The sequence below is a fragment of the Melanostigma gelatinosum genome, assembly GCF_949748355.1.
Source record: "Melanostigma gelatinosum genome assembly, chromosome: 18".
In the NCBI taxonomy this organism is placed as follows: Eukaryota; Metazoa; Chordata; class Actinopteri; order Perciformes; family Zoarcidae; genus Melanostigma; species Melanostigma gelatinosum.
The window spans coordinates 4750007-4893696 of NC_136651.1; the positions used below are offsets into that span (position 1 = coordinate 4750007).

A 143690-nucleotide genomic window follows, 5' to 3' on the forward strand; every position below is an offset into this window, starting at 1 on the left:
AGTAACTTTTCCATTAATGCGCATTCTTCAGGATCTCCAACAAGAAGCAAATCCATCGTTTCCTAATGTCCCTTTTACGCACAGCATTACAACTCAACAATCCGTTGAATTCGTGATGAAAATACGAGCAATCCACAGCATGAAGATGTTTACTCTTGCGGTTTTGGTTTGCAAGCGATGCTGCAGGACTTCACGCTGGTGTCACTCTGAAAACTGACAGGGAAGTTTCCTCCTGGGCCACTGAAGGCAGCTCCTCCTCTGCGTTTCATTTAACCAGTGAGCTGTTTGAGAAAGAGCGCGCCACATGCAGCGGGAGAACAGATGTGTTCGAGGATAGACAGTAGTTTCAATCCCTCACTATCACTGAATTCAACGCCTCGCTCGTCAACTGTCAGATGACAGCAAAGTCAACAAGATCAATCCATTTATTGAGAAGTCTGAATAATGTATGAAAGAAAAGTCAGGCAGAGGTGGAAACTATCTAAAGCTGCATTTACTCACTTGTACATTATGTTTGCATTTGATGCTACTTTATATTGAAATTTCAATCACATGTCAAAAACAGTCTGGAACTAACAGTGCAGCGAAGCTCACTTGTTTAAAGGAAATGTTTTTGAAAAATAAGTGACCTCCTGTACGTACATTATGAATTAATTTTGTCCCTCACACTCACGGAGTTCATCAACATGTAAACACGCGCGTCATCTAAATGTACTTTTTCACTTGTGGTAACAGAACCTCTTAACCACCCTTTCCTGCTTCTAAACACTCCACTGAATCTGCTCGAGACAAACAAAGTTCTCAATGAATTTGAAGTAAAAATCGATCAAAAAGGAAATAAAGTATTTCATTTCAAGTTGCATATACAAACACAACTCTGAGATATGAGCATTGCATCATCTCCAGTGTACGTCTGATATGTTTTAGCATGCGATACCTCACTAGAGTCCAGACATTTATTTGTCAGCTTTCTGTTTTACTTGGAGGCAATCGGATTGTGTGCAACAAAAACAGCTGTAGCATATAAATATCCAAGAGTTTGTATAGGACACGAGTCGGGAAGTTGATATTGTGTTCACTGAATCAAACAAGGAGCAACTAACAAACCAAATTGTTAGTTGTGGCCATTAAACAAAATGTTTTAGAGCAGGATGTTAGCGTTGGTTTCAGAGTGGTGGAGTGATCTGTGGTGAAAGCTTAAAGTGTGTCACGCACTGAACAGTCACCGAAACCTTCAGATGGCACTTCCTCCAACCTCAGGCTACAGCTTGTTTAGGGGAACAAACGTCTCACCACGGAAAAGTTAAAATTCTCCTCATCAATATGTACATTTTAGCATATTACTCCAAAATCATATCGTATGGGAATCATTCTGCGACGTTGGACACCATGTTGAAACATTAAAATCCTTTCACTGCGTGCAGCTCTTCATTATTTTATTGTTTTTGTCTTGTGGACAAGATCAGATTCTCCTAAGTTCACCATGTGCAGCCTGTGTGTGCAGAAACAGGTGGTGGAGTGCACTCTCTGAGCTTGTCATCCACTCAAACTACGTCTCCGCCATTGATGTGATTTTCTTATGGGTTTCATGGACCACTTTATTAAAGGGATACGAACCCCGCCTGTGTCTCCATGCTCGTCTTTGAAATAAATCCTTCAACAAGCACTGACATCAAAAAATGCATTTGTGGATGTAAACACCAGGTTTATTTTTAACACAATGCTAATGTTGCTATAGAAGCACATTTGCTACAGTTGTTCACAAAGCGCCGTTCAAAATCAAAACATCTTCACCTTTCGTAAGACCTTCCCACCAAACCTCGCCACTCTTTGTATGCAAAAAGTAGCTCTGATTTGCATCTAGATTCTGGATAATCAAAACACTTAGGTACTTTACATACTTAATTTCCATATTTGCAACAGCTAAGTATATATTTCTGTGCATAAAGATAAAACTTCCCCTTTAGCATCTGCTGAACCACTTCAAACATGTAAACACAAGATAAGAATACCGGAATTGAAACATCATGCCAAAGTGATGGGGGATAAAATCAGTCTTTGCTTGGTTTATAAATAAAGTTTAGCTGAATCTAATGTCAGGCTTCAGCAGGACTTCTGAAAATGCTGAGGTTAGAGGTTTTGCATGCATCAAAATATCCATGGAAGACTTAATCATGGCTGTATGCCATACTTATGAGTATTTACACAATCTTTATTATCATGTGCTTCATTATGCACAGGGATGTTTTAAAAATAGCTCCACCTCTGCTTGATAATGGCATTTACCGGTACGTACTTTGTTAAAATGGCCAGCAAGGTAGTGCAGTCAGGTTTACACTTGATGTGGCTTTAGAGTGCACTTAAAGGCCATTTTAGCATTTCTTCTCTGCACACAAGGTAATCACAACAAATTCGTTGTGATTACCTTTTTCAGCAATATCAGTGATTCTGAAAAAACGAGACCGCACAATTCTGAGATGGCCAATGAAGACAGAAGGCCATACATGGTGGTGTCCGTGTTTGTGTGTTTGTTCTAGAGAAAGTCCAGCTCATCAAACATCCTACACAAACTTCCCATGTCATTAGGAAAGAGTCAACCCCCCGGGTTTACTCCCCCAGTTCTGTAAAACAGCAAAGATTAAAGGTGGAAGCTTTAGTACGAGGATGAACAGGATTTAACCCCAATAAGCATTCCAAAACTGATATCACTTTGGGATCAGTTGTTGTTGAAGAGATTAAAAGAGAATTTCTAAACCCTGAGAGACAAGTGATGGCAAAAAGTGGGAGTTGTGTGCAGCTGTCTGCAGCCTGCTCGACTGATTATGGGCCTAAAACAATGTTTTTTAAGACAATTCATCCATCGTTGCGAGCAGATACATAATTGATTTGTCAGCAACTATAGTGGAGGCTGGTGTATAAGCAGACAATCTCTGAACCCATCGGCTATCGGTCGGATGCAGATAAGCCTCTGCGGGAGAGGAGCTGTATCTCTGGGGCTCCGGGGAAGCCTGTGGATATCCAGGCCAAAAGTTCTCTTTCAAGAAACGGCCAAGACATGTTATTTTTAACAGGGTCACAGTGTTTTGAGATGGCGTCCAATTCCCATGATTGCTGTCCTTCCTTTACGCACAAATATGTTGGTTTTTTACAATTAACACACAGCATTTATAACATATTAAAATCCACAGCTGGGATTTCAAGATGCAACTAAAACTGGTTTTGTGTCTAACTCCAAGAAACACTTGGAAAAACTGCGCAATTAATGTTTAACCATTTTGAAACGGAAGAACGTCCGGCCGCAGCCTTTTTCTTTTGCTAATAATCTACCCAGGAAGTTCTGCTCATGTGAAAAACGACATAGATTAAAAAACCAGTCATAATGTACTTAAGGTGAGAGGTACCAGCTGCTTTTTTTCAGAATAATCTTTTGCTTTTTGAGAAACATCTTTTTCCTTTGTAGTGTCAACAATGAATCATTGCAAACTAAAGAGCACAGATTAAATTGGCTAACAGCAGTGCTTCATGTTGAACATACAGCCTGTTCTATCTTAACAGCACATGCTTAAAACAGAGACCACAGAGTTTTCTCTTCGTCTGCCGCAGCATGGACAAGAAATGTGTGTGTGTGTGTGTGTGTGTGTGTGTATGTTAAAAGACAAGACCCGGCTGTCCTGCAGGAGGTAAGCCGAACTGTCACACAACTGCCCCGTTGCTTGTTATTCTGGAGTGAGAGACTCCTTCCTGACTCCCTGGAAGAAAGGGAACACGCTGGCATCGTTTTCTGTGTTTGTACTTTTCACCCTCTGCTTGCTTTTTGACATTGTTTTTTATTCTGAACCCAGTTTTCCCCTCTCAATCATTCATAGAGAACCTCAGACACTTACGGCTAGAATTATGCTCATCAGCTCGACAATCAGGTGCGGTTTTAACATACGCTTTAGAGGAACAAGTCTCAACAGTTGCAAACTATTTGCCTCTGGCAGCTTGAAGGAGCAAACACCAAGTACTTCATGTCCCACAGCTTTCACAGTATGTGTGTCGGTGTGAGAGACAGAGACGGGGAGATGCGTTGTATGATTACCAAATTGAGATGCATGCCAAAACCTTTCATGCACTTTTCATCCTATACACAAACGCAGCTCCGGGTTTTATGGCTGTACTTCACCTCGGTTGATCCAGAATCCGACAGGCCTCTGCAGACTCCAACTATTCGAGCAGTTGACCTGGTCTGACCCGGCTGTTCACACTGCTGCAGGGTATCATTCTGCATGGCGGCTGCATTTAGGAGCAGAAAGTGTTTTACTCCTAAAGGACAAAGCCCCAAAAGATCCATTGGTGTGACTCTTAAAAATGACTCTGAATCCAATGTTCAACGTGACATTTAAAAAAACTATTCTCATTGAGTCGGCTATGGTGTGACTGTGATTGGTAAATTGAGAAATGTATTAGTAAGTACATTATTTTACTCAACTTAACAGCAGAAGTATTTACTTACATTAGTTGTCACTTGTATTACTCTCATGTTTCGTGTAATTCTGTATTTAAATTGAAAATAAGACATTGTGGTGTAGCAAGAGGCCAGCCTCTGGTTAGGAAGTATTTACATCAACAGCTAACGCTAGCTTAGCCCTGGCGATGAGCTAACAATGCTAACTGGAGGCAAGTTAGCGGCTCAGAAGACACAACATATAAATATTACATTTTGTTTCAACAGGAAGCCTATTTCTCATTTTGTTTGAGGCTAACAACCGCTAAGCGTGTAAGTTAGCAACAATTCCACCCACAAATTGTTGAAGAAACAGAGCTTTATTGGGATCAATAACTAATATAAAGACATCATATGCAATACAAATATTTGATTGAAAACTAAATGTAAGGTAAACTGATTCCAGTGTGTTTTAGTGCCTATTTAGTGCAGTCGTGCAACGTTTGATGATTATTGGGATAATATCATGAATTGCAATGATTTTGGCCAGGATGATCATGACATGACATTTTCACATTGTCCCACAGTCCCAGCCACACTTGGTTGCGTATTTTGCGCTACCCATATAAAAGTGGTATATCATGTTCCACCCTGGAGCTCAAGCTTGATTTTACTGAGATATGGAGACATTTCTGGATGCCCATACATTCAAATACAAAAGTGGCAAAACGTATTCCCTCACCTTTCATTCCCTGCTTACTGTCCACACATTGTTCCTGTGTGTATTCTGGCTTCATTGGGCACAATATTAAAACAGCAGATTGAAGTTATATTTTGGGATGTATTCCTGTTTATCTGCGTTTCATATCAGAAGTGAATGAGACAATCATCAGATGTCAGTAGCGGGTGCTGGCATCTGTTATGGTACAACAGTGCCACACCTGTTCTCTTCTGCATTCCTTGACAATAAATGTGGTAAGATGATGACGGTTGAACTAGAACTCTGCTCTACATGCCAGTTAGACTGTTTAGAAATGTGTGTATGCACTTGTTTGTTTCATGTTCCCGAGAAATTTCTCTCTCTCTCTCTCCAAATCATGGACATGTTTTGTTATTTTATCCCTCGGGCTCCCTACAGGTTTCGTAACTAAATATAACAGCTGCTGCTGCCTACAAGGACACAGAAGGACCTTTGTTGAAATAAACTGGCGCTCAGCTATGAAATAATCATTTTAATTTCAGATTCTTCCCCTGGGTTTCCTCAGGCACTTGTCTTTTAACACATCCATTTCACGGCAAATGAAAATAATTGTCTTTTTTTCGGCAAACAAGCTGCATAGAAGCGACAGGCCGCTTCAGGCTGTTTTGCATTATTTTGTTCAGGGATTTTTGTGGTTTCTCTGACATGAATGTGTAGACTGTGGTTACCATCTCCAGTAAGTCAATGTGCTCAAGCAATTCTACAGAGGAATGATGAGCCATGCTTTCTTGAAAAAACTAAAACAAAAATAGTAGTCATACTGTGCTTGAGTCCACAAACAACATTTCCTTGCTTGAAGCCCACAGGGTGTACATATGTTTAAATTATTGTTGATACCTTGTGATTGTAGAGTTACTGTTAAGTTATTATTTTAACGAACCAAAGCGTTTTTGTTATAATTGTCTGAATTGTGGTTTGTTCAGACAGTTCGACGTGGATTTCAGAAGCTGAGTGACTATAGATGTGTGCAGATAGACAGACAGATGGAGGCTGATGTCTGATGGTGATACTTGGTCAAAGGTCAGGGTGCTCCCACTAATATGAGCACCTTTCACAATAGTCATTTTTTCCATTGCTTCCATATGTTTATTATGGGTGAGGTTCAAGTCTTTTGACCTATTTTTACTTACTTATTTAATCCCTTCAACTCTTATATATTCCACAAAATATTGAAGTTAATTATTAATGAATTGTCTTCCTGGACAAACATTTACTCTTTAATGCTAAAATGGGCGCGTGCGCGCGTGTGTGTGTGTGTGTGTGTCTGTGTGTGTGTGTGTGTTTAAGGACAGGATATGTCTGTATAGTGAGTTTTGCCCAGCCTGGTAACAGAGAGTTGTGTTTATTTGGAACGAGGAGGAAGCTTCTGCCACTTTCTACGGCTCTCTGACTTCACATCCTGAAATGTAGTTATGATTCCTGTCCATCTGGACAAAACTATGGTCCTCTGGACAGAAATTAATCTTTGACCCCCCATCAAACTAAAGGAAAAGGATATAGCTTAACATTAAGGAGAAGAGTATGTTATGTGAGCCCTACCCCATCAATCGTTCATTGTTGTCTATAGCTGTATTACAATTTCAATGCCATGAAACAATATCTCAGAGGAGAAAAACACACTCAAAGAACTGAAGCCAGTGGTCTTTTTCCTGCTGTGCTGCTTCATGTTGGTATAGCGACATCTCCTGATTCAATGTTTGAGCATCTGTCAGTGTGTTTGACCAGCCGTGACGGCTAACGCTGCAAAAGGAGTGTATGATTTAACGCTGTATTGCTTTTTTTGTTAAGTTGATACGTTGACATTATTGCCTATTGCGATGTCAAGCGGACACAGAGCCACATTAGCATTAACTTCATTATCTCTGTTTTGTAGCGGTTAGCCGTGGTGATGCACTTGTAAAAAATAATGCAGCCAATTTTCAAGCTACAATACTTTAAAATGCAGCAGTATTTATAAACTAGTCAAACTAAAATAAAGATATTGCTGATTTCGTTTTGCTTTTTTGTTTTATCTGTGTATTTTGTGTTTGGCGGCTGGTGGAGAACATGTTGCAAGGCAGACATCAGGTTCGGCAGAGGCCATGGATTATCAGTTGATCCAGAGAATGACTAATCATGCCTGTAAGTTGTCAGCTTCTTGTACATTTTTGAAACCCCCACCCACACCTACTGATGATAACTATTGTCTATTGCTCATGGTTTAATAAATGTCGTCGTGATGAGACTTAAAGGCTTTCTGAAAAATAAAATATCTCTTCAGAAAATTATTTCCATGATTACATCTTTTAAAGGGGAAGATTTATTTTTTCTTTAGCTCTGACTAATTTCCCTAGAATTATATCTTTAGGATCACAATACTGGGACAAAATTAGGCGAATAAAAGGAAGTGGTTCCAGAACACCCACAGTCTGTGAAAGATATACTGCTACAAGATACAAGTCTGAGTGTAAGAGTGTGTGAGTGTGTGAGTGTGTGTGTTTATTTTTCACGAGTCCTTTTCAAAATGACGGGGGCTGTTGGGGCCTGCAGGCAGAGCGATGAAATAGTTGCAGAGAAAAACAAAGCACTTCCCGTTTGAGGCGGGCAGCTCGCCCGCACGGGCGGCTTCCTGAGTATCACACGAGCTCGGCCAGGTTTAGCTTGCAAACTTGACAAGAATACGAGACGGTAGGGAAAGGCCCAGTAGGCCTACAGTGCCATCCATCTTCATGAAGGCGCTGTGAGGCCGTTGTTACGAAAACAAGCACTGGATCCGTGCAAACAAAAGGAGAGTCTGGTTTTGCCTCAGTGAAAGTACACTGTGTGACGGGCATCCATGTGTGACCTGTGCGCCTTCATGGTCCATCAAGAAGAAGAAGCTCTGATGCTTTTTCAAGCTTATTTCTTGAATTTTCTGTTATAAATATATGTGCAAATCTCCCTATTGTGCTCACAGCTGAACGTGCAGCTTGGCATCATGTCTGACTTCATGACTGACATCTTCCTGACCTCCAGTCATCTCATACATGTCTACAGAGCGCACCTGTTTGTTCCTACACTCTGAGGCAGCTGCTGCAGTTTGTGGTTACGTTAAAGGGAAGTCACAGACACAGAGGTTAAGTTGTGAGAACACCGCTGGCAACGTCATCTCTTGTTGCTAATACGTCAGCAAGCTAGCGAGCAGGTAATGCAATGCAGGAAATTCAAAGGCATAACAACAGAAGAAACATATGAGGCCGTTGACATCCTTTTCTTCTGACATGACATAGAACTACAAAGTATGTTAAGTGGGCTGTGTTTGGGATCCCAACCCTATCAATCGCTCATTCATTTCCAGCTGTATTGTATTCCTGCTTAAATGCAACTTACAATATATCTCAGAGGAACTAATAACTGTTTTTAGTGGAACCAATCTGGTCAAATAAAAATACAATCATCTCAAACCGTGCTTTGAAACTTTGACGAACTAATTCAATGATTCACGAGCTTGCGGTTCGATCCCTGGCTCCTCCAGTCCGCATGACAAAGTGTCATTGGGCAATAAATTAAAACCCCCAAATTGCTCCCGAATGCTGTGCCACTGGTGTGTTAGTGTGCGTGAATGTGCATTATCCGAATGGGTGGCATGATCAGTGTATGAATGGGTGAATGTTGACATGTAGTGTACAGCACCTTGAGTGGTCAAAAGACGAGAAAGGCACAACATAAATGCAAGTAATTTACCATTTAAACATTCCATTAAGCTTTTGCATCGCTTTTGCAGATGAAATATGATAATATCGTGCAGATAAATAAGGATCCTGACCTTTTCACTGTATTTTTTAATATTCAAACCCAAAACGTTCCTTTCACAACACACACACATGCACTTAAAGATCACTCAAAGCAATGTGCATAATTCCATATAATTATTGAATACATAAAACAGTTCGTTTCTCATTTATTGTTTTACATTTTGTGGTAGTTTTAGCTTTTTTCAGATTGCCTCATCTCCTACATCTCCTTAATTAGCACAGGTGAATCTAATCATTTGGCTGATTAAAAGCAGCTTTTAAAGTTTGTCCTTTGTTCACTCATGTTGCTCAAACAACTTGGAACAAATGGCAAGTTAAGGTCAGAAATTATTTTACATATGTGGGGTGAGTGGTTGCTAAAGTGGTGTGGCTTTTAAGGCGCAATTAAGTGCAATTCAATTGATTAAGCATGTGCTTAATTAAATTAAAAATAATATGTGTGGGAAAACATGTAACTTTGTTTTATTTTCTCACTCAGCTTCCAAAAACTCGTTAATCAGCGCAGGTGAATCTAATCTTGCTTTGTCTAACATTGCTTACTGCCACTAAACACAAACCACAGCTGAGACTGATGGACATGATGAATTGCAATAATGCGGTTTAAAAAAGGAAGTGGCCAAACTACAAGACGTATGCAGAAAATCAAGCCATTTATTTAGGATCGCATTCTCACGGAATTATTGAGAGAGTTATTTGTGTGCTCAGTCAGATGAAATCCAATGAAGGCTTTTCTCGTCCTTTTAAGTTACAAGAATTCATAGTGGCATTAAAAAGTAAAAAGGCCCATTTTAAAGCTCCTTTGACAGCATATATATATATATATATATATATATATACACCAAATATCCACGAAGGAGCAATGATCATGACCTTTGACTCCTTGTGAGAACAGTTCATCCTTCCTTTGGACAGAGACGAGCTGTCTGTTTCCCCCTGTTTCCAGTTTTTACACCAAACCAAGCTAACTGGCTGCTAGTGGTAGCTTCCTATTTGGCAGAGACATGAGAGTGCTATCAATCTTCTCATCTAACTCAACAAAAAAGTTTAAAAAGTGCGTGGGGGTTGATGTGTGCATATCTTGGTTGGAAGCAGTGACTTCATGCAGTCTTCTTGCACATATCTCCCCCTACAAACTGTCGTTTTTACCCTTTGGTAAACAAGCAACATGCAAAATAGTGAGCTTTAAGCTGGGCATACACTGTACGATTTCAGAAATGTGGTTTAATTTGAACTCCGACTGTAGAAGTAAATTGTCTGTGACGTCAAGTCAAAACTCACAATTGATGTCCGATCGTCAAGCCACGTGCAAAATAGGAAATAAAACAATTGTCAATAACGATTTGTTTGAAAGCTCTGAGGCAGGTAGAAGTTAGCTTGTACAACTAGGTCTGTAACGTTAGTATCAAAATAATTTAAAAAATGTTTCTCTCCTCGTTCTCCACATCGTTCATGGTAGGAGGAGGAAATATCAAATAGGCCAGCCTGGTCTCTATATTTTACGGACACGTTTCAGATTCTCTGTTTGACTCTGCTTCAACTGTACAAGAGGCTGAAACAGTCGACCAGCCGAGTTTCTGACGTATCGCAAATTTATCCAACGGCTGGTCGGAAGCAGTCGCTGAGGCCATGATTGGTCCTCACTGAAACAAGCTGAAACCCGAATCTAAAATAAGTCATGCAGCTCAAAAATGATTCTGGTGAGGGCCTGCCTAGCTGTTTCCAACTGTGTCCAGTCTGCTCTGCTAAGTTAAACTGACTGACTAACTCAAAGCAAGAGAGCATAAAAAACGAGAGCAGCACATAAAAAAGGCACTTTCATATGATAAAAAAAAAGTTTCATCATTGCAAAATCTTGCAGCAGATTGCGTTTGCCATCTCCTGAGCTACTGTTCCTTGTTTCCGTGGGAAAGAAGTCAGCGCTAAGCCGCCCTTTGAGTGACCCTGGCTGGACTGCGATCATGATTTAAGCTCTGAAGTCCCCTCCTGACCGGGGAATCCAGGCCAAATTAATTCTGTGTGATCTGGCTAAGATAAATGCTTTCCCAGAGAAAGTGGGGGAATTTAATTCTTCACTAATTTCACTGGGGTGCGCATGTGTGACTCCTCTGCGTCAACATTTGCGCCACTACTGGACTTTGTGTTGGATGGTTTCGTGGGAGCCTGTCGAGTGAGCCTATTGTTCCATCTCTGCAGTTGTCAAGAGCTGTGAAAGGCTCCTTGCCATGTGTAATGCCCCTGGAATGATGAATCAGGAGACAGCTGTGTTATCAAGCCGGCATGTCGTTTAAAAAACAATTCTTTCATGCTGTGCACCACATGCTGTGTCTGTATATTGAAAACACTAAACCGAAGCCAGTGGTATTTTTCCCTGTTTATCTCAAATTTATAACATCTGAATGTGTTTTATTCTCAACTTATTTTGTATAAGTGGAGTGCACAAACACAAGCAGATTGTTCCAGGCAGTGCATCAAATAGAGATCTGTTTGCAGCTCCTCTCAGAGACACATGGGAGACTAGAGGAGAAGTGAGATGAGGCGATCTGGTTTTTGGTCAACTTTACAAACTGTGCACAGCAGCCACTCGCTCCCATGTGACGTAATGTCTGCCCTGGCTATTTCAAAACCATTCCCAAGGATGCTTGACCTTTTTAAAAGCTTGCTTTACTTGGTTTTGTAAATACCCTGCCCAAAAAACATTGTGGGCTTTGAAAGAAGATCAGTTCAGTGACAAGCTGGCATACCCGTCGGCAGAAGACAGTAACACTGGCCAGGCCTGACCACTGCTGCCACACAGACTGCCCAAGTATGGGAGTATGGGGACCTGAGATGCAGTATATGCAGTTTTATACCTTAAAGCTCCTCTAATCAATCTTTTACATCATCAATAGAGAACTCGTGTGAATCTGATGTGTAAAAGAGAAATGTCGCTCGGGATCTGTGGATTTGTAGTGACAAAGATAAAGTTGTGGAAAGTTGCGTGCTTATATTATCATTTTTTTCTCATGATTTATCGAAGTTTGGACATCAGAGATAAAGATATTCCCAGAAGGTGTAAGTTGCATTGAATCATAAAATGTGTGTTCATGTTTGTGTGTTGACTGAGTTAAGCCTCCTCACTGGGGAGGCGCTTCACAGTTAGAAAACCTCGGTGTTAAACCATTTCTTTAGATTAGGAATAAAAACGAGCCACACGTTCAACGTTTTGAATCATTTTGTTTCTTGAATTAGTTTCAGATTGAAATATTCATGAATGTTGTTCTTAGTTTCCGATCATCTTATGCCCCTTGCCTTCAGCACAGAAACCTGCAGAGAGAAAGATAAAGAAATAAGTTCTGTGTGTCATCACACGTCTTCATTCCATGGATCAGACAGGTTTAAAACGTGACGCAGCGTTCTCAGGGGCGTAGATGAAGTCGGGTTCTTTGGAGAAGGCGAGGCAGCTCGCCTGCTTCTTGAAATGTTCCAGGTCAGAATCCTTCAGGGTTGTTCCTCTTCCTGGAGACAAAACATCAAAACAGGATGAATGTTTCAGATATGAAATGTGTTTTATATATATTCATACATATTTTCTCTCAGGCTCGTTCCCTCTTACCCATCAGATAAAGAGCGCGGACGTTGACCTCCTCCGCTGTGGCGTTGCTGTTGACGTTCAGCATGCGTACCAGTTTGTCGAGGTTCCTGTTGGTGCTGTTGAGGCTCATGAGCAGACTGCCGTCAAAAGTCGGCAACAAGTGGAACATCGATGTGATGTCGCCGACTGAGGACAGAAACAAAGTGGGAACATTGGAAATGAAAGAACAATATCGTCTATAGAAACTGTTTATTTAGCGCTGAGACTTGAATCTAATAACGTGTTTCCTGTCAACTTTCCTGTAACTGATTTTGTGTTTGACACAATTCTCATTCTTGAATTTATAAAAAATGAAGCGTCTGTTCGCAACAGAAGTTCAATGTTTGATTCTGGACAGTGTCTGTCATCCACTGCTGCTTTATATTCTTCAGTTAGTTGAAACTCTACAAGCATCTGAAGTCAGCAGGACGACATGATGAATCTGCAGCTTGTAATCAGTCAGAAACATGATCTCTCCGGCTGGATTCTCTGACTGACAGAACTAACACAACAAAGCTGTAGAACCTCCTAATTGTGTTTTCTTGATCAAATCGAATCAATGAAAAACGAGTGCTCCTTCCTTTTACTGTTCATCTGGGAATAAGGAACTAAAACACAGAAAGACAGTGATGAAACCAACTTGTCTAAATGCATAAGTCAGTCACATAAAAAGTTGTGGACACGGGACAGAATAGAGACGTGAACCTGGGCATTGTGCATGTCCTGTTACAGATGTGTGTTGGAGTGTACAGTCATATCTTTTCCCTGGTCTCTCAGTGAACTTTTCAAAAGGCAACATTTCCAGTAAAGGCCATTTCCACAGAAAATCCTCAGCTTTGCATCATTGCTGCGATGTGACCCAGAAGTTAGACGCGAGCCTCTGTGAGGTCACTGCACAAACAACCAATCAAACAGAGAGACATTTCTGCTTCTTTCTGCATGCATCAGTAAGAAACAAAAATAAATGGCATTGTAGAATAACAATCAGCAATTCCCTCTGTGTACTTTGGCAATGTGTTAAAGAGTCTCTTAATGTTTGCCAGGCTTAGAACTGTAAGTGTCAATACGTTAATGAGGCTTGAAGACTGAAAATAGTTACACATTAGCAAAATTGCAATGTGCATTCACAAGGTCGAGCAAGCGTCTGTAAATACTGTATGTCCTTCCATGTTTCCGGACTGCTCGAACAATTCTATTGTACCTTTTACGTTGCAAATGGCAAATGTAAAGTATGCTAAAGTCGTGCATCCTCACCCCACTATGTAACCTTACAGTTCCTACACAAACAGTCCAAGGCCTAAGTCTGTGATTAATGCACAACAAAGTCACTAAGACAGCGACATTGTGACGGTTGCACGATCAGCACCATGGACAGCACTACACATCGAACAAGCAAGACTTCGACAGCGTGCAGCGCAAGGAATTATTCTACGCTCTCACATATCTATCACTCGATATTGGCATAAATACACTGAAAAAGAGCAAATCTTTTTTAACCACTAAAGGCTGGAAGGCAATTCAGGAAAACAACTTTCGCAAAAATGACTGTGGCCTACTTACCTACGCTTACCACGAGAAACCACTTCTGAAAGGTGTTTTATTTTTTTCAGCAGTTTAAAATAAATAAAAATAGTGATTATAGCAGCTTTCATTTCCATCCTGTTGATTGGGAGATTAATAATTCACTTTGATACAGGGCACGAAACACAAGACAATACAAAAATGTCGATAGAAATGTTCATTTTGAATACGTCGGTTACAAAAAGGGTAATGTGAGTTATTGTTACATCCATAATACAATCGTTATTTGAATCCAAAAAGATGTCGAGATGTAGAAAGGTTTTTCTAATATCTAGTAGCATAAATAGGTTGCAACTGAACTTTATAACTTCCATGAAAGTTGTGTAAGTTTCGGGGTTGTTGCGTTACACTATGTCTTGTATCTAATGTACGAGTAGCAACTGAGTGTACATTGTACTTACAAACTGCCTAAAACACCAGGAGCATTTTAATTTAGCGTGAAGAGCAGCATGACGATAGAACAGTTGGCGAGTAAGTGAGCAGCAAAATGATCAGTTCTAATGATACATATCTAAACTGTTACAGATGGCAGGTCAAAATGAAGTCAGCCAAAGGAGAGTGTGTGTGTGTGTGTGTGTGTGTGTGTACGTGTGTACGTGTGTTTTAGCAAGAGCTTTGGTTGACCATCAGTCAACCCGTTGGTGGATAGCATGCAGTTAAGGAGTCCGATAAGAAGTGAGTGAGCCTTTAACCTGACAGTAAACAGATCAAAGAACCCCAGAGCATAGAACAGCACAGTATGGACCAGTGGGAGTTCCCTCTGTACTGATCAGCACAGAACAACATGTTCTAACGCTTAATACTGAGGTTAAGAATCTACAGAGCTGACCACAGGAATGACTGGTCTGATGAAATGGGATGCCTCTGGTCTTCACTGGGAAAGGGAGTTCTCTATTTCTACATTCTCCATAAATGGGAAGTACTGAGTTCGTCTGTGGTATTTGTATGTATTTTCAAACTACTTTGTTTGGCCAATTTACATTGAATGATATTTTTCATGATTTTAAAATAACTTCTACCACATACACTTTGGTCCAACGTTGGTTGAGAAAAACTCTGTGACATGTAGTCTCTGTGTTTTCCCACAGTTTACTTATCGCTAAGCAGAGTTGGCGCTACTGTCCGCTGCAGGACACTGTGAGATGTCGGGAAGGGTGCTGCCATGTGTGATATTGTGCTGCAGGTGCCAAGTATTTCCACTGAAATGGAGTTGGTGGATTTAATGGACCCCATTGTTGCCTTAATGTCCTTGTTGAAATGGAAACAGTTGGCACACAAAGCAGAGTTCACGTGTGTATGTTGACGCACACAAGTACAGTAACTCCCCACCTCCTCAGACAAATCGTAAACCTCAGCACCAAATGCAACTTACTCAGATCTGAAAGGAGTAGTTTGACATTTTAGGAAATATGCATAATATCTTAGATGAGAAGATCAATACAACTGTTATGGGGCGTATGGGGGGTTGTGTGGGACTATTTCTTGGTGTGAAGAAGTGACTTCCTGGAGTTTTGTTGCACTTAACCCCCAGTTGTTTTTACACTTTGTTCACTTTGGTGTACAGATTAAACAAACTACATGTTACGTGCTAATTAGTGCACTTTAGAGATGCTGAAATGGTGGATTTTCTTACTTTGCACAGAGGTCTTTAGCCTCCCCGTTACCAGTCTTTATGTTTAGCCAAGCTGCAGGTTGTAGCCTTATTTTTAAAAGAGGTATATAAAGGTGATATCCTCTCATCTAACTCTAGGTAAGACGGGGAATAGTTTCCTAAAATGCATCCAAACGTTTCCTTTAACTCTCAGACCCTTTAACTGTAAAATCAAATCCAAAAATGTCCTGAACTGCACTCCGCATAAATGTCAAAACTGAGTCCCACTGAGCTAGATGTAGCTGATATTTCTTCATGTGATGGCACCACAGCTCCACTCACTGGTTGTGTTTTAATTACAGACAATGGCCCACTCCACAAATTCAGATAATAAGCAGGCTGATGTTGCAGTTAGCTTCCCTCAAATTGCTTTTGTGTAAAATAATAAAAGCACAGCACGGTGCAGAAACAAGACCTCACAGGTTGTTATCATCTGTGCTTTCTCTGAGTTGTGTAAAGGTCATCGCCAGAACCTCTGTGTGTGGATTTCAGGTAATGACATGTTTGAGCGGTTTAAGTGAGAATCAGAGAGGAAGCGCATGATGTGATGATGAAGGTTTTATCAGGGTGTAACATTGGCACAGATCAAGGATTGAGAAAGTGAGCTGTGAGCTCTCATGGGCGGCCGCGAAGTGTTTCTCCTACGGGACAGAACCACAAAGAGGCTCTTTACCTGAGAGGGAGATGTCACAGGTGTGTATCTTGACATTTTAATAGCTAGAAATCAATTTCGTTGAAATACTGGAAACTAAAATACGTAAAAAATGACACACTGTAGTAAAACATAAGGAGCTGCCTACGTTTACGAACCATCAGGAAACTATATCTTGAAAAGTACCTTCCAGTGGTGGAATGTAGCGAAGTACATTTAGTGAAGTACACATCTTATACACAAACTTAGTATCTTAATTCCATGCCACTTTCTGCCTTAAAGCTATAGTACCTCGTGCAACATAATGAATCTATAAAAGTCCCAAAGTTATATAAATATAGTACAATATAGTGGCAGCATTACACTATAGAAATTGCTGAACAATAACTGAGGACGATTGAATAAACTCCAACAACTGAAGAATGTCATTTTTTATCCTTGTCACTGTGTCACCACAAGAGGGAGCTGTCAGTCTAATTATGACGAGGCCTCTCCTGCACTGTCATCTGCAGGATACTGAACAGCTGCCCATGTGATCTAAACTACAGAGAAATGAATATACATTGAAAACAGATGACGTCATGAAACATGACTCCCTATTTGTTTGCTCTGTCATCCTCTCACAGCAACGTTTGCACCACTACAGTGCATTTCCTCTGAAGTGGTGAAACCGGTGTGTCATCTGGATATTGCTCCGCTCCTTGAATCAGAGCTGATGCCTCATGGCCAACAATACTTCTCCTTTCTCAAGGATCAATTAGTAAAGTTCAAATGACTCACTGAGGGATATATGATGCAGGTAAAAGTCTGAGGATAATTCAAGTTAAACGATTCATTCACTGGGAAACACAGATATCTTTGCTCTGTATTTCATGGCAATCAATGCAATAGTTGTTGGTCTGAACAACTATTGGATGGATATTTTAGTCTGGACCAAAGTGGTCCCACTGCCATGGCGTTGGTGTGGCTAATCTTCAGTTAGCCGGCTGGTTCGCCAGTCTGAACTCTAGGTAGCCATGTTCTGTCCACAGCAGTCGTCTGAAACAGACACACCAGGGTTCATATGGTTCAGACACACACACACACACACACACACACACACACACACACACACCACTGCTGTGCACAGCGTTAGCTTATCTCTCTGACCTTTGTGTCCCGATAAACAGGTCAAAAACTATTATTCGCTGCCTGGGATTTACAACAAATTCAATGGACAGGATAAAGCCTGACAACAATAGAAAAGTAAATCCCAGTTCCCCTACACAGATAACTGTATCCTACTGTACTGCGTGTCATGACTGAGCGTGTAACACTGTGTGCTGATGTAAACCGATTGATTGAACTCTACTGTGCCTCTCCCTTTCTGTCTCTCTCAGTCAATTGTACTGTATGTTCAGACACCCACGGACTCACACGCAGGGTGTAGGCTGGCCCAGAGAACTACCACAGAGATACCAGGCAGGGCAGAGAGAGGGACCCGGTGATGGAGTGCGGTCTGTGCACTTGTGCTTTCCTCTCCAGGATGCTGTTGTGTACTTGTGTTTGCTTTATTCATGAATGAATGCAGCATCTACTGTAGAAAAACGTTTTTTTCTTCACTTAATAATGCAAATCAACCTCGCTCAAGGTGAGCAGTTGAACACATGGTGCTTGTTGGCTGTGTGGGCCTTGGTATTATGGATGGGGTCACTCGCATGACCTCAATGGCATGTTTGTACTTACAACTGTGCTTTCCCTGCTATGTGAAAGGTCTGTCACGATTAAAGTATATGACTTACGTAAATATTGTAATTAATGTAAACGTTAATAACTGATTGAATATTATGTGCCAACTCTGCACAGGAGGGGCCAGCGAGATGCAGCCAGTGGAAAGACGTTTTACCCACAATGCCGTTCTCTCTCACCATGGCAATAAGGTCTTAACTGTGGGCCCATGCAAAGTCGGGGCAGATGGCTGTTTCTATGCCAACAAATAATTAAATTACAACCTGTCATATCAGATATTTGTCATCAATACATGATTTCGGGATATCTTGGCCATTACTCACAGCAAGTCAAGTAAAGCAAACAGTAAGCAAGAAAATATGCTAAAATAATTGAAGTACTTTAAAGATTAAAAAATAATTAAACTGTGCGACAATGAGGGGCATACAAAAATGTAAACCAGGTTAAAAATTCAACAAAAGTCTGACCTAACATTTATTACCCTGAATAATTTTCTGTCAAACGTAAGGTTGGAGTCAACTACAACTATGTGAGCAGACTCTATTGGTAAAAATGTGCTGGTACTGAACAACTCTAGCGTGTACGACTTATTGAAAATATAATAGGGCCTTACATTGAGCCTTGGGGGACACCATAGATGAAGGAGACAGGTGAGGAAGAGGTTCTCCCAATTTCAACAGTGACATTTTGAACATAGAGGTGGGACTTTTCCAAATTTCCAATCAAAATTGAGTGGTCAAAAGTATCAACACAAAGCAAAGTGGACAGAAAGCAGTCACTTTGGTCACTTTGGGGGGTTTTGAAAGGAACAACAGCGACACTGAGCAGTAGACAAAGGAAACAAAAGGAATATCTCTGATGATGAATACCTTACTCACGGTGAAGTAACTCAATCAGACCTAAAAACATGGCCATCAAAGTGTGTCACATTAGGTTGAATTTGGGGACCTTTTGCGCCAGCTGAAAGAGGTGCGGCGGACAGCACTTTGATATGTGGATTTTCAAAGCAACATAAAGAAAACAAAGAGAGCTCAGACAGTCCAGGTGCGTTGTTAAAAAAAGCAGCAAAATTATTTGACATGAAAAGGACAACAGTAGCAGACACATAATTATGTTAAAAGACAGTGTATAGGGTTTACATGATTATCAAGTTTAATTCAATCAACTGTAATTTAACCCATTTCAAATCACTAATCATTCACATCATGTTGTCCTAACAAATACTGTTGTTTTAACATTTCTTTCTATGAAATGTATGTTTTCTCTCCTTACTGAATACATCTCTTTGTTTTCCAGACTCACCCAGTACATTATGCCGTGTCTGTTGTTTTTACAAGTGACCTGAGGCTTCACAGGATTTGATGTTTTGTCAGACCCACAAGGGTGTTAAGGTTATTGAATTATTAAAACCATTTTTTTTCGATTTTTTGAACAGCCTCTATACACATGGACGTATAGACACAAATGCACGTGCACAAACAAAATCCTATGGCGGTCTAATCCATCAGCCCACCTCCTGCAAACAACATGTTCATCCCATCCTTCGGGGACTTTTGGTGGCAGCCTGTTGTATTTTTAATGCCTTCCTTCTTTCCCAGCTGTGTATGAATGTTTGATTTGCCCTCCCATGGCCTGAGGAGAATATGACCAAGCCCAGCCCGCCAGGCCACAAAGGCCCTGAAATATTCACACACTCGTGGACTACTGTTCCTGATAGCCTTATTAAAGTCAATAGCACACCTGCAGTGACCCCATCCACGAGACCGAATCACATCAATGAGGCTTGCCAGGGGGGAAAGTCAGGGTTTGCGTAAGTGTGGAGTGTGTGTGTGTGTGTGTGTGCGTGCATCCTTTTATATCTGCATCCTGAGCTATCTCTTTCAAATTTGTGACCTTCGTTCTTGCATCAGTCGGCTACAGCTCTGAAGCATGTCTGCTTTCACATCGGGCCTAATTTTAGGTGCTACTTTCGATGATTCTCCTGGGAAACATCTTTTATGTTTACATCATAAGATAAAAATTTCTTTTTTATTCACTGCCAACTGCATTTAACGTCTACACGCACACACACACACACACACACACACACACACACACGCTTTTTCCTTTCTGATAAAATATGACGGACCGGAATTCTTTGATCTCTGTTCTTGTCAGTTGCTGTTCATTTGTAGTTGTTCCTCTTTCACCCCCCTCTGATTTGATATTTCTTTCATATGAACTTGTTTTTGTGAGATGGAAGCGTTCTACAATCAAAGACTTGTTGTTTTATTTCAAGTGAATCTCTTGAAACTCCCTGTTCGACTGCGAGGGACCGACCTGAGCGAGATCACAGATGGATGCTGTGATCAGACATCAAGCCATTTATCTCTACATATAAAGGATGCTGTCGGGGTAGAAACACTTCATGCATGCGTGGTTTAGTGAAAAGACAAAGACAGAAATATCATGTTTGGATGATGCCTCAGTCAGTTTTTAATATTGTGATTTGCAGTGGGGGTGCTATATCTTGATTATTCTTAAACTTAAATCAAATTTGTTTTATTTGTTGGTTTATCTATAGGCCTAGGGGTTTAAGGGGATGGTGTGAACTCTTTCGTCTTTACTGCAACATTTTAATGATTACTTTATTTTAGTTGCACAAATTCACTGCATGTTCAAAATTGTGGCATTAAAGTAGAGTATCACCAATAATTAGACTCAACCTCTTATCCTCTGAACATTTGTGTCCATTATAACAAAGCAATCATCACACTGCTCAATGCTCTGCATTCAGTTGCGCACAGATAATAAACCTCTGGGGTCATATTTACAGCAACACCTTTGTAAAATATGTCCACAGAAAACTGAGCTTGAATCCTCTTTATTACCTTTTGCTCCCCTTCATGTATGTTCAGAGCTTAAAAGAGAAAACCAGCGTTGATATAATCTATGAACCTTTGAATAATCTTTATAAAACACTTTTAATTTTATGTTGAACGCGCAATGGTTAAAAAGTACTCCATAACACATCAAACGTGTATCTGTAAAGAGTAACAAGTAGGATTCTAGCACTGATGAAGACTTCCACACAAAGCATCAAATCTCAGTGACTTCCGGAGGCGTTTGATTCGTTGCGGATGACATCAGCTGTGGAGTGAGTGTGCGGAAAAAAAAAAGGAAAACCGGCGCCCTCTTCTCTCCCCGGTTACCGACTATGACACAATGTCTGCTGGTATAAAAAGCTAGGGCCACTCCTATCAAGGCTCCACTTGCATGTCTGGATACCACTCCGGTGCTCTGTAGCGAATAAAGGGAGGAGGCTGCTGTTGGGATCCTGCGCGCGCGTGTACGGGAGAGACAGACGAAAGGATGGCCACCCTGGTGCAATCCGCAGAAATGGAGACTTTAGGCGTTCAAAGCAATGCGGGGACGTCTCCGACATCTTCCAGCCCCTCGCAGCACTTCAACGACAGCAAATTCTATCTGCTGGTGGTTATCGGTGAGATCATAACGGAGGATCACCTAAAGTGTGCCATTGCGGACATAGAGAAAGGTAACATGGAGCTTTGATGGGTGCAGGCCACCACTTTACATCTTCATAACAACTTGAGCAGAGATGTGTTTGCGCAGAAGTTCTTCTTATGGCTGTAGAAGTCATGTAAGCTGCAGATGCACCTGTTTCTAACCGGTATTTACGCGCGATCCATTCAGCGAATTAAGCACATTGATGGGTCATTAACGATATTTAAAACCTTATTTGTCGGGTCATGATTTGAGCTGGAGGTGATGTTGTTTATAGAGGGGCTATTGAACAGCCCCTCCCAGTAACATCACCATAAACTGAAGACAATTGTCCCCTCACATCTTTCAACCCATACCTTCCTTGCCACCCACCCACTGAGTTTGTTCAGTGTGATTATCACATTAATGTCAGTAGGCCCAATTGTTGTCATCCACACACGTGGGCCCGCTCCTCTAATAAAGCTGTCAGCAGTGATTCAGCATTAAATCTGGACTATGCGTCAACAATGCAGCGTATCGCATTTCTTTGGCTCCGTGTGCATCTGCGGTGGGGTTTTTTTCTTCTTCTTCTCCCGCAGCACCTTGCCGGAGCTTTATTCAGGTGCGCCAGGCTTTTGTTTCAGGAGGGTCTCACGCTTCCGTTTGCAGTCAGGAGGAGACAACGGGGTTTATAGCAGCAGCTTTCTCTCTGCTTGTGTTGTTGTGGCGGAGAGCTTTGCAGACAAAAGTGAAGAAACGCGCTCTGTGTTTTGAGGCTGAAATGACTGCTTGGCTGAAACAGCGGGGTCGAATTAGATTTATCTCCCCCTTACATCCCGTGGGAACGTCTCTCCATCATCATCCAGCTCTCTCATCCCTCACCGGATGGTGGGCGTGGCTCGGTCCGCACTGCAGTCCCTACGGAAAGCCACAAGGAACGATTTTCAAAGTGAGCAGGGCGTTTTAGAAAAGCCGCAGCTGCTGTAGTTGTCTGCCTTTTCTGGACTGAGTGCAGTGTTTGTGTGAGAGAGGAAAGGGAAGAGGAGAATATGGCGCAGTTACTGTAGGAGGAGAGAAGAAAGAGGAAGTGTTTCCTTCTGGGTCTCACCTGATTTTAGGGTAACTAGAGTTGAACCTCTCGGATTCACCGTTTGATTCCGTGTTTTGTTCATTCATAATATTATGATGTTGTCCCTTGTTGTGGCAGATCGTGAGACCAAAAGTTGGCTATTGTCCTTGTAAAAATCCACCCACAAGGTCCTTCACTAGCTGTTCTGGAGCGTTTGGTTGTATCACACAATCTTGAGACTCTGATGATCGAGTTTCATTCAATTTTATTCAATTTACAGGCTACATTCTTCTCATTTATTTTGTATTAACATGTGACCTTATTCTTGTAAACATTCTATCATCTTCATCACTGTTGCTCATGTTAATCGATTCATGTTCTCATATTCTTGCCACACCCTGTATCTCCAGTTTAGGCCTACTCTTGTAATACCCTTTCAACAAATGATATTGTGAGTTAAATCCACTCACTTGTTCACATGTAGTGTGTAGTTAAGCTCAGAGATAAACGCCCCAAAAAGTCCTTTTGTCTCCATCCCCAGTGCAAGTCATCACGTAACAGAGGCCTTCATGAGGCCTCGACTCTATGATTATGAAGAGAGGATGACACCACCATGACTCAGCTCAGTGGAGATTACCAGTGCATCTGGCCAATGGCGCAACACAGACAGGCCATGGATATTTCCTATTATAGATTTTTATTTCTCATGCCAAACCAGTAACAAGTCTATATATGTTCCCTCTTGGATCTTTCCAATAAACTGGAGGCACAGGATCAGTGAAAGAGATGTGTGGGTGAGACTTAGCACATTTATTAGACCTGTTGCCAAGTTTCTCGGTGTGTTGTCTGCTGTGAGCATTGATTCACATACGTTTTTCTTCGCTGCCGTCTTTTCTTCTCCTTGCTCTTTGTTATTTTCTTGTTTATTTTTATTCTTTTTTTGTTCGTCTTGCAGGGATCCGCTCATGGGACACCAACCTTATCGACTGCAACCTGGACCAGGAGCTCAAGCTGTTTGTCTCCAGACACTCAGCTCGTTTCTCTGCAGATGTCAGAGGTACACTGGAAATTAAATACCTTTTCACTTGTAATTTCCCATTAGCAGTCTGATTGTGCTTTAAAGCCAGGGTTGGTAATCTTCTACAAAAACATTTTTTGTTATATTTGTTAAAAATGTTTACACCCCAACCGCAATCAATAAATCAAATGTTCTGACCAAAACAAAGAAAGAACATCCAGTTTCTGTGTCTGTAGCAAGACTGGAAAAAGCCCGTCCAATCAATTCATTCCCCAATAAAGGGAAGGGCTGTCAATGTTGCAGACTGTTTTTTTGGTTCCATCATTTTTTGAATCTAGCATACTTGCTTGTAACAGCCAAACATACACTGTATGTAGAATATGTTATATACACTGTATAGGTTATTATCACTGGTGCATGCCACATGAGCAGCATTTTCTTTGTAATTGGTTGATATGATTTTAAGTACCAGAAAATGAAATCAAGTGAGGTACAATTACCTCAGAACTGTACATAAGTATTTTAGTGAATACACTTTGTTACATACTATCGCTGCACTTTTCAGCAGCGTACACAGTCAGCTTTAACTTCCAAGCACGACACTAAGCTGAAGGGTTTTATTACCTGTCCCTGGATATGTCCGCTCAGCATTTTGTTGCATGGTGCCGATATTATTTGCAAGGTGAGGGAGAGGTTCTGTAAAGATGGAAGAGATCCAGTGTGGCAGGATGTGGTCTGTGCAGTATGGCCTTGACGGTCAGCAGCAGTTCAAGCTGCTGCTTGGCGTTGCTCCATATTGGACATAACCAGCAGGGCGTCATTCCTCACAATAGATTGATCCAGCCAACAACTGCTGCTGCAGACTAAATCAGGTGATCTATTTTAATGCAGTAATATCAAATCTCAGAATTGTGCTTACAGAGGTGAAATATGATAACTTGAGAGGGAGATGAAACATAGAGATGTATATCTTCAAAAAGACTCCCAATCACTTTCATCCAAACTTGTTTTTTTCCATTCTCCCATCCTCCACCCTTCCCCCTTCATGTGTGCCGTTGCCTTGCAACGCAGTTCTAGATTTGCAGTTGATTCGGGAGTAATTAGTGGTGAATCCCCAGTGGTAAGTGTCTGTCCGTGAACATGAAGAAGGGAGGGGAAGAAGATGAGAGAGAAGCAAACAAGGGAGAAAAGGAGGAGGGGGGTGAGGTAGGAAGATAGATGTGACTCAGAGCCAGAAATGCTGTTCTGATTTGTGAATTAATAAAGCCAAGGCCAGATGTAACGCTGCATAAACAGAACAACTGGAATAATATTGTTCTCTTGTATTCTACGACTCTGGCTTTTTGCCAAGTCTATTTCTTAAGGGGAGGATTTCCATTGTCTTTTGAACTTCCAATACATGAACTGCTTCATGAGGGGCTTCCTAGAAACATTCACAGGGATTTCAAGTTTATTAAGGAGATAGCTATGTTGTGTTTTTTTCATTCATAGAAGTATACTTTGAATTTAAACTTGTCAATTACTGCCGTGTCACTGTGTGAAACACAAAATAAACAGCTTGAATGTAATACTTCGACATTTGGGTAATCGATTATTTGCTTTATTCTCTGAGCGTTCGATGAGAAGTTCAATGTACCGCTCTCATATCCGTCAGCTGCTTAGCTTAGCATAGCATGAAGACCAAAGGTAACAAAATCCGCCTGTCAGCGTCACCAAATTGCACCAATCAACACATTTATCCTTGTTTGTTTAGTCTGTACAAAAACAATGAAACATGTGCCACAGTATTTTCTGTTCGGGAGCAGTAACTTCCCAATATTTTATAGTAAGAAGTAGTTACTGCTGCTGGTGGATCGGTACAGGCAGATCTTGTTACCTTTGGACGGAGCCAGGCTAGCTGTTTCCCCCTGTTTACAGTCGTTATGCTAAGCTAAGCTGCTGGCTGCAGCCGTATATCTAAGAGTACGGTATCAATCTTCCCATCCAACTCTCGCCATGGCAAACAAACATATGTTTCAAAATGTCGAGCTCAATCAAACATTAAGTGCATTTTTCAGGATGAAGATGGTTGATTAGGAAGCTGAGCAGCTAACTTTATGAAGGTATAATTTATTAATATTCGTTGTAGAAAAGAAAAAACGTTTTTTTATGTTTATAGTGTAGTGCATTTATTGCTTCGGGCACAGTGCTTACAGGAAAACACAAACCAGCAGGTGGTATTGGGCGGAGAGGGATGAATCCAATTATCTGTCTGCTTATTATATGCCATCCATCACACTGCATTAGTGCACAGGAACCCCACTGTGAAGAGGACGGGAAGGCAGGAGAAAAGGGGCCAGACAGGAGACCCTCAGTGTTACCCTGATGGATATATGATAGTTCTGGTTACACATAGATTTCCTCGCTTATAATTACATGTTTTATCGCGGCTGTAAATGAGCTTGAAACAGAATGTTATTTGGAGGCATGAATACTACGGCACAAGTGATTGACTGCTCTGTGAGTCAATTCAACAGCAGTGGCAATGTGATGAGCTCCATGCCTGACACATAGCAGCCATCTGAGGAGATACATTTGCAATCCTTATGTGTGAGGTCTTTCTTTGATGCAAAAAAAAGAGATACTGAATTTAGTCTTTCCACTGATCTATTTTTGGTGAGGTGGCATCCACATTGATGTTCCCCTGTCTGGTTCGGTCTGTGGCAGGCAGGCTACACCAGTCTTGCACTTTCTATTCAGCCAGAAGGAGAATGCTCAGTGATGCGTGTCGCGTTACCTCGCTTCCCGCTGAGACAGAGACGCACTGGGCATTGGGGATTTTTACATCGATCAAGGTAATTGTCAGGGTCAAGCAAGCCCCAGTGCACAATGTGTCATTTTCTGACGAGTTGGCCAAGACACCCGGCAATTTGGCAGCTCGGTGGTGGCGGTGCTGGTGGCTCCCTTGTGCTCTAAACAGACTAATGTATTTTCTGTTTCATAACATAAAATGGCAGTGAGCTGGGCGTAACCCACGGTGTGATAAACAAAGAAAGATGCTTTTCTATTACATTGGCAATGGCTTGTGTATCATAGCACGACAGGATGAGCGATAGACATCCATGATTGATTGTTCTCTCATTTCACACACCACGGAAAACTGTTTCCGAAGTCACTTGTTCTTCGGTCATCAGTTTAAGACTGCTGTCTCTTCAGAACAAAGCTGAGCGAAGCTGGTTCCCCCAGAGTCGACTGGGATTGTGATGATGGCGGTATTAGATTGACGCAAATCTGCTTCAAACTGCAAATAGAATACAAATGCAAAGGATTACATTTTGTTGTTATGACTTTCAAATAAATCACAAACAGTGTCTTCACATCCCAAGGACTGAACTTAAATAGCAAATATCAGATCTGAAATTAAACTATTAAAATAGTTTTGCACCGTAATAATATCTTGCAGTATTTTTTTTTATCCTTTAAATTAAAGGCACAATTTTTCACAAGGGGAAAAGTCAGGGGATTGCCAAATTAATTTGGAGTCATCCTCTGGGAACCATGAACGTGTGTTCTAAATGTTATAGCAATCCATCCATCATTCGTTTGCTTTGGAAACGAGTAAAAGTATACAATCATAACCGTCATTTTTCTGAAAAAGTATTTTTATCGGAAAAATTGCTTTTAGATTTTGATATTTCTATCTTATACTAGTTTACTGATATTAATTATATTTGAGTAAACAATGACATTGTTATTCATTTGAAAAGAACCAATGAAGAACCAATACATTTGAATGCAAACCTTGCAGAAAGGAATAGCAAAAGACCCTATACTCCCCTCTCCCAAAGAAAGCAGAAAAAGGCGATGTTGTCTTTGTCATAAGCATCTTCCATGGTACTGAATTTTTATGAAAACTCAAAATCAAAGGCACACTAGGAATAGTATTCCCTCCGGGGAACTAACTCCATTAAACAAATGGAGTGCAATACCAGAACTGCTGAAAGGGTTGGCAAGTGGTGAAATACTCATTATTTCAAGCATCTTTCATTTGTTGAATGAAAGAGTTTTTCCATATGGAGTGACAGCCCTCTGGGAGGCAGCGGCAGGGTTAATGGCTATATGCGCCATAATGAGGATCTGCTATATGAAATATAAATGGAAGAATCGCCCCCAGGAGCCAGATAGCTGCTGCAGGATCACGTCCCTGGAGACGAGGCTCACTCTATCCTCTCAATTTTAAGCTTATATTCAAGCAACACCTCACTGACCTCTGAACGTAACAGGGAACATATTGTTACATGTTAGCGGCAGCAGTTCCTTTCATTTTTACAAGTAGACGTTGATCTAAACTGATCAAATAAAACCAATCTTTTGTCAGTTAGCTGGAGGGGAATTCATTGATCCAAGTATTCAAAAATAAATGAGATAACAAGGAGAAGAAACAAAGACAGATTGAGTGAGTGAAGCCTGCTGTGGTAAGATGAATAATGATGAAGACGTCAGCTGGACCAAAGGATACACCCCCAAATACACATGGACCAAAGTCATCATCATAATCAATCATCCAAAACCTAAGATGATTGATTATGAGCCTGTCACACCCGAAACAAACGATGATTGAGTCAAGTAATCATTGTGTTTTGTCTTTATTGTTTGGTCAGAAGTCAAGTAGAGCCGGTTGATCATTAGTTGATTAATACATCAATTAAAAATCTATTGATTTCCTTCCAACTTGATAAATGTCAATATTTGCTGGTTTTCTTCTTATGTGATAGTAAATTGAAAACCTTTTTTGTGCTATGTTTCTTCTCTAACTATTTTCCATTTCGTTTTGCAGGGCAGAGGATTCTTCACCATAAAAGTAATGTCCTGGAGACGGTGGTGCTTATCAACCCTTCAGATGAAGCAGTCAGTACTGAGGTAAAATTAGATATAATTGTTAAATTATTATAACCTCTTCCTTATTCTGTAACTTTGCATTTTATCTCCCATCCCCCTATCAAGGGATGATTCACAAATAAATTAAATAAATGCACATTTACAAAGCAATTACAGCAAGAAAAGGATTATTCTTCAACCTTGGCCAACTATCTACCCTCTTAATGGGAACTGCTGTTCATTGAAATGAAAACGCAATTAGGATCTCAAAGGACAGGACTAATGCCTTATTTACTGCTTGAATAACAAGTGCAGCCTTTACAATTTGCCATTGCATTTAGGCTTTTGCTACATTTTGATAACAAGAAAGACACAGGAGGGTGAGGAGCACAGATGACGGTTTTGTCTTGTGTCATCTTTGCTCCTTTTTCAGCATTGCCTCCTCCCCCCCAACCATGTCTGCAGTCAAACTGTGCATTAATAATAGATCACAGCACAGCAGATTTGATCTGGCCAGCCAAGAAGAAAAAAGACCAACAGAAAGAGGGGAAGAGGCAAAAGATAGACGGATGAAAAGAAACTCAGCAGAATGAACAAGTCAGCTAATTAGCTAATGATTTGAGTGACGGGAAACTGGTGATATTTCAAATGCACTAAATCTACAAGCTGATTGCTGCAGCAGCAAGGCTTTGTATTTCCTGTATCTGTATCTCGTAATTCGATTTTTGTATAGTACTCTTTGTCTTTCTTAAGCATTTGCAAGAAATGAAATATTGTTTTACTGTTTTTAATCAGTGTTTCTTTCACTTGTCCATTACTTCCAACCAAAGTCAGTGGTGCACTATCATGACTTTTTCTTCTTTAAATTTCTAGGCTCGTTTGATGATCTCAGACACTTCCAGACACAAGCTTCTGGTTCTCTCGGGGCAATGCTCTGAAAACAGTGGGGAGCTGATTCTTCAGTCTGGATCATTCTCTTTCTCCAACTTCATAGACATATTTACCGACCAAGAGGTGAGCTGGCATGATGATTTCTATTTTGCACACCAAAATTTGGTCTATGATACTGTAATATGATAGTTTTCCGCATGTTCATACACAGGTTTTGGCAATTTTATTATTTACAATAGTGAAAGGCTTTCCCCGTCTTTTTATAGAATCATTTTTCTTTAAATATGTTTGTCAGTAACACCCTTTCAATAAATACATGGTGGTTGCTTTCCAGAAAAGCTCTCACTCTTGCATTGAATAATAGTCTTAAAACTTGACATACATACCCTACAGATACTGTATAAACAAATATACACTAAATCTGTGATTGCAAAGCTCTACTCGTTTTATTACGGACTTTGACAAATTAAAAATTAAAGCCACCTCATTTTTGTCATGCACAGATTGGTGAATTGCTCAGCACCATTAACCCGGGAAACAAAGCCAAACTCACACTGTCCTGCCCTGAACAAGGCGAATGGAAAAACTCCAACTTGGACAAACACAACCTGCAGGACTTCATTTACATGAAACTAAACTCCACTGCCATACTCCCTGAAATGGAGGGCCTCTCGGAGTTCACAGAGTATTTATCTGAATCAGTAGAGATCCCATCTCCTTTTGACATGTTAGAACCACCGACATCAGGTGGATTCCTGAAACTTTCCAAACCATGCTGTTACATTTTCCCTGCTGGTAGCGGTGACTCTGCTCTCTTTGCTGTCAACGGCTTCAACATGCTCATTAATGGTGGCTCGGACAGGAAGTCGTGCTTCTGGAAGCTGGTGAGACATCTGGACCGCGTGGACTCCATCCTCATGACCCACATTGGTGACGACAACCTGCCAGGCATCAATAGCATGCTGCAGAGGAAGGTTGCAGAGCTTGAGGAGGAACAGTCACAGGGATCGACAGCTAACAGTGACTGGGTGAAGAACATGATTTCTCCAGATATTGGCATTGTGTTTGTGAATCTTCCTGAAAACCTGGATAACCCAGAACCTAATTACAGAGTGCGGAGGAATGTTGAGGAGGCAGCGTTCACTCAGCAGTTCCTCACAAAGCTAAATTTGAGGTTAGAGTCTTTGCAAAGGCCTGTTGGAAACACAATTGAACCACTCATACTTTTTCAGAAAATGGGCGTTGGGAAGCTTGAGATGTATGTGCTCAATCCATCAAGGAACAGCAAGGAGATGCAGCACTTTATGAAGCAGTGGACAGGAAGTGAAAAAGACACAACCTCCATTCTGCTGCCAAACGGAAAAGAATCTGAGTTCCCAGTCTCTTACTTGACTTCTATCTCTTCACTCATTGTGTGGCACCCTGCAAATCCCTCAGATAAGGTTGTGCGTGTTCTCTTTCCTGGAAATGCCACCCAGCATCACATCTTTGAAGGTTTAGAAAAGCTAAAGCACTTGGACTTCTTGAAACAGCCAGTTGTCACTCAGAAAGCGATGACTTCGAATATGCCGGCTACACCAACACTCAAGCAAGCTAAGATGAAACAGAGAACTGACAGCAAAGAGAGCCTGAAGACTACCCCAAAGCCATCACCAAGCAAAAGCATCAGAAAGGATTCAAAGGAGGAAGAAAAGGCAAAGGCAGATGCGGAATCGTCTCATGAAAAAACACAGAAGGCTGAGAAAAAAGAAAAGGCCCCTCTGAAAAAGGAGAAGGCAAAGGCACCCGAGAAAGAATCAAAAGCAAAGGCAGAGCAAACAGCTCAAAATGAAACTCCAGAAAAAAAGAAGCCTGACATAAAACCCAAAAAGGAGGCCAAAGTGTCTGTGGAAAAGAAAAAGGAGGTTAAAAAAGAAGTCGCAAAGAAAGATGATACACCCAAACACAGTGTTAAAAAGGATGAAAAAGTAAAAAGAGAGGAGGCAAAGAAAGTTATAAAAAAGGATATCAGAAGAGACTCACCTATGAAGGAGAAGAAGGAAGAAAAGAAAGATGTCAAAAGGCCCTTTAAAGACATAAAGAAGACATCCGCTGTGGGTGAAGAAAAGAGTCTAGCACCAAAACCAAAGCCCCTGAAAAAAGAAAATGCTTCAAAGAAAGATGCAGGAATCCCATCCAAGTTAAAAGAGAAAGGAAAGCCAAAGGTGACAAAGAAGGAGACAAAGGTGGACAGTGGCAAGCTCGCACCAAGTGCAGCTGCTGTTGCAGAGGATGCAGAAGCAGTAAGATCTCTGATGTCCACACCAGAAGACCTCACTAAGGACTTTGAGGAGCTTAGAGCTGAAGATTTGGTGGAGGACGATGCAACTGTGCCACAAATTAAGGAAGATGAGGCTGTGATGATCCACAGTGAAGACATAATACAAACCAAAGAGTCACCTGAGGCATTAGAGTCTGTGGATGAGGGTATAACCACAACAGAGGTTGAAGGAGACACTGGAGAGACTCCAGAAGAACAAGTTCTTAAAGGAAAATTCAATGGCAGTGTAAGTGAGAAGTTTGAAGATGAAGGTACTGTCATGGAGGAGACATCTGAGGGTGGAGATTATGAAGATAAGGGAGAGATAGAAGAAGTTTATGAACCACAGAGGGTGGAACCAGATAAAGAAAAGCTTATTCCAAGTGAAGATGAACACCAGGACGGCAAACCAAGAGCTAGTGTTGAAGACAACGATGATGTAACTAATAAAGATATGGAAGGTCAGAATGCAAGTGTGGGAGAAAATGACAAACATAATCTGTTTGTATCAGCCTCACCAAAAGTGTCTACACCTGTTTCTCCAGCTGCATCTATCCATGACGAAATGTTTCCTGTTGGCTTTGAGAGCTCAACAGCCTCAGATTATGAGAACAGAGATGAACCCCCTGAGGATTACACTGTCACCTCTGGCCACACTCAGTCCACCCTTGAGATCTCCAGTGTGCCTACTCCCATGGATGAGATGTTGACTCCTAGGGACATTATGAGTGATGAAAACACCAATGATGAGTCTCCTTCACAGGACGTGGGCAGGTTTGTGACATTAGCATCTGGAGAGTTTGACAGGAAGAAGCTGTCTCCACTTCAGGATATGCAAGGGACAGATCACTCGCAGAGTGATGCCACAGAAGGCCAGGAGTACAACCACTCCGCTTCCACAATATCTCCTCCTTCATTACTAGAAGAAGATAAATTCTGTCAGGGGTTTCCCTATGCAGGGAAAGCTGAAGGGTTTGCCACAGCTCAAGAGTCATATGAGAATCATGACACAGACACAGACACTGTTAGACCCAGTTCAACTTCCACAACATCACCTCTTGTGCGATCTCCTTCAGTGGACCGCAAGGACAAGTTTGATTCTCCATCACTGTTTGCTGTTCCAATAGAACTGTCCACCACACTTGCAGGGTGCGCCAGAGAGACAGCTAATCCCCCGATCAGCCCCGATGACAAGACATTGGAGGGACCTAACTCGCCTCAGTCCTCTGGTCACACACCTTACTATCAGTCACCAGTAGATGAAAGAGCAGGAGCTCTACCACCTGTGTCAGAAGACGAAGCACAGGGTCCAACAATTGTGGAGGTAACAAGTGATAAAGAGGAGTCCTCCAATAGAGGTACTCCAGAGCCTAATGAGCCAGAACGAGAAAGTTCATCCCCTGTAGAGAGGACAATGTCCTCTCCAAAGTGCTCACCTTCAATTGCACCCGATTCCCCAACGAAGATGGAAAAGTCACTCTTCAATGGAGATCAGAAGAAAAATGGAGATTCAGTCTTGTCCTCAGCACCAATGACCAAACAGGAATCAGACACTAATGCTTTTATAGCTTTCAAAGAAGAGAGTAAAATGTCCATTTCAGAGGGTACCGCATCAGACAAGTCAGGAACCCCTCTGGAGGAGGTGGTAGCAGAAGATACATTTTCACATTTAGCTTCAGCATCCACCACCTCTCTGGCCACCTGCTCCTTGCTAGAACCCACCACTGACTCTCCCTCCCTTCATGCTGAGGTAGGCTCCCCTCACTCAACAGAGGTAGATGACTCTTTTTCTGTGTCTGTGGTTCAGACCCCAACTGCCTTCCAGGAAGCTGAGGGATCGCCATCAAAGGAAGATAGCCCGAGGCCCATGTCTATCTCCCCAGACATCTCACCAAAGACGAAAAGCAGAACACAGGACACAAAATCCCCAGAGCACTCCACCATGTCAATCGAGTTTGGCCAAGATTCCCCTGACCACTCCTTAGCCCTGGACTTTAGTAAGCAATCTCCAGAGCATCTATCTATGGGAGGCAGTTCACGTGCTACAGAGAATGGCCCGACTGAAGTTGACTATAGCCCCTCAGATGGAGCAAATGGAAAACCATCTGAAGACCATAGTTCTACAGTGGAAAAGCCTTTTCTTTTTGATGAGAACAATTCAGCGCTTGCCACTTCTGCAACCCCATCAGATGCATCTCAGTCAACTCCCTCTGTTACAACCCCATGCCAGATGACGGAGATGCTACATGCCGTGGCTGACCAGAAGTCTCCGGTCACCCCAAAGGCATCCTCTCTAACCCATTCTCCCCACTCCAATGAGCCAACCCCAGTGCTAGGAGGCTCCCCGGCTAAAGAAAATATTAGCCCAATTTCACCATCTGTGGAGAGCATTACGAATAAATCTGACACGCAACAGAAATATGACAAGTCACCCTCACCTCCCAAAGCTGCTTCTCCTTCATCGTCTTTTATCTTTACAAAAGAAGAGACCTTTTCCCCGGCAAAGGAGACTAATCCCTTTAAATGTGAGGATTCTACACTTGAGGGAAAATCCCCTGTGAGCCCCAAAGTTCCCTTTCCATCATATCTACCTCTATCCTCTGATCCTTGTCATTACAATTCTGCCTGTGGCTCCAGGGACCCAGAATTTTCCGCGAAGAAGAATCCCTCTGCTCCATCTAAGACAGATGTTGACCTCTGTCTAGTCACTTCATGTGAGTATCTCCACCCCAAGACAGAACTGTCCCCGTCTTTCATCAACCCTAACCCTCTAGAATACTTCATCAATGAAGAGAATGCCACGGATGAGGAGAAGCCTCTGGTCAAGTCAGGAGGAGGGCCCCCACCTCCAGGTGGTAAGCTTTCCACCAAGCAGTGTGAGGAGACCCCGCCCACATCCATGAGTGAATCTGCCCCCTCCCAGACGGATTCAGATGTCCCACCAGGGACAGAGGAGTGCCCCTCCATTACAGCAGATGCCAACATCGACTCTGAAGACGACTCTGAGACTCTGCCTACTGACAGAACGCTGACCTACAGGCATGCCGATCCTCCTCCTGTGACACTCAGGGACTCCGCTCCATCTTCAGGCCACCATGATGTCTGCATGGTGGACCCAGAGGCCCTTAAGGCGGAAGAAAACCTCCACAATGCTAATACCGAAGGAGGAGAAAAGCCCAAGAAAAAAAAGCTCTTGAAAAAGTCTTCCTCGCCAGCTAGGAAGACTGCTCTATCAAAAGTGAAGGACACAAAGACTTTGTCTCCAAAGAAGAGTGTCGGAGAAGGGAAAGATGCAAAGAATGCAACCAATACCTCTGCATCCAGAGGTGTAAAAAGTGCTTCATCAGGTGAATATTACCGACTTATTGTCATAATTTAAATCACTTTACTACCTCACATAATTTGCTCATATTTATTAATGACCTTACCAAAGAGAGCGCTTTATTTTTTGCCCTTTCAGGTACTGGCAGTGGAAAGGTATCAGGTGGGGCATCTCTGCCCAACTGTCCTCCGATGTACATGGATTTGGTTTACATCCCTAATCACTGCAATGCCAAGAATGCGGATGCTGAGTTCTTTAAGCGGGTGCGCTCTTCTTACTATGTGGTCAGTGGCAATGATCCAACAGCTCAGGAGCCCAGTAGGGCTGTCCTTGATGCTCTACTTGAAGGAAAGGCCCAGTGGGGAAACAATATGCAGGTGAGTATTTAGATGATTGAAATGATACTGTAAAACTAACTGGAATGCTGTTTATTTTAGCTTTATTTGACATTCAAATTGTGAGCCTCAATTTGAGATTCTTTAATTCCTATTTGTGAATGCCCTCGGCCCAATTTCACTGTGCCAGAAGGGGTTGAAGGTATACATACAATATATAATAGATTTGTTCATTATAAACACATTTTTAAATGATTTATTGTTGATATATGACTTTCTCTTTGGTCCTGTGTTTATCACATTTGCATTTGGATTAGAATGTTGTATATAAGCAGGGGTAAATGGGAGGGGGAGACAGAAAGACAAAGAAAACTTTTGGATGATTATTGAATTCTCTGAATGCTTGAGCTTAGCAACCTCCCTCCTCTCTGGTGTCAGGTCACTCTGATTCCAACCCATGACACTGATGTGATGAGGGAGTGGTACCAGGAGACCCACGACAAGCAGCAGGAGCTCAACATCATGGTCCTGGCCAGCAGCAGCACTGTTGTCATGCAGGATGAGTCTTTCCCCGCTTGTAAGATAGAGATGTAGGCCTGTTCAGCAAGAAAACAGCGGGCCTCGTGACTGATAATGAGTATTGAAGGAAGAAAACAAATCCATGTAGCAGAAAGCATAAGCAGACACTTAAACACTTATATTCTAAAATGCTCTTTCTTGTGTACCAAACTATGAAAAAGATAATATCTCCAATGAGGACTAACACTAATACAAACTAGCTTTGAGCGGCTTCATCTAAAGGACAATGTTTCCTCCGCACTGTCAAGTTTTAGGTATAAATAGATTGCGCTGGGCAGAAATTAGAATCCAAAAAAAGCACAGCCAAGTCATGATTGTCAATTAAGCTAACTCTTACAGAATCAAATAATGATGATGTTGATGAAGTATTGAGTTTCTTCTGATTCCCCTGATCAGAATACATGAGAGGGTTTAATCAATTTAACTGCTGTCAGTGAACAAAACACCCCTGCATATATTCTTGAATAACGCCTGTTATCCACACCAAAGTATAAAACACGTTTTCTGTTATTGCCTTCGGGAGAGGGTCAAAGTGAATGTATAAGAACTGGTGCAACTAGCACAAGAGTGGGCAGGTAACTCTACACACTAGTGGTCAATCCCAAAAAGGACTGTTATATGGTTACATAGTTGAATGATGGTGGATATGAAATAACTTGAAAGGACACTCAACACTGATTAGCATTACTATGACTTCATATTCATCACGGGCGAGACAAAGTGCCCCTGTTGTGAAACCTTATGCTTTTAAGTCGGCTGGGTTTCATTTGATTTAAAATGGATGTTTATGTTGCTGCTTATGTATGAATACTAATTTATTATGTTAAATGTTAATTTATTGTGCTTGATTGTCCAGATAGCCTTTTGCACTGCACAACAGGAAGTTGCTTCAGTATGCGCTCCCTTGTCTTTTGGCACAATGCTTTTTAGAGGATCGCCTTTTATTTCAAAATGTCTGTTTTATTTCAGGATTATTTCAAAGTTAAAGTTTAAAAAAGAGAAGATCAGATATTATTTCTTATACCTGTTTTTTATGGAATCATTGAGCTATGGGAGCTCTAGCCTTTCCCATTGTAGAGCTGATGAGGCAGGATATTTTCATAAACCTTAAAATGTCTTGTTTTTCTAAAGCATTGTCCTGTAATTATGAATAGCTTTGTGGCCGATGGAGTGGTTGGAAGACATGCATGATGTGTTAATATTCTTTTTCTCTTTTTTTAATGGGGATTTTGCTCAGACTTGCATTAAGAACAACAGGGCTAGGCTAAATACGTTAATGTAAGGAGCATTTTAGGATTTTTGCAAGTTGTGTCATGACACTGTACACTCCAGTAACTCAAATGGCTTACAAACGTGCACTGTATCAATATAACACTTGACTTTGGGTGTGGTACAGAAGTTTTTCAGGTTGAAGGCTGAACATTTCTTGTGACAGAAGAGTTTCTCCTCTTTAGTCGGGATGAAAAGGTAAAAGCTTCCAGTAGAGGCGCAGTCCTGAGAGAGGCAGCTCATGGAGGTGAGAGTGAGTGACTTGTGTGTTTTTGATGAAAGTATGTAAAACAAAAACACTTTAAACACATACAGCACAGATCAACTTTGACAGGCCACCTTCTGGGGAAACATTTAACAAATCGCAATTCGATGATGACAGACTTTGGTACTTTGGGCTATTCTATCAACTCATCAAGCTCACCAGATATTTCTGAAATGACGTCTGGTGTTCATGATACCGCTAACAATCAGATGTCCTGCAGGAAAACTCAAACCAACAACACACAATCTCTGAACTGACAATTCTCTTGAACTGGCATTTCTTCTTTCTCTATACTTCCTCTCTTTCTCTCCCTCTGTCTATTTATCTATGCCTTTTTCTCCTCATCTTTCTCTCGGGAGAACTTTAATAATGTTTGTCTGCAGCTGTGTGGTATATTTGTCTTGTGATCTTGCATCTTCTCTGCCCCTTACCCCAACTCATATGTAACGTATAGCAATTAGTTTCAAGTGAAAGTATTCCTTAGTGCTTTCTGATGTTTGTGTGCAATATTTCCTCTCCCCATATGGCAAACCTGATGTAAGAGGAACCACTACTAAAGAACAAACATTTAAAACAACCCCAATAAAATCTGGTGTGAAAAAAATAATTTGTGTTTTTGTTTTTTTCCAACCTCTTTATGGGGTCCAGTTATGTTATCGTGTATTACAAAGGCAGTGTGTTATTTCTTATAATGTTATGATCAGACTGTGATGTTGAAAAGAAAATTCCTCCATTGCTTTTTAAAAACAGCTTCTTCTTCTGAGCCTGGCTTAATGCACATCATAAACAGTACCACATTTGAAAATATCACAGTATCTTGCTTAGAAGTGAAGAATGACTTCATAAAAATAATTTCGCGATTAACATGCCCAAAGAAGTTACGCCTTTACAATTCTACTCATATAAACAAGACCAAGAGCCGGCCACGCTGTCGGCTGTCTGAGTGGACAGCGGTTCTTTGAGCTAATAGCTAATGCCAGCATGCTAACATGCGCGCAATACCAATGCTAACTTTCTGATGTTTCGCAGACATCAGACGCAGGGGTGACCGTGGCGCACTGGGTTAAGAGGTCGTCTGGGAACCGGAAGGTCAACGGTTAGATCCCCGACTGGGACGTGTCACGTGTCGAAGTGTACCTGAGCAATACACTGAACCCCCGGCTCCCCGGGTGCCGATCAATGGCAGCCCACTGCTCCCTATATACAGGGATGGGTCAAATGCAGTTGTCTATGTGTAAAATGTGACAATAAAAATGGTTTCTTCTTCTTTCTTCAAAGTTTACCATGAGCTTACCATCTTAGTTCAACACATTAGCTGAAGCTGGTGCAGTAAGTGATGTAGCAAAGCAAAGAGAGTAGATGTGTGTGAGTGTTTTGACACTGTTCTGTAAAGGTTTTTGCCTGACACTGCCGGTTAAATTGTGTGACATGCACTTAGTCATCCATGTCGGGAAACTGTCTGAATATGAGCAGGATAAGAGGACATGTCTCCACAACTCAACATCCATTTGCTGTACAGTGGAGGACAACAAGTCCACATGTCTGATGTCTGAGCCAGTCTCTCAGAGCTGTTTCAGCATGTACTGCACACCGGTAAGTGAAAGCCTGCAATATAATATATTATTATACAGAAGTTATGCAAAGGAAAGAGCCTCTCCACTATTTATCCAAACCCAACAGGCAGGCATTTATGATTTAGTGCAAAATGAGTCACTGAGTGAATATACATGCATATAAATGTATGTCGTAAGTATTGCTATAGGTGGAGGATAACCTATATAATTATCTTTCAAGGACAGTCATTTTAGAACAGTTGCACACAGTCTGACAAAGTGATCAGTACCAGCTGTTTTCCGTGCCGAAACTGTTTCAATGGGGACATTTATTAATGATGATGGGGCACCCCGGGTACTTTCCACAACCAAAGGGAAGTGCACACAGGAATAAATCAAAGAAGATGTAAGAGCTGCTATCTGTCGGCAAAGAAGATGTAAGAATCTGTCAGCAGAACCTCAATGTTTGGGAAATCAAAGTCTGAGTGCTTACATAGACCTCAGCTACAAACAGTACTATCTTTCCCTATTGATTTATTGCATTGATTGAGCAACTCAACATGAGCTGCCACCACACTAAACCCTAGAATGTATAGAATCGGCACGCTATATGTTGGGAAAACCTGCTTTTAAATCCATTAAAACGCACACTCATGCACAGAGAGAGAAGCCCACAGAGACACAGGCACACCTTGCAGGACACCATGAATTATCCAAGGCCCCGTGTCTGATTGGCTGAGCACGCAATCTCAGCTGGATGGGCTGAGATCTTGTTGCCAGGGCAACAGTGGGGAACTCCCTGTCTCAGCCCTATTTTCTCTGTGCGAGAGAGTCGGTCTTTGGAGTCACGTTAAGAAGCACCGCAATCATTGTCATGAATCTTCTCCAAGTGTCTGCAGGTTCACCAATCATGTTTACACAGAACCATTAAATTGTGAATGAAGAAACAAGAGAAAGAACATGAGATTATAATGAAATGTACACATGCGTAGCTGCACTGAATAAGACTTTACTTATGTCAGAGTTCTGACACCAAAAATATTCAATATTCTTTATTAAGAGTTGAATTTCAAATTTCACAGAGAAAATGCAGCAGAACTCCCTCACAAGGACATAAGTCCTTGGTTATGTAATGCTGTGTGGGTCAATGGGCACACTAACGAGTGGCAGGGTTTGGTGCTCACCGAGGCCTCCCTTATTAAAGTATAATATAATATTAGTTGATTTAGCATTAACAATGGCCTCGGTACAAAGTCTCCCTCGTGTTGCTTCATTTGCTTCACCGTAATGTTACATTTCGGGGGTATATCTTTAATTTGAGCAAACATTTCAGAAATATAACACAATGAAAATGCAGAAAATCTAAATAGGAATATATGTATGTATTTCTTTTTTTATTACAAACAGTATGGGGTAGATATGAATATGCTAAAATAGACAACCTACAGTATGAACTGTGTGAAAAATGTATATCACTAAACTATATATATTTTTTGAAATATAACGCAATGACAACCAACGCCAATGACAGGCCAAAAGTGCAAATATGTGAATGACTGTGTACGACACATTATCTACACATAGGATATTATTATTCGTTATTCTGTCCTAAACTTTCTGATAGCAGCAAACCTCAGTAAACTCATCAGGCATGTTTAACGTGTAATACAACAGCGCCACCTGTAGGTCAAACGATTCAAAACTTTATGGTAATAAAATGCTTTTCCAGCTTAAACATGTAGGCCAACAGCTGGAGCAAAAATAAAGAATAGAGCTTAAATTCAGACAGAGTAGAGATAAATGACGATAACGTGAAAGTTTTGAAGCCGAATCCTGCGTCGGATCACAGGGCGCTGCCATATTGGATGATACCAAATCGCGTACTGCGCATCACTAAATAAAGCAAATAGTTACACACTCTGTATTAATCCAATTAAAATGCGTATTCGGTACTAGTGCATTATAAGACACGTCTCACTATTTGGCCATAAATCAGTATTTTATAACTCTATTAATTCTCCGAATGCACCCCCTTGGTTTCCAGTTGCATGGTACAGTCAGTGGGCACTATGGCGCTGGCCAGGGTCGGTAAATGTTGTCGGTCGTTAGTACGCCATCCCTCTAAAGTAGCGTTTTGTGGTGTTTTACAGCCAGGTTGGATTGAAGGTTGCATAGGAGGTAAGACTAATAAAACCCGTCGATATGTCTGTGACCCTTAAAACGGTCTGTTTTTATAGAGAAGCTACGTTAGCAGCTGGTGGATAATCCACATGTTTACAAAGGCACTGTACTGACTGCTTTACGTACCATAACAATCCACCAACACGTGGGTTATCTCGGGTTTTACTCGCAGGGTTTGCAGCACTTGCAACATGGCCTTTGTCTTTGATATTTTAAGGCATATGCTATTGTCAGTACAAACTATCCCGCTCGGCCAAGTTATGAATGGCTTCTCAAGCGAGCAACCTTTCTTCAAATTCAGTTTATTTTTGGTGGTTTTACCAGCCTTATTTTCACCACGCTGACTGCATTTTTGGATACATGTACACCCAATTCTAAGGTACTTGTACTTAACTTTAAGTATTTCCATTTTATGCTATACTTCTACTCTACTACATTTATTTAATTACTTCAGTTACTTTGCAGGTTAAGACTTAAGAATGTTTGCACAAATTAGGAATTAACCAATAATTTATCATATATTATTGTAGTTTAATACCCAGCAATTTATGAAGTAATTGGAATTAGCTCCACCTTTATCAGCCGCGACATCAAAATGTACTCTTTAATGCATCACTAGTTACAATCCAATCATGTATATTACTCTGCATACTTAGTACTTTTGTTTCTGGTATATTTTCACTTTATACTAAAAGTACATTTTGGTTCTAATACTTTATTACTTTTACTGAAGTAAGATTTTGAATGCAGAACTTTTACTTGTAATTGATACTTTTACATAAGTAGTTCATGGGAACTCTTTTCTCTGCAGCTAAGAGGCATCTGTTGTCAGAAGATGTTATCAAACTACAAGACTTCCAGCAAAGGAAGCTGGCTGTGGCTCATCTTGTCACTGGATCGAAAGGTGAAGCAGTTCTCCTCACTGGCTTTACGCCATCTGTTATGATGTATTCACAGATCATATTCTCACACTCTCACCCGCATTTTACAGGAAATTACATTGAGCTGTTCAGCCAGAAGCTACAAAGGAATGAGCTGATTCTGAGAGATGAGCTGAAGCTTCTCCTTCACTTGTGCCAGTCTGCCGATGACATGGCGATAGCAAGAGATGCCATTCATAGGTACAGTACATCCTTCATTTGCAATTTTGTAAAGCATGAACACACTTTCTTGCAAAGTAGATCATTTCAGCACCAAAGCGTGTTCCATGGTTATCCTCTTTCTCTGAATTGCCTTTGACAAACAATTAGAAAGAAGGAAATGAGATTCTGCCCACTTCACACTGCAAAACAAATATGTCTTGAATGGCTTCGACTATCATCTCGTATCGAGTAGCTGAATTGTACATGTGTGATGGTTCTTTTATTTGCACTCACAAGGTATCACGCAGAGAACAGGAACTTGGTGTACGGAGAGTTCAAGTTTGGTCCCCTCTTTGTGAGGCTGTGCTATGAGCTGGGTCTGGAGAGCTTGGCTGCTGCTACGCTTACAGATAAGGTAAAGCCCTGGTTACTGACCGAGTGCCATGAGGGGCAACGCTTACACAGAATCTGTACTTTTCTAACAGCTGAATTGGACGTGGTGACATTTCCTCTCACTTGTGTGAACAGAATATGAGGGGATTTTTCAACGACGCAACCTCCTTTAACATCACCATCGACATGTTGTTCACGAAAGGCTCTTATGAAAGTAAGTGCCAGATTAACCTCCCAGTGTTTTTTTGTTCCTCTGAAATCATCGTCACATGTGTATGATATTATATATTGTGTATATATATATATATTCTCTTTATATCTGGCTATTGCAGATGCCTTGGAGGTACTAAGAACCATGAGGGCCCAAGGTATACCATTCAACAACGACACATTGACACTGGCAGCTGGCACCTGCTTTAAACTGGTAATTGAGCGAGACATTTTTAACATTACAGTCCTTAAAGTTATATTTGTTTTAAGATGTAGAAACTCCTTAAGGTCAGCTAATGTTCTGTGCTATGTTGGTTCAGAACACGCCGGAGTCCTACACAATCTGCACTTCTCTGATAGAGGAGGGGCAGACCAAAGGGCAGGCCGTCCCCAGACATGCTTACTGCTTTGCTGTAGCATTAGCACTCAGACAAGTGAGTTATATCTTCTTCTTCTGTTCATTTCATTCATGCAGAAAGTTGTGGAGAATATGGTGTGATGTGTACATATATATAATCAATAATTCGTTTTCTCTGTCTTGTATTTGTTCCAGAATGACATAGAAAATGCACAGTCGTTGTATTCACGAATAATGACCACTGACAGCAGATTATGCCAAAATCTGAAGGTAAGGGTGCTCATGTCACTGCGGTTTACATTTTTTATTCCCCTTTTTGTTAAATTATTAATTATTTTTTTATGGTGATTTAGGTCATAGTACTAGCAATGTCGGGAGCGGTGACGGATGCCGTTTCCGTCCTGTCTGCAGCCCTGTTGCCTAAAACCCCGTCTTTTGTGAAGAAGCTTGAATTTTCTCAGGAGGTGGTGAGTCAGTCTGTTGTCTATGCAACTTATACTCACTAAGAACACACGCTATGGGGATGTTTATCTAAATCAGTGAAACACTGCTGTTTGACCTCTTGCGACCTGTTTGACCTCTTGTGACCTGTTTCAGGTGGATGTGCTGCGCTTGAGGAGTGAGGGCGGCCCGCACATGGTGACAGTGGAGCAGATAGTGACTCATCTTCAGCGAGCCGATCAGGTGACCCAGCAGACCCTCGATGGCATGCTCTGCCGCACGCCCACGGGGAAGAGGAAACCAGCGCTGATGATGGAGGCGAGGAAGACCAGTCGAAGGACTCTGAAGTCACTACAGTCCACTCTGCTGTCGGAGTGAGAGACGCCTGCTTTCACTAAAGGCTCTGGTTTGAGGCTCAATGCAATAAGACAAACAACTCTGACTGGTTAGAGTGGACGTTGTCCTTGTTACTGCAACTACCTCTCCTTAAACCGACCCGATCATCCCTCTGCAGACCGGACTTTTGTCCATTTCTTTGTCATCCATGTCCAATTTTTGATTAAAAAGGTCACAGTTCACGTTTCTACAGCAGGCACATTAACAGAAAGCTACTGAGAGGCATTTACATAAGTATTGATTTCCTTGCAAGGAACTCACATGGGTATTGAGTGATTTGGGAAGAATGTGTTGTATATAAAAGTGTGAATGGGTAATTAAAGATGAATCGGATGTTTAATAGCAAGTTTCTCCGCTTGTCTTGATGTGAAGGGCTGCTGGTGAAATCAGGGTTTGCTGTGAATAGCTTCACAATGTTTTAAGTCTTAAAACAATAGTGGATCATATGTATGTATGTTTAAAATGCACCTGACGTTAATGTGACTTAAATAATTGTGAACCTATTCTTTCAACAACCTTCTTTTTCAAAGATTGTTGGTTATTTATTAATTATATTTTGCTCTAATGTAATGGTACACAGGAAAGGCACAAACCAAACAAATACCCCAAACTGTCACTCCAGGTTTTTCCCCCTGTACATATCATCAAAAAACATGTAGTAACATATTTATTACAACGCCAAAAAACAGCTGATTCCCTGTATGTAAACAAACCATGACGCGCATCAGATACCTCCCACAATGCACCGCTGAGCAGCCAGAGAGGAGAACAACGGAGCAGCCTCCCAAACAAACAGCGTGGGCAGTGTACAGTTTATAATATAATAAAAACTAAGAGTTCAGGATAGTTTCTGCTCTTTTAATAAGACCGCTAGAGAGTTCAGGACTAATGCAGCGGTGATATCCACTCCTAGCGGCGGCTGGGTCGCGGTGCTGTTTAGCATTAGCTAGCCGGTTAGCTGGTACTAAAGCAGCTGGTCGCAAACAAAACAAAGGCAAGAAAAGATCATTTTTTAAAAATACTTAAAACTTTAAATTAAATCTGTATCACCGGTAGGGACCGCTGTGTCGTAATAATCAAGTTTAGCAGTTAGTTTGTTGAGACTGGCGTAACGTTACATACTTAACGAAGCTGTTGTTAGGTCGTCTGAGGATTGACATCTGTGGACATATACTGGCTTTAGCTTCGGCTAACAACGCTAGAAGAACACAATGAGCACCGAGGCAGAGGCCGCAGCGTCCGCCAAAACCACTCCGGAGGATGATGGCATGACGTGGTGGTACCGATGGCTCTGCAAAATAGCCGGAGTTTTGGGAGGAATGTGTAAGTAAGCTGTCAATATCTTGTTATAAGTACATGAACGATGGGCCGCCGAGATAATCCTGCCATGGCTGCATGTACTGCGGATGTAACTATTGAGTGTGTTGTGAATCAGTTTATATTATGTTTGTGCTACTTTATGTGACAAGCAGGTACATTTTATTGCCATGTCAGCATTATTTTATACTGATTCTAGTCTTGTGTGTAGGTTAGAGTATAAACAGGACAGAAAGGGCACCAGATTACGATTTCATTTTTTATTATTGTTCATAATTCTCACTTCAGTTGTGCTTCCACGCCAGACAAAAGCTTTGTTACAGCCCATTGCCCCCTCCCTGCAGCAGACACCGCCTGTCTGCATGGCTTCACTTCATAACAGCCTGTTATTCCTAAAGTAAAACAATATGAAATGCACGCACAAAGTCCACAGCAGGTACTATTACTCCATCCCTCAAGAGTGTGTTTTTTGTTGTTGTTTTTTTACTGCTGGCTTTGCAGCTCTCCTTCACAGTGACACCAGAGTCTCAGTGCTGGTATCACATGAACCACCCGGGGCTCTGCATATTCAATGTGCTCTGTATTATTGAGGAGGCTGGATGGTCTAAAGGAGCGGGATGTGATACACTGCTCCACTGTTTGTGTAGTTCACATCGAAACACAACACATGTACCCTCTCTCTTCTCACTGTGCGGCTTCTCTCACTCTCAAACACTGAAGATCATACTCAGCGCTTACTCTGTGTTTGGAATGGCAGTCAGAAGTTTTAAAACACAGAATGTTTTAGCATTTTGGTTGAATATCAAACAATGTGTGCCCTTTATGAATACCACGTCAGGATAAATGAGACATGATAAACATTGGTGCTTGTGACGGATTGTGAAATTAAAGGGAAATGTCGATGGTGATTTTTTTTAATTAATTGGCAACTAATCTTTTTGATTTTGTTCGCAGAACATGTTGACTTGAATTTTCCACAACTTATCATTGACAGTGGATAGTCAGACAGTGGACGTGTGTGTGTGTGTGTGTGTGTGTGTGTGTGTGTGTGTTTTGGGAACAGTGAAATAAATAAGGGATCTGTTGCCACATATCATAGCCATGGGAAAAGATAGAAATGGCCTATTTTGAGAATGCTCCGATTACCATGAAAGGAATCTTGTGCATGGAAAATGCCTGCTTTGATTTTCACACTGTGTTAATAATTGTTTCAAATTTGATATGGGTTAACTTATTCATTTTCAGCCCAAGCATGTGTCATGATAGCTTTCACATCTAGATCTGAGTGCTGGGTGATTTTATTCAGAATGTTTCAGTTGTTTATTGCCGTAGATATCAGCAGAAGACGTGCCCGTGCGTTACTCTTTTGTGCGTTTGCGTCCACACACTGTTGTGTTTTCACTCTGTGTTGCTCGTGTGTCTTAATAATCACCCTTTTTACTTTGCTGTCTTGCAGCCTGTGCCATCGCAGGAGTGTGGAACTGTGTCACAGTGAACCCTTTAAACATCGCTGCAGGAGTGTGGATGGTGTAAGTCTAACACTCGCTAGGCTTATTTAAATGTAGCATGCACAGAATAGCTCATTCACATTCCGTAGGTCGAAACATTTCTTATACGGTATTACTGGAGAAAAACATGAACAAACATACTATAAAACTACTCATTTAGACACGGTTTCAGACACAGACGTGAGCTGGTTCTATTCACGTTTTACGAAACATCTACTGAAAGTCCCATACAAACTATCTGAAGATGTCAATGCTCCATCAGAGCTTTACTGCATATTCACCCGTTATCTTATATCTCATGCACTCACCTGTTCATTTACATTCCTTTATTTGTACGTACAGTATCACCTTACATGGATAGTGCAGCAGTCTCATGTGGCCGCACCTCCTGCTCAAATGACAGAGGTGTGGAGAAATTCTTGTCCTGAACATGTTTTGCCAAAGACAACCCAGAGTCGCTCCGAACCTGAAGACTTGAGCACATGCCTCAGGAAAGCCAACTGGGGTTTGTTGTCCTCCCTGGCTAGAACACGTTTGCATTAGCTTTAGCTACAATGCCAGCTAGAAACAAAGATGAATCAAAATGACAATGTAGACATTTATTTGTATTCTTTACACCATAATCAAATGAACCTTTTAGTGCTACAATGATCGTTTGATAAATAAACATAGTTTATTAATCTGCAACTATCCAGCTCGCTGGAGATGTTTTCTTGCTGTTTCCACGACAGTAAACATTTGAGCACTAGTGCTCCGGCACAATGACGGCGTAAATGTTCTTTTCTACACAGCTCCCGTGTTTAAAGTCCTCCAGACGTGTACAGTAGTTCAGATGGAAGTGCACAAAGACAATTCACTGCTTGTGTTTGTGTCCTCTTGCCCTGTCTCCAGGCTGAACGCCTTCGTGCTGTTCCTGTGCGAAGTCCCATTCTGTTGCCAGTTCATAGAGTTTGCTAATGCAATAGCAGCCCGTGCAGACAGATTCAAACCGTGGCAGAAAGCCTTCTTCTACTGCGGGTGAGGACAGCTACGCACCGGCCACAGTTCATGGCGTTTCAGACTGTGAATTTCTGATAGTTAATAACATTGCATTACCTATTTTTTTTTGGAATCTCCAGCATGTACTTAACATGATTCACTGACTTTTTGTCTCTTGATGCTCTTTGTCAGGATGGCTCTGTTTCCTGTAGTCTTGAGTTTCTCCTTCACGACCTTGTTTGGAAACGCCATCGCCTTCGCTACAGGAGTTCTGTACGGCCTTGCGTCTTTAGGCAAAAAGTAAGATGTCTGTTAGTAGCTTATAACATGTAATACAGTAATATACTGTATATATTATAAGCTCTTATGGAGCAGGAAGAAGGAAAGATGACAGCTATTCTATATAACAATCATTTTTTCTATCTATTTTAAGGAAAACTGTACAGTAGACATTTTGTAATTAATCATATCTCTCCATGTCTCACTTGTCATAACACCCCTCTAAAAGGTCACATTAAATGCAGTATTCCACATTATAATCAGCTAATATGATTTGTTTTAATACTTCTAACAAACCTAATGAGTCTCTTTATTGATGCAAATTAACCTCCGACAAGGTGAGCCATGTAATAATGGCAATTAACATCGTCATCCTCTCCTGTGGTACCTGCTCTCTCTTTTTGCTGCCCTCCCTTCTCTCGCATCCTCTCGTCCTTTCCTCTCTCAGGGGAGACACAGTGACTTATGCCAGACTGCAGCATCAGAAACAGGGGGATGAAGAGAGGATGACGGAAACGGCAAACGGGGCTCCGGTGTGAGGCGTCTGCCCCCCCCCCTCCTCGTACTCTCCTTTTTCTTCAGTTTTTACGGCCCTTCATCCATCTTCCGTTCTCCTTTCCTCTTTCCCATTCCTGTCACTACATAATAATTATGACACTGATTTTATTTATTTACTTAAACTGCTGCATTCTTGTTCTCTTGACCTGGTAGCATCCAAGCAGATTGGATTTAGCCCATTATTTGGTACCTGGCGTGTAAATGGGATCTCTCATGGTGACTCCATAACTTAAATTGTAAGCTTTGTCTTTATGGTTTATGGTCTTCTCATGGGTTGTATTTATTATTTGTTTCCTTTTGTTGCTGCTGTCAGTCGTAAACCCGATTTCTGCAGGAAAAAATGATTGTAAAAATGTGACTTCAGGTTATTTGCCTCGACTTTGAGGCTGTGGTTCAGAGCCGTCTGTGCGGTAAGTCACCACATATCTGTAAATAGCCTCAAGTGTTTCCTGAAGTAAATAGCCTCAAGTGTTTCCTGAAGTTTCTCCCTGTATTTGATTTGGATGACTTTTGAGTAAAGAGCGATTTTAAACCGACAAAACTCTGAATTGCAGCCTGAATGATTTTTTAATATCCATAGGCATTAGGGATATGTTAAACACTGGGAATGTATCTGGTATACCCAAAGATAACCACAGTTATTGATTTTCATATCTCCGTTTCTTTCCAGCTGCTTTAAGCTCAGCTGAGGCATTAAACTGTTGGTAGCATAGACTCTGGTAAAAGCTGTCAGTGCGTGTGTGAGCTTGTTTGCGTGTCGTTCCTCGTGATCAGGCAGCCGGTAGCCAAGTCGTGGCTGCAATTTATGTGGAACATTGTCTAATAGGAAAACTGAAATGTGCGCTTATTTGTTATCCTTTTTAAAATATGTTTGTTCTTTGGGGGGGTTTTAGAATCTGTTTCTGAACATCTGCTGCGTTTATTATGAGTCTTAATTGGTACACTCTACCAAAACACAAAAAGAAACTCAATGAGAGGAAGTGACTTGATTCAGGTCCTAATTGGTCTGTATTCCACACATTCACCAAAGCCACGGTTTGCCTTTGTCACTCGAATGAGGTATGCAGCGGTCAGCAATGTACGGTTTGTGTTGTTTTTGTTGCCTTTCCTCTGTGGCGTCATCGTCAATAAGGATGCTTTTCAATTACTGAATTAAACAAACTTGCTACTGCTGTCGTGGTCTAGGCTTCTTCTGTTTTGCAGGCCGGCCCGCCCTCCCTGACATTCCACACACTTTTCCTTGCACCACCATGACGTTAGCATTTCTGGTTTAGAGTGAAATATCTTCACAGCCTTTGGATGGATTGCCATGTAATTCGCTACAGATATTAAATATTCTATGAGGATGAATTCTGTTGACTTTGGTGATCCTTTTTTTTTTGCTGACCAGCAGTCCAAAGTTTTCACTTTCATCTACCAGATGTTTTTTATTGGCTTGCAGTGAATACATCCTAATGGCTTTGTTGATCTCTTAAATTCCTCCAGCACCAGTGTGATGATGTTTTTTTGTTTGTGTGATTTTATTCAAATGGTGAGTACTGATGTACAATGCAAGCTTTGAATATATTAACAATAGAGACAATACCTTCAAAGAAATAGTTCAACATTTAAAGATTAACACATTCAGTCTTTTTACCTCATTGAAAAAATCCATAATCTATAAACATGCACTTCTACGTTACAACTACTACGACTACTGCACAATGAGTGGAGGGGGACTTTGAGTGATTGTGTTCTAAACTGTGCGCCTGTGATTTCAGCGCTGATTTGATCTCTTTGGATATCTGTTTGAAAACTCACATCTCAAAGTGGATTATTAGATCTCTTTTACAGCCTATAAATACCATCAATTAGCATTCAACCGAATGTGACCCACAGTGGTGAAGCTACTTCAGAGGCAGTCCTTCATGAGATGCTTTCATTCTTTTGTCTTCTCCCTTTACATGACACACTGTTTGTGACATGAATGGCACTTGAAACCAGACCTGTTATTACTAAAGTTGGATTGCTATTGGAGCAAATGACCCTGATCAATAAGGCCTTGGCTCCTCTCACGTTCAGGATTGTGTTGTTGTTGTATTGTTATGGAACTGGTCACATGACCTTACATGTGGATAAGAAGTTAAAGGTTATGTTAAAGGTTTTAATTTCGGTTTGATTGTTTTTGCTCGAGGTGCCTGTTTGATTAATTAATCAAGTTCATGATCACCGCCTCTCTGCATTTAGTTAATACTGCATGATGTCAGCATCATCCCTCCCTTGTGAGGCATCTTCTCTCACCTATAAAGCTAATCAGCTTTCAATCTTACTGTCATAGTTTGCCATTTGAGTGCAGATTGCAGGGATTTAGTCGCCTCTTTCTCATATTAACAGATCTTAATTCATTTGATTTGCAAGGATTAGTCCACATAAGTCCATCTGCTGAATCTGCACTGTAAAGCTACCGACTATACTGTAGACAAAGATCTTTACGTGTTTGCCTACTTTTAATCTTATAACATATCTGGAAACCTGAAAGAAACTGCAGTAACATAGCGAGCAATCAACAGAGGGCGCCATTGCTTTATCAAAGCACCATGTCTTAGGTTTAATTACTGTAAGTGCTTATCCTTTTATTTAATTCATTATGTACTACTTTACTATTACAAGTGGGGAAAGGGCCCTTCTTTTTAATGGAATTGAACCGGCAGTGATGCTCCACTTGCAGGCTTATTATTGAACATGCATAGGATTAACGTTAATACCAGCAGCTGCAGCAGTGATGTGACAACATGGTGAGAGGTGGAAGCTTGATAGAGGCTGAGCATCATGAGAACCTGTACTCCCATTCTTTTAACTTCATGAGCAAAGCAAAGAGCAAATTATTGTCTGACCAGAGACATCATTTTGCAGTCATAAAAACTATAGAGCCTGAACTCTTGTTCTCTGTTAATAGATTTATTGGGCTCCCGTGGGGGAAACTTAAGGCCGATGAAAATTACCGAATGAGGTTTGTGCCATTTGATCGTCGTCATCCTGACTCTGTATTGCAGTTTTGAGGAGCAAAGGACGACTTGAAAGATGCCTTTTATATTGAGAAAAATAGCCCACGGCTCATGGCCCACAGAATAATTTCTGCATGATGCAATGAGAAATATGTAGCCTGGATCTGGGATGGAAAAATACGCTGTTTAATTCAGGGAATGTTCTATGACATGACCAAATATTCTATCTCTTTTGGAGAAGGTGGGGGGAAATGACTCAAGCATTTACTCAAATAAAGGTATGCCACCAGTGTAAATACTCATTAATGGTAAATGTAAAAACAAAACAAAAAACAAGATGTACTGACAACAAAATCAAAAGAAAAGCTATGTCGTCATAATGCAGAATGGCCCCTGTCAGCATTAAATACTTACTTTGATGTTGAGGTTGGCCACGGTGGATACGAGCTGCTTTGTGTGCTTTTGTGGAGCCAAATCTACAACAATGCATCATATTTTATGAAATGATCATACGTACAAAATCCTAATCTGAAAATATAAATGTAGTCGAGGAAAAAGGACAATATTTCGTACAATGCTAGTGTCAAGTATCAGAAAGTGGTAATGGACAAGTAAAGTAGAAGTACCTCATTTAAGTAAACTTGAGCTTTTACTTACAGGTAAAAGAAGAAAGACCATGCTCTAAAATACTCCTTTACAAGTAGAAGTATTATCAACACGTGCTTAAAGTATCCAAAATAAAAGTGCTCATTGTGCAGAATGGCTCATTTCAAAGTGTTATAATATTATGATGGAATATTATATTACAATGGATTTTATTGTTAGATACTTTGTACACTACTGCATGTCATACTTTTTACTGTCAAATGACTGTAGTGGAGTAAAAAGTACTTAGTTGTCACTACTGTAGGCAATTCAGCCATTCAGCCACTGGTTATATTTACAACATGTCATTGTACCGTTGGTATTTACTCATTATCTTTGCTGTAAGGATCCCAGGAGAGCCGTGAATCAAATGTCCATCTCCTGAGGGGAGGACGACCTCTGACGGAGCTGTCTGGCATGCTCTCCTCCCCAGCTCCAGGTTGCATCATGCCTGGGAACTTTGCTCCAATGAGGGTCTGGCTCTGCGCTTTGAAGGAGGGAGAGAGGGAGACTACGGGTGCAGCGCTGCTTGCCACCAACAGGACGCGATTCAAAAAAAAGAAATACACCCACAGAGGAGCTACATCACCTGCGCAGAGAGAAACACTCCGTGGCTTTTGGAAAACACACGCGTTTCCCTCCACGGTGCTGTGCTTTTTTATTTTGCTTTCCCAGAAGGAAATCCTTAAGAGTGTCTCGGTGTATTGTCACAGGAAAAAAAAAGGGGGGGGGGCGCCCAAATCTGTCCCTCTTGAGGACGGGACCTATTTTATTTTTTTGAAGCGCAAAGCAACAATGGACTGCGTTCCCACCGGGAACTCACTGTTGGAGCCGTTCCGTACACACACACGGGAGTGTAGCGTTTCAAACCAAGGCGACATTTGTCTGTTTGTTTGTTAAACACTGTGTCGGGAGAGAGAGAGAGAGAGCGAGAGAGGAGGGGGGAGGTCGTCAGTTGGAGACCGTGATGCCCGCGAGGAACAGGTACAACCTGGTGGACGACGTGAAGGACTCGAGGTTGCCGCTGCACAATGACGAGGCGTACCACCATGGGATCTCTTTCCAAGCCAAGGTGACATCAACAAAGCTCTCCCTCTTTTTCTTTTGGACACAGCTTCCCCACGCAGTCCGTCCACAGCTGTGTTGTTCTGCAGCGGAGCGCGGCAGGTGCTCCGGGATCCACCATGAAGTTTGAACGCATATGCCATGTGTGTACTCAGCTACGCGTGTGGTTTCGTGCTGCAGGGCCACTGGGGAATTGTAGTTTATACGTGTTCCTTTTTAAAAACCGAGGGAGATGTCCTTATTTTTAGAGCTCAAAAGTGAACTGAGTGTATTTTCAGGTTTTTTCCCCCAAGTCATTGAATTATTAACCTCTCAGGGAAGCAGCTTAGCAGAATTCAGATTTTCGTGACCCTATTCTCACACACACACACACACACGCGCACACACACACCAATCTGTAACGTTATCTTGGGCTGTGTGAGTTGATATGCAGGGCAGGAAACAGAGAGCACAGTGGTAGAAATGGTGAAATGTTGAAGTGTTACTGGTCCAAAGTTGAGTCACATGGCTGCTTGTATCTATTATGTTATTTGGACTGCTTATCAAGCAGCTTTCTCGTCTCGGTTTGTCTGCTTGTCTTTCTCCGTACTCATTTATTCCACTGAGTGTCGCGAAACACAATACATCCGGAGTAGAAACTATCAAAATTCTGTCACAAAAACACAACAGTATGACGCAAGAATCTCATGGCAGGTGGGACCAAGAACACGCATCCATCCTTCCTCATATAGCAGCATGTACATGTTATTTAAAACAATTTCTCTATGAATTATTACAATCAACACACCATGACGTAACACCGGGATCCTTAGAGCTACTTCATTACCAAAGTGTGAATATATGGAAGCCAGAAAGAGCTTAATAAGAAGGCAGAGCTCTTCTGTCCTGAACTCTACTTCGGGAGCTGTTGGAGTTAATTGTGCAGCTGTGATGTGTGTGTGTGTATGATATTATATATTGTGTATATATATATATATTCTCTTTATATCTGGCTATTGCAGATGCCTTGGAGGTACTAAGAACCATGAGGGCCCAAGGTATACCATTCAACAACGACACATTGACACTGGCAGCTGGCACCTGCTTTAAACTGGTAATTGAGCGAGACATTTTTAACATTACAGTCCTTAAAGTTATATTTGTTTTAAGATGTAGAAACTCCTTAAGGTCAGCTAATGTTCTGTGCTATGTTGGTTCAGAACACGCCGGAGTCCTACACAATCTGCACTTCTCTGATAGAGGAGGGGCAGACCAAAGGGCAGGCCGTCCCCAGACATGCTTACTGCTTTGCTGTAGCATTAGCACTCAGACAAGTGAGTTATATCTTCTTCTTCTGTTCATTTCATTCATGCAGAAAGTTGTGGAGAATATGGTGTGATGTGTACATATATATAATCAATAATTCGTTTTCTCTGTCTTGTATTTGTTCCAGAATGACATAGAAAATGCACAGTCGTTGTATTCACGAATAATGACCACTGACAGCAGATTATGCCAAAATCTGAAGGTAAGGGTGCTCATGTCACTGCGGTTTACATTTTTTATTCCCCTTTTTGTTAAATTATTAATTATTTTTTTATGGTGATTTAGGTCATAGTACTAGCAATGTCGGGAGCGGTGACGGATGCCGTTTCCGTCCTGTCTGCAGCCCTGTTGCCTAAAACCCCGTCTTTTGTGAAGAAGCTTGAATTTTCTCAGGAGGTGGTGAGTCAGTCTGTTGTCTATGCAACTTATACTCACTAAGAACACACGCTATGGGGATGTTTATCTAAATCAGTGAAACACTGCTGTTTGACCTCTTGCGACCTGTTTGACCTCTTGTGACCTGTTTCAGGTGGATGTGCTGCGCTTGAGGAGTGAGGGCGGCCCGCACATGGTGACAGTGGAGCAGATAGTGACTCATCTTCAGCGAGCCGATCAGGTGACCCAGCAGACCCTCGATGGCATGCTCTGCCGCACGCCCACGGGGAAGAGGAAACCAGCGCTGATGATGGAGGCGAGGAAGACCAGTCGAAGGACTCTGAAGTCACTACAGTCCACTCTGCTGTCGGAGTGAGAGACGCCTGCTTTCACTAAAGGCTCTGGTTTGAGGCTCAATGCAATAAGACAAACAACTCTGACTGGTTAGAGTGGACGTTGTCCTTGTTACTGCAACTACCTCTCCTTAAACCGACCCGATCATCCCTCTGCAGACCGGACTTTTGTCCATTTCTTTGTCATCCATGTCCAATTTTTGATTAAAAAGGTCACAGTTCACGTTTCTACAGCAGGCACATTAACAGAAAGCTACTGAGAGGCATTTACATAAGTATTGATTTCCTTGCAAGGAACTCACATGGGTATTGAGTGATTTGGGAAGAATGTGTTGTATATAAAAGTGTGAATGGGTAATTAAAGATGAATCGGATGTTTAATAGCAAGTTTCTCCGCTTGTCTTGATGTGAAGGGCTGCTGGTGAAATCAGGGTTTGCTGTGAATAGCTTCACAATGTTTTAAGTCTTAAAACAATAGTGGATCATATGTATGTATGTTTAAAATGCACCTGACGTTAATGTGACTTAAATAATTGTGAACCTATTCTTTCAACAACCTTCTTTTTCAAAGATTGTTGGTTATTTATTAATTATATTTTGCTCTAATGTAATGGTACACAGGAAAGGCACAAACCAAACAAATACCCCAAACTGTCACTCCAGGTTTTTCCCCCTGTACATATCATCAAAAAACATGTAGTAACATATTTATTACAACGCCAAAAAACAGCTGATTCCCTGTATGTAAACAAACCATGACGCGCATCAGATACCTCCCACAATGCACCGCTGAGCAGCCAGAGAGGAGAACAACGGAGCAGCCTCCCAAACAAACAGCGTGGGCAGTGTACAGTTTATAATATAATAAAAACTAAGAGTTCAGGATAGTTTCTGCTCTTTTAATAAGACCGCTAGAGAGTTCAGGACTAATGCAGCGGTGATATCCACTCCTAGCGGCGGCTGGGTCGCGGTGCTGTTTAGCATTAGCTAGCCGGTTAGCTGGTACTAAAGCAGCTGGTCGCAAACAAAACAAAGGCAAGAAAAGATCATTTTTTAAAAATACTTAAAACTTTAAATTAAATCTGTATCACCGGTAGGGACCGCTGTGTCGTAATAATCAAGTTTAGCAGTTAGTTTGTTGAGACTGGCGTAACGTTACATACTTAACGAAGCTGTTGTTAGGTCGTCTGAGGATTGACATCTGTGGACATATACTGGCTTTAGCTTCGGCTAACAACGCTAGAAGAACACAATGAGCACCGAGGCAGAGGCCGCAGCGTCCGCCAAAACCACTCCGGAGGATGATGGCATGACGTGGTGGTACCGATGGCTCTGCAAAATAGCCGGAGTTTTGGGAGGAATGTGTAAGTAAGCTGTCAATATCTTGTTATAAGTACATGAACGATGGGCCGCCGAGATAATCCTGCCATGGCTGCATGTACTGCGGATGTAACTATTGAGTGTGTTGTGAATCAGTTTATATTATGTTTGTGCTACTTTATGTGACAAGCAGGTACATTTTATTGCCATGTCAGCATTATTTTATACTGATTCTAGTCTTGTGTGTAGGTTAGAGTATAAACAGGACAGAAAGGGCACCAGATTACGATTTCATTTTTTATTATTGTTCATAATTCTCACTTCAGTTGTGCTTCCACGCCAGACAAAAGCTTTGTTACAGCCCATTGCCCCCTCCCTGCAGCAGACACCGCCTGTCTGCATGGCTTCACTTCATAACAGCCTGTTATTCCTAAAGTAAAACAATATGAAATGCACGCACAAAGTCCACAGCAGGTACTATTACTCCATCCCTCAAGAGTGTGTTTTTTGTTGTTGTTTTTTTACTGCTGGCTTTGCAGCTCTCCTTCACAGTGACACCAGAGTCTCAGTGCTGGTATCACATGAACCACCCGGGGCTCTGCATATTCAATGTGCTCTGTATTATTGAGGAGGCTGGATGGTCTAAAGGAGCGGGATGTGATACACTGCTCCACTGTTTGTGTAGTTCACATCGAAACACAACACATGTACCCTCTCTCTTCTCACTGTGCGGCTTCTCTCACTCTCAAACACTGAAGATCATACTCAGCGCTTACTCTGTGTTTGGAATGGCAGTCAGAAGTTTTAAAACACAGAATGTTTTAGCATTTTGGTTGAATATCAAACAATGTGTGCCCTTTATGAATACCACGTCAGGATAAATGAGACATGATAAACATTGGTGCTTGTGACGGATTGTGAAATTAAAGGGAAATGTCGATGGTGATTTTTTTTAATTAATTGGCAACTAATCTTTTTGATTTTGTTCGCAGAACATGTTGACTTGAATTTTCCACAACTTATCATTGACAGTGGATAGTCAGACAGTGGACGTGTGTGTGTGTGTGTGTGTGTGTGTGTGTGTGTGTGTTTTGGGAACAGTAAAATAAATAAGGGATCTGTTGCCACATATCATAGCCATGGGAAAAGATAGAAATGGCCTATTTTGAGAATGCTCCGATTACCATGAAAGGAATCTTGTGCATGGAAAATGCCTGCTTTGATTTTCACACTGTGTTAATAATTGTTTCAAATTTGATATGGGTTAACTTATTCATTTTCAGCCCAAGCATGTGTCATGATAGCTTTCACATCTAGATCTGAGTGCTGGGTGATTTTATTCAGAATGTTTCAGTTGTTTATTGCCGTAGATATCAGCAGAAGACGTGCCCGTGCGTTACTCTTTTGTGCGTTTGCGTCCACACACTGTTGTGTTTTCACTCTGTGTTGCTCGTGTGTCTTAATAATCACCCTTTTTACTTTGCTGTCTTGCAGCCTGTGCCATCGCAGGAGTGTGGAACTGTGTCACAGTGAACCCTTTAAACATCGCTGCAGGAGTGTGGATGGTGTAAGTCTAACACTCGCTAGGCTTATTTAAATGTAGCATGCACAGAATAGCTCATTCACATTCCGTAGGTCGAAACATTTCTTATACGGTATTACTGGAGAAAAACATGAACAAACATACTATAAAACTACTCATTTAGACACGGTTTCAGACACAGACGTGAGCTGGTTCTATTCACGTTTTACGAAACATCTACTGAAAGTCCCATACAAACTATCTGAAGATGTCAATGCTCCATCAGAGCTTTACTGCATATTCACCCGTTATCTTATATCTCATGCACTCACCTGTTCATTTACATTCCTTTATTTGTACGTACAGTATCACCTTACATGGATAGTGCAGCAGTCTCATGTGGCCGCACCTCCTGCTCAAATGACAGAGGTGTGGAGAAATTCTTGTCCTGAACATGTTTTGCCAAAGACAACCCAGAGTCGCTCCGAACCTGAAGACTTGAGCACATGCCTCAGGAAAGCCAACTGGGGTTTGTTGTCCTCCCTGGCTAGAACACGTTTGCATTAGCTTTAGCTACAATGCCAGCTAGAAACAAAGATGAATCAAAATGACAATGTAGACATTTATTTGTATTCTTTACACCATAATCAAATGAACCTTTTAGTGCTACAATGATCGTTTGATAAATAAACATAGTTTATTAATCTGCAACTATCCAGCTCGCTGGAGATGTTTTCTTGCTGTTTCCACGACAGTAAACATTTGAGCACTAGTGCTCCGGCACAATGACGGCGTAAATGTTCTTTTCTACACAGCTCCCGTGTTTAAAGTCCTCCAGACGTGTACAGTAGTTCAGATGGAAGTGCACAAAGACAATTCACTGCTTGTGTTTGTGTCCTCTTGCCCTGTCTCCAGGCTGAACGCCTTCGTGCTGTTCCTGTGCGAAGTCCCATTCTGTTGCCAGTTCATAGAGTTTGCTAATGCAATAGCAGCCCGTGCAGACAGATTCAAACCGTGGCAGAAAGCCTTCTTCTACTGCGGGTGAGGACAGCTACGCACCGGCCACAGTTCATGGCGTTTCAGACTGTGAATTTCTGATAGTTAATAACATTGCATTACCTATTTTTTTTTGGAATCTCCAGCATGTACTTAACATGATTCACTGACTTTTTGTCTCTTGATGCTCTTTGTCAGGATGGCTCTGTTTCCTGTAGTCTTGAGTTTCTCCTTCACGACCTTGTTTGGAAACGCCATCGCCTTCGCTACAGGAGTTCTGTACGGCCTTGCGTCTTTAGGCAAAAAGTAAGATGTCTGTTAGTAGCTTATAACATGTAATACAGTAATATACTGTATATATTATAAGCTCTTATGGAGCAGGAAGAAGGAAAGATGACAGCTATTCTATATAACAATCATTTTTTCTATCTATTTTAAGGAAAACTGTACAGTAGACATTTTGTAATTAATCATATCTCTCCATGTCTCACTTGTCATAACACCCCTCTAAAAGGTCACATTAAATGCAGTATTCCACATTATAATCAGCTAATATGATTTGTTTTAATACTTCTAACAAACCTAATGAGTCTCTTTATTGATGCAAATTAACCTCCGACAAGGTGAGCCATGTAATAATGGCAATTAACATCGTCATCCTCTCCTGTGGTACCTGCTCTCTCTTTTTGCTGCCCTCCCTTCTCTCGCATCCTCTCGTCCTTTCCTCTCTCAGGGGAGACACAGTGACTTATGCCAGACTGCAGCATCAGAAACAGGGGGATGAAGAGAGGATGACGGAAACGGCAAACGGGGCTCCGGTGTGAGGCGTCTGCCCCCCCCCCTCCTCGTACTCTCCTTTTTCTTCAGTTTTTACGGCCCTTCATCCATCTTCCGTTCTCCTTTCCTCTTTCCCATTCCTGTCACTACATAATAATTATGACACTGATTTTATTTATTTACTTAAACTGCTGCATTCTTGTTCTCTTGACCTGGTAGCATCCAAGCAGATTGGATTTAGCCCATTATTTGGTACCTGGCGTGTAAATGGGATCTCTCATGGTGACTCCATAACTTAAATTGTAAGCTTTGTCTTTATGGTTTATGGTCTTCTCATGGGTTGTATTTATTATTTGTTTCCTTTTGTTGCTGCTGTCAGTCGTAAACCCGATTTCTGCAGGAAAAAATGATTGTAAAAATGTGACTTCAGGTTATTTGCCTCGACTTTGAGGCTGTGGTTCAGAGCCGTCTGTGCGGTAAGTCACCACATATCTGTAAATAGCCTCAAGTGTTTCCTGAAGTAAATAGCCTCAAGTGTTTCCTGAAGTTTCTCCCTGTATTTGATTTGGATGACTTTTGAGTAAAGAGCGATTTTAAACCGACAAAACTCTGAATTGCAGCCTGAATGATTTTTTAATATCCATAGGCATTAGGGATATGTTAAACACTGGGAATGTATCTGGTATACCCAAAGATAACCACAGTTATTGATTTTCATATCTCCGTTTCTTTCCAGCTGCTTTAAGCTCAGCTGAGGCATTAAACTGTTGGTAGCATAGACTCTGGTAAAAGCTGTCAGTGCGTGTGTGAGCTTGTTTGCGTGTCGTTCCTCGTGATCAGGCAGCCGGTAGCCAAGTCGTGGCTGCAATTTATGTGGAACATTGTCTAATAGGAAAACTGAAATGTGCGCTTATTTGTTATCCTTTTTAAAATATGTTTGTTCTTTGGGGGGGTTTTAGAATCTGTTTCTGAACATCTGCTGCGTTTATTATGAGTCTTAATTGGTACACTCTACCAAAACACAAAAAGAAACTCAATGAGAGGAAGTGACTTGATTCAGGTCCTAATTGGTCTGTATTCCACACATTCACCAAAGCCACGGTTTGCCTTTGTCACTCGAATGAGGTATGCAGCGGTCAGCAATGTACGGTTTGTGTTGTTTTTGTTGCCTTTCCTCTGTGGCGTCATCGTCAATAAGGATGCTTTGGGAATAATTGTTTACACGTATCTCTTACAGCCGTTTCTATCCTAAGTCTGTTACTGGCTGGTCAGTGACTGAGTCACGCATCACCACCAGCTCTCAGGTGTCATACTTCACAACGTACAGATACTGAGTAGTTTATGCACAGATCACAGATGTATGCTAACTAGCATAAGCATGACTATGAAATACTATCATGTGAGCTGATGGGAAAACATGTGTGTAGCATTTAAAACATGCACAACCAGCTTTCACACACACACCAGTATGCTAAAAGTCTGACACTACACACACTTACGCCACCGTTTTAGTTCAATGTTCAATACAATAAACAGCGTTCCTCGTCCACAACCACCCATCCAGGTGTATTTTATTGCGGTGACACGCATCCAACACTCCTGTGATTTGATTCATTTGACATCCTAAGGTGTTGAGTGCATATTTAGCTGTAAGGGATATGTGTTTAATGCGTGTTGTGATGTGAATCCTGATCCTGATATCAATTACTGAATTAAACAAACTTGCTACTGCTGTCGTGGTCTAGGCTTCTTCTGTTTTGCAGGCCGGCCCGCCCTCCCTGACATTCCACACACTTTTCCTTGCACCACCATGACGTTAGCATTTCTGGTTTAGAGTGAAATATCTTCACAGCCTTTGGATGGATTGCCATGTAATTCGCTACAGATATTAAATATTCTATGAGGATGAATTCTGTTGACTTTGGTGATCCTTTTTTTTTTGCTGACCAGCAGTCCAAAGTTTTCACTTTCATCTACCAGATGTTTTTTATTGGCTTGCAGTGAATACATCCTAATGGCTTTGTTGATCTCTTAAATTCCTCCAGCACCAGTGTGATGATGTTTTTTTGTTTGTGTGATTTTATTCAAATGGTGAGTACTGATGTACAATGCAAGCTTTGAATATATTAACAATAGAGACAATACCTTCAAAGAAATAGTTCAACATTTAAAGATTAACACATTCAGTCTTTTTACCTCATTGAAAAAATCCATAATCTATAAACATGCACTTCTACGTTACAACTACTACGACTACTGCACAATGAGTGGAGGGGGACTTTGAGTGATTGTGTTCTAAACTGTGCGCCTGTGATTTCAGCGCTGATTTGATCTCTTTGGATATCTGTTTGAAAACTCACATCTCAAAGTGGATTATTAGATCTCTTTTACAGCCTATAAATACCATCAATTAGCATTCAACCGAATGTGACCCACAGTGGTGAAGCTACTTCAGAGGCAGTCCTTCATGAGATGCTTTCATTCTTTTGTCTTCTCCCTTTACATGACACACTGTTTGTGACATGAATGGCACTTGAAACCAGACCTGTTATTACTAAAGTTGGATTGCTATTGGAGCAAATGACCCTGATCAATAAGGCCTTGGCTCCTCTCACGTTCAGGATTGTGTTGTTGTTGTATTGTTATGGAACTGGTCACATGACCTTACATGTGGATAAGAAGTTAAAGGTTATGTTAAAGGTTTTAATTTCGGTTTGATTGTTTTTGCTCGAGGTGCCTGTTTGATTAATTAATCAAGTTCATGATCACCGCCTCTCTGCATTTAGTTAATACTGCATGATGTCAGCATCATCCCTCCCTTGTGAGGCATCTTCTCTCACCTATAAAGCTAATCAGCTTTCAATCTTACTGTCATAGTTTGCCATTTGAGTGCAGATTGCAGGGATTTAGTCGCCTCTTTCTCATATTAACAGATCTTAATTCATTTGATTTGCAAGGATTAGTCCACATAAGTCCATCTGCTGAATCTGCACTGTAAAGCTACCGACTATACTGTAGACAAAGATCTTTACGTGTTTGCCTACTTTTAATCTTATAACATATCTGGAAACCTGAAAGAAACTGCAGTAACATAGCGAGCAATCAACAGAGGGCGCCATTGCTTTATCAAAGCACCATGTCTTAGGTTTAATTACTGTAAGTGCTTATCCTATTATTTAATTCATTATGTACTACTTTACTATTACAAGTGGGGAAAGGGCCCTTCTTTTTAATGGAATTGAACCGGCAGTGATGCTCCACTTGCAGGCTTATTATTGAACATGCATAGGATTAACGTTAATACCAGCAGCTGCAGCAGTGATGTGACAACATGGTGAGAGGTGGAAGCTTGATAGAGGCTGAGCATCATGAGAACCTGTACTCCCATTCTTTTAACTTCATGAGCAAAGCAAAGAGCAAATTATTGTCTGACCAGAGACATCATTTTGCAGTCATAAAAACTATAGAGCCTGAACTCTTGTTCTCTGTTAATAGATTTATTGGGCTCCCGTGGGGGAAACTTAAGGCCGATGAAAATTACCGAATGAGGTTTGTGCCATTTGATCGTCGTCATCCTGACTCTGTATTGCAGTTTTGAGGAGCAAAGGACGACTTGAAAGATGCCTTTTATATTGAGAAAAATAGCCCACGGCTCATGGCCCACAGAATAATTTCTGCATGATGCAATGAGAAATATGTAGCCTGGATCTGGGATGGAAAAATACGCTGTTTAATTCAGGGAATGTTCTATGACATGACCAAATATTCTATCTCTTTTGGAGAAGGTGGGGGGAAATGACTCAAGCATTTACTCAAATAAAGGTATGCCACCAGTGTAAATACTCATTAATGGTAAATGTAAAAACAAAACAAAAAACAAGATGTACTGACAACAAAATCAAAAGAAAAGCTATGTCGTCATAATGCAGAATGGCCCCTGTCAGCATTAAATACTTACTTTGATGTTGAGGTTGGCCACGGTGGATACGAGCTGCTTTGTGTGCTTTTGTGGAGCCAAATCTACAACAATGCATCATATTTTATGAAATGATCATACGTACAAAATCCTAATCTGAAAATATAAATGTAGTCGAGGAAAAAGGACAATATTTCGTACAATGCTAGTGTCAAGTATCAGAAAGTGGTAATGGACAAGTAAAGTAGAAGTACCTCATTTAAGTAAACTTGAGCTTTTACTTACAGGTAAAAGAAGAAAGACCATGCTCTAAAATACTCCTTTACAAGTAGAAGTATTATCAACACAGTATGCTTAAAGTATCCAAAATAAAAGTGCTCATTGTGCAGAATGGCTCATTTCAAAGTGTTATAATATTATGATGGAATATTATATTACAATGGATTTTATTGTTAGATACTTTGTACACTACTGCATGTCATACTTTTTACTGTCAAATGACTGTAGTGGAGTAAAAAGTACTTAGTTGTCACTACTGTAGGCAATTCAGCCATTCAGCCACTGGTTATATTTACAACATGTCATTGTACCGTTGGTATTTACTCATTATCTTTGCTGTAAGGATCCCAGGAGAGCCGTGAATCAAATGTCCATCTCCTGAGGGGAGGACGACCTCTGACGGAGCTGTCTGGCATGCTCTCCTCCCCAGCTCCAGGTTGCATCATGCCTGGGAACTTTGCTCCAATGAGGGTCTGGCTCTGCGCTTTGAAGGAGGGAGAGAGGGAGACTACGGGTGCAGCGCTGCTTGCCACCAACAGGACGCGATTCAAAAAAAAGAAATACACCCACAGAGGAGCTACATCACCTGCGCAGAGAGAAACACTCCGTGGCTTTTGGAAAACACACGCGTTTCCCTCCACGGTGCTGTGCTTTTTTATTTTGCTTTCCCAGAAGGAAATCCTTAAGAGTGTCTCGGTGTATTGTCACAGGAAAAAAAAAGGGGGGGGGGCGCCCAAATCTGTCCCTCTTGAGGACGGGACCTATTTTATTTTTTTGAAGCGCAAAGCAACAATGGACTGCGTTCCCACCGGGAACTCACTGTTGGAGCCGTTCCGTACACACACACGGGAGTGTAGCGTTTCAAACCAAGGCGACATTTGTCTGTTTGTTTGTTAAACACTGTGTCGGGAGAGAGAGAGAGAGAGAGAGAGCGAGAGAGGAGGGGGGAGGTCGTCAGTTGGAGACCGTGATGCCCGCGAGGAACAGGTACAACCTGGTGGACGACGTGAAGGACTCGAGGTTGCCGCTGCACAATGACGAGGCGTACCACCATGGGATCTCTTTCCAAGCTAAGGTGACATCAACAAAGCGCTCCCTCTTTTTCTTTTGGACACAGCTTCCCCACGCAGTCCGTCCACAGCTGTGTTGTTCTGCAGCGGAGCGCGGCAGGTGCTCCGGGATCCACCATGAAGTTTGAACGCATATGCCATGTGTGTACTCAGCTACGCGTGTGGTTTCGTGCTGCAGGGCCACTGGGGAATTGTAGTTTATACGTGTTCCTTTTTAAAAACCGAGGGAGATGTCCTTATTTTTAGAGCTCAAAAGTGAACTGAGTGTATTTTCAGGTTTTTTTCCCCAAGTCATTGAATTATTAACCTCTCAGGGAAGCAGCTTAGCAGAATTCAGATTTTCGTGACCCTATTCTCACACACACACACACACACACGCGCGCACACACACACACACACACACGCACACCAATCTGTAACGTTATCTTGGGCTGTGTGAGTTGATATGCAGGGCAGGAAACAGAGAGCACAGTGGTAGAAATGGTGAAACGTTGAAGTGTTACTGGTCCAAAGTTGAGTCACATGGCTGCTTGTATCTATTATGTTATTTGGACTGCTTATCAAGCAGCTTTCTCGTCTCGGTTTGTCTGCTTGTCTTTCTCCGTACTCATTTATTCCACTGAGTGTCGCGAAACACAATACATCCGGAGTAGAAACTATCAAAATTCTGTCACAAAAACACAACAGTATGAAGCAAGAATCTCATGGCAGGTGGGACCAAGAACACGCATCCATCCTTCCTCATATAGCAGCATGTACATGTTATTTAAAACAATTTCTCAATGAATTATTACAATCATCAACACACCATGACGTAACAACGGGATCCTTAGAGCTACTTCATGACCAAAGTGTGAATATATGGAAGCCAGAAAGAGCTTAATAAGAAGGCAGAGCTCTTCTGTCCTGAACTCCACTTCGGGAGCTGTTGGAGTTAATTGTGCAGCTGTGATGTGTGTGTGTGGGATAACATCTTAGACATTAGTGCTCTTCTAATGTGTGTGTGTGTGTGTGATTGTTTACTTCAGTACGTGGGGAGTCTCGACGTGCCCAGGCCCAACAGTCGGATGGAGATCGTGGCAGCCATGAGGAGAATCAGGGTAAGATGAAAACATGCCGTGTGTGTTTTCAGAGCAGAAGCACACACACACACACATATACACACACACACACACACACGCGCTTATCATCATCATCATCAGTCCTGTGGTGATTGCTCCAAGACGGAACGACTGTATCTAAAACGATCTCTACAATAACACAGTAAACACACACTCGGCAGAAAGCGTGTGCGTCTGTCAGATGAAGTTTGTGTCGAGAATGAAATGATGCGTTCGCTGGCTGGACAACAGGTCACGACTTCTGGGAAAAGCTTTTGCAGAAAGAGAAAGCAACAAGAAAGCTTGCATTGCTGACTAATGCGTTGGCCTTTCTAGATCTGTTTTGTGAAAGTTCAAGGGCACAGTGTGTGTTTGGGCATGTTATATTTTATATATATATATATATATATATATATTTGTTTTCCTCTAAGAGCTGACACGGAGCTGTATCAGAGAGCTTCTGTCATTTAAGTATAACTCACGATATTGCTTGATTCAGACATGAACAGGCTCTTAACCCAGAGCTGAGTGAATATGCAGGAAAGACATTCTTTTAGGGCTGGGCGATAAATCGATTTAATCGATTAATTCGAATGTGTGCTTTAAGGCGATGTGTTTTATTGAAAATCGAGAAAATCGCCCCAACCCCTCCCCCCGTTGGGTTCCCGTAGTTGAGTGCGCGCGCATTGTTTACAAACGAAAACAATGGCGGCCAGCAGTGAAGCTCTCGTTCTTAAGAGAGGGAAGAATGTGTCTTCCGTGGTCTGGAAATGGTTCGGGTTCGTGTCATCTGACACAGAACAAACAGCCTCAAACAGAGGCATGCCGCCGAGTGGGAGAAGTGTTGCGCCCTGAGGAGGGAGCAGGACCGCGGGAGCACAAGCGACGCTGTCTTCCTGGCAAAAAATATTTAGAAAAAACATGCACTACTGTTTAATACTGTTGGTTATGTTGTGAATGCACTTGATTTTGTTTACATGCACTTATTTACTGTGCACAATATGTTATGTTGATGTTAGATCAGATGTTGGACTTTTGAAAATGTGAATGTTAAAGGGTCACATACATTTTATTTCATGCTGTGTTTGTATCAGTGTATTCAGTTAGAAAAGCTTACTGTCAAAAGTTACATTTGCACAGTTGTTTACAATGGAAGGCTACTATTTAATGCCATTTAATGTTATCTTTAATTTAATTTTATATTTAAATGATTCAGGCAAACAAAAGAGTGACCAAATACTTTTTGTATACTACAGGCACCTTTCTACAATGTTCAGGTTTTGTTTGCACTTTATTTTTATCAACCTACGAGGGAAAATCATCACAAAATAAAATAAAAAATTGTTTTCAACAGCTTCTGTCATCTGCAAAAATTTGTGGGGGAAAAAATCGATTTAAATCGTGAATCGGATTTTTTGTAAAAAAATCGGAGATTTTATTTTTAGGCCATATCGCCCAGCCCTACATTCTTTTTCTTTTTTTTTTGAGCTACTAAAAACATTTTAGGCACAACAATCAAAGTTTAATTTTGGAGCATTCTGGGGAATCCTCCCATGCTCCTTTTCAAGACATTGTTTTGGCTCTTCCAGTGTAAAAGATCGGGCTGCTGTGTGAATATATGTGTGTGTGTGTATAAAATCAGAGGAACCCCGCTGTTTAAAACGAGCTATCTCAGTAGAGTAGGTCTATGGAACGGAGACAACGCCGGGCTGGTTTTGAATGTCAGTGTCTGTGTGAATGCGCTGACTGTGCAGATAGTGCCTTGTTATTTTCTGCAGTTCCCAAACTGACGAATCAATAAGGCTGTAAAGTAAACATGATCATCAGGGTGATGCACGGCGGGCTGAGGCAGAACAGAGCAGGTACAGGCAGGCAGGGAAGATGCTTCTGATTGCTCCAAGAAAAATATTATCTCTCTGAAAAGAAACACACGAGACATGACTTGAAGATCTGTTTACCAGTATCTATTCATCCGATGTCGCTGTTTAAAGATCCATTAGTGCTTATTTATGTCCGGGTGTGTCGATGCATTCATGTTGGGTTTGTGTATTTTTAGTCCCCTTGAGGTCCAAAGAAAGCCTCCGATCAATAATGAATATGAGTGAGTGTATTTATGTTGCACCTCTCAGCCCATTGTGTAGAATGTATTTGTGTGAAGTACTGCTTTATGGAGTCCTGTGTGACTCAGGAGAGCCTGATAGGAAGGACCAATCTAAAGAAACCTGCTCTTGAGTGTAATCTCTGCTGCCTAGTCACTATTTATAGACCTGTGTTAACACTGGCAGGTGGATAACTGTGGCTTATTGTTTACCGTGTCATGTGCAGTTGAAGTTAAAGCAAGACCACATAACTTTCACTTAACAGCGGCCACAGTGGCCACTAGTGACAATCGCAACATAATGAAAAGAAAAGAATTTTCTGAGTCAGTTGGCTCGAAATGACATCAATATGGTGTGCGTTAGTGACCTTCAGAGGTGCTGTACGTGAGCTGAATTGTTTATTTTCTCCTTTGAACAGAAGCCTGGCCAGCTGTTTCCCCCTGCGTTCAGCCTTTATGCTAAGCTAAGTGAAATGTCTCCTGGCTGGAGGGATATAAAAGTGGTATCAATCTTTTTATCTCACTCTATTCAACAAAGCAAATAAGCTTATTTTCTTAAAAATAAAAACCTTTATAGAAAGGGAAATTAAAAGGGGACCACAAGCAGAAAAACACAAACATGTCTGCTGGTGTTTTACCACTTTATTTTTGTCTATCATCTGGGACACGCTGTAATGTATTGTAACAGTAGCTATGGTTATTTATACAGGAAACGGCTTCTAAAGCTAATTAACATTAACCACGATAAGCTACCGGTCGTACCAGACCAAGTAAGTTGAGGCTGCAGCAGCAAAGCACCTGAGTGTATTGAATAAAATGTGTGTTTCATTGCCTATGAATTCAAGTTTTTATTCGTAAGGGGGAGATTGTGTTCTTTCTTCTTTCAAAATTCACAGTCTCAGTTAATGGTGTGTGTGTGTGGCCCCTGGTTTCAAACACATGGGAAGTAAAGATTGTATCTTGGTGCCAACCGCTTCTTTTTGGGTGAACCCTCCCACACTGTGCCCACACTGAGTGAATGCAAACCAACGGGCGTTTTAGAGGGTCGGCGCGCGCGTTTAGGGTCGGCTGCCAAGTCAAATGTAATTAGCTTTGTGTAGCTGGATATTGACTGGCCTTCCTGACCCTCTTTTCACAAAAGCGAAGGCCTGGTCTTTAATTTAAAAGTGCAAGCCTTTTAGCCGAGGGCCTGTGCGGAAGAGTGCGATTTAAAGAGAGTGAGGAATGAACCGATGGCAGTGAGTAGAAAGACTTGAGAGGAAGTCCTGGAATGGAGACGGGCTGCGCGGCGGCTGGCAGAGCCGTAGTCGTCTCATCTCCCTCGGCTAAGCTCTTTGGTCTCCGCCAACGGGAGCAAACGCGAGAAGACGGAGAGGGAGAGCACAGAGCGGACGACGCAGCCGGATCGCCTCCGAACAAACGGTGAATCTGGGTTTGACAGAGCAGAGGAGCCGTTGAGTCAAGGCCTCCTGCGCGCCTGCCATTCCCACAGCGACAAAGTGAAAAGACAACATTGTGTATCCTGCGGATCTGTTCAGAGTTGTGTTTTGTAAAAAACGTCTCCCATTATGGCTGACTGGTCCCACTGGGTTGGTTTATAAGAATGAGGTTCATTCAGTTTGACCGGTGGCATGGAAACCAACATAGAGCGTTTGTGTCTGTGAATGTGTGCGAGCTGCTCCAGTGCGCTGCTTTCTAATAACCTCCGCAATTGATTCACGAGGATGACGGACAAAGGCTGGCGTTTCTGCAGGAGAAAGGATATACTGGGATTGTCTTGGGAAACAAGTGCAAACTATCTCTCTACAAAGAAAACAAGTTTAAGGCTACCAAAATAGAGTACCTCAATTTAGCCCATCTCTGCCATCGACTCACTGCTGACAGCAATAGATTGTAGGCTGAGGGCAGGCTGTGCATGCTTCCTTTTGAATTTTGATCGGCTCGAATGGGATTTTTAGCCTCCCTCACAGCCTCCTTCCTTCAGACTGCCAAGAGTTCTCTTGAGATCACGCTGAACTGCTATGACTCAGGCAGGAGAAGATGTTTGGCGTTAAGAGGGATGTGGTGGGAAGACGCTACGCTTTCCACTTTACTGTGGACAAAAAAAAAACTCTCTTCGATTTTGACAAGCAATGAAACAATAGTAAATAAGGAAATATTGGCATACAAATATATATATACATATTGCAGCAATAGATCTGCAAGTACACACGAAAAGAAAACCTTACGTCTTACATGTACTCGTTTGCAGATTTACTTTTTATATGCTGTTCCGTGTGTGAATGTGGGAAATGCACTATTTGGGGAGGCACGATGACACATATTGGGGGGGGGGCATTGTTTTCACTTTGTATTCATGCTAGCTTAATGACAGTTGTAGAGCATTGTGGGTGACCTATATGTGTCCTGGATTAGATGTGATTTCAGCTTTGAAAGGGTGCAGCTACTCTTTGTTTAACCCCCCCCCCCCATTCTTCTTGATTAACAGTCATTTGAAAAGTGAGTCACGATCCGTGATCAGTGTTTTGAAGTATCCTTCTGCATGATCGGCTTTCTTAAGACCCGCTCGCACCAGAAAGTGTCACAGTGAGATTCATCCAAGCGTGGCTCAAGACACAGTGACGACTCGCAGGGCTAGTTGGCGAACTACTGTAACTGCTAACGGGCTAGCCAGCTGGGAACATGCTCGGACATCCTCTCATACAAGACGGGTTTCATTGAAGCAAATCCAGATTTGCTTACTTGCAGCTCCTCCGACAAAGAAACGACACACTCTGAATTCTGTGAAATATTTCTCAACAAAAGCTCTTTGTTGTAACTTTTCTGTCAAACCTGATGCTCCAAACTGGAAGTGAGCTGCCATCCAGACTCTCTGGGAAGCACTTCTTTTTAATTTGAACCTTTTGAGTCACAAAAAGCATTTTTTATTGTGTATTTCTTTTCCTTTTTGTTGTTGTTGTATTTTATTCTTTTGCTGCTGCTTTTTCCGACACTGTGTGAGGTTAAATGTACCGAAGGGACAGTAGGTCTTTGCTCACATGGATGGACAGGCAGGTGGTGAGTGGTCCCTGCCTCCACAACCAGCATCATGTTGCACGCATGCACACACACGCACACAGGCTTCTGCTTTCATCATCTGCCCTAAGGCGATGCTGTGTCTTTCAGTGCCACAATTAGTCAGGTCTTATCCACTCTGATCTCCCCACGCTCACCCAAAACAAGCCCCATGCTGAGGAAACGACATGTCTAAAGCCATGAAGTCAATTCTGCTGCGGAGCCGCAAGGCACATTTTCTTCATAGACAATTTCTGAACATTGCTCTCTGCGGCCTGAACACGCACAGTTGGGCCAGTTGTGGTTTTTCGGTACCCTGTATATATATTGGATACATACATATCGAGTGTGTTGTTTGTAGTATTTCCAGACTTGAAAATCATATTGCCTAAAAAATAACACAAATCAAAAGTAAGCCGACTCGTGACGAATTTTGACCCCAAAAAAGTCCAAGTCCAAGCTTATAGTTGTGTACAGTGTCAACATTCCAGAGGAGCTCATGGCGGAAACTCATAAACAGTCATCTGTTCCTGCCGGCTGCAACGCCTTCTGTAGCTAAGTACAAACACAACTTCAGTCACCAGGAACTGTGGACACGCGTGTGGATATACTGGGTGGGTTTTGTGTGTGTGTGTGTGTATATACTTGCACCTGTATATCTGCAGTTGAGTTGAATTGTGAGCACGATTTAACACAATACACCTTCATACGAATTGACTTCAGCTAATTTGGTTACTTTAGATTCGGTCTGCAGTTTATTTGTACTGTACTGTATTTCAGCCACACTAGCTTCAGGGATGGCTCTGTTGGTCGGTCGGTTGGTCGGTCGGTCCACCACTTTGGGCCAGCCTGAGTCATCTCGACAGCTATTTGATGGATTACTATGTGATCCTCTACAGACATTCATGGTCCCCAGAGGATCCTACTGACTTTGTTGAACCCCTGACTTTTCATCTCGTGCCACCAGCAGGTTGATGTTGTTTTGGTTGGTCGGAGTGATCTTGACAAATATTGGACGGATGCCCCTGAAATCTGTTAGAAATATTCATGTTCCCCAAAAGATTAGTTACAATGACTTTGGGGATCTTCTGTCTTTTTTAGTAAACTCTTTATCATATTGGAACTCTTTATCTGCATCTGTTCCTCATTGCAGGAAGTCAGTGATTCACATGCATCAAATGTAACTGTTTGTGTCGGTCTCTGTGTCTGTATTCGGTCAAAGTAATTCTCTGGTTTGTGAATTTACAAATTTGGTTCCGTCATCATGATTGTCCCAACAGAGCGATTAGATACGAGTTAGGTTAGAATTTCATTTGCATGGTTTGCGGCCGTTGGTCCTTTGATGAATGGCGCCGTTAAGCTCTCACTCGCTCTCGCTATTATTCTGCAGATCTGAATCCACCACATATGTCCGGCCACTCCTCAGGTCTCCCGGGGAACCAGCTCTGCCTCCAAAACACGTCTTTCTGAACTCCTCCCCAGGATGGGCTCAGAGTTTGCTGCAGAAGGAGAAACTAACCCCCTTTCCATTTGCATATGGAACTTTTTTGCAGGTATCCAGTTTTGCAAAAAAAAAAAACAAGATTGAATTTAATACATTTTCACTGATTTAAAATCTACGTCTTTATCCATTTTACTTAAAGTAGACTTGTCCGGTTTGCAGGTTGTTCTTGTCTGCCTGAAAGCGGTCTTTCTTAGCACGAGTAGGCAGATAAACGTGGCCTATTGCATTATGGTTATCGTTTGTTGGGTAATGATTGAGAAAAGTGCTGCAGGCTTTTGAGCTGGCAGATAGGCTGCCCTACTTCTAAATGTTATTTGCCGTGTGTGTGTGTATACATATAAATATGCGTGTGTGTGCCCGTTCATCTCACTTCTCTCATCTTGTTCCAGCGTGCTACACAGAAAAGCCTCAAGGTCTCATTCTGCCGCTCCGGTATGGTTCAAACCTCCTCGTTCTCTTTCTGTTTCACTACCTTCTCTTTCATCGTAGCTGCGTCTGCTCTGCATTCTCCCGCTCTTGTCTCAGGTCTGTGTTGGTTTAAGCGAGCAGGAAGCAGTCCGGGTTTAAAAGCTCGTGGCCGAAGTTGACGTTAAGCCGCTACTGACTTCATTAAGTATTCACGGGAACCGACTCCATACTTTTATCGTTGTAACACCTTTCTACTGACTATTTGTAGTCATTAAATACCCTTGATGAAGCAATATGACGTTCTCCACATAGAAACACAGCAAAATCGTGGCAGTCAGACTGACTGAATGGGTCAACATGTCAGCTGACCCTCCTCCTGACCTGGGCCAGATGTGGGTCGACTTTTGCCTAATTGGGGCTGCGGATTGCCATCCAGCATCTTTGGTTGTAATGTGAGGTGCACAGGGATGATGGAACAGTTGCTTAATACATATATTGGGGATGGAAATGAATGTAAACATATTAATCTTTAAAATGTGGGTTTGATATGCAGCCAGTTGACCGTTTTGCGTGTGTTCCCTGAATGAAAGGTGTAGAAGTGGCTGCTTAAATTAAACAAGCAAATTATGTGAAGGTGTTCTGAGCATTTGTTTTGTCACAACTTAATGAATAGTCTGACATGTCGCAACGCTTATTTGCTCTCTTGCCGGGAGGCAGATGAAAACAATGACAGCACTCTCGTGTATCTGTGCTAGATTGAAAAAGCTACTGCCAGCAGCCAGTTCGCTTAGATCAGCACAAAGACTGGAAACAGTTAGTCTGGCTCTGTCCAAACTAAAGGTCACAAGATCCTCCTCCCGGCACCTCTAAAGCTCACTGATTAACACTTTATATCTTCTTCTTCTAATCCAGACAAGACCAGAATAAAAAAAGCTATCGTATGTATTTACAGGCTTTTTCAGTCCCGATACCAAAGGCCGATCAGATACCAGTGTTTAGTTAATAAGCTGTGTGGAGATGAAATTATCAGGCTTGAGTTCAAACATTGCTTTCCTGATGAAATGTTCCAAATAAATACATAGATTTACTCAACTGTTCTTTTTTAAATTTAGAAAATAAATGATACACCAGCAACTTGGCAAAAAAATCTTTAAAATTAAAAAGAATTACAGTTAAAGTGTAAAACATTTGAATGCAACAAGCAATTGGTCAAAACAGGAATTAAAAGTTCAGTAAATAATGTACATAGTATATAACGAGCACGCACTTTCAAAAACGACTTGGCAGGTGATTAGATGAACCAGCTGTCAATCAAACTGTTGCCGAAGCGATTTGGGAGAAGGGCAAAAAAACATGCTTCTGTGTCATCTCTTCACATTGAAAGAATCCAGCCACAGTGCGAGGTAGTACATTGAGTGCGCTCCTTATCTACGATTTGCCATTTTGTTCTCACGTTGTCACAAAAACCCTAATTTTATCTGTTGCGTTTGACTAATACGTGGATCGTGGTCGCTTTCAGGCAGCCAAGACTTGTCAATGGGATTGTGTTTTTGGCTTCAGTCTACTCGGGACACAATGGTTGCCACTTGTTGTCCTCTAATTGGATAAATGATGTGTGCAAACCGCTGCTGCTCACCCGACGGACTCTAAACTGTGTTCAGCACTGCCATCCGCCCAGCCACTAACAAGATAACGTATTCTCTGCAGTCCAAATGACGGGGCTAATGTGACTGTCACTCAGATTAACAACATCTCGCTCTCGCATAGGACCGCGTCCCTGCCTGTGAAGCTCTGTCCGTTCATTAACGTTCACCGTTCAATCAAAGCTGTATTTTCTGCTGTGCGACTTACTTTAGTGTTGTTTATATAACACGTCGCTCTGCTGCATTCCTTGCTATCTCCACATGCATCAAACCTTTCAGGGCAGGAAAACTGAATGGATAATGAGGGAGGAGACGCCCCATGAGCCGCATAATCAAATGCACTGGAGGCATTAGCATATTTTTGGAGCAGAATTTCCCAAACTCTGTACTTTTTTTCATGTTTTGTTGTGCTTGCTTTTGAATATTTTGATCCCAATTGGATTTCATTATAATCTTTGACTGGTCTGGTTTCTCTGTGTGTGTGTGTGTGTGTGTGTGTGTGTGTGTGTGTGTGTGTGTGTGTGTGTGTGTGTGTGTGTGTGTGTGCGTGTGCGTGTGTGTGTTAAAAACCGGCGCGCCTCAGATGTCGCTCTTATCTTTCTGCACCTACATCCGGTGCATCAAACAAGTAGAGAAGTGTGTTATAAGTGTGTTATAACACTTCATACTGAACATCGCACATCTCCTAGTCATTTGATTCTGCACGAAAGGCATTCAGTGCTTTTGATCCATTTGATTGCCTCTTATCTGCTGCATTGCATTACTGATGGTGATTCACAGAGCCTCAGCGACAGAGAGAGACCAAATCAAAACACTAACTTTGCTGTTTTCGAAAAAAAAAAAGATGATACCATGATTTCATCCCCAAAACGTGCAGACGCCGTTAAGTAGAGTGGATCTGACTGTCGGCAATCTGTGGCGCGCTTTGCCCAACCTTCTGTCGTCAGACAAGTTGCTGCCGGTGTCGTGGGCTACATGAGAAGCTGTCTCTGTCCGGTCAGACACGGATTAAAGCTACTCATGACTGAGCTTTAGGAAAGCTCTCACACGCTATTGAAGCCTCTTCCAAAGGGCTTTTTTGGGGACATGTCTGCATGTAAGGCACAGATGGCGCGGCCCTGATTCACACCCCGACGTTTACCCCCCTAAAACAGGGTTGACATGTGGTTAATCAGGCTGTTGATTTGGCCTCAAACCTCACATTGTTTTATTAAATTGTTCATCACCTACTTTCCTGCCCCCCCCCCCCCCCCCCCTTGTTTCCTTTCATCATGTAGCTCCTTCACACCCGCTGTATACTGTAGTCTCCCCGGTGCCCTGTCCAATCACATATCAAGCTACAACTTATAAGATATGTCCATATTATATCTTCAATCAATATGTTAATGATGCACACACGTCACTCTAAGCACATTTGAGGTTCTCATAGATCTCTTTTCCTGCACTGGAAGAATTGAATGGTTTGTACAGAGATTGGAAGCATTTTCGATTGTCCCTCAACGGCTCTCAATACGTCGACTGCGGGCCGTCATGTTGACGATATAGTGGCTCAAATGCTGTGTTTTTACAGTATATGGATGTAGATTGGGGATGGTTGCCCGCCCTGCACTGGGTGCTAAAGGATTGAAGAGCCTGTGATCTGACAGCGTTCGTCCTGGTAACCCTATTACTCCGACTGCTGCTTTGCCAGACGACTGCATCTGACAGGGCCATTCACATCCATAGCTAGCCTCAGCCTGGTGGTACAGCCTAAGTTGGTCATGTTGAGTGTAAAGAAATAATTATTTGTCTAAACAGACAAACACAAATTACTCAAGTGAACCAACCATGCATATCTTGAAAAACTCACTTTGTCAGTGCTTGTACACACTTTTGTGTATCTGGAATGTCTACCAACCCACAAACTGGGAAATACGACGACCATGTCAGTTTTTTGTGGGCTGCTTAGATCAGAAACTGGAGGCTTCACGTTTTTTACATCACCATGATTGGCTTTCAATCTACTCGTAATGTCACAAAATGTTACTTGAACAAACACGTCTTAGACTCAGATTTAAGATAACAGAGAAACTTTCCCTCTTCAGCAAATTCATGTGAAAACAAACCCTGCATATACCGTACATCATTCTGCACAATGACGGTCAAACCATCGTCTATAAAACATGTTGTGAAGCCGTCGCCATCTTGACAGTAACGACAGAGCCGAACTCACGGCTTATCCCAAAAAAATACAAAGAGGCGGGTCGTCCGTGCAGCTGATGCGGGCCCGGGTGACGCAGCAGAGGAGAGAGCTGGCAGCTCGCTAACCTGAGACGGCACCCACCTGTCACTCAAAGTGGCCCCGCCCTTAATTATGCCTAACTTTAAGCAACTCTGTAACTATAAGAAAAGCTGAAGCCGTCAGTCATTGTGCAATTGAAGGCTTCATTCCGTCTTCTGTGCTCCCTAACGGGCACACCAGAGAAGGAAATTAAATTTTAACATGAGACATTTCTTTGACCTTAATATAATTTTGCTTCACGGCAAGACCTCAGGAGATGTATAAGCGAGGCCCCCCCCCCCCCCCCCCCCCCACCGCAACCTCACCAGCAATGATCTGATACATTGTGGCTCATTTTCTTAGATTTCAGAAGTCACTTCTTGTGATTCAGATTTGCATTTAAAGGAGACAGTTCACTTACTGCAATAACTCGGAAGAGGTTTTCTGTGTCAGACTGTCTGCAGGTGTAGTTCTGCTCTCCTTCCATCTTTCACTTTGTTTTTCTGTAAGTTATTAGATAATGTCAATAATAACCTGAAGACTATGAGTAGATCTATTTACTGTCGTGTCTTTGTGAGCACACATGCGGATGTACGTACTTTAGAGTGTGTCCGTGTGTGCACCTTTCACACGCATTGAGAGTAAGTGTTTGGCATGCTCAAGGCGTTCCTTTTGTATTTCCTCCGCGTCCCATGTGACTAACCCCTGAGTAGACTCCGGCAGTGTCGGTGCCAGCTGTACTTGCTTATCGGTCCAGAATTCTATCACTGGAATCCAGAATAAACATGCTGGAAAAAATGCCCTTCAGTTTAAACGGTTCCAAAGTTTATTTCACACTAAAAGCCTCAGATATTTCACGCCTTTGCAGTAAATTCCAGTCTTGCTTGTAACCCCGCTGTCATGGAGAAGCTGCCGTTAAGCAGCCTCTTCGAGCTGGTTGTTCCCTGTTAGCGCCGTGTCTCCCACAGGACCAGACTGCTGCTGCTCGCTGGAGGCTACCAACAGACTGAGCCCAGGAGTCCAATCCATAACGCGGGCACTCAGGCGGAAACCACTCACGTAGGCACAGACAGGCACAGACAGGCACCGACCTGCAAACGTCCAAACACACACTTTCTTTTTTTAACATGTTTATCTCGCGCTTGTATCTTTATTCTTTTGTTTCACATAACATCCAGTGTGCACAAACACAAACTCCTGTCCGTTCCTGGTCTAAGCCAAGGTCGTTGTTCGTGGCAACTGCCGAGGTAATTGCTCCCTTATCGCCCCCCTGCTGACTAATGATGAGACGAGCCACTTCACGCCAGAGGTTTGGGCCTCTGCGGCGTCATGGGAGTCACTCCGTCCTCCCCGTTTAGCCGTGAGCTCGCAGAGGACTGTCGGAAAAATACCACTCGCAGGGAGGGAGACTCTGGTTCTTTGTTGAAGTAATGGGACATTGCAAGATGCGACTGCTTGATTGTCAAAAAAACACCATTTTCCTTCTCACAAAAATTAGCACTCACAGTTTGAGTTTAACATGAAATTCATGTGCAAATTTTTATTTCAAATAGTTTTCCAGTACTTTGATTTCCCTCCTCAGTTAAATGCCAGGCTGTTGGGCAGCTGTTGTGTTTCTCAGCTCCCAACAGTCATCTCTTTGTGTACCCAACTGGGGGGAAAAGCAGTGAAATTCCTTGGAACTCCCCAAATCCTGGGAATTGTAATGAAGGGGTTGCTAGGTTGCCATCTATAGGGCCTATTGTGGACTCCTGTATGGGTTCCGTGGTACTACAGGGAGCATCAATGACCCACAATGCACCCCGCATTCCACTGCTTTTCAGGATCAAGGAAGCGGAGTGGGGGGTTGCCCATAACTTCTCATTCCAATGATTTAAATCCAGCTCATTTATTCACTCTGAAAATATCCAAAAATAGTTCCCCGCCCAACCTTTCTCTTAAGATTCCTCTGAAGCCAGATTTGAAAGCATGAACCAAATAACATGAACTGAAGGAATCAGCTGGCTTTTCATTAGGAGGTTGCTGACAGATAGCCGGGCGGTTTAGTTCCAGTATCTGCGACTACTTCCACTAAATGACGGTTCCTAGAGCTGCTTTCCCTCCTGGAAAAGAGGAGATGAACATTTGAGTTCACTAGAGTCCCTCGTGTCCTCTGGGGCGTCCTCTACAGACTCGCGCCTCCTCATCCCTCATGGTATGAAGACGAGATTAGATCTTGATCTGTATCTTGGGCTCATGAGATCCAGCTTGTTTGTGTGCATTCATACCTGTTGAATACACTGAATAATAGTTGTAGGGTAAGTTTTGCCTCCCAATGCTTACAGAATACCATTCTTTACACTTGAAAGAGAAGTCTAACATTTTCTGAAATACGTCTATTCACTGCCTGTTGAAGAGGTCGATAAGAAGTCCAATGTCAGCGTATCTTAGCTTCAAGACTGGAGGTAGGAGGCCAGCCTGGCTTTGTACAATGACAAAAAACCTGAAACAGCTTAAGTAACTCCAGGTGAAACCACAACCTATCGTTTCCAAAAATGTCTAAAATGACTTTTCCTTTGACATTCATGCACACCGTCCCAATGCTCATATCATGTTTTTTTTCTGTTGTGGCTAATATATGTTCACCGAATATATTCTAGAATTTCAAAGAAGCCGTCACACCAAATGCTATTGTGTTCGCTCGCTCAGATGTTGCTAATAAAAAGCGAGTGGCCTCTTGGCTCCTCTGGTTTGTCTCTATTCCAAAGCGGCAAACTCCAAACGCACAACACTGGGATCTGAGAGGCAGCTTTCCTCTTCCTCGTTTTGTGCACATGGCACCAGCGCACAGCCATCGCCTTTCCATCTGACACTCTGATAATAGATTGCCGGGGAGCGCTGGCTCAAATTTGTTCCGCTGTCTGGGAAGACTGATGAGTCTGCCGGTTTAAATGCACACATCCAGACGGAGAAAGATTTAGAATAAATGCGCTCACTCTGTGTGCTTTGGGCCTGAACATTGCTGTAGCACTGCAGCACTCGCAGTCAGCACTGGAGGCATAGTTTTTAAGGTTTTAAGACAAATCTTTGAAGTGTGCGTCTTAGAACTCGGGGAACGCGGCATTAACTTTTTTTTAAAGTGTTTGTTCCGCTGTTGATAGCAAGAAAACCACAACAATGCAAGTGCATTAAACGCATGAATATTTCAAAGCACTTGTCACTTAAGCAAATAAAATATAAAAATTTCATACTTTGGAATGAAGTTGCAAAATCCCATTTTGCTTCACCGGAATGCCGGCATAAACTGTGAATTATGAAAGAGCTGTGTGCGTGTGAGTGAGTGTGTGTGTGAGAGAATGTTTGGTGTCTGATGTGGTTGGTAAAGGCAGTAAGTTGCCGTTGACTTAGCAGTGTGTAGCTTATCTATGCATGGGAAGTGTAGTTTCTTTACTTCTCACCCACTCTCATCGCCAGTGAGGTCTTCTCTCTAGATGTCTTGTCTGGTTTTCGGAGCCTCGAAATTGATTTTATATGAGAGTTTATACGCTGATGCTTCAGCAGTATGAAGTACAGTATATGGAGGCTTAACATTACAAACGCTAGCTTTTGTGTAGTACCAGTTACCAGTTGATTGACTGGTAAAGGAAAAGTGTTTTGTATTTGTTTCTTCACTCCATTTTATCTGATAACCTTTGAGTGTTCTGTGAATTTCCTCATCTCATTCTATGCCCGAGAGCAAACATTGTAATCACAGGCTTCATAAGCACAGTGCAATAGAGATAAATGAAACTCAGCACCTGCTGTTTGGTTTCACACGTTCCTCTCATCTCACCACCTCACTCCACTGTGCAGCATGAGCCTTCCTCCTCTTTCCACGCCGGCTATTCCTTTCTCTCCGTCTCTGTGGTGTGTTTCCTCCTCTCTCTCTCTCTTCCTCCCTCCAGTTAATCAGCTCTCTCAGGACTCTGTTCTGTATAATTAGAGACTGGAACTTTAATCACCATGGATCCAGGGCAGGGAGAGCAAGGCATTTCAAATAGACACAAGCAGGAAATCAGCATGAAAGAAAGTATGGGAAACGGATGTGACAGAAAAAACGTTTCTTTTTAAGTCATGGCATTTATTTGCTGTCGGCCTGTGCACAGGAAGGACACAAGGTGAACACAAACTGTTTCTGAGGTTCACACAAGACAAATAAGACCCAAACTATTTCATAACCATGTCTGGTAGGTCTTGACCTTTTCATAATGGAACTAATTGTTCCATGGCAGCATTGGTGTCCTTACATAACAACTGTCTCCTCACCTCCTCTCCTTCTGTCTCCTCCTACCTGCTTCACCTCCATCTTCTTACTCCTGGCTTGTTTCCACACTTTCATTTGACCCTCTCCTTTTTAAACAACATGTCATCCTCTCCTCTCTCCCACCTTCACTTATTCATGCGGCTAAAGAATTCACTCTTGCTGGATACCAACTTTGACAGAATGTGGTAAATAGAAGATAGAAGCTAAAAAAAATGGAAAATTGTCAAAACTTCTACTGTTCACCTCAATTTATGAACACTTCAATGGACAGACATCGGAGTAACGTCAACCTTCTCTTCAAATGTTCAGCAAGAAAACAAATGAGTTGTTTTCTAGAATGTCACAGCTGCTGTGTACCACTCAGCAAACATCCTGGGCTCTTTGCCTCTTTGACGCCTGTAGCCACGTGATCATTTCTTGTCACTTTCTATTTATAACAACTTATCAGCCGTGTGGCAGGTCCTCAGGAACAGCCCGGGATATTTTAGAGGATTAATGAGGTAAAACGTCCCAACTTTTAACACTATTTATTGACTACAGTCAGTCAGAATACACCTGCATTGGGTATGTTGACCTATTGGATGTTGGTTCTCATTACAGTCAAGGTGAAGTTAGGCAATCTCCCTCTGTTATCCAAGTGTCCTTCCTCTTTCCTCTGGCGTCAGAGAGCTGCAGAGGAGTGTTCTTATTCAACAGACGTTATCAGTGCTCCCATTGTGAGCTTCCAAGCCAATAAAGATGTGAATGTGAAGTTCACTGACGATCATGTTTTAGTGCTGAAAGATTGTTCCCAACGAGGCCCTTCATTCTGTAAGCATGCCAAATGTGCAGCAGGCCGCAATCAGGACACGGTGAGTGGTGTGAGAGCGTGCGTGTGCAGCGTGACGACTGTAAGGCAAGTTTATTTATACAGCGCATTCCAGCAACAAGGCAATTCAAAGTGCTTTACATAAAACATCAAAACGGAGTGCAAAAGAAACACGGTCATGTAAATACAATTTAAAAACTGTCCTTTAAGAGAAAAGAGAATATAAAATAGAATCAAGCTCAAATGGAATAAGACAGTTTAATCTTCCTTTTTTGAGACTTCCTGAAATGTGTTGATTTCAGCCTCTCCAGTGTTGAGAATTATTGCATTTTTCTGTCTTACGTGATGCTAAGCTCATTGATCATGTGTTTTTATTCAGTCATGTGTAATCAACTGCAACCAAACCTCCTCTATGAAACCAACAAAGCTTAATTCACTGACAGGAAAGATAAATTCCTATTTAGATGTTACACTACTATCCCTAATTGATTATTTTTGTGTCTGTCTTGGCAGTATGAATTCAAGGCCAAGAACATCAAGAAGAAGAAAGTCAGCATCGTGGTGTCTGTGGACGGAGTGAAGGTGTTGCTGAGGAAGAAACCGAAGGTAACGGACTCTCAGAGGAATATCAGAAACCCTTTTCTACTGGATTCAGAAAGTAAACGCCAGAGTGGCCAACAAAGATACAAAGGTTTTTGGACACGAGATGCGTTTTCAGTGCTGAATCACACTCATCTGTCTCATCCACAGAGGAAAGAATGGATGTGGGACGAGAGCAAGATGCTGATCATGCAGGATCCCATATACAGGTCAGTCCACCGCTCTCAGTCTCTCACTCATTCATATGTTCATGTTGTGTGGAAAACAAATATTAAATCCATTGTTGCCTGATATCCAGTCCAGTCTGTTCTATCCACTCTGCGTCTTCCTGTTAATCAATTACTGCGAGTATACTGCAGATAACACACACTGTATGTGTCTCTGTGGACGTTCTATCCTGCAGCTGGACCTATGGAGATGACTCTTTGTCTTTACAGGCCCTCCCATCTACTTTACTATGCAGGACTCATGTGATTGAATGTACGAATGCTACATGTGCCAAATGCACTTCCATAAGATCGCGTAATAAATAATCTATAGCTTGTACTTGGTGACGCAAATGTTTTTCAGCATGTAAACTGTAAAATATGTTTTTGTTCTTTTTTTTTTGGCTGGCTAAAAACAAGCAATTATAGCCAATAAGGCAACCTCCTCATGGAGATGGAAACCTCGGTGATGGAAAGGAGTAGGCAGCCACTTATAAGTGTCTTAACATCACACATCTAACCAGCTTGTGTGTGTGTGTGTGTGTGTGTGTGTGTTTGTAAATGATATACCGGTGGGAGGATCTCATTCGGCAAAGCCACGCCTCATCGAGGAACCGTGTGTGCTGGGTATACTTGTCCCTGCTGCTAGGGTTACTGTGGGTGTGTTTGTGCAGTGGGGGGTACATAGTACACGCCGTCTCACGGGACTTTCCGTAGATGACGGTCATAAGTTGTTTGACCGGTTCCCAGTGGAGTTGTTTTATAGCAGTAAAAGCTGCAGATGGACCCGCTGCTCTGCCAGTTTACTGCAAGGACGGAGCCAGACGAGACGGCATACTTGTACAATATAAGACACAAAGACATTACAGTAGTCTGGCATGTATTTATAGACAGAATTATACTGTAAATAGTCCCCTTTTATTTGATTTTTTAGGTCAGGTTATTTGTTAATAGGAGGATTGTGACTGTGAAGAAGAAAATAAATGTCTATAAATATATTTTCTTTTTCTTTGAGGTTTCTGTAACTTCTATGTATTTACATTCGGTGTCATGTTTTCCAGGATTTTCTACGTGTCTCATGACTCCCAGGACTTAAAGATCTTCAGCTATATCGCGAGAGATGGTTCCAATAATTCCTTCAGATGCAACGTCTTCAAGTCAAAGAAGACGGTACAAGAAAAAGCCCACTCGCACACCTCCTGACTGCAGACATGCACAGCTGATTACACACACACTTGTCTGGGGAACAGGCTTCATGCACAACCCTGCTGCTCTTGTGTTTCACCGCTCCTGAGATTTCACACAGGGAGAATACCATCATAGAGGGAGAAGAGATACAAATGTTCATGTATCAGCAGCGTCAGTAGGCCTTGGAGCCATAATACATGTTGCATTTTGAGGAAGGCTCCTTCCTTTTCCTAGCTGTAAAAACCTGTGCACGTATTCCTCTCACGACTCAATCTGCTGCTGTCATTGCTCCTTGATTTAAACCCCACAGCTGCATACAGCAAGTGTGCAGAACACTGTGGGACACCGCATGCAGAGTTGCCTCAATTGTCTGTGTCTAGCTACCTGTGACTGAAGGTTGTTTGTGTTCTACGGTTTTTAATTTTATATTCGATTTGAGAATTAATTTCCTGATTCTGTCAGCTCAGTTAATCAATTTTTTGTTTTACGTTTTATTTAATTTCTGGTGGCTAAATTAATTTCCTCCACAGCCTGCAGTGAATACGGAACAGATGCGGTTAGAATGCGGTTTTACAACTTTGCCTTTGTGTTGCTGCAGTGTTGGCTCGCAGGCCAGCGATTATCAGTCAGCTGTAATTGTTCCACAGAAGTGATGTCATCAGTATTTGATCGTTTGTATTCAACGGCATGCCAAGGATGACTGAGAGCGTTCATGTTTTCACTCCGTCCAAAGGTTACAACCAGGGTTTTCACTGATTCACTTATCTTGTAGCAGACAGGAGGGGACTTGATCAGTGAAATCACTTGTTGTGGTGTTTGGTGCTTGTTGTTGAATACTTCTTCTCAAAAAATCTGGCCTTTTTATCTCAAACTCTCTCTCTCTGTCTCTCTGTCTCTCTGTCTCTCTCTGTGTCTCTCTGTCTCTCTCTGTCTCTCTCTCTCTGTCTCTCTGTCTCTCTCTGTCTCTCTCTCTGTCTCTCTGTCTCTCTCTGTCTCTCTCTGTCTCTCTCTGTCTCTCTGTCTCTCTGTCTCTCTCTGTGTCTCTCTGTCTCTCTCTGTCTCTCTCTCTCTGTCTCTCTGTCTCTCTCTGTCTCTCTCTCTGTCTCTCTGTCTCTCTCTGTCTCTCTCTGTCTCTCTCTCTGTCTCTCTGTCTCCCTCTCTCTCGCTGACAGTCGCAGGCCATGCGTATTGTGCGCACAGTAGGTCAGTCCTTTGATGTGTGCCACAAGCTCAGTCTGCAGCATGCTGAGCAGGACGCAGACGGACAGGCGGATGGAGAGAGTGACAAGTCCACAGAGGAGTCCAGCAGCGACGGTGAGGCCTACCTGAAGACGGTTCTCTGTTATCTGCTGTGCACAGTGCAGAGTGCATCGAAATAAACACAGACGAACATGCATATTGGGTTACTTTCTTATTGTGGCTGATTTCAGTGACCTGTAAATGACAATATATTAAAATAAGGTATTTATAGTATAAAGCAATACACCGAGCCTTCCACCTCTTTGTATGCCAAACAGAAGGCCACACCACATTGGAAATGTGGTGTGTATGAGCCTTTAGTGGTCATTTTGGTCTCATGAGGACCGTCTCTCTCCAGGCTAAAGCTTGACCTTAGTTTCATTACACGCCTCTTTATAACCTAAATGGAGCCATCAAACCTCTCCAGCTCATTAATTCAGCACAGCGATGAAACGGCAACAACACAGACGTCGGATTTAAGAAACGACATCAAGCTAATCTGGGCTTGAGTGTTCTCTGAAGCCTCATGCTTCGCTCGGTTCATGTGAGGGTACCGAAGGGCAAGTTTCCCGTGATTACAAGTTCAACACAACGTTGATTGCCGGTGTTTCCAGTAATTACTGTAATTTGCACCGTGAATGAGTGGTTGTCTGGCACTGAGCGACAGTTGTGTGACAGGCAGAGTCGATCATGTGGGGGTTAGACCACTGTGTATGTGCTCAAAGTAGCATTAATTTAGGGTTTAGTGATCTCAATGAAGGCATCCCTTTTTGTATGCTTTTAATAGACTCGTGCATTGTTTTATGTAAGCCCTAGAGGCGATGGCGACGTTTTTTCCTAATTGTCCTTGTGTTTTCCTTCACAGGTCGTAAGCTGACGGGGGCAGAGCGAGGGGAGGAAGAGGACGACAGCAAACTTGGAGGAAGACGAGGGGGAGAAGATCCTTCAGCGGGCACGTCCCTGTGTGAAAAGGCAGTCAATGGAATCCTGCAGAGTCTGGCTGAACTGAACGTGGTCAAACCTGGACAGACCATCATAGTAAGACTGCAGCGCACACACACACACACGCACACACACACACAATGAATTGCTGAGGGCAAGAAGGTTATAATAAGCACACTCTATTGTGCTTGATATAATATAATTGTCTACAGTCCTGCCCAGCAGTATGAAGGCAAAAAGCCTGACTTGTTTTACATTTCAGAGGTGGAGAATGAGATTTAGATGTAATGTTTTAAAGCTGAACTAAAAAACTAAATTTTTGTAAAGAGGATAATACAGTTTTTTGTAATTGGCATCCACGGGTTAAGCCTCTGAATTTCCTATGGCAGTGGTTAACTGACATCTGAAGGCTGGTATTGCTAGGAGGTACTGTGTTTTTTCCCCCCTTTTCAACAAGCCCACATATATTTGGTTATGTACTAGCTATCTGTCCCATTGCTCCATTAAAAATGTATGAGGTGGAGCCATTGTTCTGCTAAGTTTGTATCCCACTCAGAAAATACAAGCTAGCAAGCTGTATTCCATTCAGACTGCAGAAGCTAGTTAGCCTAGCTTGCTAACAGCACTGATTCCCACAACAATGGACACAATTTTCAACGCGGTTATTTCAACGCCTGCTGAGTCATCGGCTCAGCGCTGTGTCCGTCCTGCATTAAAGAAAGGAAACTAAACCGAAATGGCTAACTTCAGACGAGCCTCATCGTCAGCTGTTCTTGTTAAATGGAAGTACGGTTTGGTTGATTTGTCGCTTGGGACATTTTTGAAAAAGAAGTTGCTAAGTGGGTCGTTAAAGTTGTTAAATCCAGTGACAAAATTGCCAAGTTGGCAACAGTTGGAATTGAAGCGATATTATTTCACGTCACCTTTAAGTGTTCCACAGCTTATTAACAATGTGCGTTTCCTTCCTCAAGCTGTATTCCTTGCCATAGTCATTGGACCGCTAAACCTTACAACAGTGAAATTCAAAGGGCGGACTCGTGACATCGTGAACGCCACATTCTCATGACGGTCTCCATCACAGATTTTATTACTGACACCTGCAGCAGCATCCACATCTGAATGATTGCAGGTTGTTGTTTTTTCGCTCCAGACAGCTTCTGTCCTTGTAGCTACAGGAAAGAATCCCTCTGCTGTGATTCATTGCTTTGGCCTCAGTGCTGTGTTTGATGCTATTCTCCAGGCGGAGTGCTGCCAAATGGCTCATTGAACTTAGGAAGTACAGTACAGTGCTTTGTCATCTACTGCTGCACCTGACCAGAGCATTGACTGCAGCTCTCCATGACTAACACACAGTTGGCAGCAGATACTGTCGGCATGAAACAACCTGGTCACGCTTGCGTGAGGTAAAAAGACGCCTGTTTAGTTGGTCTGTGTTTGAGATTTCGCAGGCTTTAAATCCTTGTGAAGTTAGGAGCTGACTTCTTTGACTATCGCAGGATGAAAAGATGCAAACATGCGGGCTTTGGTGTGTCATGATGCTTTACGTTGGATGTGTTACCACAACGCCGTTATCATGCTACTGGAAGAGAGCGAGAGTTGGATTGGAGAGAGGGGACCTGAATATTCCTGCTGGCTCTGAAAGGGGGACACTTAATCCCCCTAAAAAAAACCTAGTCTGTTCCGTTTGATTTCTGAGAAACGCCACCGTAATCCCATTGAGGGGTTCACGAACATCTGCTCCATGGAGATAAGCAAGGAGAGAGGGATGGAAGGAGGAATAATGAGAGATCAGGATAACAGAAAAAAAGGCCAGAAGATACATACTACACAATATGCTGGTTGTGTTGGGGATTGCAAACAGGCAACACAAGGCTGGACAAAACAACATTGAATTAAAAAATTAATTCAAGGGCTGCTACGAATGGTTGTTAAAGAAAGGCCCCGAAAACATAATTTTACAGGGGCTTGAATCTGCTCATGAGTTTAATTGTTTTGTTTATTATTTTGTGATAATTTAACAAAGTCAGATAATTTGCTCCATCCTAACTTTGTGTGTGCGGTCCATTCAGATTAGATTGACAGTGACCAAGCAACCCATGGTGCGATGGTATGGTGGTGGTTTTACGACGGTGTTACTTTGTGTTTAGCCTGCGTCTTGCGGCCCCGAATTAAAACATACTTTTCTTTTGACATGCATTTCGAATGTCTTACTTATTAAGGGAAGCTGATGATATCCTGAGGTAGAGGGCTCTCTCATATAAGAAACACTTTCTGAGAAACTTCAGTGCTCTTCTTTACAGTGTGCTACTTCGCCCTCTAGTGGTGGGATACAGGAGTTACAATATACTGTGTGCCAAAGAAAGTTATTTTGCATTACAGCAGTAGCAATGTATGCAGTTATACAGATTTATTTTGTATGTGTTCATGACTTGGGCACACTAACACACCAACTCCATCTTTGTGGTCAGTGCTGATGTCTCTGGGGACAGAAGCACAGGGTCAGTGGTCAAGTGACCAATGGAGATGAAGCTGCTTCGGTAATTTCTCCAGAGATCATCTTGGAAAATGATCTTAAAATCCAGGGAGGAGGGAGATTGAGAGAGATGAAAGTGAGTGTGTGGTGTGATAATGAGCTCTTCCAGTCCTGATGAGGGGTTACAGTCGGGCTCCAGGGGACTCCAGATCAGCGGGTCGCAGTCCTGGTCTCAGGGACTCTGGAGCACTGGGTGATTCCTATTCTACTGGTTTAATTGCATTAATCTGGGGTCAAAGGTCTAAAAATAGCTCCTATTATCTAACGAGGATTAAAAACTGGCAGTGGGTCCAACATTGAAGTCCGTTGTATCTTTGATGGTTGTTGTGGAGAATACAGTATGTGTCAGAATACCAAATATGTTTTTACATCCATTTTCCTTCCATCAACGCGATGTACTTTTCTGTGTGTGCGTCTGTGGTCAGGACTTTGATCGAAGGTCCGTCTTCACCGTGACATCCCAGGGCGTTACTCCCAGCAGCCCTCGCTCTCGCTCTCTCACGCCGCTGGCATCGCAGCACTACCTGCAGCTTCTTCAGCAGCAGCTACAGCAGCAAGAGCAGCACACGCAGGTGGCCGTCGCACAGGTAGGAGACACGCTTCCATGCACAGCGTATGCGCATCATGACCAAACTGTAAAAATGTGTTACGACTACTGTATTACACCTATTTTCAGTGTTGATTAATTCGTTTGGTGTTAGTTCAGTGAACAAAATGCCCGTCGCAACTTCCTAGAGCCCAAGTCGATGTCTTCAAACGTCTTGTTTTATTCGACCAAAAAGTCGTAATTCGTGACATTGACATTTCCTCATAGCCTTTGCTCTTTGTAAAATCATCCAGTGAGACTTATTTCAAATCTCACCTGTTTTCAGTAAAAGCCGGTTTACGCTGACTGGGCTAATACACATTCTGCTTCACACTATCACACATCCAGAGCACAATTAAGGCGAACAGAAACAAATGGAGGTGCTCTTCATCTCGAGTTCATCAGTCTGTTTATCGCACTCAAGCCCCAATAACCTGCGTGAGCCTCGTTATCTGTGCACCGCCGTCTGCCGATGCTCTCCCACTAGGGGGCAGCACCAACTCAGCAATGGAAGAGCAGTCAGTGCAGCGTGATAAAACACAAGCGGGGCCACATTTGCAACCGTGCATCTCGATTGATTCTTCAAGCCTCCTATTTATGGCGTCATCTGAGGAACTGCAGCACAAATGCATATTTACTTTAGTGTTTCACGTCTGATCCGGCTGATTTCACTGCCATAGCAATATCGACCCGCAAGTTAATGATCCACCGAAATAGCCACCCCGTCCTTACTTTCAGATACAGTCTTGGGATTGTAGATATGGGCAGGATTATTATCATCATCATCATCTCATAGAGCAACATTATAAAATTGAGGCATGAGACAGAAAAAAACAAACATTTTAATGGACAATGCATCTATTCATTTATTTCTTATAAATCAAATCTCACACAAATGCACACGCCTTGCCCTCCACCACAGGTGCAGCTGTTGAAGGATCAGATGGCAGCAGAGACCACTGCCCGTATGGAGGCTCAGGCCCGCGTCCACCAGCTGCTGCTGCAGAACAGGGACTTGCTGCAGCACCTGGCGCTGCTCGTGCAGCAGCTGAAAGAGCTGGAGGCCCGCTCCCCAAAAACACAACCAGGGCAGCCGCAACGGGAGCTGCAAGCTAATGGACACAGTAAGTGACTGGTGGGAACGGTGTAGTCCCTCAGATGAACTCGTGTCAGGTCAGGTTCCCGCTTGCGCTGCGGTCCTGGTCATTGCTCACTTCTCTGTCGGCCAGGTGCTGGGTGTAGTCATTCATGACCCCCTCACTGGCTTCCTGCCTGCAAACATCCTTCCACGTGGTTGTGTTTGATGGGGCAGAAGTGGGCCAGGTATTGAGCCCCGATCTGCAGGTGAACACGAGGACTATTCCCCTTTGGGTGTCCTCAACTTGAGCATTTAGTTTGTATCTGTCGTGAGGAGAAACCCTTGTCCTCCAGGTGTGAGCAAAACCATTTTAAAGCTTTGTTGTAGATTCTAGTGAGGGTTTCTTTGAATGTTGAAGTTGTCTTGATTGCAGTATGAAAGGGCACTCATGGCATGCTTAATGAGGACTAATGAGAAGCTCTAGTTCATGGTAATGATGATGACTGCTCCTCAGTGCTTCGGATGGGTTAAATGCAGAGATCATATTTCATCTGCTTGAAGGCTGAAAACAAGTTTGTTTTTTTTAAGTTTAGTGTGTTAGCATGCTAACATTCTCTAATTAGCAACAAATGCAAACTACTGCTGAGGCTGAAGGGAGTGTCATTAGTTTTGCAGGTATTTGATCGGAAAGTATTGAGCAAAGACACGAGAGTAACAGGCAGGGGATCACCAAAGGCATTAGGATCCATGCGCTCAGCATCTTATGTGGTTCTTTTAGATATTTCAGTCTGCACTAAAGTGATGTACCAACCAATCCACGTTATCGCCATCGAATGAGTGGTGTTGTTGTACCAGACTGCATCATATAGAAAGGGTTTTTTTATATTCTTATTATAAAACTCTGTAAAGGTAGAATGTGTACAAAGTTATATTGGAGCTGCAGTTTCGTCCATTACAATAAAATGCGTCAGGATGGGATTATTGATCTCACTTTGAAATGATAATTAAAATGGAGGGCCGTGCATCGACACCACACTCGCTCTGTGTAACACAACGTGTGTAAACAGCATATTCTTACACACAATAGCATCTCTGTACTCAACAAAAAGCAGATTATGTAATCACAATGTATTCAAAAACACATTCTGTCCGCATTGTCTCACACTCAGACTGTGTTCTCAGTAGGAGTTTATACACACACTTTGTCCCAAAGGAGGGTTTTTGGAGGAGGGATGTATTTACAGGAGCTAAAAGAGCGGTCAGTCTTGCCAAAATAATAATGAACAACCACACGCACACACACACACAGTGGGCAGAGCTGAATGTGTGTTTGTTTATGTATGATTCATCTTTGTACGCGTTTTTACTTGTGTGTTTTTGTGTGTACCGGTACATTTTAAAAATGACACCTCGTGTTTCATGCTTGTATTAATCATGTTAGTCCCTCTGATAGAAAATGCTAATCTCAGATGGCTGTGCTAAGTGCTCCCACTGGCACCGTGCCAACGCCTCCATTCTCTTCATAAGAGTCAGCACTTTAAGAGAGCTCTTTAGAAACAGCGCCAAGAAGCCAACATGTTGGCTGCAGTTGAATCTTTACTTGTTTTGTTAACGGTGGCATTGTGTTGATTTGTCTTCTGTCTGTTCCAGGTGGTCAACAGTCGCCATGCAGCTCGGTGTCTTCGGCAGCAAAGGCTCTGTCTCTGAATCTGAAGAATCACTACAGCCAGACCCTGGACCAGCTCATGACCGCCACACCTGCATGGCCGCTCCAAGCCTCACCCCTCTCCTCCACCCAAGTGGACTGCGCCGAGTCCTACCTGAACCTGCTCAACCTGGAGAACGGCACCGAACCAGCTGCACCCGTCAACGGGGATCTGGACCCCTTCATCAGGGCCAATGGGACAGCGGACACCAAGGGGAGCTCGTGCAATGAGATCGTCCCGTTCACGTTGAGGAACTCGGCCAACATGGATGGAAAGTAAGATGAATGTCCGCGTGTTTATTAGAAAATAATGTGGTATCGATCTTCTCATCTAACTCTCTGCCAGAAAGCAAATATTTCCGAAATTGTGGTGCCAGTCAGTTTGTGTTTGAGGTAGCCAGGCTACACAGTGACATACACAGCAGGTAGCTTTTAGTGGTATTAGTGGAGAACTGCTCAACTCAGCAGAAACGGCCTGCAGCTAATGAAAGTGTGACTGTAATCGGGGGGATTACAGAACACAGGGAGGTTGGGGTTGTACAAACAGAGGGGATCAGGTTTGTGGCTGAAAGAAGGAATCAGAGAAGCTTGTGAGAGAATGAGATTCAAGAGAAACAAGGAAACTCCATCAGCTTAACTCCGTCCCAGTGTTTTTACTTCATGAAATAACTTAATTTGAAAAGCCATTCAGACATGCCTTGAGAGATTAAAGACAGTAAATGGATTTTTTTGGGGGGGGGGGAATAATTTGTGAGGTTTTGCTTTTCAGGGATCTTTCAGGCTCTTCTCGCTGTTTCCCCTCCTGTACTTTTTGACTTAATGTCTATTCGCTGGCATGCAGCTCACTGATACACAAGCAGACGTTAGCTTCGATGCATACGTGGAGCCACAGCATCTAATTACTTTTTGATGAGCTTTTAATCTCCTTAAAGCCATAACAAAAGAGCAGCTATAGTTAAAAAAAAGAAAACATTTCCTACATTAGATCAAGCAGAGCTCCCAAGCAGGACAAACTCCTCAGTCCTCTTCATCTTCGCACTTAATTTGTCGCTCCTCTCTTGCTTTTCGCTGTCTCTCTTCCTGAAAGCAATCCACATTCAAGTTGATTTCAAAACAGACGAGGAGAAAATTAACGTAACAACTGACTTCAATAGTTGTCTGCCACTCTTCCTTCTGAACAACACTTCTTCTGTGTTCGGTCGCAAAGGCCTTAAAGAGAGATTCAGCAGCTCAGAAATACACCACCGGGGCTTTTTATCTTCTAAAGTGGCTCTCCCCTCTCGGCCATCCTCCCCCTCTTTTATTGGCGATTGTTTGCCTCCTCTCCCGAGTGATGTCATCTTTCTGTAAATAGTAATCATCGAGCTTTACACTGTAGTTTATTCACAAATGGCGTATAAAAATAATGAAAAGCCAGGTTATGACTGCAGAAAAAGGCTCTTTATTTGCCTGCTGAACAGAACAATTGGCAGCTTAGTTTATGATGTGACCTTTCAATGTTTTTAAATGGTACGTTTCTCTGCTTATGCGACTCAACTATATCTTTTCATCTCACTAAATCACGAGAACAAGACAGAATGAGGGTTGAGGAAATGGAAACTTTAGCTCCGTTGTGTTATTTTGCTTTCCCTCTCTAAACTCCTTTGCATTACCTTTGGCACAGTCTGGTGTACCCCCCCCCCCCCCCCCCTGCACGGCACATTTTATTGCTTCCATTTGCTCTTGTTTTCCAGATTTCCCCAACGAATCAATGTTTACAGCCCGAGTGGCCCTATTTTATGTACCACGAGCTAGCAGACAGACACTCTTCTGACCGTCTCTGCTCCTCCTCTTCCTCCCTTTCTTCGCCCTGACTAAGATGACCTCCCCCTTGGGTCCAGGGCTGGTCATGCAGGGTTATTCCCCTTCACATTATCGGTGCCATTCAGCTTTAAATCACACAGGCATTATCAACCGACACAGACATTGTCCATGTGCTCTCCAGCTGGCCCACTGACTCCAGCGCTGTATGATCACTGCATATGTTATGTTGGCAACACAATGCTGAACCATGGCGTGAGTCACGCTTTACACAACAAACAGAACATTGGAAGTAGGATCAAAACAGGATGTAATCGTAGATTTAAAATACACATTGTGGGCACAACATTGCACCATATTATTTGCAACTTTTTGAGTCATCAACCTCTTTGTCCTTTTTATTCATGACACACACACAAGAGTCGGCAGCCATGCTAGTTTTGTGGATATCCTGACCTGACGATGGCGCTGGAGGAAAAGTTAAGGGATGACCGAAAATATTACAATTCATCCTCAGGGGGACATGAATGTCTGGACCAGGTTTCATGGCAAAACCACAAATGTCAACCTCATGCTGGTGCTGGAGGATCAACAAAGTCAGTTGGGGAAATTGTCTGGGAAACACAAATACATCCGTGTAAAATGTCTTTGCAATCTTATCCAGTACTTGGACCAACCCATCAACCAACATTGTCATCCCCAGAGCCATGCTGCTCAAAGCAGCAGGATGCCCACACAGAGTGAAAACAAACGCATGTGGTGACCAGCTTATATGAACACCCAACGATGTATTATTCACAAGTGAGTCGTGCTTTCCCCTGGCATGCTATCGGCTGCACTCTCTTTCTCTGACAGTATTGTATGTTGCATCATCACGTTTCCTGACCTATCCGGGGATCTTCTTCCTCCCCCTCGATCCTTTTTTGTTTTCCCTCTTCATCGTTAACATCATCTCCTGCGTGTCAGGGCTTCAGCGGCATTTAATTGCAGTGATGGAATTGTAACGGATGATATTTCCAGCCGTTGGAGCTGGATGTGTGTGTGTGTGTCTCAAAGGCTGAAGGGTGAATGATTTTTACTGGTAACCTTCTGTCCAGAGACATGGGAAGATATTGATTCCTTTTATTTGTCTCCACCTGTTGATCTGCAGAGCTTGTTTTCTTTTTGTTGTTGTTTTTAATATGAAATTGTTATTGTATGTGTTATTCTTTCATGCTATCTTCCTGATTGCCTGCTTAATTCCTGTTTATTAAATGGTAAATCTGCATGCTGTGCTTATGAGTCATGTGTTTTGCAGATACACATGGTCTCTAAATGAATTTTTATGTCACACTTTAAGACGTCTTGGCAGTGAATGGCCTGAGGCACATCCCTATAATATATACCTTTCAGGTCCATACGAGCGGTTCTGTATGTTTTCCCAAAGAATAGACATGTTGAGGTTGATCGCTTACCTTACTGCCATGGGGTTGCATTCATTATGGTGTAAAAATACAGTAACTTTCAAAGTTAGACAACCCAACACGGAGAACATTGTTGCAGTATGATCCGTTACCACGTGGTGATATTAGTAGAAAGTAGGGACGCTTGTCATCCAGCTCAGTGTTCCTGGGGTGGACTGGTGAGAGGAGCAGACGGTGTACAGCTGTTCTGGGCTCCGCTGGTATTTTTCTCGATTGATGGTGGATCACAGTCGGAGCACTTTCATGGCTGCTTTGGGCGTGAAACTCTCTCAGCTGAGTCTTCAGTACAAAAGACTATGGCGCTGAAATGTATCTTCGTTGATGAAAAAGTACAGGCCTGTGTGCACAAAACTGTAAGCTGAGAGGTTATGACTCCCAAAATCCCTTTTAATTTAACAATCATCCACATAACAGTTCTGTTTTTGGCTGGCGGTAGCTTGAGACAATGATAAAACAATTTGCAGCTTAAATTGATTCTGGGTCAATTTTGAATGAAATGTCATCATGGCATTGTGTTCTATTCACAACGTAGTAGTGGAATCATTTTTCTCCATTGCAAATACAGCAGAGGCTCATGGGTACTGTAGTATTAAAGTATCCAGTTGATAATATCCTCCGCATCGTGGCTTTAATGTGCTAAAACGTACTAAATTGCTGCTGTGGGCTTTTAAATTCACTCGTCCCTTACATGGCTCCCTGAACCTCTGTAGTCTAACTGTTGCCTCTCTTTGGTACAGGTGCGAGGACCCTCTCCTGCTCTTCCTCTTCCTCATCTAACCATCCCTCATTCCCCCGTCAGTCTGCCCAAACCAACAAACTTGAACCATGTCATGCCATGTCCATGCGCACGGTAGCACAGTCTGTGTTTCATGCACTGTGTTGGACTGCGAGGGCTTTTCTTTGTCCTCGCATACTTAAAATAGAAGAAATGCTCTCGTCAGCATCTGGTATTAACTTGTCAGTGGAGGTTCCACCTGAACAGTAAAGCTGTCAGAGGAGAGGAAGAGGACGAGCACCTCTTGATGCACCGGTCTTCCGCTCACTGTGGTGAAGGGAGGTTTGTTATATTGAAGTGTGTGGGTTTTGTGTCATGTGCATGTTTTGCTTTATAGAATCTGACCAAAATGGATAACAAGCGATGAGCATCATGGGAAAGACAATGTGTTGGGCAAGTTACTCAGTTACTTTTTATTTATTACTCCTTTAAAAAGGAATAATGTGAATTCACTTCATACTTGATATCAAAAGTAATTTGTTACTTTCCTTGTTCTATAACTACATTACTTTGGCTATTCATCATTTAAATTTCAACTGAGGGTCCTAACTATTGAATGCATGATTGTGCACATTGGATTAATAACTGATATAATTGCTGTTTTGGACATTGTAATACCTTACACTGCTCGGTAACACCACAGCAATCTGTTACTGCCCAACATTGTCCAAAACAAGCTTATTCTCTGACGTCAGCGCTTCCCCACAGTTACAGTTCATGCAGCAATTTAGAAGACGTCTTCAGCTGCATTTTGGCAAAAAAGATTCTCACTGTGAAAAAGAAAACCCAATGATTTCTCACTGTGATGGATAACTTACTGTATCACAAGTCTCCGCGGGTCCATTTTTATTCCATTCTGCTTTCCTTGTTTGTCACGAATGAGATAGAATTTCCAAATGAAGTGGATTATAAATGCAGAGATGCATGGCAGTGAGGCTGAATGAGGCTGGAGCGAGATGAATGGAGAGACAACGAGGGAGTAATAAAGGGAGAAAGAGAAGACCCAGGAGAGGGAGGTGGAGAGAGGCGTCGATGTGACCGTAGAGAGGAGTGCTGAGTCAGAGTTATGACAATGAGACCAGCCTGCTCCTGGAAACTGCTGCAGATTCATCTCCACAACTTGGCAGCAGACAAAAATAATCAAACTTCAAACTGGACAGTTTATCTTTATAAGCCCCAGAGGAACGATCACCCCTGGCGAGGAAACAATGCAAATATCCAAGGGTTTCATTTTGTGTTGTGATCTACTCCATCAGTCACTGTCACTTCCCTCATGTCATTTCTTCAAATAGAACAATGAGCACAGCTTCATGACAGTTTATCCAATTGTTGTTTCACTCAAAATCACCTTGTGAAAACCACATGGTGACGCTAGAGGGAAAGTCAGGAAAGGCATAATGATTCATCCTCTGGGGACCATGAGTGTCTGTGCCAAATTGTGTTCAAATCCATTCAGTGGATGTTAAGATATTTCAGAGAATAAAGAAAGACTTAAATCCACTCGTGGCACGAGAGGAGAAATCAAGGAAATCATCAAAAGTATTTTCTAAATCTCAAAAACATCGGCCTCATGGTGTTGCTTGCGGTAAAGTCAGGTGATCATGAAAGTCAGCAGGCTTCATCCATGATTGTCTGTATACAATTCACAGCAATTCAATCGTCTTTTCCGGGCCAAAGTGGTGGAGCCACAGATGTACCACGGTGCCACCATAACAACCAATGATACCGCTTGTGACATTGGAGTCAGTGGAGTTCAACTTGACTTTTACCCCACAGTGCTGTATGTATGTCTGTGCGTCTCCATTTGTCGGTGGAGGGAAACCGTGGCACCGTAATGATCTCTGGTGATGGGTTCCCTGCACCATTACAAGTCTGTCATTAGCGTAGCGATCAACACCAATCTCCTCCAGAAGCAGAAACGGTAAACACATCAGCAAGTCGCATAAGTTCATTACTGAGACCAGGATCCAACCGTGGACCGGATTTCACAGCAGCCACCGGTATGATGTGGCTCGGTGGAGGAGGCGGGGCTCGTTAGGACTCATTGTCCAAGAGAATGACATTGATTGTGTGTGGCTGAGCACACTGGTGCTAGTTGTGGCATTTCTGTTTTCACAGCGAGAGAGACTGCAGTGGAGCTATTTCTGGTGTGTGTTTGAGGAGGGGGACGCCTGCAGCTCCTTTCTCTTTTTCTTTGACTGCCTTTCTTCCCCCGTGCCTCTCTCTTCTCAACAGGGCAGCTGTGGGATGTAGATAGTTCCTCAGACGGCCGAAACGGCAGGGAGCCAGTGAGAGAGGGAGTTTCGATCTTGTCTAGTAACAGCTTATGTCACCGTAGGTTAATGGGGTATAACATGACTGATGGAGAGGAAAACGAGCTTCAGGCTGATTGTCGTGCACCTGCTTGGTAGAGAGGAGGGCTGAATCTGAATTTGCACGATTAGGACAAGATGTCTGAATGGATCTACTCTCAACATGATAACCAATGAAGGCGTTGTGTCAGACTAACCGCTTTCTCTGTTCTCTCCCCGGCAGGTTTATGATCCCTAAACTTGACCCTCCACCCTCCATGAACCGCAAGCGGGCCAGCAGGACCTTTTCTCCGGGAACAGAAGTCACAGCGGCGCCAAAGCCCGGAGAGGTCGCCGCTGACAACGGGGCCCCCAGCAGCAGCAGTAGCCTCTCGTTCCCGGACGTCACCCCGAGCTCCTTGTCGTCTGCTGATTTCCACTCCCTCAGCAACGGCGAGAGCAGCTCCTGTTCGGTCAGCGAGGATTCGGGCGTCCGCTCCGAGACCAAGTCCCTGCTGTCGGCGCTGCGCGACGACGACGACCTGTTCGGAGACCGCGAGACGTTTATGACGGCCTCCAGCGGCTGTGACAGTCCCCCGGAGGAGAGAAACGAAGCTGTTCTCTCTTCCTCTGAGCCCCTCGCCTCGCATCCGGACACATATGAGCGGCCGATGCCCTTCTCTGCTCCTCTGAATGATACCTGCCTTCATATCAGTTTCTCTGAGGATGAGCTGGTGGAGAGCAATCAGGAAGACCCTAATGTCCCCCAGCGGAGTTAGGAGGAGCTGATGGGCCCCTGGAGACCTTTCACTCTGTCCTTCAATCAGCTTTTAATGCAATACCTACCGTCTGACCCTCCTGTGTTTGCACTGGGCTCCATTACAGGACCTTTAATTCTTCCATCCACTTATGACACAGTACAGACATAGCATATACCGGTTACTGCAACATTATCGATTGTATAAATGATCAGCCAATAGACAGATTTAGTATTTTTGTAATTAAATTGATGATCTAATTTACTTTTTAGCGACTAGAATGTTAAGCAGAATACATGTAGCAACTCTTGCACTGTTATGGTCACGCGTTAAGTCACCGTAGAATCTAAAGAGAACGAGGGAACACGTTTTATTTTTGCGAGTAGTCGACCGTCAAACATTTCCTTTGTATGATGCTTCGCTGTGGTGCAAGCTATTGTCGAAACTGTCGCATTCTGCAGATTTCACAGTGATCGTGATGATCACGCGCATGTCGGTGATGTTGGGAAGAGCCTCGCCTTCTGTAAAGCACCTGACCGGATGATGGGAGGGGAAGCAAAGAACAAGGAAGTCAGATAAAGGGAGGATAGAAGGGAGCAAGTGCAGTTGTGTTTAGGTTTGTGCACATCCATTCGTGGCTGTTGAGTGCGTTTTAGAATGTGTTTGTGCTCCTTGTATTTGGGGCGTTCCAGGCTTGCCGGCTTTGAAGCAGCACTGGAGAGATGAGTGGAATATCCGTCTGGATTTTGAATGCTGTATTGCACTGATTCTGTATGTAGCATGGTTGTATCTTCCAAAAAACATTAAATGTAAGATATTTTAGTGCAGGAAGAAAGCAAACCCTCAAAAATAAATCGAGCAAACAGCCTTGAACGCTTTGTATTGCAACTCTCTGAGTGGGTAGTGTGTTATTAAATGAGCCCTCACTCACAATGGGGAGATAATTGGGGAATCAGAGGCCCAAAGACAGCTCGGCAAGATGGATTCCTCTGTTTTTGAGAAAATCCTGAATTATGAATCATTTTGAGCTGTGAGGAAAAATGAAGCTTCACATATTTATATATTTTTTCAGATATTCACTGAACGTGTTATAGATTAAGCGATAAATAATCAGAGAAAGTTATCAGCAGGAAATAATAATAATTATTCAATTAAGCAGGTCTCAGTGATAATAAATGGACGCAAGAGGAGAAGCAGCTGAGGTGATGAAGGTTGGTGGTGTAACGGTGCAGGTGTAAAAGGCCCGAAGGCTTTTAACTCCCCGAAACGAGGCTTTTCTCAACATCACATGTGGCAGGAACAAGCGCTCCTCATCTGCCCTTTTACTCTGCGTTCATTACGTCTCCTTACATTCACATTTGGCATTAAGAATTCATGTCTCTAAAGCTCTTTCCCACACGCGTCGCATTTTCACGGCTTGCAGAGACTTTCTGTCACTTTCTCTGAGCTGTTCTGCACCCGCGGTGCCTCCTCTAAGTCGTGCTGTTTCCTCTCTGTTGTCCCCGGGCGTACAGAGCTCAGCTCTGCTCAGTGTAACACGGTCGCTGCGAGAAGGGAACAGATGACTGACGGGGCCTAATGGGTTCAGGGCGTCAGTGGAATGCAGTATTGAGAATGGAAGCAAACGGGAAATCCTCAGCCCGAAGGTGTTGGAGCTGTTATTTCCCCTGCTGCGCTGTTATCTCAGGAGTGCAAACATCACCCCTGATGCAGGCTAAACACCAGAAAGTGTGTGGTGCGTTTCATGTGTGGCACAGGGCAGGAGCCCTCACGCCCTCCTTCAACTTGGAATTCCCCAACTGGCTAAGCAATAATGCAGTATGTCTGTGCAGCTGCGGTGAGTTGAAGCGTCTCCCTGCTCTCTTGTTCTTTCTCTCCAGAGAGGTGGCCTCCATCTCAGCTGGTTCAATACCAGACTGCGGTCAATCTGCCGTACCTGCAAAGAGCCAGACCGGCGCTCCGTGCAGACTGTTAACCTTGGCTCTGCGTCTTTACGTAGATGGACGCCGTCCCTTCATGTGCCCATTAATGCTGCTGGAAAGTCGTTGGTCGTGGTATAGGAGCGAGGCAGTGATCAAAGAGCTGCGTGTGTGAGGCGGGTGATCACAGGCGCATATGTTGCTCATTTTAACAGCTGCCAGCGGAAATGAAGACAAGACGGCAGATTTGGCTTTCTTGTTGCTATTAGAGCTTTAAGAGATTTTCTAAATTATTCAAAAAAAAGTACCCCCGACTAAATCTAATCCACATGGTAGAAATTTGCCATATCAATCACGTTGATGCTCCTTTTTTAGTTTTTAATATAGATATATATATATGTAAGATTATACAATAAGAAAAAAAAACATATTGGTAATTATTACCATTTCTTCCAATATGTTATGTGCAGTCTGTGCGTTAATGGCTATTGTTGGGGTTTTTTCTGAACATGCATAATATCTGACGTCTGTGACAAATGAACATGAGTTAATGTCATGAATGGGCCCAAACTTAAAACTTAAAAGAGAAAGAATCTGTATTTGACAAACGCTCCAGACACAGTGGAGCATCCCTCTGCTGCCTCGCTGCAGTCTTTTCCTCACAGTGTCACGGCTTTATTAGGAAGACCGTCATCTCAGATATGCAAACATTGCTGTCAGGCAGATGGATGGAGCTGGGAATAAGAGGACACAGTGGTGGGGCTGTGGAGACATGCGGCAGGCAGCAAGAACATGAACGTCATGGAGAAGCTGATCCTTTTGCTCTTGAAGTCTCAGCGGAGGAGCGCCTACATCTTCGGTGTGACATCCTGACTCCTTTTCATCAGGAATTTGGGGTAATTAATGCTGCATTTATTTTTTCTCTCTCAAGGGCGATGGACGGGCATGAAGTGTTCTGAGTCACAGAGTTCCTTCAAGAGCCTGTGAGTGAGGGCTTTAGGTGTCTGGAGGAAACGCAATAACCCCTCGGTTCAAAGCATTTCCGTTCCACAGAATTATTTTCCTCTGAAGTCAAGTGGAGGAGAAGTAATACGACTTTTACAACCTGGTCGGCTACAGTCTGAAAGCCAAGAAAGCTCTTGTTGGCACTTTGACATCTCATTCATCCCTTTTTGAAAAGCGAAATATAGTTTGTGATGACAAGTCTGGAAAGTGATTTTTGATTTCGATTTGTGTGTGTGTGTGTGTCTAATGGGAGTTGTCCAAAGAAAGAAACACGACTTCAGCGAGTCAGCTTGCTCAGCGAGTTTACAAGAGCTGAGCAGGAGATATTGTTTCAGAGCTGCTGCTTGGCCAGTTGACCGCATGGAGGGGTTGAAGCCGAGGCCAGCAGAGGGAACGCTGAGGAGGTGGGTTGAAGTGTGCTGTGTTTCTGTTGGCTCGCCAAGAGTCGAGCTACAGTATGTTGATGTGAACTACACCTGTAACAAAGGTCAATGAGTCTCACTGTTAAAGTAATCGTGCAACAGTTTGGGAAACATTTGCTTTCTTGTGGAGCGTTGAGACTCTCATAGTTTGTCTGTTAAATATGAAGCTACTGCCAAAAGATGGTCAGCTTATAGTGTTACATGCTGAGTTACTTAACCCATGACTCACACTTCATTTGTCACAGACGTCAGATGTTGTGCATGTTCAGAAAAAACACAACAGCAGCCATTAACACCCACTCACAGACCGAACATAACATTGGAAGAAATGGTAATAAAGTGTAATTCAGAGCCAGGTGGTGTCATTGGCAAACAAAATGTGCAGATGAAAACTGCTGAGAATTATTGTAACTATATTGTGTGAATAAAAAATGTAAACACCCTTTTGTTGAAAGCTAAATATCCAGAGGGAGTCTCGGGAATATGATAATTGATGGCTTTGCACAGAGAGTATGAACATGGAATTACAGCATAATATTATATCTGGCTGAAAAGCGCTGTGGTTTCTACCAGCTGCTGGAGGCGATTGGCAGCATCTTCCCACAGAAGATCAGAGGACGGAAGGAGGAGCGAGGGAGATGACTGCATGTGAACATGGGGTTGGAGGTTTGGCACCCTTTTTGCTTTTTTCGTGAGCATGGACGTGGTGTGGTGCAGAATAGTAATACAGCGTTTGCATTTTGTTATCTGCACCAGGGTACACGATGATTGTGAGATGGAAACTTCAATTAATAAGGGAAAACATTCACACCCAGTAACTGGCTTTCACTCAACTGTTTAAAACAAAACAGGCTAAATATTACACTCCACAGTCATGTGATAACTCGAGTGTTTATTGCTTTCTGTGTTGTCACATGATCTCCACCATATCCTTGACTTTGTAACTTGATAAGCTTTACGCCAAGTAAATATCCCTCTGCCTGTTGCGCAGCACGTTCAAGGTTAAAAACATACAGGCTTTACTGAGTGTAACAAATAAGTGATAGAAAGTTATTGCATTCGTGTTACACAAATTCATGATTTTGTCAAAATCATTTTATTCACCTTTCCCTCTTAGTCACCATCTCAGGATCAGAACCGTTTAATTGCCAAAGTGTGTTACACATACAAGGAACTTAAGATTAAACGATTAACACAGTGCAAAATACAAGACATGATTTAAAAATGGAAACGTAGTGAACTTTACAATAAAATATGGTAAACAAACGAGTATATTAAAACAAGTGTATTATATACGTGCCAAGTGTATATGAATAGGGAAAGGAGTGTCCTGGGATGTAAGAGTCAGTGGGGGTCCTGTTGTCATGGCGCGAGATCTTGGTCCTGATGGACCGCAGCCTCCTGCCAGATGGAAGAGGCAAGAGCAGTTTATGTCCAGTCGGCTACAATCCTTCTTGCTCGCTTCAGGGTCCTGGAAGCGAACGAGTCACGGAGGGTCGACAGATTGCAGCCAATCACACTCTCGGGATCTCATCCTTTTAAATAACTTTATATCCAATAAATGAAAAAATAGCTTTGTAGCACGTCGGTAGTGTACTTCCTAAAAATGTATCTAATTCAGTGATTCAGTCACTGATATCACAACATTAGGAGTCTTTGTCACATTTGTAACATCTGCGAGCTCCACCACCCATCTCAGTGGCTCAAAATGAAAATGTGAACATCTTAGTTTTGCGTGTTAGCTTGTCAGCATTTATTAGGTCATGAACCAAAGTAGTGGCCAAATTAAACTTTGCGCAAAACGAACAGTCGGGATCACCAAAGGCATTAGGATTCATTGTCTTGGGACCATGAATATCTGTAATTGCATGGCAATGCATTTTACATTGATACAATATGAAGACAATCATAGCTTGTGTAACTTGCACATTTCCGCTCATTCACTGTTCCTAAATATGCTGCCTCTGTCATCCACACCCATGGACCCAAAATGAGTCTCCACCCCAAGACAGTTTCAGCACAGTTCACTTCCTCTTCTCACTGACGTTGTCCAAGTGATTAAACCGAGTGTGAGAATGCTGATAAATATAAGGAACAAAGAGTCATGCAGGCAGTTATGTTGCTTCTTCCCGCTTCGTTTCTACATCTTTGTTTACTGATACAGGACTCTCAATTCAGTTTACACGAAATGCAAAAAAAATGACATTATAAAACTTGATATTGACTTTTGTTTTGACTGCACAAATCCAACTGTGTGTAAAACTGTAAATATGGTTGACATTTCCTCATCCAAGTTGCCCATTTCTCACACATCCTCTTGCGGCCCTGAGGGGCCACAAGTATAATTTCAGCTTACCTTGCTCCATTTCCATCAGCTTTCTTTTAGTCGCCGCCTCTCAGCCTGCCTCTGCCTCCCTGCCTTGGCACAAGTGTGACCACTCTTGCTTTTTGTTGTTGTGTTTTCCATGGTGTTGTTAAGGTGTGGCGGGGACTTCTCCTTGTGGTTATCAATAATAAATAGCAGAGGAACAAACCCTCATTGATTTTCCAGCAGTAAAAAAAACATCATTTCATTGGGATCCCCCTTGTTTATCTGTGTGTGTGTGACCTTGCTTGTAATGTGCCATCTGGACAAAACGCTGAGCACAGCATCCATACAAATGGCCAGTGGGAGAGAATTACTCCCTGTTCTTTGCAATGCGAAATTGTGTGTTCATAAAATGCTTCACTTGCACTCGCCAACTTCCCTTTTGTTCAACAGCTGAGCTAGATTAATACACCATGCTTCTCCTTTAAAATACAGAAGTATTGTACTGGGCAATATTGGACAATACAGTGCTGGGTAACCCCCACCACCCTGTGTTTTCTTCATCTAAAGTTATATGTTGTATTGCTATAAGTTGGTTAGGAGTTACAGGATGGCACAAGCTGGTGGCCAAAGCTTTATAGAGGTCTTAAGGATGCATAGCTGTTAATATACTTGACTGAGCTCATAAGATGCTTGCTAGTGTGCATTTATGCTTTGCAGAAGAGTTACATTTACTCGATCCCCATGAGGTCCCGCTCATGCATTTGCCAGCCCTGGTGGACGAGCAAAGCCAGAAATACACACAAACACAAATAAATAGCCCTTTGAGGGCGATTGGCAGGTCATTTACTTGTGCTAATTAGGATCAACTGGCACACACCTTCAATTTATGAGGACAATAGGATTGATAACAACATAGGTACATGAATTATGTAGCTTAAAAACACGTCGTGATTCTGACGTAGACGTTTTTAGGACCTTTCTGAAGAACAGATTTAAGAACAAACTTGGGAAGATATCAGTGAATGAGGCCCATTGTTATCTCTAATTTACATTTCCCATGATTTAAAATTGCAACTCATCTCCTTTACCTTTTGAATCTATTTCTCAACTGTCCTCCCAAAAAAAACGTCACTCTTTGAGACCTTCTGGAGAATACATAAGGCCTTTTTTTTGAAAGCCACACAACCCCCTCCGGTCACACTTTTTAAAATTGAATTCCACCCTTATGGAGATGAATCCGATTTATTCAGTGTAGTGACAAATTGATGCACCACTCTCCGGAGGACACGTAGCGGGAAAACATCCTGTCTCATTTGCAGCACTCAATCTCATACATGTCAGAAAGGAAAGTGTGTGAATACGCAAAGACACACACACTTGAGCCAAGGAATATTGATTTATCTGTTTCTCCAAAATTGATTTATGACTTTTAATCTGTCCTCTCTCTTTTTTCTTTTTTTTTTAACGGAAGGGAGCGACTGTATCATTGAAGCAACTTTGTCGTGTTGCCAGGCAGCGGCCGCACAAAGCCCCATTCATTCAGCATCACCACATCAAGCTCCACATCAGAAAATAATATCCTCATGTTGTTGTCTTAAAGCGGCGATGAGCCTCGAAGCTGTTCCTGCAGCTGCCTGCAGTTTCCTCAGCCCATTGCGTTCACATCGATGATGCGCTTTGACTGTGGCCTGTCTTTGACCTCGAGACTCATTCGTCTGGTCTCCATCTCATTTATCAAAATTCTCATTGTGTCTCTGTTTGGCCTCCTGCTCCCATTCGTTTTGTCCCGTCCTCTTGTCTTTTCTTCTTCTCATTCGTCCTATGCACAGTGCATTTTTTAATTTCTCTTCACCGCTTCTCTCTTAAATCTCCCCCCCCCCCTTTACCCTTTTCACCCACTGTCTCATATTCACCCACATTTCAGTCCATTTGTTTTCTCTGTAATCGTGCATTGAATGCATCTCCAACACACCTTGTTTGCGTGTGATTGACATGAGATTACGCTGCAGTTGACAGAGGCAGATGTAACCTGAAAGGCAGAACATGAAGACGTAATCAACTCACAGAGCCAGTTCCCTCAGCGGTGCAGCTGCCAGTGGTGCACACATTCACAAACCTTACATCTCATCACAGTTTATCACATCACGATATGTCAGGAAGAGGAACACTGTGAGACATTTTATCATCTTTTAATTACCTTGATGTGTCACAGTAAAACAGCTTGTAAGTAAAACAGAGAAATCCTTGTATTTACCTCGACTGCCAATCACACACTAATTATCATTAAGAATCTTTGGCTTTTTTTTGACAAAGTATGGGTATAATTCAAAATGTTCAATTGTTTTCAAGCTTCTTACATGCATGTATACCACCAAAATCTTGGCCATTGTGAACATAACAGATGCTCACCACCTCCGCCTTGCATGTTTCTAAAAGTGCTGCTGAAAATAGTAAAACTGTTCATTTTATAAAGGCTGCGAACTCAAATGAAATCAGAGGCTTTATGATTAAAAGACACTTTAGTAATGATTAAAAAAAAAGACAGATCAAAGACACATTTGACCCCCGCTTATGCACACACAGAAGGCGACAAGAGTGCAATTTATTTAACAGCAGGAGGGGCTGAGTCTGATGAAAGGACAACAGATGAAAACCCTGTTGTTGGTCTCTCTACGTCTCTTCTAACGTCTTATCTCTCTGGATAGCTTCACATCTTTCACTGTCTGATGAAACTTGTCCCACAATGGAGCTCTCTCTCTCTCTCTCTTCCTCCTTAGCTTCTTTATTGTATTATCTGAATTCAAAAAGGAAGGAACATGAGTGTATGTCTGCGGCAGACAGATCTTAACCTTATTTGTCACTTTATGTTTTTATTCTGTTCTTCTGAGAGATGGGTGAAGAGAGACTGGGTTTTGGTGGTGTTTCTGCTACTGGGTGTTTTGTCTGTCTGTATCTTCGGTTATGGTAATGAGTTACAGACTAATAAAGAGCAGCCATCACACAGGGACAGATTTGATTGTCAGACCGTGAGAGGACTTAGAGCCTGCAGCCTTGAATGCGTGGCAGTTTCCATCCAGTCTCCTCTTTTTCCTGTATCATATTCAGATAACACAGACAGAAAACACTATTGTTTAAACATTTGTAAGGAGTGAAACAAAGCATATCATGAAATCATCCCACAGTATTTCGCTCTCCTGCGGTGTGAGGCGAAGAAGAACTGACACACAAGACGTTGGATGAGATGGGGACTGTCTTTGCATTCTCATGAATGCTAATGAGGTTGCAGCCCAATGATGCAGCTTTTGGTTGTTTTTGAGCAAAAGTTGCAACCGCGTCTGTGTTTCTGTTCAACACACCTGTAATATTTCAAAGTCTCTCTTTGCCTCTACATGTCTGCACTGTTGTCTGACAGTTACATCAATGAGATATTATGTGGCAGATTACTGTAACTATAGACTTGTGGACTTATTCCACATTTGAAGTGTCCCTGTTGAGACAGTTAATATGCGAATTAACATACATTTAAGGTTGTTTTTTTCATTTTTGAAGAGCAGCGTTTTAAAAACAGTGGACACTGAACAGGGGACGAGTGGGAGGGATAAGAGGCTGAGAATAGATATGACAGCAGGACAGAGAACCGTAAGAACAATCAGTATATTCTTTTGTGGAGGAGAGGAGAAGATATTACACAAATGCAAAAAGTAATACATTTAATATTACATCTACATCCCTACATACACAAGCTGGAGACAGGGAAAGCCTTCCAGCTAGAGCCTCACTCAGGTACAGGACAGCTAGTGATTGGGAATCCCTGTCTGAGACTCACCTCATGCATGTGAAGGTGCACACACACACAAGCAGACATGCGAGTGTGCGCATGTGCAAAATGTTCCCATCTGCCAAATCTGATGCACTTAAATGCCAAACAGACTGATGTTTCTCATCTCAGAGCATCGGTCAGATTGACATTTAAGAGGAAGGATGGGGTTATTACACGGATGCATGAGACAATCTTAATCCCATCTCTGAGAAACGCCGAGACCGGATGAATAACTGACATCTGTTCCTCCGATCCACCCACAGCCCCAGTAAGCCATCAACAAAGAAGGGAATCATCTGATTTGCATAGCCGCTGCTTAAATGACTTGTTCTTCAAATGAGAGTAATCATGTTGAATCGTGCCGTAGAGCTGTGTGCATTGTGCGCGGGGTCATCGGTGAAATCCCCGGGGAGATAGACAGTGAGCCGTGAAGAAATTGACCAGTTAATATAAGTAAAGGGAAAGCTGGAAGACACATGATACCTGGCTGCATTTATTCATTCAGTGAGTGATCCGTGTTTCCATCTCAAGGATTTCCTCTGCAGAAACATGGCACCTCGCTTAACATGTGAGATAGTGGGAGTAAATGACTTCTCTCTTAACATGTGAGATAGTGGGAGTAAATGACTTCTCTCTTAACATGTGAGATAGTGGGAGTAAATGACTTCTCTCTTAACATGTGAGATAGTGGGAGTAAATTACTTCTCTCTTAACATGTGAGATAGTGGGAGTAAATTACTTCTCTCTTAGATGATATTGATGATATTTTATATTTGTATATTTTTCTTATTCTCAAAAAATGCCATGAAAATACAAAAAAACAGCAATGGATGTATCAACATGTATTCGCTCTGTAGTTCATTTTATTCTCATTTTATACCAAATGTCCAATAACTTACGGTTGAAATTAGACCCCAAAAAATGCACAATTTACTCCTATTTTAGTGACATTTGTTAGATAATTACAATGCCCTTGTGTTTTAGGAAATGATTTAGCATTCTTACACAAGAGTATAGAGTTACAGTCGCCCCTCTGTGAGGCTGTACTTAGTTACAGTGGTGCTTTAAACTAAATCGTAACATCCACATGCTAACACACTCACAAGTACAATGTTAACAAGTGGATGTTCAGCAAGAACCACATTCAAAATAATAGTTTAGCATGTTAGCGAACATGTGTTATTGGCAGTAATCACAAAGTAGAGCTGAGGCTGCTGTTAATGTCAGTAGTCTCACAGGTATTTGGTTATAAACCAGTGTCAACGTCACACACGACAGGCAACCACCAAACGCATTAAGATTTGTCCTCTTAGGACCACGCATATCATTAGAAAATATATTGGTAACCCATCCTACACTGGATAGTTGTTGAGATATTTCAGTCTGAAGCAAAGGGGTAGATGGAAATTGTCATCCCAAGAGCTGGAGTGCCAGCATGGCTCAAATCAAAGGTCTGTGACCTGTTGTTCAGCAGGACTGGGTTGACATGGGGCTGAGAGGCACAGTTTGGCTGGGGAGGGCGGACTGACACAATGCTGATTTACGTTTCAACATAGGATCTGTTCAGAATGAGAAACAAAGAAGGACAATGCTAAACCTTATCCTTTAATGTCTATGCTGAATCTGGTACTTTTCTGTTTTTTCGCCTCTCTGTTATTTCTTTTAAAAGAGTTCCATTTACTTTCACTGTACTTTGTCGCTAAATTTTAGATGTGGCCACTTGGAAATGGCAGACACAAATCAATCTCAATCTAGGCTCTCTCTTGATAGCTCGTGGAGGCGATTGAGTGGCACCATCTCCCCGTTCCTGCCACACTTGGCAGTGAGGAAGAGTGGAAATGAGTGTTACTGACAAGGAGTAGGTAGCTGCAGTGAGTGTGTGTGTGTGTGTGCAGTTGAGCCTGTCTACTTGAGAGGCTTCATACTGATACGCTATGAGTCACCCTGTAATAGGTATAGAAGGAGGACGGAGCCAAGGCACACGGAGACCTGCAGACTTGAGTTTACTCAAGTGAGTCAGCAGTACGCCTCGTTCTTTAGGAGGAACTCCGATATAGTTACAAAGACGTCCGTTTCTTCATTCCACAAATACACACTTGTGACCTGCTGCCTAACCTTATTACTTCTCTTTCATGATAGACCAACCCTGGTAACCAGCGCATACATAAGCCTTAAAGGAACAGCTTAGATTTACGGGGATTTATTGGCAGAAATGGAATACAATATCCATCACTGTGTTTTCATGCATCTGAAACGATGAACAGTTGCCTTTTCGTTACCTTAGAATGAGCCTTTCATGCATACGGAGTGGGTCCTCGTCTTGGTTTCTACAGTAGCCCAGAAAGGTCAAACCAAACATGGCTCTAATCTAGAGAGAGAGCCTTTTGCGCTTTTTGTTCATGGAAGGCCACAGTATTTCTCCGACAAGCTTAGAAAGGTGGTGATTGGAGGGGTATTCAGTTGGATGTAATGCAAAATGAATACACAATTGTATCACACACACACACACTCACACCGTCATTAAGTTGACATCTGTGATCACGGACCGCCAGACTGTAATTGCTGTGTTCAATTCTCCATCCTGCTGCTCATGAGGGTTCAGGCTTTAACTGACACTCAAAGAGATGAAAGGGGTGGACCGAATGTCATGAACATCTGCGCCACGCAATCCAACACCAAAGTCCTTATGTTGTGAAGCTTTGATTTCTTAGTTTTGTGTGTGTGTGTGTGTGTGTGTGTGTGTCAAAAAGCTGTTGATTCATCTCTCGTATGGGTCCTTTCTCTGGCAGATAAGGTCCACCACTTTGATCCAGATTGAAATATCTTGACAAATACTTGATGGATTGCCATGAAATGTACGAGAGGTATTCAGGGTCTCCCGAGGATGAATCGCAACTACTTGGGTGATTCTCTGAATTTTCCTTCAGCACCACCATCAGCTCAAATTTTGTCTGTCAAATATCTCAACGTTTTTGGAAAACAGGCAGTTTTTCAACAGTTACTCATGGGGTAAGATTTGACATTGTTTTTGTGTATATTATTTCAATGAAACAGTAAATGAAGCTACCTCACACAGTATGCACTTCTGTATGTAAAAGCAAACAGCAGTGAAAAGTGTGCACAGATATATAATGAAAGCAAAGAGGCAGATTAGCATCAGAACAGAGGAGCCCTCTGGGTAAATATAACATCTCAAGTGCTTTAAAGATGGCCAGTTTCAGTTCGAGTGATTCGGGGGAAAGGGAAGTGAGATGTTGAGGAGGTGACTGCATGATTCCTCTTACAGACGTGGTTATTATAACTGCGATCAAACAGATAAACAAGGACATTACAATGCACGAGCAGGCACAGCTCCTGGACTCGTCTGTTGAATATGAAGTAATCCATTAACATGACACGATTATTTCTGAATTTAATGTCTGTTCTGTAATGTTTTTGTGTTACAGCTGTTAAACACACCCTCGAGGCAGCTGGGCAATCTCCACGGGGGCAAACATCCGGACTGTGTTTTTGCACAAGAGGTCAGAAATACGCAGCACAGAATGTTTTCTCTCCTCAACAGATGGTTTTAAAAGGAATTCTGATATTTGCATTCTCTTCATCCTTCAACTGATAATGGCTTTAAAGTGCACGCCTGTCAGCAGAGGTTCGACTTTGATTGTTTTCAGCTGCGATTTTGAGAGCATATGAAAGCAAGACATGAGTTATCGTGTCTTATCATGCCCTTCTCGAGGATTGCTCTACATTTTGCATCTATTATATGTTTATTGTTGCAACCAGCTGTTGGCAAAAGAGCAAAAAAATATACTGGAGGTTTCTGTGAGCAAATGTATTTGACTCCATGTGGCTGACTTTCATTACCAGAGGACAGAGAGGGTTCCTTAGAACAAAAGGGTAACTCCGGCACGTACTAGCACTTCCTTTGCAGATTTCCTTGTAATCATGATTTCAGTCTGTGACTTCTCTGGTTAACTGTGTGATTTCATTTCTTTAAGCAGGCAGGAGCAGGAGAAGAGGAAGGAGTGGTGGGTGTAACTGTAAGATTGTGTTAAGCGCGTGTGTGCATAGTGTATCTGCAGCACAGTGAAAAGCAAGTCAACATCGTGAAGTCCTTCATCACGTCAACGATACCCTTGAAGTCTGCTTCCTCAGTCTGAATGATCACCGTCAACCCCAACAAAACCCCTGCACCTGTTCACACACAGACCAGGACACACACACACACACACACAGTTGATCTTTAGCTTTGAGTCTCTTATGAATGGATTTGAATAATGATTAGGATCATCATATTGCAGGGGACGGCAGCATTATAAGGTTTCTTTTCATTTTCAACATTACTTACAAAATATATTTTGAGAGGGAGCTCAACTTTATGTTGTTTTATATTTGTTTAAAGTTACGCTCTCTCCAGCGTTATTCAGATATTCTTAAATTCAGTTTTTTTTTCGAATAACGCAACAGCCTCACCACGATATCCCAAAATCATTAAAGGGACACATATATTTAGGTTGCACAAAATGATGTTGGTTCTTGCTTTCTTTCTGGTGTAATACGAGACAGTTCAACCTCTAACATCCCTTCAAATTAATCAAACTGTAAAAGTCCCTATTTGGTTGAACTGCCACACAAAGGCTAATCTGTGGTGAGGGGGCACATGTGCTACATTGCTTTCCTTTAAGCGGTCACAAGTCACAACGGTTTGTAACCACCGCCTTAATCCGCAATCACGTCCTTCGCTTCGGGTCTCAGAAAGCGATGAAACCGTATTAGTATGGCTCAGAGCTAAACAACAGCTTCTCCCAGTGTATTATTTTTGAAAATGTGGCACTTCCTTTTCCAATCCTCAGGGGATGACAAGCTGCTGACACCAACACCCCTCCCCCCCTCGTGCCCCTCTCTACCTCCTCAAAAAACCCCGCGACCCAGAATGTGTGCCAATGTTGGCATCATTTTGCTAAATGTCACCACATTTGGGTTGCGGTGGTCTGCTGGCATGGGACCCAGTGTCACTGATCGAGTCACCTCGGCTGTGGTCTGGCAACACCTTGTGGCCCCGCTCTCTTCCTCTCGCTTTCTTTATTGCTCAGGTCAGCATGACACGGATGAATCAGTCCCTTTACAGGCAGCTGAGACCGGAGGTGAGGCGATGTAGAGGAGGCTCCATATTCATGTTGCCAGGTTGTACTTTTCTCTCCCTATCACGAACACTATCTCCATCTGCTGCAGGTTAGAGGGGATTGGTTGTACGCAATTCATTCTTTTTGACTTGCTTCGTGGCGTGCTGACAGTGCAACAGAAGCCTCTAGAGTCTAAACGAGCAGAAATATTACGACATTTGGGGAAATGTGCTGATTATGTTCGTTAACGTGCCAAGAGTTAAGGCCTTTACGCACAAGGGAGAAAAAATTAGGCACATTCATGAAAACTGTTGCTTTGCAATTCACAAATCTGTAAATACTGTATAAAATGGGATGCATGTTTTTGGTTTGTCATCTTCAATTTTACAGCTGTTTTGTTTTAAGTTTTGAGGTGCTGTGACACCCAAATGTTCCCCCAAAAGTGTGTCCGTCTGCCTGTCAATCATGACAATCAAGTACAGTTGAACTCTGTCTGAAGCAGGAACGACTCAGTTGTCAGTTGGTGCACCAACTGAGCTCTTCACGCACCTCCTTATCCCAAATGGTATTGGCCACAAGGCCCTCTTAATTAAAAGTGTGTGTGTCTGTGCCCTCTCGCCTCTCGTCGCCCAAACTGCCACTTCCTGACTAACGGAGGCTGCATGAGGAATTACTATCTGCTTCTGTCGGGATGAAATGACCTCAAAATGCCCATTGAATGTCACTGGTCAGTCTGGTGACGGAGACTGAGCCAAGATCAGAGCAGGAGGCTGGCTACGGCTCATACACCACACTCCCCAGGACACACGCGTGTTCAAAATGGCAGCCGGTCAGTTGATCGAGCTGATGGAGACTTGGACAGACATGGAACTCATGGTATGATGATTATATTAACACATTAAAACGGTTGCACTTCATAAACGCTTGTTTAACTTTGTGAATGCATTTAAAACGTAAAACGTGTGATATTAATTTGTAAAACGTGTATTTTATTATGTTTGTGATAAGCAAAAAATAATTACTTATTAATGGAAATGAATAAAAAACTAAAAAAAAGAATGCTTCAGCACAGTGCTATAGGCGCTATAGGTGACGAGATTGCTAAGCGGAAATGTGAGAGCAGTTATTTATTTAAAGGCGTCTCTAACCATCGAGAGACGTGGTAAGCTGTGAGTCAGAAGGTTTGAGCTACAAAACTGAACTCTTTCCAATCACACAACATGGCCGGGTCTTTCTTTGAATGCAGCAGCGTGAGTCATGTTGAGAGAATTCCTCATCTAAACAGTGGGCCGACATGCTCGACAGAGTGTGTGTGAGTGTGTGTGCGTGCGTGCGTGCGTGTGTGAATACATACAGTGTGTGGGAGTCATCTGCTTACTTTTTCTTCTATTGGATGGAAAGGGTGAAATGTACAACCAACAACTACATGATTATTGACTGATGAAAGTAGCAACCACAGAGATGATGTGCATATCTTTCATTTCTGTGGAAGAGGTTGTTGCCACATTATTCTCAGATTCATTTTAACCGTTCACAGTAACAATGAGATTTACTGTCACTTTTGAAAGAAGACATAAATCTTCCTCTTATAGATGGAAACTGGAATTCATATGCATTAAAACTCACATGGATGGATGGATGGATGGACGGACGACAGACTGACCTCTTGTGAACTGGCCGATAGTCTCTCTCTGGGTGCCCTCTGAATCTCCCCTCATCATCCCACCCCAATAGAGCACAGGATGCGACCCCAACCCACACCATTATATGTTTACAGCTAATCACCTAATTCACCCTCAGCTGGGTAGCAGAGCGTTGTTTTAGCAGAGTAAACATTGCTTCAAGGTCTCCTCTACCGTTTGGGGGTGAGTCGGGATATCTTATTGAAATATAAATTGTACTTTTACCTTTCTTTTTTTTTTATCTGAAGCTAATAAGGTGAATCCATGAGTAAACAATCCACTAATCCAGACTGAGTGAGATGGAAACGTGTACTTAAAAGTCAGTCATGGTTTAAAAAACAACACAAAAGAGGATCCAACAACCAAAGAACTGTTGTCCCGTTGAGCCGTTCTGCACTACATATAAAAATAAAATATATCAAATATTTAAAAGTAATACTCCAGGTTGCAAATATTGCTCTCATCCAAAATCAAAAATGTAACTTTATTTATTTATTTTTAAAGGAGAAAACCAGTATATTGTATGTTTCCTTTGGTAGAAGCTCTCTATTCCTTTCTCACCCACATAACTTCATTTCAACTCACTCTCATTTATAGTCTGAGCAGCAACCTCCCTCTCTCTCTCTCTCCCTCCCTCTCCCTCTCTCTCTCTCTCTCTCTCTCTCCCTCCCTCTCTCTCTCCCTCTCTCTCTCTCTCCCTCTCTCTCTCCCTCCCTCTCAGTCTCGTGGAGTCATAAGCAGCCGCTCAGTGCCGGGCTGAAGCTGAAGGAGCGCTGTGAGCTCCGCTGTTCAAGATTCAGCGCATTCCGCTCAGGTTGACAACTGCTGCAGCGCCTCCACAGCCTGCCCGTATGGAAATACCACCGACACCATGCACCTCTAAAAGCTCCGACAACACCGTCTTGTGTCCGGCCTGAAGGGGAAAAGTCTGCAAGATCACTTTCCCTGCACCGCTGAGGTGGACCAAGCGTCAGAGGATTTTTTTTCTCCTCCTCTTTTTCGAGTAGTCCGTTTCAATCCCCCCCCCCCCCCTTCCGCTTCTCGCAGTCTCGCATTTTTTTTTTTTAACTTTTATTTTTTCCATCCAAAAAAAAAGAAAGGCGCTGCTGTTTCCCCGAGTCTACCCAGCACCCATGAATTCAGATAAAAATGTGTACCTCGGCAGAGACAAAGGCATCATGCGGAAGAGAGCCTTGCTCCTTCGGAAAGGTTGCAGCTTCGAGATTACCAGGTAGGTCCTCCTTTTGTTTGAGGGAGACGGTTTATTGTGTCTGGGACAAGAGGGCGATCAAATCGGCTGGACTATCCCACATGAACTGCAGTCTCCTGCAAAGAAGTGCCACTCTACATATGGCCACACGATGATCTGTCTTTCACCTTGTGGGGGGGGGGGGGGGGGTGGTAGCCAAAATCTGCAGTGTTTCTAAAGAGTGTGTTCTGCTTTTTCACCTCTCTGGTCAAAATCACATCCGAACGTCTTTTGTTCATCTCATCATTTCTCATCTTAACACCGTGCGCTATCCATTGCCAACCACCGGTCTGTGGTGGGAAGCGTTACGCACGGATACATTTCGTCTGCACCTGACTCTGCAATGTTGTCAAAGCTTCTTAGTGTCAGGACGCCGTCCAGAGCCAAAACTCAGAGCGCTGCGCTTGTGCAGCTTTGTAACGCAGGAGATGATTTGCTGTATCGTATGAGGCACAACTGGACACCTGTGAGTGAGTGCGTGCGCACGCACATCCTGAGGCCATGAAGGCAGGAGGTCTTGGTGACAGACAGACCACATCATGTGTTGTTGATTTGCCTTCACAGCGTGGTGAAACAGGTTTTTTTTTTTTTAGATATGCGCCCTTCTGTTTGAAGCTCCAACGGTTGTGTGTGCCAAAGCTGTTTGCATATCCTAACCTGCTCCCTGTGCGGTCTCTTCTTAAAGTCATGTGTCAGTTTGTGTACTGTGGTACACTAGCTGGTATTATGTAAAGGCTCTCCCTTTTACTGACGTGACACACCAGTTCCTTCCTCTTTCCACAAGCACCCGCTGTCCACAGGACTCCCGAGCTGAGCATCGTTTGCCAAGAACTTGTGATGGCGAGTGTGTTAGAGCAGAGTGACAGCATGTGATGCCTTCATCAAGCTTTGAGCCGTTTTCATTTGGGATGCAACAAATGATTATCTACGAAACTGCCAAGTATTTTTGGTCTGTAAAGCATATATACATTCAACAATAGTTTCAATAATATGTGCATCCTTTTGCAGTTTTCAATGTCACATTATGTTGGAAAATTGAACAATACATTGTGTCCGTTTTTAAGGTAAAACCTGCGCAAACACTTGGTCAAAACAACCCGTCTGTGCTGGGTAAAGGTATTGTGCCGCTGTATCAAACCAACCTGGCTCAATTTAAACGCTGTCATTTTCAGCGAGAGTGAAAAGTGTCCAATATAATATATTAGAGCTGAAGATGATGAATCATAAATGTCTAGTTGTGTCTGTCTCACAGTCCAAACCTAAAACAATATTCAGTTTACTGTAATGTGAGACTGGGAAAAGCAGACAATTCTCACGTTTGATAACAGTTTAGATGTGTAGACGATCAAAACGGTTCATTTTCTCTCCCATCGGCTGATCAGTTAATCAACCAACTGTGGCAGCTGTAGCCTTCATTGTCTTGATTGTATTGTTCTGATTACATCACCTCCCTTACTTCCACCTCCACTCTCATTTCCTGCCGTTTCAGACAGATCTGTGGCGGCGTACATGAAGTGCACATTTACTCATGAATCTCGCGTCATTGCCCTTATAGCTGATAACTTTGTCTCAATATGTGTGTGTGTGTGTGTGTGTGTGTGTGTGTGATGGTGAGACTTGATGGGGAAATAGATTCTCCGCGATACTGAGGGAATATGGAAGACACTCAAGCAAAGGGCCGCTGCCGAAAAATAGCCCCGTTGTTGTTATTATATGTGACATTATTAATTGTAAATGGTGATGCAGCAGTTAAGTATTGTAGCTGGTTGAGATGGAGCTAGTTTTAAGTACTTTATATACAGTTAGTTTGTAAAATGGTTCCCAACCTAGGGGTCGGCCCCTTGCCTGGGTCCATATCTTCGTGTCCGCCCACTTCACAAGTTTCAGTCGACCGTTTCCAAACGGCAGTTTCTCGATTTGAAAAGTAACCGACACGTGACTGTGGCCTTAAAGTGACGAGCTGTTAAGATGGTGTCAGCCGTGCGCCGGAACCCAGGAGTACTAATAACAGTGGAGACCGCTACTGACGACACTCACGCTGCTACCCAGGCGGTTCTAAATAGACTAAAAGGATCGAACAGCACTCTGCTTTGATGTCGAGAAACATTTATTATTTACATCTGTCATACTCCCACAAGATGTCGGGCTGAGACTTTGGCACAGCTTTCTCGATCCTTGGCTTCTTTGTTGGCGTATTGCGGCCCTCCTCTTCTCTACTCTGCCTCATTTGTTTCTGTAACCGTTATGTTGAGCTCCGACTGCCACCTCTTTACAGCACGTTGTATGTCTTCAACCCTTACGAGTTGACAATTCTGTGGGATGTCAGGCGGGTCGGCCACTTTAAAGGGTCCCATGATAAACCGGAGGGGACGTGAGATGGTTAACGGCAGAAGAAAGAAGAGAACTTTATTTATTTTTCTGCAACCGCTTTTGTTGTATTGTATGATTTTACCTCTTTCGGCCTTAATTATCAAAGGAAACTGTTTATAGGGGAAAAGTCTCAGACATCTGAGGAGCCCCGACTGGACTTGAACGAGCCGAAAAGGCCCTGAACCCCTGATTTAGTCTTAACTGTGTGTTTGCGTCTCCATATAGTTATCATGTGTTTTATATGTAAAGTCTTAACCTGAAAAGTAACTAGTAGTCTAAGCTGTCTCATCTCAAAATCTACTTAAGTACAGTACTTGAGCAAATGTACTTTGTTACTTTCTACCACTGAGGGGAGAGACGTCTTTGAGTAATTATTCTTAACGAGAAGTAAATATCTTAATGAGAAGTAAATATTCTGGCTGTTTTCGTAGTGACTAAGAATTCGTAGTGACGAAGCCTTCTCCAACAAAGTCACCGGACTGCCAGCCGGCATGTCGTCTCACTGACAGCAGGAAGCTGCAGAGTAGCAGGTGAAAGCAGAAAATCTGTTCAGGACCGCTGGAACCAATTGTTTGGTCATTTTCCTCTGCTATGCTGGTCTCAGGTGGTTGATGGTTGCAGGTGGCTGTATGTTGTTGTAGGGTTGGCTCAGGGTTGAGTACAGTTCGTTCCCCAGCTCCTACAGTCTGCACGTCAAAGTGTTGTTGAGCAAGACACTGAAACCCAAGTTGTTCCCTGGGCGCATCAAAACCGCCCGTTGCTCCTAAAATAGTTAGGGTGGGTTAAATGCGACGGTCAAATGTCATGAATGTACCTGTATATGATGATTGAAAGTTGTTTTTTTAACGTATATTTGTGTGTCTGCAGTACATATGGATACAGTTCAAATGTATGATTCATGGGGTGTGGAGTTAGAAAGCTGCATGAACTGCTACTGTAACACACCTGAATCTGCTACTGAACTGTCATGGTCAAATTGCTTTGTGGGTAATGTAGGCACCAGATTGCAAAGAATGCATGAAATAAAAAAGGCAATATCTCTGGTTCTGCTGCATTCTTCTGCAACTGTTTATGTTACTAAAACAAGAACTTCAGGCATATTCTTTGCCCTCGAGTCTTGAGCTTGACAGGAGAGTCTGGATCTCCTCCAGGAACAACAAATCCGAACCCATTTAGTGTTTCTTTCCCATTCATTTTCATAACAATTGCAACGTATCAACTCATGCCTCTGGTCTGTCTCAAACGTCTTCCCGTCAACCCCGGCTAATTGTGTGTGACTGAGACTGGGCCACGCGGTGACACATGAAGGAGCCAGGAAGTCACTGGCTCAGCTCTGACCGCCATCTGGCAGAACGAGCTTAACTCTAAGAGACTGAGGGTGCCGGAGACGCAAAGGGAAATCATGTGAAGAGACAGTAACGCATTCTATGGAAACAGCAAGCACACACACACACACACACACTGACCACCATGGCAAGATTTTATCAGATGAAGGCAGTATCAAAAATCAGAAAAGGGTCAGCGCCGTGCTTTCTAATGAGGTCAATGGCAACATCAGCAAATTCTTATGCAGTGGAAACTAACCGCGTTGGAGTCTTTGGGCTCGCATGTCAATCCAGAACAGAACATTTGTAGTTCATTTAAGGAATGGCATGCGCTGGCAGGGAGCAGAAAAGCCCATTAATCATCGGAGCTAACGCAGGGGCAGTGTGTGATTAGAGCGTATGGTTTAATTTTGTAACTTAGACCGAACAAATCCACGGTAAGAATGAGGAGGTTGTTCACAACGCAGGGAGGGAAAAAGACGGTCTGGATTAGTTGGCTTTGATATGTGAGCTGTTCATTAATCAATCCAGCCCCTCCTTGCTTTTACCGTCCAAGCATGGCTCCATGAACAAAAAGCTTCTCATAGAGCAGCGATAAACTGCCTCCTGCAACAGTGGCCGCATTAACGGCGCAAAAATAGATCCTGCGGCCGCCAAAACTCTTGACAGACTGTTTCCCCCACGAATCCTCCTCTTTACCTGAACCTCTCACTTCAGAGGTCATTTCAGTGCATTTCCTTTGAAATGCTATCAGCATCTTCATGAGCCAAATGCAGCTGAGGTGCTGCATTCAGGTGCTTTATTTTAAAGGAATAGGCAAGGGAGTTTTGAGCATATGCCTTTTTTAAAGAGGAAAAGGAAATCTGTTTTAGGGTTTGTCCTCTTGTGGTTTCCTGGTGAAGCTTTTTACAATGTGCTTCAAAGCAGCATGTGAATGAAGAACATATGTTTTGAATGTCAGACATGTTTTCTATGGTTTTTCGATCTAAGAATGCAGGAACAGGGACCATCTCTGTAACAGACGAGGGGGAAAGTGGTCGTGGTCGGCTGGGTCTCCCTCTGCGTTACAGTCTGTCATAAAGCAGCCAGCGGGGAGTTGAATTGATGGATTTACGGACATTTTTGCTGACTTGGCGCACTCCTCTGCTTTGCATACTGTGAACTCATGTAGCCCTCACACGCACACGCACGCACACGCACGCACGCACACGCACGCACGCACGCACGCACGCACGTTAGAGGCAGATACCACACACTGACTTTTATACTCGTAGATTGGACAAGAGCGAATGAAGACGCCGTGTAGACTGTTTATTAAAGAACATTTAAATTACTTCAATGAAAACATTATTTTCTTTAATCGTTCGGTCAAGAAGTTCTTCACAAAATATGTTTTTGTTGAAGACACAGAAGCATTTTCTGATTCGACGCCCCAATCATTTTTCAGTACCCTCCAAAACCATTTAGGATCGTTGTGATGTGACAACGCTGTGGTTCAGGCTGGGTTAGGTGCAGTCATAGAAACTACTCGGTTGAGGTTCGGGAAACATGATCGTTTAGGTTGAGATGACTACTTCATTCTTTTTCATTTGCAAACTTGTAGTCTGCAGCCCCAACTGGCGCTGGGGACATCACTTGAGGCAGTTTATCAGATTTCGCACAGCTCCTTTTTCACATATGCAGTGGTGGACTACTCCCTAAGTACCTGTGAGCAGACTTTGATAATCAAAGATGTTGCTTCCAGGAGCTGGGATTGCATGCTCGGTGTTGGTGCGATATTGCATCACTTGTCTGATTTCCATAGAAGGTTGTAGCTGGGAAATTGAAATCGTGTGCAAGGCTGGTTCTGCTCTGCTCAGTCGTGTAGTCGATCCCTCAGTGAGGTCTGATAAACACTGGACTGTAATCGCTCCCATATGTGGCTGCATAGCTCAGCACAACCCGGCACAGTTCAGCCATGCGCACAATGCAGAGCACCGGGCTCATTTAGTCAGGAAAATAGATTCAAATTACTGGAGGAAAAAAAAAAAAGGAAAGAAAAATCCCTCACTTGATTACAGCTCTATGTACGTCTCCTCTTGGACAGAAACATCTGCTTCCATTTAGGGCTCTAAGACGCATACCTACACATTAAAATGCACTGTGTGCTGCTACGGGAAAGCTTGGAGGCTGGAAAAACATTTCCCATTCTAGATGGCTGGAATAAGCCCAGCGTAGAGCGAGTTGTACGTAAAGCAAGGCAAAAAAGCCACTTCCGTACAAGAGTCCTATCTGTATTCTTCTCAAAGTTGTATCAACTTTTTAAAATTTATTTTTCAACCACGGTCACTGACAAGGTGCAAAGGGAAACAGAGTGTGTGTGTGTGTGTGTTGAATTATGAAAGATCAAAGGAAGTCTGCACAGTATGCGTGTACACTGTGAGGTGCTTCACACCAGCACACTGCCCCGTCATAACCCTTTAAAGAGCGATCCAGGAGAGACGGAGGAGGAAATGGAGCCTGTGAAGGGTTCCTGATGCACATTTTTACCCTGCGGTTTTAAGGGAGGTCAGCCAAAACCTCTTCTTGGTTAGAGAGGGAGCCATAGAAAAAAATAGGGTGAAAGAATCAAAGAGATGGAAGTGCAGCAGCTTGAAAGTATGCGTAGAGTCAACTAGGAAGAGTCTATTTTCAGCAGAGGTTGTGAAGATGTGGATCAAATTAAGTTGTTTAAGTGTGGACATTGTGACAGGGGCCGTCACATTCATAAAAATAAACCATCTCACAGGGAGTTTCCCTTAACTCAAAGCCTCTCGGTTGTACTGCGATAGTATATGGATGATATCGCATGTTGCTATTCCTTCTGAACCATTCTGAAATATGAACGTCGGCATTTACAAAAACCAATGTGACGTAGAAGACACGGGCACACATTTGCTTTCAACGGGTGTGCACATGCACGAATACATGCATTTTCCAGGTGTGAGTGACGGGCCTCACTGAACCCTTAATCTGAGTAAGCAGCTGGAGAGAATAACATTGAGCCATACACATGCACATGCATTGTATTTCTTTTACAGAGGCAGAAAATGTGCCTATCTCTCTTAAAAAAGAAAATATAGATGGAGGTTCCAAAAATATAGTCGGAAATGATTGAAGTACTTTATAAAGAAACGAGTGTCATATGTATCTTTCCAGTACACCATTTCTAATGCATATGTCACTTTTTTGCCCAAATAAATCATCACCACAAATGCATTTTTCTCACCCTTTTTGAACATCATTGCCATGAGGCAACATACAGATATCCAGGTTGGGGTGATAATTAAGTTTAAATGTAATTGAATGTCCATCAGAAAACCCTTTTTGAATCTTCTAGAAAATTAAATTGAATAAAAAAATTGTTTTCCTTAAATAGCATAATTTATGCATGATGAAATGATATTACATTGTTTCTTATTTCTTTGTGATAAACGTTATAACCACAAGAGGGCAGAATCTCCCTGTATGAGCAGCGATGTTGTCATATGCTGGAGGGTCAGTGTGTGTGTGTGTGAAAAATGTAATTTGAGAATAATATTCACACTTTGCAGATTAAAAGTGAGTTGTTTGTATGCAGTATAGAAATGACATGCCTGCTACTGTACATTGGTCATTCATACTTTCTCACAAAGAGCAGTAAGTGCGTTAAGAAACAGTGGTTTATGTAGAGAACAGCTGGACCTTCAGCTGAGCATGTTTATTCAGACATGAACAAGCTCAATTGTTTCTCTGTGTTCTCTAACAGCAGAAATTGTTATCGGCCACAAATTATGCGTTATTTATTTTATTTAGGACTAAAGTGCATTTTCAGTTTCTAAACAAACTGTGCAAATGCACACACGCACTATGACACAGAACACATGTAGCCATAGGGCGAAGGGCAGAGTGGCGTCCAGAGCCGGTCTGACCGTTACAGACAAAAGGTTAATTCACCTGATCACATTTAATGAGAGTGCCTTCATCACTCGCTGCAGCCTGACACGGTGACATTTCACAGAGGCCACGCGCTGACCTGCTGGCATTTGGGACGCACTAGACGCAAAGAGGCCAAGGTCTGAATCCAAATGGTCTGCACGTGTGTCTGTGCATGCTGCTGTCTGCATGTGCTTATTTGTGTAAAAGACTGCCGCTAGAGAATATCTTGAGCCGTCGCAGCAGCTCTGTACGGACTTCTCACTAAATCTAGAGGTTTGAATCATAAAAGAGTCTGTTGCTAATTTTCACCAAAAACCAGATATGGAAGAAGTACTCGGATCATTTATTTAAGTAAAATGACCAACACTGCAATGTGGAAATACTCTATTGTAGGGCTACAGCCAACAATTTATTTCCACCAGTGTGGTGCAGGTTGAATAATGCCATATTCAAATGAAGCCTTTTATTATACAGGAACCAAAGCTTCATCAATGAAAGGTGACATCATGGCAGGTCTATGGATTTGCATGTTGTATCTGGATGTGTGTGATGCAAAAACAACCTGCCTTGACGCTTGTGTGTGTGTGTCATGCACTTTGCATCAGTGTTTTTCCTCGTTTTTAGATATCTATTTCAAGCAATTACTCCTTTGGATCCAGTGTCAAGAGCTGCACATCTAATTGCAGTTTTCACATTCTCATGCTCTCACAGCCCAGTAACAGAGGCTTCGTTTATCCGACGCGTGGGAACGGTGCCGTGGTCAGACACGGCTTACTCGGTGAGACTAAAGGGCCGGAGTGGCAGCTGTCTAGGGAGAAGGCGGCGTAGCTCCGAGGGATTAGCGCAGTATTGAGTCAAGAGCTCCTGATCCGCATCGTGCAGCTTCACGGGCTTCAAGTGCTTGTGGATACACACTTGCGTTTTTGTGTACCTGTGCACTGCAACCATTACTGGCACGGACACATGGATTGAACCCACGCACTATAATGCTTACACCTACATTCATAACCTGATCTTTGAAGTTGCGTTTGTCTGGGGAATGCCACACATACACCACACACACGCACACTGGCATGTACAAGAGTTAAAGGGTTCTACAGGATATAGTTCACTTTCTGCCGAATGCTGAAACCCTCGGTAGTTCCAAAGCACAAGGCTCACTGGTTATTCAGCATAATGGAAAGCTGTGTGTGTGTGTGTGTGTGAACCCTTTTTAGGTCTGTTTTAAGAGCACGCCGTATCTTAATGACCCAATACAAAACATGGTTACACATCAGTGTAGTGTGAGTTGAGTTAATCCATGTGCAAATGTCATGCTCCACAGGGTGCTCCACAGGGTGCTCCACAGGGTACCTTTATAAAGCTAGAGCGGCTTGTACTGTGTTCCGCCTCTCAGCGGGATTATCGAGCTTTGCATCCTCAGACTTTTTCCTTCTTGCTCGATCTGCTGCCAGTCTTTAGTGTCTCAGTCTGGTCATAACAACTGTATCTTACCTTTACCCGTTCAATACTTTGTCTTGCCATCTGGGAAATAGTGATGAGCAAATATTTACCATTTTCTGACAGTTTTCTCCATAATCCATGAGCAAAGTAATCATCAGGTGCAGCTAACTGATGGATAAGATATAGATTTGTCCATTAAGGCTTTTTTCTTTTTTTAAAGGAAAAATGGCAAACATTCACTGGTTCCACTCTTTCTTTATTTCTCTTCAATTCGTCTTATATTCTAGCAAATATAATATTTGAGTTGGGTTTCGAGGATCTGGTTGAATGAATCAACAATAATAATGGCTGCAGCCGTATCCATCTTAGATCATTTAACGGTTGGTCTTAGTCAGTGGAGATGAAGGGAGACCTCAGGAAAGAATTACACACACACACACACCTTGTATTTCATGTCTTTTCCTTGTAAGGAATCGGTGTATTATACTCCATTTGACTACCACAGTATCCTAGTTATTTCTCTCATGGCAGCTTTGTTATGCATTCACAGGATGATACTGTAGCTCCAAGGCCACATGAACAAGCTGATCTTTGAACAGGAAGTATTCCCCTTCTGACTTCCCTTCTTACAGACTGGCTTCACAGACGACCGTTGGAAACCAGAGGCCCTTTTGCAAAGGTCATGTGGACAGTGCGTGTCAACGTGTAACAATGGGAGGGTGTGTGGTGAGGCTGCGTTCATGCAACATGTATGAATGTGTGTGTGTGATCGTCCTGGGGCTCTAATTCGAGGCGGGGGTGTTCAGGTATCTCAGGCTGATTCTTTGTAACTCGATCCTGACGCGAGGAAACGAGGGCAGTATGTTCAGTGTCTCTCTTTTTGAAAAGGATTTCTCTTTCTTCCGGCTGTCGCGGGTCTCAGCTGCATTTCCACATGAGCCATCTGTAAAAGGTTGTCTCATTCAGAAATGCCATGTGTGTCGGGAGCTTTAGGTGTTTTCTTGTGGTGTGGTGTGCCACAGGGGGGGGGGGGGGGGGGGTTTCTGCTGATTTAAAAATTGATGAGCAGCTGAGTGCCATGTCGCCTGAGCCGAGCATTCCTGCACTCTTTTATGTTTGTGTGCAGACTGAGCTAGAGACACAGGCTGTTGTGAAGGTATCGGATTTAACTATAAGCTCATATTTCACCTGCTGTGTGTGTGTGTGCGCAGAGAATAAACAATTAAAGTCTGTTTTGACTGTTTTTGCCACCTTCCTCTGCTCTTCCCCTCACATGTTCAATGTCTTCTTTCCTTGTGTGCTCCATCGTTCTAAACTTGTAAAAGCCCACTGTACACTACCTGCTCAGCACCAGACGGCAGATAGACGCAGCTGCTGACAAACTGGTGAACATAGTGGAGCATTGAGCAGCTAATGTGGACAAATTATATAATAAAGACACTAGCTTCTAAATAACCTTAAACCTAGTTTGGCAATTTCTTCCAATGTTACCAATATATCCGTAATATGCTAAAAATCTAGTCGAGCTCCAATAATAATATTTATTTTTATTATAATTTCCATATTTTGTCCAAATATATTCCATCAAATGTGCAAACTCAGTTCTTGGCTCATTAAACCACTTCACTACTTGTTACAGTATTGAGTTTTGATAAGGCCAGAAGAAAAGATAACTGTAAAAGGAAGTGTGTTTTTGATATTTTTACACATTATTGGAGTCTGTGGGACCCGAAACACTGAGAAAGGGAGACAAATGACTACAAAACACATGAGTGGACGTTTGCTGTGGCACGCCATCACTCGGTTCCTCTAATAAATGCATCAGCGGTGTTATAAACGCCACTCACACATTGTGACCACATCGTGTATGTGGCCAATGAAGAGACAGGAAAGCCAAAAGTTGCTCTCATTATCAACTTATTCTGTTCTTTCACATGAAAGAATAGGAACGCATTTGCTCACTATTAATAAAGCCGTTGGTTACAAGTTAAACGGGACTTATTAGCAAGTGTAACGACATTTGACTTCAAAATAAAAGCTGGTACGACATAATAGGATGCAAAGTTGATCACAGGCTGCATTTTCTGCTCCTAACTGACCAGAATTCACATTTCAGAGCAGAAAGATGGAGTGGATGTTCAAATCCCCTTCTTATTTTCTCTCACAACAAATGATGTGACGCGAACCTGCAGCCTCGGTTCCTGCATCCTGAATAACGTCACTTTGCGCTCCAGGATATTATAACTGTAAGCGTCACATAATTAACGGTGATGGGGGGCGATACAGATATTCTACTCTGAATGGTGCCTTTTGCTCTGCAGAGCCTCCAGCAACAAATTGTGGAGGGAGGAAGGGAGGAGGGGGGGGGGGTAGAGAGAGAGCGAGAGAGATCACACGTTGAACACACAGCTCCTATGGCAGAGCCGTTCCGCTTCATCATCATGCTGTGACCAGTTGCGCGTAGAGACCGGAGCCAAGAAGAGTCCGACCGCCAACCGGGGTTTGATCCGCTGTTGTAGGAGTTTGCGCTGCAGTGATGTCCCTGCGCTCTTAACGGGAGGACAAACACACGGAGAGAAGAGAGAAGAAGACGCGCCGGTTTGCTGTCGTCGCCTGGTCCGCTGGACTGGCATCGCATGGGGACATGAACAGTGTGGATCCAGCCTCTAACAAACTGTTGACTTTCAATCATCGGTAAAAAAAAACAACCGAAAACATCCTACTTTTACCTGCTTCTGCATGCTACCGCTCATCTGTTGAATGCATAGCTCTCTGTCGTCACTCCGTCACATACCTGCAGCACTGGCTTATTGTATTCTGCAGCAAATGAGACAAAGCTGAAGACACCTGCACCGGTGTGCAGACCATTTATGCGTAAAGTGGCGTTTTCGCGCTCTTGGATCGTCAAATAACGTTAATAATAATCGACTGTTTGGGTCGAGTTTTGATACTGTTGTGTATGAAGTGTTTTTTCCCGTTTACCCTGGCACGGCTGGCAAACGGAGCCATACTGAATCCACAAGTCTCCAGTCTGGAAGTATTGACGCTTCACATCAGACTCTTTTTTTTTTTCTTTTTCTTTTTTTTAAAATTGAACCACTGCGCTGGTTTATGCGCAGCTTTGTCGCCAGTTTCATGAAACTGAGTCCGTTCATCTGTGCGGATGTTCTGTTCCTTATTAATTGTGCAGAAGGACAATTATGAATTATTCATCGCATGCTTTTCTGTTCATGGTAGAGTGGAGGTACATGCAGCTCTGGCATTATGATGGCGACATAATAACGTATGCAGCCACACTGAAGGCATCTGGTTTAAACTGTACAGCTGAGTTCAGATGTAGTCCAGGGTTACTTGGTATGGTAGCTCATTTCCAGCCTCTTAGATTGTTCTGAAAATGCTGTGCAGTGCAGTTACACCTGAACAGACAGAGATCATATGGTGATCATAAAGCTCTTAGGCACAGTGCTGCCAATAGCAGAGACGCCTGCTTTCCATGCTGCACCACTGGTGCGGAGAGGGAGGAGAAGAGCCGGAGATGTCAGGAAATGTCCATGAAATGCTCCTTTCGTTATGAAAGCCTCTTATGACTTATCATATTGCTGTTATGGCATGTTTTTTTTTCTCAGTTTTGTGCGAGTCATCTGCATCTTCATCCAGCTCATCCTCATATTTTCGATTCGTTTTATTGAGAATAATCTAGAAGCTCTGGTAAAAGTGTCTGCACTGTGCATGTAGCGCACCAATCTGTAACTAACTTTTTTAAATTGATTGACTAAAGTCTTAGCGGATGAATTTAAATTGGATTAAAGTTGCCAAATTGAACTTGTTACCTCATTTTGGAGGAAAAAAGACTCTCGCTATTGTTCTACATTTTAAGGTCACATGATTGCAGTCATTTCTAGGAACTGCAGTAGGAAACAGCCATTTAAATGATTAAAATCGCACATTTAATTGCCAGATGTATGTATGAGACAGAAAGCTGTTGAATGTTTGATCAATTCTGGCTGTTGGACCTTTTTCATTCGTGTCATTGTTGCTCTCAAGAGTCTTGGTTTTGCTTCTGCTTGTTGACATCGAGGTCTACACAATCTCAAAGAGAGCCTCTCCATGGAGTGATTTAAGAGTCATACCGTATTTAACATAACCGATAGAAGGATTGGCTTCTCTTCTTCGGCAGCATGAGGTTTAGTATGATGGGTGGCAGTGTGATTTATGCTTCACATTTCGCTGTACTGTATGGAGCCGTTCAGTGGCGACTGTCTTGTGATAGAAACCACAATTTGTAACCTTTCCCGTACTCCATTACTGAGGGCAGCAGTTGAGTAATGAATATCTATTTTACCTCCTGTTCTGTTTCAGAGCTATTTCTCTTTGGTCCAAGCTTTCAACGTCATTTGTCTTTGGCAAACAGCCATTACGCTGCTGGAAAGGGATTGAACCTTTTTATGGTGCGGAGTTCAAGTCATGATGTCCAAACACATGGGCAGCTTTGAATGCTGGATATGGTCTCAGATGTTCAGCAGCATGTCAGGACTGTAAGGCAACGGGACAGGTATTTTATCAATCGCTCTTGTAATCACAAGACTGAGTCTAAAGCCATGCTGGTAGCTCTGTGTACGTACAGCAGGTTAGCAGGTTGAGCTAAACGCCAATGCCGGCATGCTAACATACCCACAATGACGATGCTGATGTTTAGCAGGTATCATTTTTACCATGTTTACTGAAGTATTTGTGTACGTTAGCATGCTTACATGTACTAATTGGCACTAAACCCAAAGTACAGCTGATGGGGATGCAATTAGTTTTGGAATCCATCAAATAGTTGTTGAGATATTTAAATTTGGACGAAGTGTTGACCTTAGTTGACCTGACTGACATCGCCATGCAGATAGCAATAATATGAAATAATATAAAATGGGCATCTAACCTCATAATATCTGTGCTCTTTAAGCTGTATTATTTTGGAATTTAAACAAACGTTTGATAAAACTCTGCACTTGCTGGAGATTTGAAGTAAAATCATGATCGGGACAAGTTTGTATTTCCCCCAAGAATAAAGTGTCTTCTATCAGTTTCAGACCTAAGTTCTGGTGTATAAAGCAATACTTCCTGACGGGATGAACAAGCTCACACCTTAAAGGATCTTTTTCTTTGTTGCTTTAATTCTTCTAACATACACTTGAAATCTAAATATGTCATCTGCACTGCGTTGCACTCCCAGAGCTCTATTGACGGGTACATGTTCCTCATTACACTGAAGGCACTTTACTTCTTCGGCTCGTTCCACCTCTTTAATAGGTGTCGGCAGCTTTTTGGTCTGACAGAAACCACCTTGTGCACAAATGGCTCTTAACTCACCAAGGGCTACACCTCCTACATGTGTTAAAATATCTCTCCTGTTTAAAGAGAAGTTGACTCTGAACACTTTTCCCCGAGTACACAGGGAAGCGTTTTAAATCTGGCAATATACAGCCAAGTGTTTTGGTTTTGAAAACGTATCTTTCCTCGTGTGTGAGTGACTGCTTTGATGCATGTATTTCCTCAAGCCAAACTCAGGTTATGAAACAAAAAATCCCTCTTGAACCACAGCGACGAGAGAGATGTTGTTGATGGTATATGCAATTTCAAAACCCCCCAAAAAAACTCTGATATTTTTTTCATCTTTTATTATTACCTTTCAGTTCAGTCTGAACATAACATGTCCATCCATGTGTACCATCCCAAGAAGCCTTAATAGAATAAGATGAGCTTCCTTCGGAGATAGAGGAGTTTTTCATTGGGAAGGTGGGTGGGATGGTACCACTTCATCTTCCCAGCACCAAGGTACAATCCTTGGTGGAGCTCCAGCAGACTCCACCCCAATCACCAGTCTATAGAGGAAGAGAGTGGGTCGGGAAACGGTGATGGATACATCCTGTAGCACGAATGCTCTTTAAAATGAGTCCTTTAAGCTTGAGTGTGCATTATATATTACCCACTCTGCAGACGGAGAGAGAGAAACCTCACCAGGGAGGAGAAGAGTTAAGGAGAGCTATAAGAGGAGTGGGGGATGTGGTCCAAAGAGACTAAGGAAGCAGAAAGCATGCAGGTCATATTGTCACTCAGACGATCATAAAGACTTGTCTCATGTCTGTTTTTTATATTTATTTATTTTTATGGCTTTTTGGTTCGATGCCTGACATGAATTCTGTGGTGAACACTAAGTTTAATAAATACAAATGTTTTGTTCTGTGACATCAAATCTAACGATCATTTTGAAGCTGAAGCGTGAAAGATGGTCGTCTCTTTCTATGTGTTAGCGGACGTGTCTAGTCTGTGTGCGCGTTTGGCTGTTTGACCAGTCGGTGCAGTCCGCTCCCCCAGCCAGTCTCCATCTATCACTGCGGCTTAATTCAATCAGGACCAGCGTCTCAATCAGAACTGGGGTTTGGCCGCCGCTCCCGGCCAGTCACCATGCCACCATCCGCCCAACCACGACGACTCAGACAGGAGGAAGGGAAAGAAAGGGAAGAAGAGAGAGAGAACGTAGGGCGAACAAAGTAGGCATGACCAAGAAGACAAATTGAGATCCAAGAAAGACGGAAGAAAAGCAGATGCTGCAACTGCCTCAGTTTATATGTGCCTGTGTTGTGTGATGGAGGACAGACAGGCCATGTGTCTGACTATGCGTTTGTGTTGCAGCTCTGCCTCGGAGGACTTGGGCTGCAGGCGTGGAGACTTCAGCAGGAAACACTATGGTTCGGTGGAGCTGGTGAGTCCCACCCACAATGCACTAATCTGTTTGTTGCTGTCCTTTATGTCTCACTGTGACTGTCCACTCATCCCCTTTGTGGATTCTTCTGCTCATGATCTCCCCCTCCCTTTTCGCCTCTCTGTTATTGCCTTCCCCTCTTTTTTGTTGTTGACGTGGACGGACAACAGAGGGGGACTGATGACATGATGAGTCATGACGTCCTGGGTGTGGTCCAGCGATATGCTTTGCCAGCGTGGATCACAATGGGTGATCGTCTCACAGTGATGCAGGACTCTGCTGCCTGCTCAGCCTCCAAAGTTCATTTGCTTTGAATGCTGCGTCACAGTGTGTGTCTTTGTGGTTGGTTCCTAAGCTGTTGAGTCATTGTGTGTGTGTGTGTGTGTCCGTGTGTCCGTCCACTGTGAGCTGAATGCGGCTTTGTGCGTCCCGATAGCCCAGAGGGACAGGAAGTCCTACGGTTTCACACGGCAATCGTACTTCCTACCCGCGACATATTGGGTTGTCCCCTGAGTGCTGCGCGCCACGTGTTCGACTGATTAGTGTTGAGGAGAAACCACATGCCGCCTATCAGCGCTAGCAGACGCACAATGCTGCTGTGTGGGGGTGTGTACGTGAGAAAAATAAAGAGAGAGAGAGCAGTTTCCAAACACCGAAGTGAGTGTGAGCCAGCATGAGTGAACTGATAGCCTCAGTACTCGCAGTGTGCCCATCACACAGCAGTGTGAGATGCCTCTTCCTCTTCCTCCACACTAGACGCTTTATGCCGTCGTCATCTTTGTATACACTAGAATTTGATATGAAGACTTAAGGGTCCTCTGTGATCCATCATGATGGATACACTTTTAGATATTAAGACAATATGCTTTGGTAATTATTGAAATGGATGAAAAGTTGAAAACAGTTGTGAACTTCCAAGGTTTGATGCTAATAAGAGGGACCCCCCCCCCCCCCGAGTTGTTCACTGTAGGCTGAACTAATAATTATTGTCATTCATTATTGATTTGTTAATTGTTGCATCTCTCACATGTTGCATAATTAAATGGAAACCACTTATAGTAACCACAGTTTAAATAATTCACTTACACTGTTCATTTAACATAAGGGGAAATAAAATTAAAACTACGCTAATTCTATTTCTTTTTTTTTTACTTTACTCCCATGATGCTTTGTCTCGATGTGGCTGCGTTAAGTCACGATGGGGAAAAGAAAGTCATTTTTGTCAATGAAAAATGTACGTAGTCTAGAAAACTGCTAAACAGGCTGCTGCGATGCAGCAGCAAAACTTTGTTCTCACGGCTGCTAGTGATGGAAACAGAAACCAATGGGCGTTGGCACGTGTGGTTGAAGCCGTCCTCGTCAAGTGGATAATAATTTGTACAGTATCAGTATCTGTGGATTTTGTGTTAAAGAAATATTTTGGTTATTCGCTTTCCTGCTGCGAGTTAGACAACGGGATCGATGCCACTCTCATGTCTGTTCAGTAAAATTGAAGCCAGAGTTGGCAAGAGAGCTTAGCACCTCGACGGGAAACGGCCAGCACCTCGACACCTCGTTTCTTTAATTCATACAAAACAGAAATGTGAAAAAAACATAAAGTCTAATCTTTGGTCCTTGACTGCAGTGAAATTACGTCTCTGTTTTTCGGCTTGAAAGATAACTATAATTGCCTGTGTGAACATACGAGGGAAAGTGTTTTTGTTAACGCTGGCTCTCACACTGTTTAAGGCTGCGTGTCTCCAGGGGAGCTTTGTGCAAAGCTTGGGAACGATTCTGCTTCTGATGCCTTTCAGCCAACAAACGGCTCCTTGTGTTGACGGTATTGAATTTGTGTGCTCACCGTCTGTGCCTGTCCAATGTGAAGTGGGCAGCATTTCAGCACCTGACATTTCCATCAAAAACATCGAAGTCACATAATATAAGTGGTGAATATGCACAATTCTGATAATGCTTTAATGTCACTCTCACTTTGAAGATATTTAGCTGCTGATAAATTGCCGTCTTGAAGGAATGTAACAAGAAATGTCAGAATAGAAAAGTATTGCAATGTTATAAAAGCTCTTAACATGAATTCTTGTCTTAAATTTGACTTCTGTGCATGTTATTGGTGTCGCGTTAGAAAGCCTTCTCTATACTGCCAGGATCTAATTCAAGTGGAGAGAAATACTTTTTTGTTGCGTCTGTTCTAGACACGACACGAACGCCAGTGTATTCCAGTGCTTTGAAGAACACGCTTTCAAATGTCTGAACACAAGTGGGAGACACGGATTCAAAGCAGGGTCTCCCTAATAAGAGAGACCAGCATAAGCAGAGCCGTGACTCACCCTGTGTGTTTGTTTTTTATTTTTGGCATCATTGAAAGCGGGTGGCAGTTGCCAATATGAGCAGCTTCCCCCACAGACACCGTTGTGACTGCATGACTCACTCCAGTCCACACAGAAACCACTTTTGACATTATAGAAGTGTGAAGGATCCCGTTGCATTTCAGCGCACTGATGGAGAGTTTGAAATGAATACTCTGTTCTAAGTATATATGACGGACATATGAAGTTGTAGGAATCGGGGACACTTTTGAAATGCAATGAACCTTCTTTCAGGGCAAGGTTTGAATAGATTTGCGCTGGCAGAAGACTAACAACCAGGATCCTGTTGACCCAGAGCATCACCTGCAGTCCATCTGAGCTAAATTATTGTACAGCCTAAGCTACTGCAAGATATTTTATTGAATTAAGCGAAAGGCTCTGAGTGAATTTGAATTCCCTCTGGTAAACGGAGGGATATGAATTGAGATATTTCAGTCTGGAACCAACGTGGTGGAATGACCGATCAAACAACAGGCATTGGCAGCTCCAGAGCCCTGCTGCTAGCATGGCTAAAATACATCCTGGTCCAGAGAGGTGGAGGTAAGACCTCACTATAATTACTCTGAACGCATCAGGAGCTGGTGAACTCACTGACTCATGGGATTTCGTTGGCTAAAGTTATTGTGTGTGTGTGTGTGTGTGTGTGTGTGGTTTCTGTTAACCTGTGTGCCACACACAAACTCTTCAAACACTCATCCACAAAGATGTGTAAGCAAATACTCCATGATGGCATCTGCATTCAGAGAAAAGAGACAACACAACTCCCACCCTGTCCTTCGTCAGTGACAGCTTCACGGTCCACTGTTAAATTGTGTGTTTGGCGCTAAAGCTGAAACCCACAACAATTCAACCCGTTTCATCCTGACACTACAGCTTGGAGAGGGTGGCAGTGATTTGTTTTATTTATTTTCCTAGTTAATTGAATTTTCTTCATTTGAGATGAAGGCAGTGACTGATAGGTGAGAGGTGGGCGCTGGCTGTGTGTGTGTGTGTGTGTGTGTGGGGGGGGGGGGGGGGGGGGCATTGTGTTGAGAGGTTAGCTGTCAGTCTTGCACAGCGACTGAGCAGACTGCTCCACTCCCACCTGCCTGCCAGTGTTTCTGTCACTGCCTCGGAGGCCTTTGACTGCACTGTCACACTGAATTTATTCCCACTCTCGGCGTATGCGTGTCTCACCATGGGTGACTGTGTTTGTTTGTGTGTTCTTTCAACGCAAGCAGCCAACAGCATCCACTGTGGCCACAAGTGGCAATTACAAGATTGAGTTTCCTTTCATGAGGTACGATGCGTTTAATTCTTGTTTTATTTTATGAATATGTTGTGACATGCTTTAATGTAATTTAACTGTAGAAAACGTTATTAAAGCTGCAGTTAAATAAGATGACCTTTTGTCATATTTGCTCAAATTGTCACTACACCCTGACTGTAGCACATGAGACAGACAATCTGTGGAAAGATCTCGTTCCTCTGCCTCCTCTTAGTGCTCCTGTTCCACCACACCAGGAGAAAAACAACTACTCGTGAACTCCAATCCAACAGTCTAGGCAGCGCTGATCCAAGATTCTGTGACTGCATTGTCTTTTTCTTTCCTAAAATGTTTTCAGAAGCATATTTTAGTGTAAAATAAGCCACCATGACCCAGCCGCCATGTTGAAAACGGTTGCGCCAAAACCAAGCACCGCCCACCGACCAGATAAACGTCTCTCACCCCGCGTTACCTTTAATTCCCCCCCAAAAAACGGAGAAAAGTCTTGATGAATGAAGCAATGGGGGGCCACGTTTAACAGCAACTATCTGGTGCCAAACTAGCAAGCGTGAAACTGTATATACAAATGGTCGTAATGTGGGTGAAATAATCCTTTATAGATTTGTAGGCCTCGCATTATTCATATTTAGCTACATGCCAAGATGTGTGGACAGCTTCCTTCTTTACAGGAATACACACTCGTGAGTCATAACTAGAGCCGCTGAGGTGAACTATTGGAGAACTGTGGGATAGTTAGATTACAGTAGTGTATGCTGGGTGGTGCTCGTCACCTAGATTCACACAGGAACACACACTTGCAAACGTTGGTGCAAACCCTCCCAGAAGCTGCAGATGACTTTAGCTCACCAGTGCTTCTTTAAAGTTTGACAACGTTTTGCTCTGTTTATTGTGTGTGTAATGATCACAGGGTTTTCTGAGAGGGCCCCGTGTCTCTTATTTCTATTATTGGGATCTATACTTTGGGGTCGTTGTTCTGTTTGAGCTCAATTGCCTGTTTGACACTTGAATGACGCTACAGCGGCGAGTTGCAACTTAAATGTCGGACCAGGGGTTGTTTAGCTCCTCTAAACTCTGCATTTCTTGGTTAGTTTTCTTGCCATGCTGTCTTCTGCCCTTGCAAACTGTATCCAAGGTTCGAAAAGCAAAGTGATGCATGCAATTACTTGAAAATGAATTTGCATCCTCAAAGGTAATTGGTTTTTGTTCACAAGGTCTAAGAAAACTCAATCACACTATACGCAAGAATGAAACGGCAGTTCGTCACTGGAAACAGTGTCGCATCTAACCTAAAAAAAAATCAGTTTGGAGCGTGAAACACATGTTTAAAGTTACCACATCGTAGATTAAGCTTCTATCTTCTTGCTCTTGTCTCTCCAGCTCTCTCCTCCTTCTCTGAAACGTAACTAATAGTCCATTAAAGCAGCTGATGCATGGTGCTCTGCTGCTGCTGCACTCTGAGATCACAGGCTTCACTGCAGCATCTGCCCACTCTTGAGGGCCCTTAAAGCTGCTGCGCCCTACTCGTGTGATTCCTGGGTGGCCCGATGCCTTCACTAGTCATCGCCAGTGTTTCCGTCATATTTATTGGCAGATTATTGGTGCTGTTGTTGGCGTGGCTGGGTCTGTCCTAGCCGCAGGCAGCGTTAATGCTAATCAGGTGCAGTCAACCGCAACACGGCGAACAGCCACATGACAGACATCGTTTGCCTTTGAATTACAATTTTCACCTCATTTTCTCCTTCACTGGTCGGCGGTTGTTACGTCATGTCTTCTTTCCGGCAACATCATGCATCATGCATCATTGATAACATTGCCGGGGTCTTCCACTGCATGAAAGGGCTTTTTGCATCCATGTTGTGCAGTGATCCGTTTGCTTGATCAAAGCTTGACAGGAGGAGCTCCTAGAAATAACATGAAAACAGAGATTCAACTCGTTACATTGTATGAAAGTAGACTAAATGAATTCTCAAGTATTTAAAAGATAAGTCTGTATATATTCTATATTTTTCATATTGTCATCACATTTAAAAAAAGGCTTAAAACGGCAAGAAAATGATCAAACTGACAAGAATACTCTGTGTATCTGAAGCTTGTTCCTCGATGACAAAGAGCTTTATTGTTTAAAACACAATGGACCCTCTGTGGCACAGATGAATCGGGCTTTGACTCCACAGTCAATATTTGCGAGTGGGTTTTGTTCATTGTTTGGTCTTGTTATGGGATTCCTTGATTGATTGTATCGACACCGTGCAATAGGGGCCCTCTGAAATTACAAATAAAACTTCACTCATTTTGGGAAAGACCGAGCGACGTAAACGGTAAGGCCGCACGCGGTTTCCGTTTACAGTTGCCAAGTTTCGCTTCCTTCTCTGAATGCAGCAGCTGTGGTATTTTTAACCGTCTGTCTGAGTCATCCGATGACCTATGTGACACACTGAGACGTCCATACAGCTCTCAGACTCTGTTTATATATCGGTGCAACCTTTTAATGATAACTCCTGTAAAACCTGCACAGACGCGCACAGATTCACTGGGACCCTAACTGGACCTGCTATTACTGTTGCTATACCCGACGGATTTATCAGTCTACGTTCACCATTATTTTTGAAAACATTGGGCCTTCGTTTTCACACAACAAGCTCCCATAAATGTCCTCCAGCCTCGAACAAGTACTTCTCTACATATCCTGTACAACAACCCCACAAAGTGCAAGTAAGCGTATTAGTCAGGCAACATTTGCAGCTCAAGCTGGAGCAGAGGAACCCCGTCTAGTTCAGGTTGCTTATGGAAGAAGAATATATCAGATAACCGTTTCCTTGATTACTCTGGATCTGCATTTTCTGCCTCCTCTCTTTTTCTTCCTTTCTGCCTCTATTCATCTCCTCTCTAATTTTCTCTCTTTCCTCTCATCCCTCACTCATGTCTTCCCTCTGACTGTGCACCTGCCTCTCTTCACCCCCCCCCCCCCCTCCCTCCCTACTTACTACTTCCATCCTCGCCCTATGCTGACTTCCTCTGCCGCCTACGCCTCAGTGTTCTCTGCCTTCCTGGAGGATTGTGAGTGTGCATGAACGGGCCCACTGATGAGATCAATTATCTATCAGCAGTCACAAAAGTATTGATTTAATACCTCAACACACACACACACACACACACACACACACACACACACACACACACACACACACACACACACACACACACACACACGCATCTCTGTCTGCACTGCAGCGCTCCTTTGTCTCCTGTGCCGTGGGGAAATCAGACTCTCCGAGTACGCCGTGAGCTCGATTGTGTTTGTAAAATGTTCAAGTCATGCCCTAAAATGAGAGCTGTTTAAGTGTGTGTATAATAGAGAGAAAGTGTGTGTGTGTGTGTGTGCATCTATTCTCTGTCTCTAATGCTCCGGGTTTACGCATCGTGGAGACGGCGATTATTCTTTTATCATCTGGCTTTTTGTTGTCATTACACATTGCGCTTTCCCTCTCTTCCCCAGCGACCTCATCCATCACTCTGTCCCCCACTCTCTATATGTTTGATTCCCCTTCTCCTTAGTCCTGCCCTATCCCTCCTCTATTGCTCCCCAGCAGAGGTGAGATGTTTTATGGGGTGTTTGTTAAAGCGTAGGAGCATAACCCGCTGGCCCTTCTCCCCTGTTTCCTCTTCCCTGCATCCCCCCCGGCCCACTGGGGAACCGTTGGAGTGCAGCTTTTCCTTCTTTGCCACTCTTCTGTTGTATGATTTAAAAGCAGTGGCCGCGTGATGAATGCATGAGTGTGCGCATAGACACACACACAGACTCCTCAGAGTGCTTACAGTCATGGCTCCTTTCTCCTGGCATTTTTTATTCTTTCACCCCAAAAAACGTCAAAGCCTGTTCACACCCAGCCGCAGAAACACTTTCCTAAACTCACATTTATTACGGAATGTGACGCACTTATTTTCCTCTGTGTTCCACACACATACACCATGGAGGCGGTGCATTGCTCCGTCTGAACGCTGCATTGGTGTCCCCTCCATTATCCTGCAGTTGGACGGTTAATGTTGCAGGAGGCAGGAGAAATGGAGGAAGATAGAGGCCCGTATAGCTTCGGCATTTACTTTCCAATTTCGGCGCATATACGCACAGATTTTAAAGGAAAAGCTCATTAACTCACACACAAACACTGGCACACACCACTACACCAGGAATAAGTAGAATATATTTGTTTTCAGGCCTATTAATATGCATGCGAGAGGAGAGAAGGCAGTATTTCCTGCAGCCTCTCCTAAGACGCAGCCAATTATTGCACAGAAAGCTCTCTGTCGTTTATCAGAGCTGCACACCTGCAGTAAACATGCTTGGCTGCATTGTATTATCTTATTATATACAGTGTGGGAGAAAATGCAGGCAGTGCTTTCCTTGAGTGGGTGGGTGAAATCAGTGCTGTATGACTCGAAATGTTTCTACAACATCAATGTTTTGTCTATTAATCAGTTAATTGACTGACGGAGCAATAACTTTTACCAATCAATTAATAGTTCGTCATTTTTCAAACAAAAATCCTAAATGTTTGCGTTTCACTTGTGATGATTTTCTGCATTTCTTTGTCTTATGTGACGGCAAAATAAATATCTTTGGGTTTTGAACAGTTAGTCAAACAAAACAAGCAAGTTGAAGATGTCACCTTGTGATTACTTCTTTCTGACAATAGACCAAACGATTAGTCAAGTAAATAATTGGCATATATATATATATATATATATATATATATATATATATATATATATATATATATGCTTTGAGATCAAACTCCAGTCGCGCAAAAGTTGCAGAATCTCATTTGAGAGCTTTCTAATCCCCCAGCAACAGCACTGCATATCAGATCTAATTTAGCTTGAACAATAAAGTCAGCATGACAGTTATTAATGATTTTATTCAGAATGTAAAGCTCTCGCCTTTCTTCCTCACGAGCCCACAGGATTCTTTTGAATGGACTTTAACCCTCGCTCGCTGTCTCTCTCTTTCCACGATAAGTGCTCTCTCATCACTTTCCCTCGGTATTGTTCTGTCTGACGTGATCTAATGAGCCGCTGAAGCAGGGCGCACCACCCACGCTCCAGACTGATGAACACTGCTTACTTTTGTACAGGTTGTGTTGGTCATTCACATTTTGGTTTTAGATAACTGTTGATCATTGTGCATGGTTTGTAAAAGCAGGAAAACTTCCCTTCAATGTGAACATTTACATGTCCAGGTTTGGATCATATTTGGGGTGTTTACATGGAAAATATCCCTTAATGTCTGATCATTCGAGTATTCAGTGTTCTGATCATCTTCTTTCTTTGATTCCTGATCATCTCAGCCACTTATTTCTGTTCCCTCAACAATCTGTCTACTTCCGAAAAGTCAGTCTCACTAAGAGGTACATTTAGCAGCTTTCCATGTTTAGACCTTCTCTCCGAGGAACTTCCTTTTCCTCCTCTTCTTGCTTGGCTCCTCCAGACCATCTGGACGTATCGCAGCGTGTGCAGGGATACACAGCCAACTTTCTTTATTTTATTTTATTTTATTTTCGGCAGAGCAGAGGCCTCTATCGGCGAGGGGAGAAAAAATAGAGCAGGACAGTCAAGGCGGTAAGAGGAGAGGGCAAAGACGCAGAGGAGAGAGAGCCAGGAGGAGAAACAGGGCCAAGGGAGGAGAGACTCTGCGATCCGTTGCCTGGCAACAAAGCATCATTCAGTGTGATGGTGTTGTTGGGGGGGGGGGGACAAGGAAAAGGGGATGTGAAGAGGAATAGAATAAAGGGGGTTTGGTAGATCACAATGAGGAGAAAGGAGGAAAATCATTACTCGTGTCAAAGCAACAAAGCATTCACACCAAGTTCAGAGAGAAGTGAGTCTGCAAGAGACGGATAATTGGGATGATAAGTAGAGGGTGGCAGATGCGAAAAAAGAAATACGTTGTTTTTTTACAGTGAAGTGTCGGAGGAATCATTGCGGAGACTTGAGTGATGATTAATAATTGTGGAGATGTTGGTATTAAATCTACATGGAAAGGCGGCTGAGGACAGATACACTTGTTGGACTCATGCTGCTGTTGTCACATGGAGGTGAGGCATCCGCCTTGCTTCCTCTTTTTTTGTCCGTGATGATAGTCTGCTCTAATGTATTTATGATCTGGTTATTACTGTTCGCCACAAGTCATGGTTTGTCACAAGTCTAATTTTAAACATGTCTGCCTCTGTCTGTGTCTGTCTGTCTCCCTCTCAGCTAATTTCTAGTGACGCAGATGGGGCCATACAGAGGGCAGGGCGCTTCAGGGTGGAGAATGGCTCGTCGGATGAGGTCAATACAATATCATGCACTTTTCTGCACACATGCATCCCACCTATCCACTCACCATTACATCTTGCTGTCACCAACCTCAGTAAATTGACAAATTATCTGAAATCATGGTCATAATAGTTTTGTGGCCAATAGAGTTGCTTTGTATTATCCTGAAACTCCTAAAAATGGTGACAGTCAGACATGAAGACAAAAAAATACTAAAGAATAATAATAATAAAGAATACTTAATTTATTGAAGGAATACTGGGAGGAAGATTGGAAGCTCAATATTACTCATGTCTGTTTGCTAAATATGAACCTACAGCCAAGAGCTTTGCTCCGTTAAGTTTAGCTTAGCTTAGCATAAAGACTGGAAGCCGGGGGAAATGGCTAGCCTGTCTCTGTCACCCAGCACCCCTAAAGCTCACTCGTTATCACATTGTCTTGTTTGTTTAATCCGTTTACATGCTGCAACTATTTGTCTTGCGGTGTCAAGAGAACGAGTGGAGAACGAAGGAGCTGGTGGGCAGATTAAACCCTTGAAAAGAGACACGCTTGCTGCAAGCGAACACCTGCCTGCTCATATTCATCATACACACGCATGAGAGATGTATTGAGTTCCTCAACATGCTGAATTATTCCTTGTGC

The 143690-nt window shown here is 42.7% G+C and overlaps 8 protein-coding genes across 10 annotated transcripts in view; 7 read left to right on the forward strand and 1 right to left on the reverse strand.

Annotated features, from left to right (window-relative positions):
* Positions 1-193, reverse strand: part of LOC306792161 (prostaglandin E2 receptor EP4 subtype-like) — a 3952-nt gene extending 3759 nt beyond the window's left edge. Inside the window, 1 exon segment of the mRNA XM_079289188.1 lies at positions 1-193. This exon segment is cut by the window's left edge and continues 821 nt beyond it. The gene's annotated coding sequence lies outside the window, so the exon portion shown is untranslated.
* A 21275-nt stretch (positions 194-21468) lies between these two features.
* On the forward strand, positions 21469-38141 carry map1b (microtubule-associated protein 1B). Its single transcript, XM_079290149.1, has 7 exons — positions 21469-21716; positions 23689-23790; positions 28568-28650; positions 29482-29622; positions 30003-35145; positions 35259-35497; positions 35894-38141. The coding sequence occupies exons 1-7, from the start codon at positions 21533-21535 to the stop codon at positions 36047-36049; spliced, it is 6048 nt and encodes a 2015-aa protein (XP_079146275.1). The 5' UTR covers positions 21469-21532; the 3' UTR covers positions 36050-38141.
* A 3028-nt stretch (positions 38142-41169) lies between these two features.
* Positions 41170-44437, forward strand: ptcd2 (pentatricopeptide repeat domain 2; the record flags this gene model as incomplete). Its single annotated transcript, XM_079289692.1, has 10 exons — positions 41170-41299; positions 42114-42206; positions 42294-42423; positions 42682-42799; positions 42913-42991; positions 43110-43201; positions 43308-43421; positions 43541-43615; positions 43699-43812; positions 43943-44437. 10 exons carry the CDS (start codon positions 41170-41172, stop codon positions 44162-44164), a joined length of 1167 nt encoding a protein of 388 aa, XP_079145818.1. The 3' UTR covers positions 44165-44437.
* Positions 44438-44943: 506 nt separating this feature from the next.
* Positions 44944-49994, forward strand: LOC306792703 (calcium channel flower homolog). 2 transcript variants are annotated; one of them, XM_079289981.1, is made up of 5 exons: positions 44944-45505; positions 46956-47028; positions 47899-48024; positions 48178-48285; positions 48494-49994. In XM_079289981.1, exons 1-5 carry the CDS (start codon positions 45394-45396, stop codon positions 48501-48503), a joined length of 429 nt encoding a protein of 142 aa, XP_079146107.1. In that variant the 5' UTR covers positions 44944-45393; the 3' UTR covers positions 48504-49994. The 2 variants fall into 2 exon arrangements, with proteins under 2 accessions (XP_079146107.1, XP_079146106.1); XM_079289980.1 differs by having other exon boundaries at positions 48713-49994.
* A 4524-nt stretch (positions 49995-54518) lies between these two features.
* Positions 54519-55845, forward strand: LOC306792142 (pentatricopeptide repeat-containing protein 2, mitochondrial-like). The gene is made up of 5 exons (XM_079289163.1): positions 54519-54609; positions 54716-54829; positions 54949-55023; positions 55107-55220; positions 55351-55845. Exons 1-5 carry the CDS (start codon positions 54541-54543, stop codon positions 55570-55572), a joined length of 594 nt encoding a protein of 197 aa, XP_079145289.1. The 5' UTR covers positions 54519-54540; the 3' UTR covers positions 55573-55845.
* Positions 55846-56351: 506 nt separating this feature from the next.
* LOC306792053 (calcium channel flower homolog) lies at positions 56352-61896 on the forward strand. 2 transcript variants are annotated; one of them, XM_079289045.1, is made up of 5 exons: positions 56352-56913; positions 58364-58436; positions 59307-59432; positions 59586-59693; positions 59902-61896. In XM_079289045.1, the coding sequence occupies exons 1-5, from the start codon at positions 56802-56804 to the stop codon at positions 59909-59911; spliced, it is 429 nt and encodes a 142-aa protein (XP_079145171.1). In that variant the 5' UTR covers positions 56352-56801; the 3' UTR covers positions 59912-61896. The 2 variants fall into 2 exon arrangements, with proteins under 2 accessions (XP_079145171.1, XP_079145170.1); XM_079289044.1 differs by having other exon boundaries at positions 60121-61896.
* A 3399-nt stretch (positions 61897-65295) lies between these two features.
* On the forward strand, positions 65296-99925 carry LOC306792126 (carboxyl-terminal PDZ ligand of neuronal nitric oxide synthase protein). Its single transcript, XM_079289142.1, has 11 exons — positions 65296-65434; positions 66458-66529; positions 83100-83192; positions 83337-83395; positions 84454-84562; positions 85753-85894; positions 86685-86857; positions 89720-89881; positions 90803-91004; positions 92609-92939; positions 99237-99925. The coding sequence occupies exons 1-11, from the start codon at positions 65330-65332 to the stop codon at positions 99769-99771; spliced, it is 1983 nt and encodes a 660-aa protein (XP_079145268.1). The 5' UTR covers positions 65296-65329; the 3' UTR covers positions 99772-99925.
* A 17202-nt stretch (positions 99926-117127) lies between these two features.
* The window catches only part of garnl3 (GTPase activating Rap/RanGAP domain like 3), a 45285-nt gene continuing 18722 nt past the window's right edge, over positions 117128-143690 (forward strand). Inside the window, exons 1-3 of the mRNA XM_079289363.1 lie at positions 117128-117260; positions 133034-133103; positions 142986-143060. Coding sequence (XP_079145489.1) covers positions 117163-117260; positions 133034-133103; positions 142986-143060 — 243 coding nt within the window. The 5' untranslated portion in view covers positions 117128-117162. The remainder of the gene's footprint in view (positions 117261-133033; positions 133104-142985; positions 143061-143690) is intronic.

What these genes read in the sequence shown, in the direction of transcription:
- LOC306792126 (XM_079289142.1), top strand. Translation starts at nt 65,330, where the DNA reads ATGCCCGCGAGGAACAGGTACAACCTGGTGGACGACGTGAAGGACTCG. An exon ending in CAGCCATGAGGAGAATCAGG is followed by an intron (nt 66,530 to 83,099) that starts GTAAGATGAAAA and finishes CTGTCTTGGCAG; the next exon opens with TATGAATTCAAGGCCAAGAA. An exon ending in GCTGCAAGCTAATGGACACA is followed by an intron (nt 91,005 to 92,608) that starts GTAAGTGACTGG and finishes TGTCTGTTCCAG; the next exon opens with GTGGTCAACAGTCGCCATGC.
- LOC306792053 (XM_079289044.1), top strand. Translation starts at nt 56,802, where the DNA reads ATGAGCACCGAGGCAGAGGCCGCAGCGTCCGCCAAAACCACTCCGGAG. An exon ending in CGGAGTTTTGGGAGGAATGT is followed by an intron (nt 56,914 to 58,363) that starts GTAAGTAAGCTG and finishes GCTGTCTTGCAG; the next exon opens with CCTGTGCCATCGCAGGAGTG. An exon ending in GCTGCAGGAGTGTGGATGGT is followed by an intron (nt 58,437 to 59,306) that starts GTAAGTCTAACA and finishes CCCTGTCTCCAG; the next exon opens with GCTGAACGCCTTCGTGCTGT.
- LOC306792703 (XM_079289980.1), top strand. Translation starts at nt 45,394, where the DNA reads ATGAGCACCGAGGCAGAGGCCGCAGCGTCCGCCAAAACCACTCCGGAG. An exon ending in AAAGCCTTCTTCTACTGCGG is followed by an intron (nt 48,025 to 48,177) that starts GTGAGGACAGCT and finishes GCTCTTTGTCAG; the next exon opens with GATGGCTCTGTTTCCTGTAG. An exon ending in CTTGCGTCTTTAGGCAAAAA is followed by an intron (nt 48,286 to 48,712) that starts GTAAGATGTCTG and finishes TTCCTCTCTCAG; the next exon opens with GGGAGACACAGTGACTTATG.
- map1b (XM_079290149.1), top strand. Translation starts at nt 21,533, where the DNA reads ATGGCCACCCTGGTGCAATCCGCAGAAATGGAGACTTTAGGCGTTCAA. An exon ending in TTTCTCTGCAGATGTCAGAG is followed by an intron (nt 23,791 to 28,567) that starts GTACACTGGAAA and finishes TTCGTTTTGCAG; the next exon opens with GGCAGAGGATTCTTCACCAT. An exon ending in AGTGGGGAAACAATATGCAG is followed by an intron (nt 35,498 to 35,893) that starts GTGAGTATTTAG and finishes CTCTGGTGTCAG; the next exon opens with GTCACTCTGATTCCAACCCA.
- LOC306792142 (XM_079289163.1), top strand. Translation starts at nt 54,541, where the DNA reads ATGAGGGCCCAAGGTATACCATTCAACAACGACACATTGACACTGGCA. An exon ending in CTGGCACCTGCTTTAAACTG is followed by an intron (nt 54,610 to 54,715) that starts GTAATTGAGCGA and finishes ATGTTGGTTCAG; the next exon opens with AACACGCCGGAGTCCTACAC. An exon ending in TAGCATTAGCACTCAGACAA is followed by an intron (nt 54,830 to 54,948) that starts GTGAGTTATATC and finishes TATTTGTTCCAG; the next exon opens with AATGACATAGAAAATGCACA.